Source organism: Schistocerca cancellata, chromosome 5, assembly GCF_023864275.1.
Source record: "Schistocerca cancellata isolate TAMUIC-IGC-003103 chromosome 5, iqSchCanc2.1, whole genome shotgun sequence".
In the NCBI taxonomy this organism is placed as follows: Eukaryota; Metazoa; Arthropoda; class Insecta; order Orthoptera; family Acrididae; genus Schistocerca; species Schistocerca cancellata.
The window spans coordinates 169684279-169828457 of NC_064630.1; positions in this window are offsets into that span (position 1 = coordinate 169684279).

The window sequence follows — 144179 nt, forward strand, 5'->3', positions numbered from 1 at the left end:
AGAAAACACTGCAGCACAGAACACTGAAGTTCTATGAAGAACCCATACATTGCAGTTAAAATAGAGCTGAGTGACCTATCTGTAGGAGCCAAAGCTGGCTGAGAAAAACTGACGTTGTAACTATCGAAGAGCTCTCCACTTGTCCCTTCCAGAGGAAGTACGTCAGAGGCGCAGGGAAAATACGTAAAAACAAGAGAGCCTGGAGGCAGACGTGTAGCTATTCTGTCTGCGTCTGGAACCGGAGAGAATGACTATCGTTTAAGTTACATGCCATCCACGACAAACTTCTGGTGATGGATATTTTCGGCCAATCGGCCCACTAAAGCCACCTCCAACCTCCGCCGCACGGACGCGCCATAGCTGTGGAGGTGCAGACTGCGCCTTGGAGCTGCACAAGAGTGAGGGGCGAGAGAGCCGCTAGCTTCAGCTATCTGGGTTAGATCGGTGCATTTATCTTTAACCAGCAGATTAACTGGGCCTAAAATACCCACATTGGTGCAAGGGTCCAAAAAACAGGGAATGAATTTACTAAGTTTTCCGACACGCTCCTGCCTCATGGGAAAATTACGGACATAGAACTGATCTTCTGGCTTTCACCTACAGGCTCGCGAATTACGGTTCTAAGGCTCAGCTTGTTTGTTATGGGTCCTGAGAATATTATGTCTGGCACGGTTCCAGTTCTCCTTGACGGCTTGAGGGGTAATATCCGCCGGAATTAGATCTTGAATTCCCCACAAGTTCGAAAGGGGGGAATTAACAGGATAGGCATGGGTCCAGGAGGCCAGAGTAGTTTTCAAGGCCTCGTGTTTTTCGGTATTGAAAGCTAAACTAAGTCAAGGAAGACTAGAACCCCACTTACTAGGCGTCTTGTGATGGTAAATAATCAATGAGGATTTAAGATTTCGATTGACTCTCTCCCCAAAAGATCCCTGCGGATAATACGGCGTAGTAGTGACATGCTTGACACCGCTCAGAAAACAGAAGGCCCTGAAGCGAGCCGAAAGGAAGGAGGGCGCATTATCACTAACGATTTGTTTGGGGGTTCCAAAACACTGAAAACATTAGTTAAGTGCGAAATAGTGGTATTTTCAGTCATATTGTGGCTTGGAAGGAGCCACGTAAATCTCTAAAATGCATCATTAATAACCAATACGTACCGATGACCTCTCTTAGTACGAGGTATATAATCGATATAGAGTTTGTGCATAGGACAGGATTCGCGCTCATAACACAACAGGCCCTGTTGAAGAGCATTCTTAGGTTTGGCTACATTACACAAACGACATCGAGAAACCATCTCTCTCACGTCACGGTCCATGGAAGGCAAAATCAAATGCTCCTAAAATTTTTTGCAAGGTTTATAAGTTCCTAAGTGCCCACCAACCAACGAATCATGAAAACTATGAAAAACTGGGAGCACCAAAGCTACTGGCAAACAGATCTTGAATTGCTTAGCACGTCCCACCCTTTTACACAAAATGAACTTCTTAATAACGTACTCAGCTAACAATTCTTAACAGGTGCCCAATTAGGGTCCTGATCCTGATGCTGAGCAACATCATCAAATAAAAGAGGAATGTGACCTAACACGATACAAATAAGACTGCCTCCCTCTGTTTCCTTGGTGCCTTCACTAGGTGTAGATTCAGTGAACATCCAGCTGAGGACATCCGAAAGGATTTTTCCAGTGCCTTTTACGTGTTTAACCTCAAATTAAAATGCAGAAATTCGTACTGCCCACCTGGTAATATGGCCAGATTTACATGGCCCGGCTAACACCCAGCTAAGTGACTGATTGTCGGTTTCCAGCTGAAATATCCGATGCTCAAGGTAAAAGTGATACTTCTCCAGCGCGAACAAAACGGCCAACGCCTCGCACTCGTAGACGGAATATTTAAGTTCGGCACTGGTTAACTGACGAGATGCATACGCTTATGGTTGTTGAACCGTGCACGCCACGTCTTCCTGCGTTTATTGCTTGTCGCCTTGTCTTTACGGTACTGTCACCTCCTTCTTATTCGATTTACTGGCGTCAATAAGCTGCTGATTTGCTTGTCTGTGAGTGGCAGCAGCAGCGCTTATCGATAAGTTTACTGTCGTACTAACTCTGGGGCGACTGCTAGTATTTCTGGGTCGTCGTCTGTCGGGAGTTCAGTCGGGGGTGGAGTACCAGTGAGTCTCTTACTTGCCGACCGCTGGCCACACACATGAACTGTCCGACGGAAGGACATTGGAGCAGGAACGTCCGTCGGTTGCTCGTTCGGTTGGTGTCTAGTTGGGCGACGTGTATTTGGCCTTTTGACAATTTTTGGGCCTCGTCATTTTGTCATCTTGCCAGACATGGGTCGCTTTCTTCCTCGTGCAGAGAAGTCGTCGCCGATGGGCAAGAGCTACCTCTGCATGAGTGGGTCCGAGCAAGTGTGCCCAGGTCACCGTGTCTCCGAGTTCCTAACGGACATCGAGTTGAGTCGGGTTGGAGCTGCAGTGAGCTCCGGACAACCAAGACTCGCCCGACCGTTGCTGCCAGTTATAACGTGATTGGGGACGACCTGGATTCTTAGTTCTGTCGGTCGTCTCATCAGACGACGTGTATTTGGTCGCCGACTGCTTATAGAAACTCTCTGTGTGTGGGAGTTGTCATTTCTCCTCGTTGTTCCACGGTGATTGGTTTTAGGATTGTTGGAGTTCTTGGTGCAAGTGTTTACATGGAACTGTGTGTAGCTTCTGTGATTTCCACTGAACAGATGAATGCTGTCTGCTTACTGGAGTAGCCAGCCGATCGGTTGTGACAGAGCAGAAAGGAAGTCTCTGTGGTGTGAGGTCAGACCAGGGCGGCTGGCAGTGTGCACGCACACGTGAGGTACTAGCTGTGAGAGCTCCAAAGTTCGTCGCCCACCAAACCTGGACACTGGAGTTGAGTAATCAGTTAACCTGTTATGAAACCTCAACTGCTTTGACATCTCTTCATTCATTGCCAGTTGTTACTTCCTGGGCCATTCCTGCAAGCAGCAACGTATGGTGTGCTGGAGTCGGCACATTTTGCAGCCGTCTTTCTGTATAATGTTTAACTACTGAAATGATTGTAATTTATTACTGAGATGCAGCAGCGGTATCTTCTCCCTTGTGGCCATTAACGTTCTGGTTACCTGCCTGGGCGTTAGCATAGTTTTCTGGCAGTGTGTTTTCATTGCGTTGTTGATGCTGTCTGGCGTGGCATGTAGTCGACAGCTTTGGTGTTTTTAGTTTTTGTCTTTCAGTGGTTATTGTGTCTTGAATGTGTTTAGATTCCTATTGTCAAGACGAAGTGCTGCTGGGACCTTCGCCCTCGGTGATATTTGTCGTGCCATTGGTTTGGTGGAATGAAATTAATAAGGTTGTTGGTTGGTTCTTCAGCTGTCCCAAGGTCATGCTGCTACCCATTTATTTAGTCCCACGCTTGGCTGCCTGTCTCACCTAAATTGTTGTTAGAGTTTCCTCCCCAGGCCAATCCTTGGGACACTTCTAAGCACCACTGTTCAGTTGTTCGGAATTGTGATTTTCTTTTGTCTTAAGTAATGTGTGAGGCCTTCAGCTGTGTATTATTCTAATTTGTTTTAATGTTCAGTATGTGGTCTTCAGCTGATCCTTATGTGAAAGACTTTAACATACCGCCTTCAGCCATCTGAAGTAAGAAAAATAAAATAATCATTTGAAAATTTAAAAATTTTCCTCTCTGCCTTAATTTGTTATCCAGGCCTTAAGCCGTAAGTTGTTCTATGTTCAGTATATGACCTTCAGCCGTACCTTATGTGAAATATTTTAAGATACGGCCTTCAGCCTACTTAAATTAAAATTTGAAAGGTCTTTGTCTAAAACTTTTTAAAATTTTCTTATTGGAGTTATTGTTATCCAGGCATTAAGCCCTCGTTCTTCTATGTTGTAACTAAGACCTTCAGCCATGTGTTTGTTCTGTCGGTCGCCTCATCGGACAACGAGTATTTGGTCGCCGACCACTTATGGAAACTCTCTGTGTGTGTAACTTGTCATTTCTCCTTGTTCTTCCACGGCGATTGGTTTTAGGATTGTCGGAGTTTCCTTGGAAATGTGTGTAGCTTCTGTGATTTCCACTCAGCAGATGAATGCTGTCTGTGTACTGGAGTAGCCAGTCAGTCGGTTGTTACAGAGCAGCAAGGAAGTCTCCGCGGCGTGAGGTCAGGCCGGGGCCGCTGATGGAGTGCACGCATAGACGGAGTTGTGAGGCACCAAACGTGGACACTGGAGTTGAGTAGTCAGTTGACCTGTTATGAAACCTCAACTGCTGTGTCAGCATCAATACGGTGAGGACAACACACTGCCAGAAATCTGCACTAACGACCAGGGCAGGTAACTGTGGCAGAAAATACCGCTGATGTACTTCAGTAACAACCAATTTAATAGTAGAAGACCATACAGGAAGATGGCTGAATAATTTCGCCAACTCCAACATACCATACGTTGCTGCTAGCTGGAACAGTCCAGGAAGCAACAACCGGCAATGAACGAAGAGATGTCACTGCAGTTGAGGTTTCATAACAGGGTAACTGATCATTCAACTTCAGTGTCCAGGTTTGGTGGGCAAAGAACTTTGTAGCTCTTGCAGCTAGCACCTCACAATCCTACCGTGCGTGCACGCCGCCAGTGGTCCCGGCCTGACCTCGTGCCACGGAGACATCCTCGCTACTCTGCTCCAGCCGACCAACTGCCACACACACCACCACATGGATATATAGCGGTCACACCAAAGATGGTAGAGCAGTACGAGTATCGATAAGTGCAGCTGCTGCCACTGAAGGAGGCAAGTCAGCAACTCATTATGGTAGTAACTCAGGGAGAAATAAGATGCCACTCGACTGTGACAAAATGCCAAAGAACGAACAGCATAAATGCGAGCTGGCTATGGCTCAAGTGGCTTTCGTAATATCGTTTTGTATCTCTTAATTTCAATTGATGCTTAGTCACATGTGAAGCCTAATACTGAATACTATTATTCAGTTTCATTCCAGTCTCGTTTGCCTGCTTCTGTAAATCTTAATGTAGAATACGTATCAGATAATGAGTCAAATTTTTTCTTCTTCCATTATTATGATTGTGGTACGGCCGTTTCATCTTCTCCCACATTTTCTGGATGTTCATTGGTTGCTTAATTCACGCCTATGATAAGGATGGAGTGAAATTATTGCAAAGCCACACAGTATGGCGTCAAATTCTCTGGATTCCACTTATTACAGAAAATGGGGGTGAGTCGAGATGTTCAACCACAAGTTCTCGGACACAAAAATGCTGTAAGGCAAGTATGCCATCCTTCTTGACTACTGTTCAATCTATACATTAAGGCAATTACAAAAATACAAGAAAGGGTCAGGAGAGGTATTAAAAATCGGGAGAAAGGTTATAAGATAAAATCCATTAATGACATTGCTGCCTTTCCTGAAAATGTAAAATGGAACGAACAGAATATGAACCAGATTAAATCAAAGGAGTACCAAAGTAATGAGAAGCAGTAGAAATGAGGTTAGTCATGAAACGGCATATCAAAATTTGAGACTACGTTGCAGATTGAATGAAGGAGGTGGAAGTCAAATAACGCTCCACAGGTGAATCAAGGAGGATGTAGGAAGCATATTGGGAAAGGTAAAGACAGCATCCCCTGCCGAAGGATGGAATGAAGGAAAAAAAGTCTGAAATAATACACTTGGAAAAAAGCTCTCCATGTCTAAAAACCCTACCACAACAAAGGTCAGAATTTAATAATGATTGTGGTGTTGCTCACGCTGCTAAATACTGCATTTCGGGCAACAACAGTTATTGTGTGGCAGGTGTCATGTAATAATGAATAAACTAGGCACTTATTTTTTCGTGTTTCCCACGCTGGTCTCGTTGTAAAATCATGGCTCAATCGTCGATAATCTAGGTGGTGATGATTCCAAGCTCGGATGCAAAGAGGCCTAGGTTTTATTCTGCTATATTCAAAAGTTTTGTAGATGCGCTTCACAAACCATTCTTAAAGATTAAACCTTTCAAAGTTAGCACAATAGTGATGTAAAACATAATCAGCACTCCGAATTTAAGTTACACTTCCTTTTAATTGCTTTTATTGCAATATCACGTAACACACAAAACATCACTTCACAATACAAAACATACTTGAAAACATCTTCCTCACTGTTAAAGTTCACATTTTATAAGCTGACTACGTTATGCGTCTTTCCAACATGACGTCCAAGACGTGACTTTTTCAAGGTCCGACTCTCTAACAACTAACTACTAATAATCGCTTACGCGCCCAAAAGTCAGAGTTACAAGTACGTCAAAAATCATAGTGACGAAAGAAAGAATACACACAAGAATAATATCATTGCAATAAAAACATATCGATGTATCACAAAGGAAATCAAATCTGAATGTTGTCTCAGATATATGTTAAGTACTTTACAGATACACAGTAAAATATTGCTGGTATCGAGAGGTTAAGGTGAGCTATCATAATTGTTACGTAATTCAAGTACCATTACATATGGAAGTAAATCATCGACCTAGAGAAAACTGAGGAAGAAGAGACTCGAAGGTTTTGAGATGAGGTGTTACAGAAGCATGCTGAAAGTTGAGTAGATTGATAAGACAGGAGGTTCTTCGCAGAATCGGCGAGAGAAAGTGGAAAAAAACTGATTACAAACAGGGGACGATTGGACTCGTGTTGAGGTATAAGAACATAATTGGTGATGTACTAGAGAAGCTGTAGAGAACAAAATATACAGTGGAGGACAGATCTTGGAACATAAGCACGAGGCCTATCGGTGTAATTACTACTCTGACACGAAGAAGTTGTCATAGCGGAGGTTATCGACGTGAGCCATGAATCGGAAGGCTAGTGGAAATAAAAAAAAAATTACGAAAAGTTATGTTCATAGTTGCTTCCGATTGTCGAACACAATGGTCGCTATGTTCTGTGTTGAATGTCATATCATGATTATTTCACAGCTATCCTCATCACAATCAAATGTTAACTGCTAAGATTTAGGAAATCATTTAGGATGAAGTATTTTCAGTGAGGCTAACATTGCCCAAAGAAGGGGTCTTTAATGATACGGAGTTGGTGTGACGAGGAAAGTGAAGAAAGTGACCCTACCGGCACTTTCAGGAATATTTTCTATTTTGGAGAAATGATATCAGATCCATTAACTACTGTGTGTCGTATTCAAGTAGTATACAGCCACTTCACACACAATGTTTGGTTGGCAATCATAATAACGTAGTTTGTCCAGATATTTCTCAGTCTCTTTGTGGTTTCAGCTCTGTTTTCTCATACTTGTGTTTAAATTAAACGCACCTGTCCCTATGTAGCCTCTCAAATGGTTTTGAGCCGTGCCGACTGGTGCTAGTTATGCTCCACTTGCGTCGCTGATATCAGACTGTTCCGCCTTTGGTTTTCCAGCTTGGCGTGTGGCGCACCTGGCCGTTGCTTCCCTGGCAGTGGTGTTGGCGTCCTACTTGACAGAAACCTCACTGTAGGTCCATGCGGAGCCTTCGCCAACCAAGCAATTTGCCTAAACATCCTATTGCTGTATTGCAGAGGGTGTTGTTAGCCTTTCTCATGAATATGTTTACAAGGCAACCTCATCCAGTCGTTTTTTAAGAGCTGGCTTTTCATTTGATTATGTAGCTAGCAACTGATTTAAATCAAAGTATTAATATTCTGATTTTGTTTGCTTTTGCATTGGTTAGATTCATTAGCTTAACGGGTGTAAATAATTTAGAATTTTAAGTAGAATGTTAAGTAGTAGCTTCTGCCATTTCTGAAAGCCAGTTGTACATTTTCTAAAAAGGACAAAGGTCCGAATTAAAATTTTATATTGTTATTCTGAAATTTGTTCTTTTGTTGAAATTGAAATTATGTACCAACCACAATTTGTTCATCAACAAGGATCCCTAGCTTCCTAGGAGCTTCGAGTAGCTGTAGTTAGCAGTACCACAGCTCAATTAGTGGCAGAACTAAAAAAGGGTGGGGCTCTTCTCCTACCCTGAGTGTTGATGGTCAAAGCTTGTGATAATAGTGTTTGCTAAACGTAGCTAATACGTTTTGCTGTTTAAGGAAGTTGTCCAACATGAGTGGACGGACCTGCCCTGGAATTTCATATTTGCGACGCGAGTATTTGATTTACGAGCTGTGCGTACGCCGTTTGCCCGTGGTGGGCAATGTTGACGAGTTGGCGGCGGGGCTCCGGGTGGCGGAGGCGCATGCTCCGGTCTCCCTACCTGTTGATTACCTTGCTGATGTGGGTGAGTGGCTCACACGCATTAAAGTGCCGGTGGACGACATTTGCCCTACACTCGACTTTTTAAGATCTTCTCAAGTTGCACAGAGGCAAATTTGCCGCGTAGAGGCTCACCTAAATCACTGTAGTAACTGTTTAACGGATTTATCGACTATCGATCTCAGTGAAGCAATGCAGGAACTTCGCAATCAAATTATTTGTAACATTCGTAATATGCAAGCTTCTGCCATCGCGCTTACTATGGGTGAGGGAGGTTTGGGAGACGAGCCCGTTGTACAGGGTAAAGATAAAGGCGTGGGAGTGCAGTGTAAAACTGTGTACTCTGATTGTTTTTTGAAATTGCCGAATCCTATTGTAAAATTGTTTGAAGGGATTTCAGAATTACATATTGAAACCTTAGATCACATTCAGGAATTGTTGTGGTTACTGTTCCAGTTAAAAGTTCATGCTGATGCGTAATTTGGTCGTTATTGTATCCCATGGTTCAAGCGTGCTTTGGTAACATATTAGCGGAGAATCTAGGAACATTGGTCGAGCTCCGTCGGAAAATTTTAGGGTGAAAGCTCTCGCATCGAATACGGATACAGCTGGAGCGTGATCTCTATTGGAGAATACAAGCAGATCATGAGACACTAGCCCAATATCTTGATCGAGTGCGTAGTGTAGTTGTTGCTCTTAACATGTCGGTATCAGAAATAGATAATATTGAATATCTACTTGATGGCATACGTCCTCAAGATCGTTCGCGCTTAACATTTACGCAGCGTTCGACTTCATTGGCACAGTTCTAGCAGCTAATTAATTACGTAGAGAAGGTCTCCCTAGTTCATAATCAACGTCCGCAATGCCAAAATAAACAACCTTGCGTGGTAAGGTAATTACAGGTGGTGATAGAGAAAGTGGGTCCTATAGCCCTCGAGTGTTACGATTTTCTCGTTGCCAAGCTACCGATCGCTTAGTGCGGCAGTTCCCCGCGTCCAGTAGCCCTAGGCCGAATAGCTGACGCCAGAGGCGAGGTAAGGCTAGCCAAGATCGTAACTGGCCTTTGGATTGTGAGGTGATTAAGAGTGTAAGTCGTTCTCCCTTGCCGTATGTTTGTGCTCGGATTGAAGATGAACCGAATTGTGATCTAGTTGATTCCGGTAGTTCGGTATCTCTAATTGACCAGACGTGGTATCTAGAATTTCGACATTTCTGTAAATTTTCCTTACCATTCCCTCCTGCGCAAAGATGTTGGATTTCAAACGGCCGGGAGTTGCCTTTGACAGGGGACGTGCGGGGTTATTTGCACATTAATGGGTTTTCCTGGCCATATAACTTTATCTTTGTTAGTAATATGAAGATTCCCTTGATATTGGGATGCGATTTTGCGCGACGTACCGGATAGGTTATTGATTATGCGGCCGGTAATTTCCATTTCAAATTTGCTCCTGAATCGGTACTGTCGCTTTGTTCGTGTAATCAGTCAAGAGGGACCAGTGTCGACTATTTGGGTAATGTGCAGGTTGCGATGGGACATCTTTCCACCGAGCAAGTGCTGGGCTTGAGACAGGTCCTTGAGCGGTAACCAGAGGTGTTGTCCGAGCGGTTAGGCGTGACGAAACTGTTGGAGTACGAGATAGTCTTGACTGACAGTGTTCCTGTCCGAAAGGGGCCGTATAGATTATCACCTCCGAAGATGGGGGTATTAAAGCAAATAATTAATAAAATGCTGCAGGTAATTATGCCATCCATCTAGCCGTATTCTGCACCCGTTTTTTAGTTCCCAAAGACCGACGCAAAGATTTTCGTGTTGTTATAGACTACCGTCGTGTTAACCAGAAGGTAGTCCTGGAATCTGTGCCACTTCCAGATTTACTCCATTATTTCACCTGGTTTTCTGGCGCGACCGTGTTTGTCTTCCTCGATTTAATGGTTCAAATGGCTCTGAGCACTATGGGACTTAAAATCTGAGGTCATCAGTCCCCTAGAACTTAGAACTACTTTAACCTAACTAACCTAAGGACATCACACACATCCATGCCCGAGGCAGGATTCGAACCTGCGACCGTAGCGGTCTCACGGCTCAAGACTGAAGCGCCTAGAACCGCTCGGCCACATCGGCCGGCCCCCGATTTAAACCAGGCGTATTACCAAATTCCCTTATCGGAAGTGTCGAAGCCGGTCACAGCAATTTGCACCGACTGGAACCTTTTCGAATTCAATAGAGTTCCTTTTAGTTCGGCCACGGGTGCAGCTGTATTATCTCGTTTACTATCCGTTCTGGGTGATTTGAAATTTGTCTGTGTGTATAATTACCTTGACGATGTAGCGGTTTATAGTCGAAACCTAGAGGATCACGTAGGTTATCAGCATCAGCATCGGCTGGGCTCACCGTCAAACCCTCGAGGATTACCATTTGTAGATCGCATATTTCGCTTTTGGGACACTTGGTTTCGGCCAAGGGGATTAGCATTGATCAGGAAAGAACTAAGGTTCTGCGCGAGATCCCCTCTCCACGGAGTAAGAAGAAAATCACCCGTTTTTTGGGAATGGAGAATTTCTTTCGCAAGTTCATACCGAATTATGCCAAATTAGCTGCTCCCCTCAACGACCCTCGTAAGAAGGATAGGGAGTTCGTTTGGAGTGAGGCCCAGCAAATTGCCTTTCAAGAATTTAAGGCTGCTATTTCTAATCCACCCTTATTAGCTATACCGAATTTCGATAAGAACTGGATCGTACAAACTGGCGCTTCCCATGCGGATATTGCAGCCGTCTTATTCCAGGAGGAGGGAGAAAGGAGGCCCTTAGCCTACGGGTCACGCCGTTCATCTGGTCCCGAGTCTAATTATTCTGTTTATGAACTGGAGGCCCTGGCAGTTATATTTGCCTTAGAGAAGTTCAACTTTTATCTTGAGCATAAACATTTTCTTCTGGTGACAGATAACCAGTCTTTGAGCTGGATTCTGGCTAGGCCACGAAAAACCGGTCGAATTTCTCGTTGGTCTGTGCGTATTTCAGCATTTAGTTTTGACGTCAATCATATTAAAGGTTCCGATAACGCGGTAGCTGATGCTTTAAGTCGTACGTTTACTGATGAGCCTTCAAAGGCCCAAAGATCTGAACCACAGTGTGGTGGGAGCTATATTGTCGGATATTACCGAGTATTATGCGACCTGCAAGAAAAGCAGTCGGATGACTCGATCTGGGGTCCGGTGAGGGAGAAGTTAATGGTAGGGGAGCTTCCTCCGGGTTATTGTGTGAGACCTGGTGTCCTTTGCAAGCAGGTGGGCGAGGTCCAGCAGTTAAAAATTTGCTTGCCGATGTGTTTAATACCTACGGTATTTAAGTACCTTCATGCGTCTGTAGTTGGTGGCCATTTAGGCCTGTATAAGACCTTAGCGAAGGTACGTGAAAGATTTGTTTGGCCCTCATGTATCGCTACGTGGGTAGTTTGGTTGCAAGTTGTCGGGCATGTAAAAGGTCGAAACCCAACTCGGGCGCTCCTCAGGGGCTGTTACAATCTCAAAGGGAAGTTTACCCTCTCGATAGTCTTTATTGATTACATCGGACCGTTGCCGCGTACTAGAATGGTTAACAAATATGTATTGGTTGTAGTTGTTGCCTTCTCTCGCTTTGTGTGGCTGCAACCAACTCATGGGGATACGGTTGATATTACCACTCACCAGTTGGCAAGCGTAATATCATGGTTTGGGCCACCTAAATCCTTGGTGAGTGATAATGCCCCGGCCTTCTTACCGAAGATCTTTAGGGTTCAAAATGGTTCAAACGGCTATGAGCACTATGGGACTTAACATCTGAGGTCACCAGTCCCCTAGACTTAGAACTACTTAAACCTAACTAATCTAAGGACATCACACATCCATGCCCGAGGCAGGATCAGGATTCGAACCTACGCAGCAGCGCGGTTCCGGACTGAAGCGCCTAGAACCGCTTCGCCACAGCTGCAGGCCTTTTGCTTCAACCACGGGATCAATCATATCACGTCATATTATCCTAAAGCGTCCTTTGAGGAGAGGGTCAACGGGAATTTAAAGGCAGCTTTAACTATATACTATTCTAAGTCACCGAGTAGATGGGATTGAGTCTTCCCTCGCTGAATAAGGCATTCGCTAGACATGAGGTTACTGGTGTCGCACCCAATGCGTTAATGTTCGCGCATTCTGTTAATTCTTCCCTCTCGTACTTGTAGAGTAACAGTGATTTGCTGCTGGCATCGATAACTCCTGAAGGTTTGAGAGAAAATTGGCAGCGGGCTCGGAGTAATATATATTTATCCCACAGTCGGCAGGCAAATAGGTACAACAAAGGGCGAAAAGCATTTTCTGGGAAAATTGGCGTTTTCTTAATTGTTCGCCATTCGGCGGCTCCCACGGGTCAGGATGTAAAGGGGAAAGTTAAGCCGAGATACCGTGGACCGTGCTGAATATGTAAGTCCAGCGAATTTCCAGGTAAAGAAGCCTAGCCCGGGTAGGGCTTTCAGAGTACAATTGAGCCAGTTTAAGTTGGGGTGAGAGTTCCGGCGTTAGCCACTCTGACCGGTGGTTCTCGAAATAGGAGGGCGAGGTTGAGCCGTGGCGACTGGTGCTAGTTGTGCTCCACTTGCGTCGCTAATATCGACACTCGTTTGGTCTTGTATCACTGTTTCGCCTTTGGTTTTCCGGCTTGGGGTATGTCCGAGGGCTCTCTCCAGTCGGCGTTCGACGAGGCAACATGTTTCGAAGGCAGGCCCTCGTCTCCATCCGCTGTGCCTGGGCCTCGCCGTCGTGGGTCGTGGGTCCATGCATCGAGCTACGGATCCCCTTGAAGATGAAGAGACGAAACGTTGGGAATCACCACACAATTCATCAACCGACCACGGCATAAGAGCCCGGATAATTATAATGGACATTAATGTAGTATATTAATGTGCTCTTCGCCCAGTTTTGATTTTGGACTTTATTTGATATGAAGGGCAGAGATTTTGTCAAGTCAGTTTCATTGTGACCACCGATAAGCATTAAAAGGCCTTTTATAGGATTAGACATTGTCACTTGAGCGTGCCCGTCTTACTCTCACGCCCTCTTTTGGTCCTGCACTAATGTAGTATTCATTTGTGTATATTTGGTCTGTCATCGAGTATTCTAACTTTAGTGTTAGTTATTTATAGATTTCGAAAGCGCTCTTTCTGGTCTGGACGGTGGTCAGTTTGCCTTGCCGCGCGGTCCCGGCCAGTGCTTCCCAGGCAGTGGTGTTGGCGTCCTACTTGACTGAAACCTCACTGTGGGTCCATGCATAGCCTTCGCCAGCCAAGCAGTTCACTTAAACATTCTATTATTTCTGTATTTCAGTTGGTGTTGTTAACCTTTCTCATGATGATGTTTACAAAGCAACTTCATCAAAAATGGCTCTGAACACTATGGGACTTAACATCTGAGGTCATCAGTCCCCTAGAACATAGAACTACTTAAACCTAAGGACATCACTCACATCCATGCCCGAGGCAGGATTCGAACCTGCGACCGTAGCGGTCGCGCGGTTCCAGACTGAAGCGCCTAGAACCGCTCGGGCGCTCCGGCCCGCCAAACTCATCCAGTAATTTTTTTAAGAGCTGACCTTTTCATTTGTTGATGCAGATAGCAAAGCTTTTAATATTCTGAATTTGTTTGCTTCTACATTGGTTAAATTAATTAGCTTATCGGGTGTAAATAACTTAGAATTTTGAGTAGAAGCTTATGCCATTTGTGAAAGCCAGTTGTATATTTTCTCAAGAGGACGAAAGTCCGAATTAAAATTTTATATTGTTATTATGAAATTTGTTTTTTAGTTGAAAGTGAAAGTATGTATCAACCACAATTTGTCCATCAACAAAAATTCCCTGGCTTCCTCGGATGACGTTCCTTATCCGCTAGAGAATTAGAGGCTGAGGCTACGGTCTCACTTATTTCTCAAGAACTACTGAGTTTGGTGAATAGATCTTTAGGACAGAAGAAAGCATGTACTTGTCACTAGAAGTTTTGTCAGTTTCATCTATGATCTTGAGCTCTTTTACTTATATGTACACATATTTCAATGCAAAATAGAGACAACGTCTGGTTAGTGACAATGTAACCCCGCAATATATTACTCTTCATTCCTCGGTTCCAGATCCCGATACTGCAAAGTACATAAAAGTAGTCTGAACAATGTCAACGTACTAGATACTGAGTTCCAAACATGTGAAATTAGAGGCTTTCCGAAGACATATATCTTCGTAAAGATCTGTATTTGTACATAACTGTGAGACCCTGAACATGATGTGCTGAAGAACATAATGTGCGACGACGGCATAAAGCTCGAATGTCTGCTATTGCCAGGAAGCTACAAGGTCAGTGCAGGATGGCCACAGGAGCACCAATGATGCGGCTGTAATATAAGTAGAACCAAAGAACCTAAACTGGAATCGCAGTTTCGCGTTCGTCTCTGGCCTCTACCCTGGATGGACGTAAAGATCTTCTGAAGAAAATTCCAAGACATAGGAGGATGAATACCGCAGCCGTGTGGGACAGTAGTTTGGCCAAACTGATAGTGGAGCGGAGTGATGTGTGAAGGTGTGGTTCGCGATCTCAGGCTCTTTGTCAGATTGACAGGTCCCAATCTGCTCCATCACAGCTCAAATGTAGAACAATATACATTGGCTGCCACGTTCAGAGACAGGTTCATTTCACCCAGGTCGAGACTAAGACTTAATAGACGTAAAATAGGTTTGCATGCTTCCTCATCCCCTTCACACACGGAAGGCATAGTAATTCTCATACTGCATATGCACTTACATATGAAATATAGTGTAGACCACTTGTTATTATTAGTGTTAACATTTCTATCTTGTCCAATAATATGTCGTTTTTTTAAACTTTTAATTTCTCCAGCAATTTTCTCTCCATTTGGTACTTGAAGCTGGACTGATTCTAAGGAAAATTTGTGGTATAAATATTTATTTTTTTGTTTCCACCGCAATGCAGTACTTATTTTAAATATATGCAAAGTTCACTGCAGCTCTCGTGATTAAGTGCCAATTGCCATTTTTATTTTTGAGGGTGGTATCCATTTAGTCCCGGTTTTTTTTATTTCTTTATTTTGGAAGTCTTCTTCAACAACACGGACCGTCTACACACTGTCTTATTGAGTTTGAAGCTTCTTTTGTAGTTGCTAGTAAGGTGTCACGTGCATTTTATAATTTGGTACTACTACATGTTTTGAATGCCTTGTAACATGAGTGTACTGCCTGTTCATAACATCCATTTTAGCATGCATACTTCTTTCAATTCTCAATCTTGTAATTTAGTTTTGAGTTCCCAGAATGAGATTTTCACTCTGCAACGGAGTGTGCGCTGACATGAAACTTCCTGGCAGATTAAAACTGTGTGCCGGACCGAGACTCAAACTCGGGACCTTTGCCTTTCGCGGGCAAGTGCTCTGCCAACTGAGCAACCCAAACACGACTCATGCCCCGTCCTCACAGCTTTACTTCTACCAGTACCTCGTCTCCTACCTTCCAAACTTCACAGAAGCTCTCCTGCGAACCTTGCAGAACTAGCACTCATTCTGGAAACATCCCCCAGGCTGTGGCTAAGCCATGTCTCCGCAATATCCTTTCTTTAGATGTGTATTCGACATAGCGATATGATCAATTGGGAACTTACAACAGTATCTTGTTGGCTGATCGCTATTTCTTTATTTATTTTGAGAAAGAGAGTTTCTTTCTTAAACTCGGAGAAATAATTTTTAGATTAAATTTTTCAACATAGTTCTGCCGGTCTCTCCATTTTGATTGGCTATTGATCGACTAGCATATCGTAGTTCTAACTTGCGTTAGTTGTAGAACACTAGCATACTTACATAATATCATTAGTGACATATATGTACTAACTCATTTAAATAATATTGCTTTTTGATATCTTTAGCTGCTGAGACTTAAAAAAATGACACTCAATTACAATTCGTATGATAGACTTTGAAGGACCTGCTGTAATCCTTGTACAGCAAATTAAAAGTCTGTAAACCCACTAAATGAAAATTTGTCCATATGAAGTCTTACACCATAAAATGCTGAGTCGTAATTAACATTTTCTCAATGATCTTGACCTTACGTTATTCTCAGATAGATCTTGGAGAAGTAGCTTCTTTCATCTCCCTTTCTCCACTTTCTGTTTACCCATGTCCTCCTTCCCATCTGTGCATCACGCGTTGTCTGCGTCCATCTCTTCGTCCCCTCTATCTGCCCATCTCCTGCTCCCACCTATCTGTCTGTACATTGCCTTCTTCCACCTCCTTCTGCTCATCTCCCCTACCTTATGTCCCTCGTCCCTCAACTCACTGTCTATCTCCTCCTCCACCCACTCTCTCTCTCACCCATCGTCCTCCTCCCAGTCAGTGTCTGTGCATAGTCTCTTCTCCTTCTCTCTGTCCATTACCCTCTCTATGTCCATATCCTACTCCCCACCTCCCTCTGTCCACCTCCCCTTTTCTCTGTCCCTCATTCTCCATCTCTTTATCCACACTTTTTTTATCCACATCATTCTTTCCATCTATCACCTCTTCCCTCCTCCGTCAGTCTTAACCTCCCCTTCTCTCTGTCCACCACCTTTTTCCACCTGTATCATTGGCCACTTCCTATATGCACCCATCTCAGTTGGGGTTAGGTGGTTCTTACCACCAGAGTTCTTCTTTACAGACAATTAGTATTAAGTATACCATATTACGTTGATGTCTATCCAGCCATTTAGGAGGAGATGTGGAACACACGAACACATACGTAAAGAGAAACACCAACTCGATGCGAAACTAAAGAACGAAAATAGCTTTCAAGTGATGTCTCACGGGCAAGTAACTTAATTCGATGAAACTGGACTATACACAGAGAGAACAGCTACAGTATAGTATTGTACAGTTCACAATGCACCGCTCTTCCTGATGGTACCCTCGACATAAAAAGGCGGGTCATGGTTCTAAATTGGCTGTGTGCTTACCACGGCAGGCAACCCAGCTCTGCTACGTGATTCCATTCTGACCACAAGGTTGGTAAGCAATTTCTGTGACATGATGTTCCAATTCTCCACCAGCATAGTTGACAATTGCTTGATGGACGTTGGTGCATATGCTATTGCTGCAGTATGTCTCCCCAACGGATCCCACACGTGCTCGACAGAACTTAATTCGGGGGGAACTGGCAGGTCAGCTCTTTCGCCGAACATTCTCATTGTTCCAAAACGTCCTCTACCTACACCGTTCGACGCGGTCACGCATCGTCATTTATAAAAATGACATTGGGGCCCAGTGCATCCCTGAAAAGACGCACATGAGAAGGTGTACAGTGTCACTATAACATTGGCCAGGGAGTGTACAGTGTTCAAAGATCTGGTGCTCAGTAAGCCCATGTTACTTCATTTCTCTCCACACCATAGCACCCAGATCACCAAAACGATTATGTTCCCGGGGGCAACACGTATTCCCACGTCTCGCCATATAAGGGTAAGTCCAGAATTGTCGAAAATGATTATAGTAATCCGTGTGTTACGGTGTAACTTACACCAAGAGTATGCCTAATGTGTTATGCTCTGCGACTAATTCAGAATAACTTGTTTGCATGTTTGCCTAGTATTTTAGCCAACACACATTTTCTGTGGTTATAAGCATGGCCAGGTTACCTTTATGACATATATTTTTTGGGACCTAACTAGTAATGTCAACTATCCGTTTAACATACATTTTCATAAACTCGTCTGTTTAGTAATGAGAAAGTTGTGAGATACTTCACATGAGAGTCTATATTTCTGTTTCAGGTTACAATTTTATGGATATGTGTGCGTATGTGGAAAATAAGTGTGATACTTTACGTAAGCATTGGACTTGTTTGCATCACTGACGTATTTATGCAGACACGCTAAACGTTGAATTAACACTGTGACACTCGGCAAGCGTCAAAGATGTGGAACATTATGTGGCGCAGTTGCCTTACACCATGTTACATCATTCGAAGTATGAGCGTTTACAAGTGCTTCTATTTGTTGGTGACGGAAAGCAATACGAGGATAAAGCAGCAGTTGATTTCATTTCGCGATGTTGAGGCTTTGTGGAATAGTATTTAAGTAAAACTCATCTTCGGTAAGTATATATTACTAATTGATTAATTACATTGCTTTCAATTTTCCTAGGAACAGAATGTTTCAAACTCGTTCCCATATTCTACAATAAGGTTACCTGCTTGTTTAGCAGGCCACATGTTTTTAGACATTAAAACAGTGCTGGGGAAACTGGTTTCGGACACCAGTTTGGCATAAACGTATCACTTTCTTGCGTTGCTGACCTATTTTTTCAAATTTTTAGACGTGGAAGGGACGTTTTGACACTTAACAAGTATCAATGATGGGGAAAGTAATTTGTTGAACCCCCTATAATGTAACACTGACTCTGATATCAGACGAGTTTTTGACGTGGGAATAACATTTTTTTGTCTCATCGAAAAGTGGAGATTAAGCTGTAAGTTAGGTCGGCAGTGGTAAACTTTTTTCCTTTGCAGTGCGACATGCTTTTCGTATTTCGTTGATTGGTTGTCAACAAAACAAGACTTGGCAGAACAAGCAAAACGATCAGTTAGCGAGATCATTTTTACCTGTATCTGCCTGACTACCTTGTGACATATGGCAAATATCATAGAACAATGTAGATGTGAAAAATAATTAGTTTGATGCTCCGTTCAAACTCTGCACGCATTCTATGTCGTATGCGCAAATGACCATCACTTGCGCGCAGGGATAATCTGCTTTTATGGCGGAAGACCACGCCGCACATTTAGTTCAAATGATTCAAATGGCTCTGAGCACTATGAGACTTAACAGCTATGGTCATCAGTCCCCTAGAACTTAGAACTACTTAAACCTAAGTAACCTAAGGACATCACACAACACCCTGTCATCACGAGGCAGAGAAAATCCCTGACCCCGCCGGGAATCAAACCCGGGAACCCGGGCGCGGGAAGCGAGACGCCGCACATTTCCAAGCGATCCTCTGACGGCAACAGTCCAGCCATGCACGTCTCTGTTGCGTGAGTGGGAGATGGCCTAAAGGCATGCGTGCTTTTAGTCTCACTGCTAATAACCGGTTCGTAAAAGATCATGTTGACACGTCTCAGCTCGAAAGCACACTTATCTACGCCGTGGTAGCTGTACGATGTACCACTGCTGAACTTCAAATACGATTATCCTGGCTGGGGCTGTGCTGCGTGCACAGCCAGAACCTCCTCTATAGGTGTGAAAATGTTCACGTGACGACTGATATTTCTTCTATGCCCCTGGTGGCACATGCTGTCACCGGATTAAAATCTGAGACAGGACGAGTCACTCTATCACTATTCAGCACACTCTTGAACCACGACCGTCACCTGAGACAAGTCGACACACCGACTAGACATTGCTGCTCCGGCTTGTTAGAGCAAAGAGGACCACGGTCTTGACACTTGTTCTCAGCTGCTCCAACGTAGTATAATTTCTGTGTGGAATAAATCCATCAAATTCTATTCTATTAGTTAATTTCAGATTTCCTAATCCAAACACTGAGCCAGAGTAAACAGATCAGACAAAGCTTAGTCTTTGCCAACCAGCTCTCATCGGGGGCGTGTTAACTGTTCGTGACATATTCGTACTGCCATGAGCTCCTGCTTATTTCTCATCACGCTTAATATATATCTTGTCCTATTTTTAATCAATAAATTTGAGCCATAATTTCTGTAAATGATCAGTCCAGTGCTGATATATTAATCACTCATCAACAGTTGACTAAAATGACAGTTGCACCATTTCATTAATATTATTTAGCATTCAAGGTCATTTAGAATCTGAAAAACGTGATAACCTTTAATGCAGGCTATCAACAACAAGCATAATCAATTCAGCAAACGTGTGGGCCACATAGTTAAGTGGAAGGCTAAATAGTCGAACTAATTACTGTCAGGGCGTAAACTCATATACATCTTTCGCCTTCGTTCTGGCGCTGCAGTCCGGAACCGCGGGACTGCTACGGTCGCAGGTTCGAATCCTGCCTCGGGCATGGGTGTGTGTGATGTCCTTAAGTTAGTTAGGTTTAAGTAGTTCTAAGTTCTAGGGGACTTATGACCTAAGATGTTGTGTCCCATAGTGCTCAGAGCCATTTGAACCATTTTTTGAATCTTTCGCCTTCCAAAACATACCTCATGTCCAGTGCAGTTTTGTAAATCGATGCCATCTTTCCAGTTTGTACAAACTTTGTGTATCGAAAATGCTATCGTGCACCACATGCGGACTGTCGCGCCTTGAAATCCGTTCGCGCGTTGCATTTACCGACTGCCGCCTTAATGCGGCACTCAGTTTCTCATACCACGTGTAGGCTGCTTCCATAATTTGATATAATTCTCATTTCCACCTCTTACATCTTAAAACTATATAGAAAGCGGAAATTTGGAGTGGCTGGCAACGGATTCTCCGTGTATCAGTATCCATAAACACTGCGAATATTATGCAGCTATTTTATGAACTGTTGTTTTTCATATTATTACTTCCAGCTTACGCACTGAAAGATTTTTATCTTGGTACCAAGAAATCTCAAACTACGCATCGGATTGAAAAAGGGAACAATACATGTTTAATCGTTTCAGAAATGCTATTCAGCTATACCAATGTTGAACCCCCGCTCCCCCCCCCCCCCCCCCCTAGAGAGTAGGACGAGACGCAGCTTTGATATCCCAAACAGAAATATCAAGCCCGCATCTCGTGGTCGTGCGGTAGCGTTCTCGCTTCCCACGCCCGGGTTCCCGGGTTCGATTCCCGGCGGGGTCAGGGATTTTCTCTGCCTCGTGATGCCTGGGTGTTGTGTGCTGTCCTTAGGTTAGTTAGGTTTAAGTAGTTTTAAGTTCTAGGGGACTGATGACCATAGATGTTAAGTCCCATAGTGCTCAGAGCCATTTGAACCATTTTTAGAAATATCAAATTTTTATTGTAGATCCGGATTCTAATGTAAAAAAATACGTAACTATCGCCTGTAGCACTGTTTGTCGTTGCGTGACATATGGTTTTGTAATAGACAGACAACAGAACTGAGTTGCACAACAACATTATCTCGACAAAAATACACTGAATAAAAATAAGAAAACGAGACATGTTCAGTAATGTGAAAAAAGCTTGTTTGAGATAATTGTTTCCAAGAATTCGTTAGTTAAAACTTCCAGGCTGAGAGGCCGTGGTCGATCTGTAAAACTTCGTCCTCCTGGCGTTTCGTTGCCAACTGCAGGCAGCACCGAGATGAGTCGACGACTGGCTGCCAGGCCGTGGAGGTCCCGTTTACATATAGGCTCTCTAGCTCGGAAGCTTTATCTAATGAAGACGCCCGCCGTGAAAGCGTAAACGTTATGGTTTCTAAGATTTATTTCACAGGAAGACATAAAAATGTCTCCGCACTCTTAGATTCATTCATTTATCCATACATGGAATGATTCGATAGAGCTGAGAAGTGTTTCCGATGTAATCTTCTGACATACATTGGTGATACACTACTCATGTTACCGAACGTCGTTGGCCCTTCGCTATAAACTTCATTCTTCTATCAACAAATGTCAGGTCAAGTAAGATATGATTAAATGGGCGATGGAGAGATGGGAAGGAAAGGAAAGGGATTAGTGATATTAACTGCATCGGGATGTTATATGGAATCAGTAGCGAGGAGTGAAAATGTGTACCGGATCAGAATTTTATATAAGAATCTTGAATGGAGGATCGGGGCAAAGAGGGCAGGCCTTGCCTTCCGAGGCGTGGCTTCAATGTCCCATTCCCGCGTTCCCAGAGACAAGGAAGGAAAGGGGTCTTACAGGAGCGAAAGAGGTTATTTTTAATCGCATCCTACTTCCCCCACCAGAAGCTTCGCGTAAATTAATGGAGGAGGACGCACTGAAAACTGTTTCCTCAGAGGATGAGTCATGTGCCGTAAATCGTCTTCAAGTGTGCTTTCTGGTACTCAGAGCGCCAAAATGGGCAGGAGGATCCTCGGATAATGCTCCTAAATAATTTGATGGTCGTGTCCGATACAATGCATGGCGGAACCACAGGTCGAGAGCGCTTTCGGACATGGCTTGCAGAACGTAATACAGCACCATGTCCGTCACAGTGCTCGTTCTGGAGGTGGGAGAGTAAACAGCGTCTGTGCGTAGGAGTTCGTCCAGTTTGATAGACTCTGGCTATTGTCGCAACAGGAGCGCCAGAATACGTTTTGTAAGCTCCCAGAAGCTGCCCGTCACAGCAAATGTCAAGCAGTGCGCGTCCGAATCAGCCACCGCGCAGTGCGGGTTAGAAGTGTCATCTGTAAGAAGGACGAAATAGAGGCGCTGTGGTGTGGCTAATTTGTCGTTCACCACCGCGCTCCACAAGGAACGAGCGTACTTGGGCGGGTATGGGGTATGCACGGCCCGCAACACCTAGTCCAGCGGATTGTCGGGTGTTACTTTTCGATGTAGGTGCGGGTTGTCGTGCTTCATAGATGCGGTAAACGTCTCTCATGGTCGGCGCCCTCGTCGCCAGTAGATTCTCGGTCATGTAGCTCAGTTCTACTAGGAAATCTCGGATGTGGGTGACAGTGGTTCATAGTAGCCCACGGCGACCGGCGGTCGAAGATCTCGGGGCTCGACGGTCTGAAGCAGCATCCCCGTCAAGCCGATGCTGGGCGCGGTCCATGCGAGTCGTGTCCGTGGGTACAATGCCCACGCGGCGTGTAGAGACAAGTCAACCCGAGGCCACCCGCCTTCAGAGGTCTCTTTAAAGTAGTGTAGTGAACTTTGAGTATGTGACCTACACTAATAAAATGTCCGTATGCTGCCTGGGAACTATGGACCATGCTGACCGTTATGGAAAGAATGTTTGCAAAATACACTAGGTAAGTGTTCATGTAATGCATCCGGAGAACCACATCCACGTTGCCGAAACTGCTGTTACGGGGCAGCGTATGTGTCCGTTGTAGTAGCTGGCGATATATGGCTGTTGCAGTTCGGCGATCTGTACTGGAGAACTGCACTCCCAGCTCGTTCAGTGAGGGAACCTTCTGGAAGGCGATCACTGTCAGTCAGAGAAGGCCTCTCCCGACATCCATGTATGTCGCCTCGTGCATGTAGACGACGCTGCCTTCTATCGCCCCATACCGACACAACCACTGAACCGTCGCTTGGATTTCGTTGCCCTGTCACACCAAGGGTACCATATCGTCGGCGAAAGCACCACATCGGAAGATCTCGAACGCAATCTCCTTTGTAAAGGCCGTGCAGTGCAGGTTCGAGAGCCGCTGTGAATAAGACTCCTCTTAAAGGACATCGGTGTAGCACCGACTGTCCAAAAGCGATGTGTTCGGTTTCGTGGTCATTGGCCATAATCCTGGATCGCACCCCATGGATTAAACGTAGGATTAATCACCCTAGCTGACGTCTCTCAGAGGCCCATGCGCTCGAGCAATACCTGAGCAGTGCTCGACACGACCAAAGGTGTGATCAAAATAGATGGAGACGAGGGCGCCTCGCAGGAAGCAGGCCGCCGCCATCCCCGTGATTCGCGGTAAGCGCAAAGTGCCCTATGGAGATTGTTGTCGCTGCCTAAACGTATCTTACCAGAACAGGTCACGTACCCAACTATGGCCTGAAGACGTCTGCGAAGGATATGGGCGTAGAGTTTATAAACCTCATTCAGGAGCTTAGGAGGACGATAGTCGTGACAACGGTGAAAACAGCTCAGTTTTGGAATTGGTGTCATGATGCCTTCGAGGACATCTGTGGGGACCGTAAAATCGTCGCGGAGGAGGTCTTGAAACATTTGAATCGAATGAGAGCCCACCAGGGGGTTGAAGGCATGATAGAATTCGTTTGGAAAGCTGTCCGGGCCTGGTCATTTCTCCCGGGCGCTGTGTGCCTAGCCCGCATTTAATCTTCAGCAGTTATGGGAGCCAACAGGACCTCGTCCTGGGCCACTATTCTGGGAACAGGCAGATCATGCGGGGTGCCTTCGTACTCGCAGACGGTCCATGAAACATGGTGTGATGCTAGACGAGTGCTGCAGCGATTACACACTCCGTGTCGACGCGTCCACCCGCTGTTGTCCCTAGTGATGTTATAAAGTGGCATCTCTCTCTCTCTCTGATGACGGTATATACGGATGCCATTTCGGTGGTGATGTTATCCTGCGCTCTCGCCCGGACTGAGGCTCCATCAGGGTGTTCCGAGGCGAGACGGAAGAGGTGAACTTTGAGACATTTCACCACTGTCACTCTCGTGATGACGGCTGTGTCATTAGTTCCCTTAGCACTGTATAGTAAAATTCCGACGTCGCTCGATGCCAGCATGCTCTGTTATGGCCACATCCTATGATCGTCAGTCGGAGGGCCGGCTTGGCGCTGTCAAACCACCGATGTAAGGTGGAAGGATGTACATGCAGACCCCAGAGGTAGCGATTTAACATAACAGTGATCTCCCAATGAGATGCGTCCTCTTACACATTGGAAACGTTCAGTGCCCATGGACTGCGGCTGCGGTATGTGAGTTGTCGGAGCAAATAGATGTATGCCATATGGCCAGTAAAGGGTGTCAGTTCCGTGGCCCTTGTCGCTGCTGAGTCCTCGGCAGACGTATATCCGGTCAAGGTGGCTGGCGGAGGGGTCGGTGGAGTACGTCTAGCCACGGCGGTTCCCATGAAGGAGACGCTATGTGTCTTGCGGCGCAGTTCCTGCACTAGTGCCTATAGTGCCGGGCAACTAGATCAGCGTGCTATTCGATCCACTGCATCCAAAACGCTGTTAACATCACCAACTACCACGTCGTGTCCTGGATTTCCGTTCAAAAGTGCAGCAATTTCGGCGGAATAAAAGGTGATCCTATCACAGCGGCGACATTTCCCGGAGGCAAATGGCAAGACCTCATGCAGATTGCAGATACATGACGTCTGATGCCTCCATGACGTCGCATTAGATGATGGCAGTTCCGCCTGGAGCATATCATGAAACATGCGCGTTTTGGTAACAGAGTATGGCGTTGACTTTGATCGTACAAACACGGTAGGACTGGTACATCTTAATGCGGTGTATTTAGAGACAAGGGGGGGTGGGGCTTCCCCTTTGTGGTAATGGGGCCACTTGGCTACCTATACTTGTGACAGGCATGTTTAACATGGCCCTTCTGCAGGTGTTACGCTCTCCCGAAGTGGGGCGCCAGTTCTGTATGGCGGATGAATGTCAATGGCTTCTGGTGCGTCTTCTGCCTCCACTTCGGCAACCCATTCACCGTACGGGAGACAGATCAGTGACGGCACGTCGTCGCAGGCAGTGTTCTCCATCGCCAAGCCTTTCTCCTGAGGGGCTTCAGTCAGGGGGACGTCTGGGGTGGGCGTGCCGTCGTCCTGTTCATGGCGTCGGATACCTACCTGCCTTGGAGACGTACCGGTACAGTCTGTTGGCAACTAGGAGTCAGAGACGATGTCGGCAGCTCGCTGCCTGTCTCCGCCCCGTTGGTCGTCTTCGGTCGAGAGGCGGCTTTTTTTATGACGCTTCGGCGACCACTGTTACCGGGACCGCGTGTCTACTGCCGTCGAAGGGCTGCGGTTGGCTCCTTCGGCCATGAGGCTGGCGTCCGAACGTCGACGACGACGACGGTGGTGGTGGTGGTGGCGGGAGGTGTGTCCTTCAAGTGCGTCTCGTCGTTATCGGCAGCTGTGCTCGCGGTCGCATGAGACTGCGTCATGGGTGCGGCGTCTGTGCACACCGAGCGTACCGCTTCCACGTACGTAAGCGGTATCGCGGTCCGCAACGCTCTCTGTACCGGTTCCGCAAGTGGAACCTGGACAAGGTGGCGTTGGAGGCAGTTCGATCGGACGTGGCCTTCCTGTCCACAGCCGGCACTCGTCCGCAGTTGTCCGCCATAGTGAATGATGGCTCGGCAACCGCCGACGACACGTGACTGCGGAGTTCGATGCGTACCTGTCGACGCAGTTAAGAACGTGATGGGTTTCAAACGTGTTTCACTCTGAACCGTGATTTATTTTCAAAGAATATTCTTAAGAATTTATTTTATTTATTAGCGATTCATCAAGAACATTAACACATTTAATCACACTATGTAAGCATGGAAGTAGTTGCCAGGGAGTAACTGATGAAATCAAACCCAATTCCTTTTAACAAATGGGAATTTTCTTCACTTTAATGGTGCCTAAAAGCATTTTTTAAAGAAACAGATTTAAAATTACAATCAGAAAGCACCCTCTAAATATGAAAGTTACAATTTATTCAGAGGCAGAAAGAAACAAGTTTTGACTGTATGAGCTTTCGGGCAGAGAACTTTGCCGCTCCCTTTTGACACGGCCGTGGTTACGACCGCTCACAACAGCCTCTGAAATACTACACTGTTGCAAATCTGCAACACACCAGATAACTTTAAACTAAGAGTTTTAACAATTTACACAAGCACACAAACTGTGCACCCACCGTAGGATGGATGGAAATGGTACAAAACACTAACAATTCAAATATTAACCTTGCCACCGACGGTGCAACTTGATTTGAAAAGAAAAGTCTTACGATGAAAGGGGTGGCTACTTTATATACTAGAATGATCATTTAAATAAAGCCCATGAAATGCAATCTTATATAAAATTCTACAAGGTAGGTTAAACAATAGCTAAGATGCTCTACAGTACACAGATACCATCTCTCAAGATCATAGGCAATAATATCAAAGTTTCCAAAGATCAAAACATATTTCAGGTATTAGGCCGTTACACTCCAAGCAATAAATTGGTTAACACACCAAATCCGACAAACCTGACAGAGGCAGCTACTAACGTACGGTACATTGATAGGGAGATTACCGAACAAATCGAACCGCAGTTTGCTCTAACCCGCCCCTACTCCACAAGGGGAAAATGGACCACCCAATTTATAAACAACCACCTTCTCGCCGGTGGGCTAACGGAGAAGAATGGTGGGACGACCCCAAAGCAAAACGGCTGGTGACCTCACCAAGAAAACAAGTATAATTTAACAAGAGTAAATCAAACAACATATCACCAATCACTTAACTTCCAATGAACTGCGATTTCTCGAGAACATCTGGCGCAGCACACCCAACCCGCTCCCCCGAACCGATCGCTGCCAGCCGCTTCGACGGACGCAGGAAGGCGCGCCGATCTCCCGTCTCACGGCGTCGCAGCTCGCACCGGCCAGACTGATGTCATGGGTTAACTCCTGTTGCTCTCGTATCGACCGCGAAGCAACTTCCCCTCGCTATACGCCGCACCAAATTGGACTCACGTGGCGACCTCACATGCGCCAGCGCTCAAGACGGACAAGTCGTCTTGTGTCTCACTGCGCGACCGACCAATCGATCGATCCAACCGCCAATGACCATTGCTGAGCAAACTCGAGCAGACTGGCGGCCTAACGCGCAGACTCAGATGCAGGAACTAAGCCCCGACCGGGCGACCACTCGCTGAGTTTCTTACTGGCGGAATGGAAAGACTCTCATTTTGCCGGCTTTGAAGGTTGACCCGGACGACAGACATACTAGCACTCAGAACGACAAACAGACACTAACTGCCTAAAAAATGCGGACGAGCGACAGACTAGCAAGCTGGGGACGAAAGACTGACCCAGACTGACCGACTGGCGAGCTCAAAGCGCCCCATAAATGCACATGAACAGGCAACATTTCCTCTTTCCCACCAGCTGCGATTGCCACAGCAGCGCCACCGTCAGAAACGGTGGGCGACTTACGCGCTGCGGCGTGCTCTTCAAAACAGAAATTTTTACCACAGCTCATACTGTAAGTAGGCTGTTTAGGTTCTTATATTGGTAACGCCACGTAGCGCTCTGTATGAAAATCGCTGGCTGTGCTGTGTGCAGTCTGTGGCTAGTTTGCATTGTTGTCTGCCATTGTAGTGTTGGGCAGCTGGATGTGAACAGCGCGTAGCGTTGCGCAGTTGGAGGTGAGCCGCCAGCAGTGGTGGATGTGGGGAGAGAAATGGCGGAGTTTTGAAATTTGTAAGACTGGATGTCATGTATATTAAGATTTTTCAACACTATTGAGGTAAATACATTGTTTGTTCTCTATCAAAATCTTTCATTTGCTAACTATGCCTATCAGTAGTTAGTGCCTTCAGTAGTTTGAATCTTTTATTTAGCTGGCAGTAGTGGCGCTCGCTGTATTGCAGTAGTTCGAGTAACGAAGATTTTTGTGAGGTAAGTGATTTGTGAAAGGTATAGGTTAATGTTAGTCAGGGCCACTCTTTTGTAGGGATTATTGAAAGTCAGATTGCGTTGCGCTAAAAATATTGTGTGTCAGTTTAAGGACAGTCATGTATAATTGTTCAAAGGGGACGTTTCATATGGCGACCCTCAGGGGGTACACGCCTACTTTGTGTACCATGTGTGTGGCAAGCACAAGGAGCCCTAGCTAATATGGTATTTGCTTATACAACTTTACACATCAGTACCATATTTCTCCAACACAGAATTACACAGCTATTTGATTATTTAACAGAGAAACAAACCTTTTTTTTACTACGTCAGTGACAGATGTTTACGTAATTACACCGTTGGATAACTTCACACTTACGAAATTGTATTTTGTCTGTACTTTGTGCACTGTTCATTTTTTTTGGAACTATTGTGATACTGTGAGAGCTTTGAATGATGTATTTGGTATGGGGTCATGATTTTCAAGTACGTTTGAGTTAGATGACACTATTGAAATGAGCAGAGAATTATTTTTATTTTTTGACATTATTGCAGAAAGCTACGCCTTTTTTGAGATTTGGCTGAGGTTTTATGATGTTATGATGACGATGTGTATTACGCTGTTGCGGTACATCTATGATCAATAAGCTGATGCTATATGAGGAATTTGATCATGCTACGTATTTATTATGATGAAATATTGAAGAAGTGTTGACGAATATGTATATGTGTAATAACGTAAGGAATAATGAGTAGTGGTTAGGGACTCTCACTTGTGAACAAGTATGTTGGAAACCAAGAATCGTACTTTAAGATTTATGAAATGTGTCTAAATGCGTGAATGTATCACAATGCCGACGAATATTTTTTGGACACTGTTATATTTATAGGATTTTGTTTCTATAGATTTGCAACGCAAATCCTTGAACTGTGAAATTTTTGTATGAGACTGTCACAGTAGTGCAAACTGGTGTCGTAAATAGTTCGGTAAGAAAGCCAAGTGACCTTGACGTAATGCGTCTTGACCGGCCGGCTGTGTCAGATGCCTGGAGAAAAAGCCATTAGTGTGTGCCTTTTCAGAGGCACAGGTAAAAAGAAAAAGGGAGGGCATTATCCTCGCTTTTGAGAATTCTTTGTAGAAAGCATCGCAAATACGAGGCACTCAAACTTGAAAACATATGATTACATTGTGGAGCTCGCAATTTATGATATTTACTGAAATGCCTAATGAAATGATGAGAAACATTTTACATTTATTGTCTTTCTAGTTGAGAGATTCTGTTGCCTTTGGAGACGCCATTTGCCTAGTGAATGACGTTTCATGCATTGCTCTATATAGGCTATATATATTTGCTCACTTCATTTAATATCTAGTTTCTAGCTGCACTGCAGCATTGGTTATTATAAAATTTAATAGAAGTACTAATATCACTATTTTCTGTCTACAGACCCAGGAAAGAATACATTTATGATGTACTTTCTTAGAAAAGAGAGCACAAATAGACATTTCCCTTCACAGGAACTGCATAAATAATATTTTAAACGATTTGGTAACTTGTCTGCTACAGTAACTTATCGTGATGCATCACTCTAGTATTAAGATGTGACATAGGTATTAGACATGGACATCTTTAGTGTAATATTTTTTCTGATTGAGCTTTGTCATGTTTAGATATAAGTTATTGCATTTGCTGCTGCAGTTTGCCAGGCATAGTGCTACTAAATTTCACTTTGTATTACTCTATTAAGCTAGTTTTAGTACTGATTTATTTTTCTTGTTGCTGCACATTGGCTCATATTGGTTGTCATATTGCATTGCTTGGTAATTTAGATTTATTGCCGCTTGCTTTGACAATTTTCATTTTTTTTATTGCTGTTTTTTTTATGCTGCTGTATTGCCTCGTCCCTTAGTTTAACATCTGAGCTCAGTAGGTTTAAGTTAGCTTAAGAGGGGGTAGACTATATAAGAGAATCAGTTGCGATGAATTGGAAGAAATGCATTGAGAAGTTTTACGAAAAAAGTACAGAAAGCAGGTATAGATAGCACTTTTTGAAATAATGAAGAACGAAGGGAGATCTCCAAGAAGTAAAGAAAGTTTTGTTTGCAAGATACTGCAGTAAAACAAACCCCATCCTTTCCCTTTCTGTTATTCCGCTATGTGTTTGTGTACTCTTGTATATTTTGTTCTTCCTGTCTTTATGTGTTTATCTGATGAGATTTACATTGTAGAATTTTTCCGATAATATGTTATTTACTTTGAAAAGATGTTTACACATTATTTATTCTGTTTTCTTGCTCATATGTGAAGGTGGTATTTCAAAAGTTATTCTGATCTTTATGTATGTACTTATGTCATAATTCCTGTAACACTGATGTATCTGTTTATTTCTACTCTTTTGTAAAGCCTGTACTACTACAGAGTTATCTGTATTGTTATGTTCTTTAATGATGTATTTTGTACCTTTGTAATTGTATTCTTATGTTATAAAATTGTAATTGACACCAGTTCATCATATTATTAACTTGTAAATTCCATTTCACTGTACACGTTTCTGTTGGTCATTGTATATGGACAATATGTGAGAAGTAGCGACTGTTAGTGTTTGCACGTGTGTTAATAATTCAGCAAGGGACTGGATAACAGCATTGCTGGTTCTAAGGACAATTCCAAAAAACTTTGTGAGTGCACAAGTGGTGGTTATGGGCTTGCTGTGTTATCCGCAAGAGTCTTCAATGGCGATTGTGCACCTGCCCAGTCACAACAGATGGCTGCTGGCCATCTTTACAAGGACTACAGTGTGTCTGCATCTTTGATGACCCACCAATACCATTATTTCTACAAGGACTACAGTGGGTCTACACCTTGCTGACTCACCAGTACCATTATTTCTACAAGGACTGCAGTGGGTCTGCACCTCTGGTGGCCCACCAATACTGTAATCTCTACCAGGACTACAGTGGGTCTACTCTGTGATGACCTACCTACCAATATTCTTCCAAACTTCGAATGACTCTGCTGTGGGTTTGCTCTGTTGTGACCCATTACCTGTCTGCATGTCAAGAGTCAGCATTGTCTTTCTGTTGGAAGGACAACACTACTTCTTCAAGACTGCATGGAAATCCACTACTTCCTTGTGCATTGTCTTTTACTGCTCAGACTTTGAGAAAAGAAACGGCAGTTTTACTGTGATGAATAATCAGGACTGTCTTTATGGACTGTGAGAAAATTATTGCTTTTCACCACCATTGTTAATAAGTGTGTGCATTTGATATCTTTCTTACTGTAACTACGAATTTTTTTTTCTAATCTGTTTTGGCCACTGCCCAAAACAATTTGTAAAATTTTTTGTGGGGAGCATGGGGGCTACGTAAATAGGCTGTATAGGTTTTTTTATTGGTAACGCCACGTAGCGCTCTGTATGAAAATCCAGGCTGTGCTGTGTGCAGTCTGTGGCTAGTTTGCATTGTTGTCTGCCATTGTAGTGTTGGGCAGCTGGATGTGAACAGTGCGTAGCGTTGCGCAGTTGGAGGTGAGCCGCCAGCAGTGGTGGATGTGGGGAGAGAAATGGCGGAGTTTTGAAATTTGTCATGAACTTCTATGCATATTATGATTTTTCAACACTATTAAGGTAAACCATTGTTTGTTGAAACGTCTGAACATTCTGGAAACATTGTTTGTTCTCTATTAAAATCTTTCATTTGCTAACTATGCCTATCAGTAGTTAGTGCCTTCCGTAGTTTGAATCTTTTATTTAGCTGGCAGTAGTGGCGCTCGCTGTATTGCAGTAGTTCGAGTAACGAAGATTTTTGTGAGGTAAGTGATTTGTGGAAGGTATAGGTTAATGTTAGTCAGGGCCATTCTTTTGTAGGGATTATTGAAAGTCAGATTGCGTTGCGCTAAAAATATTGTGTGCCAGTTTAAGGACAGTCATGTATAATTGTTCAAAGGGGACGTTTCAATACTTCTCTTCCATATAGCTTACGACCGTCTCATACGATCGCAGCTGGGACTTCGAACGGCAGCTCGAATGTGCGCATAGTACGCACCCGTATACTCGCGTGGTCCGTGGTTACCATGCTGATGTTACCGTCAGCATGGCGATAGAGATGGCCGTTTGTGGAACGTCGGACTAGGTGTCGCACTCTTCATTCTTCATCTTTAGGTAGACTGCAGTTGAAATGATTGCCAGATGGATGGATACTTGTCAGCTCGTGGGGAGTGACAACATGTCTCTCAGAAACCATTTCATTGCCGTTGGAATAGTTAGCCCTTCATTATGAACTTCATTCTTCCATCAACAAACATCAGGTGAAGTAAGATCTGATTCAATAGGTGGACGAGGTAGAAAAGGAAACGGATTAGTGATGTCAGCTGCATCGGAACATTACATGGAGTCAATAGCGACGAGTGAAAATGTGTATGGGACCACGTTATGAATCCAGCATCTGCTGCTTACTAACCAATTGTTTTAATCACTCCGCCAGCCGGTACACACTCTGTATCGCAATAGTGCAGACTACCTCTGCACGCCTCATAACTGACCCATATTCTCACCGGGCCTCCCTATTAGCAGTCCCTGTCCGATTCCTCCATGCTCGAACGTACTTGTGCTTCCCCACAGAAGAAGTTGGATCCACTGCCCCTGTAGGGGTACCAGTTATATGAATGTATGGTGCCTGTTCTCTCGGACGTCTGAAAAAAGACACCATGAATTCGTATAAAGAAGTAAGATCTGCCAAACTTGATGGCCAAGGCGCTAGACCACTTTTTCTGGTCCACCGATGATTACACACCATATCAAACACTACTCGTGCTGCTACAGAGCAATGTGATGGAGAACCATCATGTTGAAACCACATGGTATGTCGCATATGTACAGGAAGGTCCGCAATCAGTACTGGAAGATTGAGGTCCAAGAACGTCCCGTATTGGTCGTCATTTAAGGTGCCATCGATCAAGAATGGACCAATGAGATTCTCACCAATTATTCCACTCCAACCATTAATATTCTACAGCCTCTGGTGTTCAGTTAGGCATAATCAGTATTTCGTTTTGCAAATTAAAATAATGTATGTCATGTCGATTAAACGTACCATCGATCATCGAAGTCCACTAGTCAGAGAACGAAACTGGACCAAATAAACTGGGACCTATCTGTATTTCCTGAAGCGACCACAGGCAAAGTGTTATTCGGTTCTGCAAATCATACCCATGAAGTTTATAATGGAGGGAAAGGTGATACGAATGATACTTCCTACAATTCAAAATTCGGCAAACTGTAGTAGGACTGTGATTTCGTAGACTTTCCTGACGTCATAACTACTGATAGTCTTCACGGGTATGCAGCCGGATCATGTCGTCGTCCAGACAAAATATTTCGGCGGACCAGCTGGCCGCCATCTTCAGGTGAGTTAATGCTCGTGCACTGCCTCGCCAGCGAGACATGATCCGGCTGCAAACCCGTGAAGAAATTCTGTAGTAGGACTAATTCCCGATTCCCGACTTAATTGCCGAGTGCTAAAGTGGGGTCTATAATTTGCTGCAGCTAAAATCACTGTTTCATTATTCTCTCCGTTAATTATTCTTCCACGTTTCCTTTTTCGTGATTATACAGATCAAGTGCCGAAATAACAGTACAAAGAGAAGCGCTGTGTGGAAAACGTCGAGCATAAAGGTATACAACGTTATTGACATTCTTCCACTTTCTCCATAAATGTGAACGATATCAGTATTCTCTTCTATCGTGATGGTCTGCATTCTACCTAAATATGGGTGTCAGTTTATGATGGAACGTACCGAATAGATGACGGACGACGTGATGGCAAAGGGATCGTTACATAAAGAATGAATGAATATTTTAGAGCAGGAATATACTGAAAAGTACAAAAGACTCAGTCGTTTGCCACACACGTGTGTTTTTATATTTTTTATCTAACGCATTCTTCTCGACGTAATACTGTTCTGGGACTCAGCTGTGTTACCTTTCGGTTAGAACTCTTATGTACTGCGCAACGAGAAAAGTGTTGCATACAACATTTACGTATTTTTTTCCGTAGAATCCAAATCTACCATCAATATGGGGTGTTCCTGTTTATGAACAGTTACCCCTGTCTCATCACGGAGGTGGAACATTGGAGTGTACACAGGTATCGCGGGATAGCATTTTTTAAAATTACTAAACTTTTTTAATCAGATGCCAGGCTTTTAAAATACTACTTCGTCCCACAGTAAAAAACTCACCTGTACACTAATTTAGATTAATGATAGAGATAATAATTACGTATATTGTGGTTTTTAAAATTTAAGTAGTATAGTGGATGAAATTTTAGAACTATATCGTTTTGTGATTCAGATGAGCAATATATATAAATGATTCTTGTGAGGAGTTAACCTATTTCCCTAGCCGCGAAACCCAGCTGCCAAGTAATATTCGCAATATTAGGTATTTCACTCTTGATGCACCTCTTAGATGCTATCCAGGCCGTAATTCATGTAGCACAGTTGCTCTTCCGTCTACGCTATATGTCTTTTAATGCTGCTTTACGTATGGCGGCTGCGGTGTCTGCTACCTTCCAGTGGCTGGATCTTGGCTTGCTATATACAGTTTCAACTCACACCCCGATATCTTTCCAGGTACTCTGTTAAATGCCTCATTATCTACTGTCTTTAACTATATTATAAACGTTATAATCTTCCAATAGTTGTATGAGCATATTCGATGACGACTTGGTCTTGAGTCTCTGTCAAACACATCTGTAACAGAAAATTTACATCTATAAACCCACTACGAAGTTTATTCATTCTAGTGGAGCCCAGAGCCCAAATCAATACATCGCTGGGTGAAAAGCGGCCGGCAAGCTGTTGCGTCGCCTGAGATCTGCCCCCTCCCCACTCTCCCCCGCCATCAACATCCCTCCCAGTCCAAACCGGAGAACTGGTCTGGCGGTCGCCGTGCGCCGTGTTGATCGGATCAGCATGATTTACGCGCACATGCTGAGGGGCTGCGGCACGTCCCAGCCCGCCCCCACATATAACCTGCCACCTCCACGGCCGCCACCGCCGCCCTCGCGATGTATGGTTGCGCCACCGCCAACTCCATTCCCGCTGACGGGCAATCGGCAGAGAGCGCCGCAATGCCCTGCTATCTCCGCTCAACGACTCAGCTCGCATGCTTTATCTCTTTCGAAATAGCCCTCCCTGCTTCCACCAGCAGCCACACATCGCTCTAGAATTACCACTCAGTGGTTCTTGCCAGGGTGCGTATAGTTGGCAACTACAGGCTTTTGGCTTATAGATTTCAGACATTATCTAGCCAATTACGTGATAGGAGAGATAAAGATGTTTGCTGGGGAAGAGAAACTCTCCTTCAAATTGTTAGTCATTTTAGTTTTGGCAGTAAATGGTAGAAACTAAAGTACTGAAGCGATTACATTTACTGTTATCATAGTTGTAGGCTTTCCATAAACATCATTTTCAATATATGCAATTTAAATCAAGAAAACGTAGAAGGAACTGCAGATACCTGTCTGACTTACATTGGGGAGGGAAAAAGTACTTACTGTTTCCTTAAAAACCTGACCCACATATTTTAGAAAGTTATATGTTAGAAATGAACAGCATCAGCTTCAAAACAACACAGATGGCAACGAGCTAGATACCAAAGTACGCTTGTCAGTGTGTCTAGCATACTGTCAGCGTTTTTCGACGTAACTCGTTGACTGTAGATGGTTTCTGACGATAATTCATGATGACCCTTGCACGTTGGTCCACAGGAGTCAAATCAGGAGAAATGAGGTTGTTACTCAAAACGAACTTTTGATATAACCAGTGTCATCTAAGTACAACCTGACATCATGACTGTACAGATGTGGGACTCTTCTTGCACATAAAACTTGTCATCTTCATAAAGGGTTCCAGTGGCAGTCAAAATTCTTGCCTGATGCATTGAAAAATATGCCTGAACAGTTATGGTACCCACGAAGAAGGGACCAGTCAAACCCAGTAATCAAGAACTTCAAAAAAGGTTACGTTTCGGCAGATACGTTGCCTTTTCACCATGACCAATAGGATTTCCAGGAGCGCTGTACACAATACTGAGACAATTCACATTACTGTTAAATTTCGCTGAGAATTCCTCATCCTCGTGAACTCTGTGCGTAAAACACTCATAGTACTCAGTCTCTGGATTTGGGTCGAATTCCTTCACCTCGTGTGGCAGCCTAGGAATCTACGCACATGTCCAGTCTTATACCCTTGAGAATTTCATTTATCCTTGATCACTTTCATACACTTCCTGGTTCACTGATATTTGTAATGACTGAAGGGAATGAACGTTGCAAAAACACATACTAGACGCTAGACCTGTAACTGCACGTATCCGATAGGAGCTTGGCTTCTGGACGCTTATTATTTATTTGCCATCATATGTAAAGCGACTGTGGTAGAGTTAGCTACTACATAAAAAAGAAACGTGTACCAAAATTTCATAATACAATTTCTGCTGTTATGTGAACTGCAGCCTGTAATAGCACTAACCTACTTCAAAGGCCGAGGAGTCCCATGCTCGAATTCTTAGAAACCCATTCTGTTCTCCAGATTCAACCCCAAAAATCTTCTCCTTTGTCTCACAAAAACGCTGAATCCAGTAATTACACTACTGGCCATTAAAATTTCTTCACCAAGAAGAAATGCAGATGATAAACGGGTATTTATTGGACAAATATATTATACTAGAACTGACATGTGATCACATTTTCACGTGATTTGGGTGCATAGATCCTGAGAAATCAGTACCCAGAACAACCACCTCTGGCCGTAATAACGGCCTTGGTACGCCTGTACATTGAGTCAAACAGAGCTTGGATGGTGTGTACAGGTACAGCTAGCCATGCAGCTTCAACACGATACCACAGTTCATCAAGAGTAGTGACTGACGTATTGTGACGAGCCAGTTGCTCGGCCACCATTGACCATACGTTTTCAGTTGGTGAGAGATCTGGAGAATGTGCTGGTCAGGGCAGCAGTCGAACATTTTCTGTATCCAGAAAGGCCCGTACAGGACCTGTAACATTCGGTCGTGCATTATCCTGCTGTAATATAGGGTTTCGCAGGGATCGAATGAAGGTACAGCCACGGGTCGTAACACATCTGAAATGCAATGTCCACAGTTCAAAGTGCCGTCAATGCGAACAAGAGGTGACCGAGACGTGTAACCAAAGGCACCACATACCATCACGCCGGGTGATACGCCAGTATGGCGATGACGAATACACACTTGCAATGTGCGTTCACCACGATATCACCAAACACGGATGCGACCATCATGATGCTGTAAACAGAACCTGGATTCATCAGAAAAAATGACGTTTTGCCTCTCGTGCACCCAAGATTGTCATTGAGTACACCATCGCAGGCGCTCCTGTCTGTGATGTAGCGTCAAGAGTAACCGCAGCCATGGTCTCCGAGCTGATAGTCCATGCTGCTCCAAACGTCGTCGAACTGTTCGTGCAGATGGTTGTTGTCTTGCAAACGTCCCCATCTGTTGAATCAGGGATCGAGACATGGCTGCACGATCCGTTACAGCCATGTGGATAAGATGCCTGTCTTCTCGACTGCTAGTGATACGAGGCCGTCGGGATCCAGCACGGCGTTCCGTATTACCCTCCTCAACCCATCGATTCCATATTCTGCTAATAGTCATTGCATCTCGACCAACGCGAACAGCAATGTCGCGATACGATAAACCGCAATCGCGATAGGCTACAATCCGACCTTTATTAAAGTCGGAAACGTGATGGTACGCATTTCTCCTCCTTACACGAGGCATCACAACAACGTTTCACCAGGCAACGCCGGTCAACTGCTGTTTGTGTATGAGAAATCGTTTGGAATCTTTCCTCATGTCAGCACGTTGTAAGTGTCGCCACCGGCGCGAACCTTGTGTGAATGCTCTGAAAAGCTAATCATTTGCATATCACAAAATCTTCATCCTGTCGGTCAAATTTCGCGTCTGTAGCACGTCATCTTCGAGGTGTAGCAATTTTAATGGCCAGTAGTGTATAATTTGGAAGCCGTTCACTGACATTGCACCTACGTTGCACAACAGCATTTCAAGGAGTTACTTCGTCAGTTGGAGTTCTTCCTTCACGTCTTCGACAGTTACATCGGCTTCCAAAACATCAGGAATACGGACGACTTTTCGACGTGCTTTTGGTTGCGTTGCGAACTCTTTCCGTCATTGCCGTTGTACCAATAGAGAGCGGCCAACTCCGCTATTTCGGCCTTGTTTCGTCCAAAACCGTGGCGATGCGTACGAAAGAACAAAAGCAGATTGCAGAGTCCGCTGAGATACTTCTTTCACTGAGATAAAACACAAGATTAAATAGCGAAAAAGACACTACTGAATGCTTTTGGAAGTATCTGGCTTTTGTTAGGCTAACAATACATCTCTCTGGTACGCTTACGCTTACAGTACATACAGTTCATACACAGAATGTAAAAACTACTTAGGGGTTCAGATATTTATGCACTTAATCTTGTTCATGAGACAAGTCACTGCACTAAGATGAGTACAGATTATAAATTAGATTTTCTATTGATTTTCCACGTTACGTGCAATAAGCGAAATAAATACAGTAATATTGGTTATAAAGGTTCTGGGCTATCTCCCACACGGCTGTCACCCGAGAGGAAGGACGTCCACTTTGGCTGTCGTGTCATCAGGTCCTGCTACCTCCCCTGTCCAGCCACCCCTCACCACACCACCCTCGTCTTCATGCCCTCCTTTCCTCCCCTCCCCACACATTTCCCGCCAATCAAAATGTACTATTAAAATTACACAGCCTTTCACAATTTAGTACTTTAGTATCTCACACTAATTTATTTCTGCACCATTTAAACCAAACAATTATGGAAATTTGGAGTACTGGTAAGTATTGACTTGGTGCATAAGTTCTTAGAATTTTTCCATGAGTTTAACAAACATAGCAAATTCACATAACAACCGGCCGGTTACCTTTCGTGCATGCGCGGAAGTGCTGGTATGCGTTGTTGCTACTTAGCTCAACCACTCTTTTCTTTTCCTTATGTTAGTATTTCTCGTTACCAGTAACGATAAAGGATAGGAATGGTTGGTGGTGTTCCCGAGCTAATCGATAATGAGAAAGCGGAACTGCACGTATGACCACCCACTAGTTTTTGTGATTTTGGTGTATGCGGTACACATACACCAGATACACGACGGTGGAATGGTCACAGTTCATCACATCTGCCAATTCTTGAGCACACAGACATAGACCACTGTGGATTAATACGTTAAACGATATTCATCAAACCCTGAAGGACTTCTTGAACCTGGAGTGTCACTCATGTCAAAACGATCCTTCTTAAAACGAGAAAACCATTTTCTTCACCCGCTCTGCCCAGTGGCATAATCCCCATACACAGCGCAATTTTTTATGGTTGCCTCCGCTGCTCTCACCCCTCTACTGCAGTAAAAAAAGAGTATGTCGGAAATGTTTCGATTTCCCCATTTGTCACTCCCCTTTTCTAGCGTCCACAGCTCTAATCCTTACCTCCCAATCACAAAGCGGCATTATGTAAACTCAAATACCAACAATGAACTACAAATTAAAAAATGACAGTAGATAAACAAACCCACAGGAGCCGTCATACAAACAGGCAAAACAAAGCTCTATGAATTTATGCGCCAACGCAATAGTTTAAAGAATGCTTAAAAGTATCGAAACGCTCTGTAAAATTTTACGCCTTTCTTGTGATCAGTCTTCTGACGAGTTTTTTTTTGCAGCACACCACGAATTCCACAAATGTGTGAAACTCTTCATCTGATGGTGGCAATTGCATTCTATATCATCAGTTATTCGCCGCGCGGTGTAGCCGTGTGGTTTGAGGCACCATGTCACGGATTGCGCTACCCCTCCCGCCGGAGGTTCGAGCCCTCATAGGGCATGTGTGTGTGTGTGTGTGTGTGTGTGTGTGTGTGTGTGTGTGTGTGTGTGTGTGTTGTTCATAGCATAAGTTGGTTTAAATGGTGTGTAAGTCTAGAGACCTATGACCTCAGCAGTTTGGTCCCTTAGGAATTCACATACATTTGAACATTTTTGAACAGTTATTTATTGGACGTTTGCCAATGTCTGTCTTCCTCTACAATATTTGGCCTCTACAGCTCGTCTAGTGCAATGGAAGCTACTCCTTCAATTTTCTTAACACATATCCTATCATCTTGTCCCTACTTGTCAGTGTTTTCCATATGTGTCTTCCTTCGCTTATTCTGAGGAAAAACTGCTCATTGAAACTTCTTGGCAAATTAAAACTGTGTGCCGGACCGAGACTCGGGAACTTTGCCTTTTGCGGGCAAGTGCACTACCGACTGAGCTACCCAAGCACGACTTACGACTCGGCCCCGCGCCCTTAATTCCGCCATTTCCTCGTCTTCTAACTTTCAAACTACACAGAAGCTCTCCTGCGAGCCTTTCAGAACTAGAACTCCTGGAAGAAAGAATATTGCGGAGACATGGCTTAGCCACAGCCTGGGGGATGTTTTCAGAATGAAATTTTCTCTCTCCAGCGGAGTGTGCATTGATTTTGAAACTTCCTGGCAGGTTAAAACTGTGTACGAGACTGAGACTCGAACTCGTTACCTAAGCCTTTCTCGGGCAAGAGCTCTACCGACTGTGGGAACAGGTCGCGAGTCAAAGGAAAAGTAATCCACTACTGTAAAGGAACACTATTGATGATAAACCGCTGGAAACATTATCTACCGTAAAATATCTAGGACTAAGTACCCAGAGCGCTATTATGTGGAATAATCACATAAATCCTGTAATGGGAATAGCAGAAGCCAGATTCAGATTCACAGGAAGAATCTTAAGGAAATATAGCTCATCCACGAAGGAAGTGGCTTAAAAGGCACATGCTCGAACGATCCTTGAGTATTGTTGATCTTCCTGGGACAACATTATTCCCCCACCCCACCCTCCCCACCCCCAATTACGTCTCACCTTTTGACCCAGTTAGTGGTACAAAAATATCCCCGCCACGCACCACTAGGTGGCTTGCGGAATATTATGTAGATGTAGGTCTCAAACGGTTTTCCTACAATTCGTGATTCACTTCTATATTCTGCTGTGCTCCAAACGTTCATTCCCGGAAATTTCTTCCTTAAATTAAGACTTACGTTTGATGACAGTAGACTCCGTTTGGTCAAGAATAACCTCTTTGCGTGTGGTGGTCCGTTTCGAATGTCCTCCTTGCTGCAGCTATCATGGGTTAGCTTGCTTTAAAGGTAGCAGAAATCCTTAACACCGTCTACTTTGTGATCGCTAGTTTTGAATTGTCTGCTGTTCTCATTTCTGCTACTCATTATTTTCCTCCTTCCTCGGCTTACTCTCAGTCAGTGTTCCATATAACTTGACTGCTCGTTTCATTCAACTGATCTCGTAATTCTTTATCTTCAGTCAGGGTAATAACGTCAGCAGTGAATCTTATAATTCATATGCTTTCGTCCCATATTTATCCTTGAAAGATACATTCCTTTCCGTTATTCCTTCTTCGATGTATAGATTGAAAAGTAGGGGTGAAAGACTGTATCACTGTCTTACTCCCTTTTTAATCCGAGCACTTCGTTATTGGTTTTCCAGTCTTATTGTTCAGTCTAGGGTGTTTTGCGTATTGTACTTTACTCGTTTTTCCCTGTATCTTACATTTTTCTCATAATTTCGAACGTCTTCCACGATTTTAAATTGTGAAATGCCTCTTCCAGGTTGACAAATCTTATGATCATGTCTTAATTTTCCTTAAACATTGCTTCAATTGTCGAGTTCAGCATCAGGACAGCCTCCCTGGTACCTTTACCATTAATGTAGCTAAATGAATCGTCATCCAGCAGGTCCTCAATTTTCTTTACCACTCTGCAGTATAATATTCTTGTCAGCTAATTGGACGCATGAGCTGTTAAATTGATATGCGATAATTCTCGCACTTGTCCGCTCTTGGTATCTTTGGAATTGAGTAGATAATGTTTTATCGGAAGTCCGATGGTACGTCGTCTGTCTCGTACATTCTACACAACAACTTGAATAGTCGTTTGCTTTCCACTTTCCCAAAAGGATTTATAAATTTCAGTGGAAAGTTTTCTGGCCCTTCTGCCTTATTAAATCTCAAGTTTTCCAAAGCTGTTTTAAATTCTGTCTCACAATATTTGATTATTTTACCTCCCACATCGACTTCAATTTCGTTTTCAAGCACGATGTCAGATAATTCCTTCCCCTCATACAGGCCTTCAGTGTACTGTTTCGACCCAACAGTTGTCCCATTTCTTTTAACAGATTTATCAAAAACATGTCATAACTGATACAAACTGCAGTACTTAAAAGTACTTTGTAGGAAGGCCAAATGTGTTGGAACAACCAGGTTTTATGCGACATAGTACAAAGTATATAAAACAATCTACATGTTGCAACGCGGTATTTTGGATCCCCTCAAATATGTGTGAACTTCCTGAATATTTTGCATCGTGCTTAAAAGTATTTATTAAACGAATTACACAAAGGATGTAAGTTTCAGTATTTAAAAGTACTTCACAGAATGATCCAAACATTCTGAATTCCTTTGCACAATATTCAACAAAAAATTACGTGAAGGATGTTACCTGAAGCATTTCAAAAAACTGTACAGGGTGAAACTTCCTGGTAGATTAAAACTGTGTGCCGGACCGAGACTCCAACTCGGGACCTTTGCCCTTCGCGAGCATGAGCTCTACCAACTGAGCTACCCAAGCACGACTCACGAACCCTCCTCACAATTTTACTTCCGCCAGTACCTCGTCTCCTACCTTCCAAACTTCACAGAAGTTCTCCCGCGAACCTTGCAGGACTAGCACTACTGGAAGAAAGGATACTGCGGAGACATGGCTTAGCCACAGCCTAAGGGATGTTTCAAGAAGGAAATTTTCACTCTGCAGCGGTGTGTTCATTGATTTTGAAACTTCCTGGCAGGTTAAAACTGTGTGCCGGACCGAGACTCGAACTCGGGAACTTTGCCTTTCGCGGGCAAGTGCTCTACTAACTGAGCTACCCATGCACGACCCACGTCCCGTCCTCACAGCTTTACTTCTGCCAGTACCTCGTCTCTTACGTTCCAAACTTTACAGAAGCTCTCCTGCGAACTTTGCAGAACTAGCACTCCTGAAAGAAAGGATATTGCGGAGACATGGCTTACCCACAGCCTGGGGGATGTTTCCGGAATGAGATTTTCACTCTGCAGCGGAGTGTGCGCTAATATGAAACTTCCTGGCAGATTTAAACTGTTTGCCGGGCCGAGTCTCGAACTCGGGACCTAGTTCAAAATGGTTCAAATGGCTCTGAGTACTATGCGACTTAACTTCTGACGTCATCAATCGCTTAGAACTTAGATCTAATTAAGCCTAACTAACCTAAGGACATCACACACATCCATGCCCGAGGCAGGATTCGAACCTGCGACCGTAGCGGTCGCTCGGTTCAAGACTGTAGCGCCTAGAATCGCACGGCCATTCCGGCCGGCTTCCACTTTAGTACCTTTGCCAGATATGGCACTTTCAAACTTTTAAAAGATGTTCTGCATTAACTATCATTGTCTTTCATTTTCGACTGGTCTGTGTTGCAGCAACATAGTGCGGTTCTAGGCGCTGCAGTCTGGAACCGCGAGACCGCTACGGTCGCAGGTTCGAATCCTGCCTCGGGCATGAATGTATGTGATGTCCTTAGGTTAGTTAGGTTTAACTAGTTCTAAGTTCAGAAGTTGAGTCCCATAGTGCTCAGAGCCATTTGAACCTGTTTTTTTTTTTTTTTTTTGCAGCAACATAGCAAATATATATATATATATATATATATATATATATATATATATATATATATATATATATAGAAATAAAATATTTTAAAAAATATGCATATGCTCATTCTGATTCACAAGAAATTTTTGTAAATCCTGTGTTCCACAATTTGCAGAGCTTCCTACTTGCTGACGTCATTTCTCTATCAGCAGCAGAGCTGTAAACGTCGTAGGAAAGTTAATATCGGACAACTGCACTGATTATCAATCTGAACGTTTTAAGGAGCACTGAGCGTTGTTTCTTACGAAAATGTAGTTCGCAACGTAACTCAGCAGATTCAGTTTAGTATTTGATAAACCCATTACATTAGATTGATCAAATACTACACAAAGGGAATGACGATTTTGGATATTTCCAAGCACTCTTTTCTTTCAAATGTCAGTTTCGTGATCTCCCTCCTTCAGACTAATCTGAGGAGGATCTGGAATCGATACCAGGGCCTTCTGCACCAAATGCAGTGGCACTGGCCATTCCTGCTGCAGAGGTGGTCGGCTTTATTGTGCACGTAAAATTATTATAATGATAAATAAATTCCTCTCTGGAACGTTTATTTTAGTGAGACAACAACATTATAATATGAATGATAAACCGCAATGTTTGCTTTAATGAATGAACAAGATTATAATATATTGCAGATTTTTTCCACTGTTTAAAGGCTGGAGTTGACATTGACAATCTTCTGTACACTATAGAGCACAGATTACACAAATAAACAGATCCGATCGAATTTCCGGAGGAGAGTGTTTGACTTTCGTTCTCTTAGCCCTTAGAATCTAATATACAATAAATAATGATCTAGGAGAATACCGCACGCACATCATCATCTCTCTCTCTCTCTCTCTCTCTCTCTCTCTCTCTCTCCCTCTCTTTGGGAGGTAGGCGGAGGGGGAGAGGGTTAAGCACTCATTTTCTCCAGTTTTCGGGTACTGCACATCTTGTGCAGTACCCGAAAGAACATACTAGTTCCAAAAAAAATTACGTCATAGGTCGTGTATCTCATGTGCGACCTCTTGCAAATAAATAGGTAAAGTCGATCTTCCCAAGGTTTTTCCCTGAAAAAGTTGTACTAATTTCTCTGAAATATCGTGATCTGGGAAACGTGAAGGTAGGAGTTATCGACGGCCCCGTAAGAAAAAAGTAATCAAGGTTTTGAAAGAATGGCGAGCATTAATCTTCCTAGAAAGTCTGTACAATCATACAAGTCGCACCACGACGCTCGAGAGAGGGAGATTATGGAATATATATAGGTAATCGCGTCCATGGGATAGGACAGGACTTCACTAATATCGATATGAAACATTCTCCCGCCCATTTACTGTACAGTGCTGTGTGCAAAGGGTGCTGTGTGCAAAGGGCTGGCATCCAATTACGTCGTTGGTAGAGAATAATACAGCAGTCAGTTTTCTTTCTTACAAGAACTGAATCTACCATCACAGATCATGGAGAGTGGTGAATTTTATATAAAAAATTTTTAACGTAGATTGTAACTTCAGCGAATAACATCTTTCTGATGGAATAAAGTTATACATAAATAATGCATGTCTTTGGCCTTGGAGTCATTTTCTAATATTATATCAGAGGTATGCATGTGTGCAAAATTTGCATATTGGGTGTTAAAATAACCATTAGACGTTAATCACTAGGCGTTATTCGTAACGTATTGCGGGGTGTGTGTCACGGATCATACATTGCGCTTTAGGTGTTATTGGGACTTAAATAGTGCCCTAACATCAGTCGGATGTCAGCTACTATTATTTGTAACTGATATCATGGAAAAATTGTGGAAGACAATACGGTTATCTTCACTGCATGTGACAATTATTTGTAATAAAATAAGTATTTTATATGTTGCACGTATTTTCTTTAATTCCCTTGTAATCTTAGCAATATATTGTAACGATGAGGCAGATGTGTAAAGAAAGTGATCACATGTGTAGGGAGTTCAGTATTTGACATATGTAATACCGAGACGTATGAGTGTGTGTGTGTGTGTGTGTGTGTGTGTGTGGGTGGGTGGGTGGGTGGGTGTGGGTGGGTACGTGATTGTGTATTACATATTTGGAAGGAATATAAAATTTGACGTATGAAACACAGAGAGAAATGATTACTTCGCATGTGAGACTTCACTTGTGTGTTTAACCTCTACCTTTCCAAAGGTCGGATTGAGAAGTGGTTTGCACCAGTCGGTTTTAAATCTTCTAATCTGTTTACTTGACTTTAGGGGTAGGACAAAAATTTGGTTAGCGAGGTAGCAGATCTCTCTGAAGCATCATGCCATGGTGCACAGAGGAAGAAATCGCTTTCTGTCTAGAATGCTGAACAACCCCTGGGGGTCTCCCAGCTATTACGTGACACAACTCCCTCTTTCAATTTTTTTTTTGTTTCATTATATTACATTACTTTTACAATCAATTATATGCACGCAGTCCGAGACATATCTTCGATTACAAGTCTATAAGACCTTCGGAGGACCAGGTGTATAGGGGAAGTCCTGTTCAGTGGCTTCTGATGCCTCTCTTACTTCTCCCACATTTTACTTTCTATGTACGAGACATGGTCTTTGGCAACATGTTTACATCAACTGACTGTACATTACTCCTCATTTTATTTCAGACAATAAACACTTCGGTTTGATATAAGTTTTCAAGCGCATGTAGAACTTTTTCAATATACACTCCTGGAAATTGAAATAAGAACACCGTGAATTCATTGTCCCAGGAAGGGGAAACTTTATTGACACATTCCTGTGGTCAGATACATCACATGATCACACTGACAGAACCACAGGCACATAGACACAGGCAACAGAGCATGCACAATGTCGGCACTAGTACAGTGTATATCCACCTTTCGCAGCAATGCAGGCTGCTATTCTCCCGTGGAGACGATCGTAGAGATGCTGGATGTAGTCCTGTGGAACGGCTTGCCATGCCATTTCCACCTGGCGCCTCAGTTGGACCAGCGTTCGTGCTGGACGTGCAGACCGCGTGAGACGACGCTTCATCCAGTCCCAAACATGCTCATTGGAGGACAGATCCGGAGATCTTGCTGGCCAGGGTAGTTGACTTACACCTTCTAGAGCACGTTGGGTGGCACGGGATACATGCGGACGTGCATTGTCCTGTTGGAACAGCAAGTTCCCTTGCCGGTCTAGGAATGGTAGAACGATGGGTTCGATGACGGTTTGGATGTACCGTGCACTATTCAGTGTCCCCTCGACGATCACCAGTGGTGTACGGCCAGTGTAGGAGATCGCTCCCCACACCATGATGCCGGGTGTTGGCCGTGTGTGCCTCGGTCGTATGCAGTCCTGATTGTGGCGCTCACCTGCACGGCGCCAAACACGCATACGACCATCATTGGCACCAAGGCAGAAGCGACTCTCATCGCTGAAGACGACACGTCTCCATTCGTCCCTCCATTCACGCCTGTCGCGACTCCACTGGAGGCGGGCTGCATGATGTTGGGGCGTGAGCGGAAGACGGCCTAACGGTGTGCGGGACCGTAGCCCAGCTTCATGGAGACGGTTGCGAATGGTCCTCGCCGATACCCCAGGAGCAACAGTGTCCCTAATTTGCTGGGAAGTGGCGGTGCGGTCCCCTACGGCACTGCGTAGGATCCTACGGTCTTGGCGTGCATCCGTGCGTCGCTGCGGTCCGGTCCCAGGTCGACGGGCACATGCACCTTCCGCCGACCACTGGCGACAACATCGATGTACCGTGGAGACCTCACGCCCCACGTGTTGAGCAATTCGGCGGTACGTCCACCCGGCCTCCCGCATGCCCACTATACGCCCTCGCTCAAAGTCCGTCAACTGCACATACGGTTCACGTCCACGCTATCGCGGCATGCTACCAGTGTTAAAGACTGCGATGGAGCTCCGTATGCCACGGCAAACTGGCTGACACTGACGGCGGCGGTGCACAAACGCTGCGCAGCTAGCGCCATTCGACGGCCAACACCGCGGTTCCTGGTGTGTCCGCTGTGCCGTGCGTGTGATCATTGCTTGTACAGCCCTCTCGCAGTGTCCGGAGCAAGTATGGTGGGTCTGACACACCGGTGTCAATGTGTTCTTTTTTCCATTTCCAGGAGTGTATCTGACATGACTTAAATGGCACGTCTGCTTGGAAAAAACATATTTCTGTTATCATAATTTATAAGACCAAAAATATTTTGTTCCAACGACAACATATCACGTAAGACCGGTCAGATATATTGTAACATTTCAAAATGTACTTGAGAATGGCTAAAATCTGAAATCATGACTGAGTGAAATAAAATGAATGGCACTTTACAATAAAATGGCGTGAGTCAGTCAAAGATTTCTGCATAACTGTGGCATCCACGAACGAAAAAATTTAAAAAAACATTATTCTTCAGTTTTTTTAGAAATGATTACTCACAGGTAAATAAAGCTACTATTTCTTTTATGGAACGACTATTTTTTGGAGTAACTCATTTTCAGTACTCAGCTGTTACAAAGAAAATAGTTAGTGGATAAATTGTACTGTCAGTTCCGTTGTGATCAAAATGCTACTCACATTTCTAACTGTGACAGAAATAATAAGTTGTTCGCGTTTGTAGTTCTAACACTTTATCTCAGATTCGGGTAATATTTGCATTAGAACAAGTAGCAACCATATGTTCAGTACACACTGATGAAGGCTGTACGAAATTTGAATTGCGATAATCAAAATGCTGTCTCTGCAAGAAAATGTGTAACATGTCGTTTTACGGCATTATCTAGACAAAAAAACAGTTCAGTCAGTGCTTATAACTCGGAATGTGTACGTTATTCATCATGAGCAAGTTGTACTGAACCTTCTGGAAATACTGAATAGGACATTAAGCCAATAAAATTCTGTCTACTGATGTGAAACGAATCACGCTTCAAAACGTGCACGCTATTCCACCTTTCCATTATTTGTTGCGAGAGAATGCTCTTGCTTTGGGAAATAAAATAATTGTACAAATTAAATTTACGTGACATTCTGAAAGCTCTGCGCTTGCAGCTGTTTAGCACGTAATTAGCGCTTACAGTAAATCTCCATTAACTGTCAGTTTAAATTCGTTATTCGATGAGGTTAATCATGGAGAGTGGAGGATTTTACGAGAGTTTACAGCCGTGGCACACAATGGCACTAGCAGTGTTAATCAAGAGATGTATATGTCATTGTAAAATCATTAAGCATGTAACTCCTAATAAATTTCGTGACCATTACTTTCACACAATTTATTTTAGCTGTCATGTCGTTTACGTCTTTGCGATGAGATTTGTGCGAGATTTGTAGCAAAATGTAGGCGGGAAATAGATGAAACAACGTAACAGGTCCTGAGAGTTTCTACGAGGGCTATTCGAAAGTAAGTCTCTATTGGTCAGGAAATGGTAACCACTGTGAAAATCAGATAATGTTTTGAACATGTGTGTTACGTAGTGTCCCTAGCATACCCGCCGACCGCGACACATCGGTCTTTTCATTTATGAGCGCCCAATAAGCACCTAAACAAGCCTAGAAAATAGTGTCTGCCGCCAAGTATGACTGAAGTCGTGCACCCCACGCAATAAAACTCTCATGAGTTTCGTCCTTCATGAGGATATTCGCCACACTCTGCAGGGGCAGTGAAGATGCTTCTGCACCGTTTTCGATGCGAATGGTTTGATCACACAACAAAATCCGCAATTGTCCCATCCTGAGTATCATCTCTGCTCACGAACCGCACAGACAGCGAGCTGGCCGGCCGGAGTGGCCGTGCCGTTCTAGGCGCTAAAGTCTGGAACCGAGCTACCGCTACGGTCGCAGGTTCGAATCCTGCCTCGGGCATGGATGTGTGTGATGTCCTTAGGTTAGTTAGGTTTAATTAGTTCTAAGTTCTAGATGACTGATGACCTCAGAAGTTAAGTGGCATAGTGCTCAGAGCCATTTGAACCACTTTTGAACAGCGAGCTGTAAACGAGCGTAGAAAATTGGCGGAAAGCAGTGGTGGCTGTCTTCTATGTCGAGGGTATTGGAGAGTTGGTACAACTGTTTATGTCGGAGAGGTAACGATGTACAGAAGTAGCTGTACGGTATAGCTAACTACTGCAAATAAACCATTTATGATTTTCACTGTGGTTTCCATTTCACGACCGTTGGGAACTTGCCTTCCGAACTGCGCTCGTACATTCAAATTCACACTCTGCAAACAACTATGAAGCGCAAAACGGAGGCCATTTAGCATAACACTACACGTTTCGTCGGTGCCAAATGCGTATAGAGCGCAAGAAAAACAAAAAGAATTTTACATTAGCATTATACAGACCCCAATAGTAGTCAGTGCAAAAATCATGAATAAATTTTAATGTGTTGTGCGTATGAAACTGAACAAAACAGCACTGAATATAATGGAAAAGAGAGAGAAAGTCATATTTTGAAAAAATAGCTTTGAAAATAAGGGACATATAATTTTTCAGTGTCGAGCACAGCGGCTGATGCAACAAACCCTAACAATAGGCACAAAAATAAATATTTTCATTCTATCTTCATAGATGTTACTTTCAAGAAACAAATAAACAATTTCTGTTGAAATTGTACTAACCCTAATGAAAGTGTAACCACCATGAATAAAGTTTAAGGTGTTGTAAATATAAAAATGAACGAAACATCATTGGATACAGTTGACTCAGAAGGAGAAAGTCATGTAGTTCCAGAGTGCTTATATGTTGACGCCAAAGGTACTAGGAAAGAAAAATTCCTGTTTCTATGTAACAATTAATATTGTCTTCAAGATACCTACAGGAGAATATCTCCAGGTAGATCACTTAACACTGGTTCCTGCAACTTTGTTAGCAGATTTCCGTGGGACAACTGACGTAGATGTTTAAGAATCTGCCAAATCAGGTTTTTCAACATTCCCGTGGAACCCTCCCATGAGTCAAACTGAGCTGTGACCGCTTGTACTGACCGTGTTTGTGTATGTTGAGCATTTCCCGTTAATCTTATTTTCCGTGGGCTCCACGTAATTGAGCAATATACTTTAACAATGTTCTAACACGAGACGAACAAATTATCTGTAAGCAATTTCCTTTGTAAATCAAACGGTTCAAATGGCTCTAAGGCCGGCCGGTGTGGCCGTGTGGTTCTATGCGCTTCAGTCTGGAACCGCGTGACCGCTACGGTCTCAGGTTCGAATCCTGCCTCCGGCATGGATGTGTGTGATGTCCTTAGGTTAGTTAGGTTTAAGTAGTTCTAAGTTCTAGGGGACTGATGACCACAAATGTTAAGCCCCATAGTGCTCAGAGCCGGTTTGAACCAATAGCTCTAAGCACTATGGGACTTAACATCTGAGTTCATCAGTCCTCTAGACTTAGAAGTACTTACACCTAAATAATCCAAGGTCATCACACACATCCATGCCCGAGGCAGGATTCGAACCTGCGATCGTAGCGGTCGCGCGGTTCCAGACTGAAGCGGCTACACCCGCTCGGCCACAACGGCCGGCCAGTATGTGATTTTTTTTGTGCATAATTTTATATTTTTGAACATTTGAAATGAGTGCCAGGTTTGCAGCACTTGAAATCATATATGAGTAAGCGGTTTTTTGGTTAAATACAGCTAATATTTTATCAGGCGCTCTAGTTTTCATCAGAGACAGTACAGGCTTACAGAGAGACGCTATGATTGAATTTCAAGTCACAGGTTTTGGACGACTTTCATTCTTCTTCTTGTATCTCTCCACTATTTCTCTAGTCAGCCTTGAGTAAACCGGATGCAGTTAAATACCTCTGTTCAATTAGCTTCCTTAATAGTATTACTACACTAAATTTATTGATATAGTATCACAACAAGAGGCACAAGATGCTGTACCTTGTTCTCTTGAATGGAATTAGTAATCAAAAGGTAAGAGTATCATGTACTGCTTCAGTGTAATCATTTCTTAGTCGTCTCAACCTTCATCACTATTTAGGCGCTCGCTCATGTTTTATTCTGTGTAACATTCTTTAAAGTACGCGACGTAGCACCTTGCAGTCACAATGAGGCGGAGTACTACATCTGTAATGGGAGCACGTCTTTCAGCAGAGGAATTGTCATAACTACTGGCTTTAATTGGGACAGATGGCCTCTTAGGCATTACAACCCATCTCTAGATTCCATATGAAATGGATTTTGGAAGCAGGGAGTGTAGTGCTTTGACGTATGCGTAGTCCCACACGAAACTTACACATATCTTTGTAGATGGCTAGACGTTTGTGCAGATTTTTTTCACATAACACATCGTTATAGATAACTTCGTCACCTGCAAAAAACAGGAGGTTACTATTAATGCTGTTGTAGTCAAGCCTTAAAAAGAAGTACTCAAATAACGAAAGCATGTTATCCAGATACTTACGGCTCCAGTGAGCTGATATCGATGCAGCTGATTGTCTGTTAATGAAGTGCATATAGGGCATGAAGAAAGGATATTGAAATCCCCAACTCGTTGTCAAAATAAAATAAAATACTTTTTTCAAAACGTACGCCTGTTTGTCGGTTCGCTTCGTAAATTCTTGACCTGACACTGTTCCGACGTCTATAATGGATCAACAGAGATTTAAGCCTTTACTGACCATAGGTCACCCAGCATACTTGAGACCTGCTAACAATGAAGGCAGAATTGGGTTCCGATTGTGGACGGGCCGTAATCAATTACTGTTAGTTAGTTTAATTTTCAATCACGTACCCGTTATTTGGAAACAACAACAAATAAAATACTACTGTCGTACGAAATCCAAAACCCAACAATCACTGACTCAGACCACAGTTGAGCGACATCTCCGTACGAATACCCGATTCTGAAACCTGGATAAATACTAATCTCTCCCGAAGTCCACGGAGTGCCTTTAGCCACAAAAAGTCGTACGCAATCCATACTTAGTGTGCACATTAGGATCCACCCGTCTCCTTCTGCCAACTCGCACTGGCAGCCACTCTGCGCCTCTAGCTCCTGTTGTCGGCCCAGAACGGCATCAGAGCCAAGCGACAGAGATGCTGGCCGTTACAAAGATATGTGTGTTTGCAGGCGGTGATATTCAGGAGCCTTATAATTGTTATAATTCATACTTAAACTTGCTTTTGTTTTGTGCAATTCGCTACTGGATTCGGTAAGTGACAATTATCAAGTTCAGCTGGTATAGACGGTATAACTTTCCTGCCGTGTATAGCAGCTAAGCTTGATAATGGTCACTGACTGACACTAATAGCAAAGTGTGCAAAATAAATGACCCCTGAAGATTTCACCATGAATTTTATCATCGCAAATGTGCCACTCCGTGGCACATACTGCCCCCCCCCCCACCACACAATCCTATAGTGCCCCAATCCCCCCTTACGCATACCCACTTCCATACTTCCATGAAGGGTCCTTATGTATGAGTCCTACGTCCTTAACTACTGGCTTTAATTGGGACAGATGGCCTCTTAGGCATTACAACCCATCCCTAGATTCCATATGAAATGGATTTTGGAAGCAGGGAGTGTAGTGCTTTCACGTATGCGTAGTCCCGCACGAAACTTACACATATACGATGTAAAAGTGCAGGGTTGTACATAATTAAGGGCTGCAGGGGACCGCACACAGGAAAAAACTCTTTACGTATCATCACCTTCCTTCCTACCATAAGAAATCTATTGAAAGTAAAATATACCTTTTATTCCCTTTGGACCAAGGTAGTGACCCGCTAAAATCAATATACATTTATCCCATACCTTTTCCATGGGTGCAGAGACAAGCAGATCTGCCTGTTTGTCATTTCGTGTACATGTGATTTCCAATGGTGTTCTTTGTTCCTTTTGACCATGTCTTTGACCCTATACCTCAAAACAACGTATCCTTTTTTAGGCTGAATAGTCTGATAACTATTGGTAGATTTTGACGTCTCCGTAACCAATGTGCCAAGTCCTTGCTGAGATTTTCCACACATCTGATCCTTCTTCTCTCAAAAATCCCTTAGGCTTCGTCGCCGTTTGGAAGACATTGCTCTTCAACTGATCACATAACTGTTCTGGTACAGGTTTGATTTTTCCCAGTCTTCTGATTGGTTTGATGCAGAACGCCATGAAATCCATTCCTGTGCCAACCTCTTCATATCAGTGTAGCAAATGCAACCTACGTCCTCACTTATTTGTTAGATGTATTCCAATCTTCGTTTTCCTCGCAGATTTTACCCTGTACAGCTCCCTCTACTACCATGGAAGTTATTCCCTGCCGTTTTAAGGGTTGCCCTATCATTCTGTCTCTCCTTCATGTCAGTGTTATCGATATTTTCCTTCACTCGCCGGTTCTCCGAAGAACATCTTCATTCGTTACCTTATTCAGTTCCGCCAAATTTTTTAATATTCATCTGTAGCACCACATCTCAGATGCTTAGATTCCTTTCTGTTCTGGTATTCCCACAAACAATGTTTTACTGTCAGACATTGCTGTCCCCCAACGTACATTCTAAGAAATCTCTTCCTCAAATTAAGGTCTATTTTCATACTAGAAGGCGTGTCTTGGCCAGGAATGCGCTTTTAGCCAGTTCTAGTTTCCTTTTCATGTCCTCCTTGCTGTGTCCGTTACAGGTTATTTTACTGCCCAGTTAGAAGAATTCCTTAACTTCTACTTCGTGATCACTATTCTTGATGATAAGTTTCTCGCTGCTCTCATTTCTGCTACTTCTCATTACTTTCGTCTTTCCTCGACTTACTATGTATCCATATTCTGTACACATTAGATGGTTCATTCCATTCAGCAGGTTGTGTAAACCTGCTTCACTTTCACTCAGCACAGCAATGTCATCAGCGAATCTTATCAATGATATCCTTGCACCATGAATTTCAACTCCGCTCTAGAAGATTTCTTTTATTTCCGTCACTGCTTGTGTGATGTACAGAATGGACTTCAGGGGCGAATGACTGCATCCCTGTCTTAAACCCTTTTTAATCCGATCACTTCGTTCTTCATCTCCCAGTCTTATTGTTCCTTCTTGGTTGGTGTACATATTGTACTATACCCGTCTTCCCCTATAGATTACCCTTATTTTTCGCGTAATTTCGAGCATCTTTCACCAATTGACACTGCCGACGCTTTTCCCAGGTCGATAAATTCTGTGAGCGTGTTACGATTTTTCTTCGGTCTTGCTTCCATTATCAACGGCAGTGTCGAACCACGCATTGATTTTTCCTGACTAGTCACTCAAACATCAGCCTACTTTTCATTATTACTAAATTTTGATCGGAGTCTGATCCCGGAATATCTGTCTGACCATGACGTTATTTAACTGATATCTTCCCTTATCTCCCGACCTTTTCCAAGTATATCTCCGCCTCCTGTGATTTTTGAACAGAGTTTTCGCTATTATTATCTGAAATTTATAACAGAACTCAATTAATCTTTCTCTTCTCTCATTTCTTGTCCAAAGCCCACATTCTTCTCAAACCTTTTCTTCTACTCCTTCCCGTACAACTGCGTACCAGTTTCCCATAACTATTAAATATTCCTCTCCCTTTACGTACTGAATTATCGTTCAAAATACAATTTATCTACCTCTTCACCTTCGGTTTGCGTCATTGTCGTATATATCTGAACTATTGTTGTCGATGCAGGTTTGCTATCGATTGTGATAAGAACAGACCTGTCACTGAACTGTTCACAGTAAAACGCTCTTTGCCCTACCTTCCTCTTCACAACGAATCCTACTCCCATTATACCATTTTATTCTGCTCTTGATGTTACCCTACACTCTTCTGATCAGAAATCCTTGTCTACTTTCCATTACAACTCTCTGACTCCACTACATCTAGACTGAGCATTAGCATTTCCCTCGCGGTTCTAGGCGCGCAGTCCGGAACCGCGCGACTGCTACGGTCGCATGTTCGAATCCTGCCTCGGGCATGGATGTGTGTGGTGTCCTTAGGTTAGTTAGGTTTAAGTAGTTCTAAGTTCTAGGGGACTGATCACCACAGCTGTTAAGTCCCATAGTGCTCAGAGCCCATTTCCCTTTTGAGATTTTCTAGCTTCCCTACCACGTTCAAACTCCTGAAATTGCACACCCTGACTCGTATGACGTTATCCTTTCGTTGATTTCTCATTGTATTTCTCATGATCACCTCCACATTGGCAGTCCATTAGCTTCTGCATCCTCATACCGTTGACAATCGCTGATTTTTCCGTCTTTAGGAACAGTTTCTCACTCCAAGGGCTAGAGACTCTCTTAAACCTCAGTCCGCTCCTCCGCCCTCTGTGACAAAGTTGTTGGCAAAATGAGGGTGACTTCTTATATGGAAAGCCTTCAGCCGGCGTAGCTGATTATTTTTGTTCAAAATTTAGGAGATGGGAGGGTTTGAACCCGAGGTGAAGGACGTTTTGGTTACACTACCCCTAGACACCGGGTGCAAAATTTAGTTACCTACCATATTTTAGTATAACAACTCAATATTTAGTTGGTCTGTTGAAAATATTGTTCCCGCAATATTGCTTCATTTCTGTGTTTTCATACTGTACATCTCATTACTTTGAAGAGGTAAATGATTTTCCATACTGCCGTATTGTGGTTACTTGCACATTCAGGTTGTATACATAGTAATATCTGTCACCCCGAATGTTCTGTTTCTGTTGAGTATCATCAAGTCAGCGGTATTTCTAACATCTCGCCCGGGAGTCTCCCTAGTGTACATCTGTAAATTCTTAGGTTGAAATAAAGTTTTTGCAACTGCTTTTTCACATTCACTATATATTTGTATTAGTATGAGACCATTGTTAGTAACTATTTACTTTCTGAAGTGACTTACCACTTGTATAGCTTTACAGACAGGCCTACTATTTATATTTCCAAATGAAATTAACTCGTTTTAGTTGTGTATTTTTGCTAAGATTTCGTCAAGTTTGTTAAAAAGAATTTTCTTATCGTTGTAATGCACACTACCTTTCGTTGTATATGCCCCTAATATAGTGGTAGATGATCCATAGATTGTGAGGTCCAACTTTAAAAATCGACGACTACTCGTATATTTCCACCCCTGTCATTTGTTTGCCTTATTTCGATTTAATCATTATTGACACCCCCATTTTCCCCCCTAAAATAGATATAATTATTTACTACTGATTCTTTCTATTTTGTTCCTCTTCGTCTCGCTGAGTACAAAAACATTCAGATCCATCCTTTCAGTCTTATTTAGTACTCCTTCTCATAATCATTGTCGTATACGTCTAGATCCATCCAAAAGCCGAGGCTTTTCTCCGTCGATTTTGCTTTTCTTCCAGGAGCACTATTTACGCAGGAGAACTTATGTGAATCTAGGAAGATGGGAGAGAGGTTTTACACGAATTTAACATTTCATGAATGAATTAATTAAAATTTCGAATATTACAGCTAAAATTGGTTTCCCGCTTTTGGAATGGTTACTGAGTCAGGCCATGTTTCAAATCTGACTGTTGTTTCTAGTTTTATAATTATTTTAGGTGGGACATATACGTCCCGCTAGACTCTAATAGGAATAAACGGTTCCCTAAATCTATTCCTTCTCGCACCCAGCGGGACATATTCGTCCCGCTTAAAACAATTGATTTACTAGGGATTAGGATCTATAAATAGAAGAAATTAGTACCATTATTATGTGAAACAAATTAATTTTCTCAGAACTTAACATTTTTATGAAACTTTGCAAAATGTAGCTGAATACATAGCGGTAATTTGCAGTAGCTAATTAAGAAATTAGTTTTTATCCCTTGCTACAGTGCGCTGCATTGTCTGCATCGTCAACTTGTTCTCTTTTCTGGAAAATATGTTTCAACTGCAAACAAGCTCACAACGTCATACGCACAAAAGGATACGCATCTGCAGTAAAGTGGCAAAATAAATAAGTCACAGTTTTGTCAACTGCTCACCAACCCAAAGATGTAAGATTCGCCAGAAGAAATAACAGAGATGGTAAAACCTCAGCTATATCCTGCCTCGCATTCATGGTAGAGTACACAGCTGCAATGGGAGCTGTAGGCCGGTCCGACCAGCGAGGACATAGATATGCTACTGCCAGCAGGTCACTCAAGTGGTAGCATCACCTTTCTTATTCTCTTTTTTTACGTTGTCCGCCCCGATAGCGCCGGCACGGTAGCTCAGCGTGTTCGGTCAGAGAGTTGGCCTCTGTTATAAAAAAACTGAGTGGAAGGATCAACCACCGATCTTGAACAGGATCTCTTGCGACGTCCGCAACGACCAAACACAACGATCAATAACGAACAAAATGAAAAAAAGAAAGGTAGCTGAGTGGTCAGAGTGACGGACTGCCGTCCTATGGGCCTGGGTTCGATTCCCGGCTGGGTTGGGGATTTTTCTGTGTTCAGGGACTGGGTATTGTGCTGTCTACATCATCATTTCATCCCCATCCGGCGCTCACGTCGCCCAATGTGGCGTCGAATGTAATAAGACCTGCACCATGGCGGCCGACCTACCCCGCAAGGGGCCTCACGGCCAATGACGCCAAACGTTCAATTCAATTTTTTTACGTTGCAATAATTAACAGTTTCATCACGTGGAATTGTAATAAAGGAGGGAAATGTGACCAGCTTTCTTTTCATCTTGGTCTTGTAAGACGGCTAAAGGAAGAAATATAAGGAGAAGCGGAACGCCACCATTCATCACAAAAAGACAATCCGGCAGTCTGTGGCGTTTCCCGATTCATATCAGATCAAGGGAAATAAAACAAAATCTCTGTACCTGTTGATGGCATAACAGCCAAAAACTGGTTTGTGAAATAAATAATAAATATTGTAGAATACTACACCAGTGTTGTGTGTGTAGTCGTCCATAATAAATAAAATAAGATTACAGTACCGAATACAATGCATAAATACAAAAATTTTCACACAGACACGAAACAGGCACAAATAGAAATTCACTACGCACACTGACCAAAAGGCAGAAGTGCTAAGCGAATTTAAAAGTGTTTTGTCATAGGCACAAATATGTATGTTTCTATAAATAATGTAAAAAAGGCAATAAATATCTTTACTGAACTTATCTACTGCAGACAAGGAAGAAAAAGCAAAATGACAGGTTCACAATCCACAAATGCAACAATCAAGCGATGTCTTGCGCATTAGGTGCCAAGAAACAAGCCTGTTGGATCGAAACAGTTGATACATTTAACGCTAGATCGTAACACCGCACAGATGTGGGACTTGCATATCCCTGTGTTCAGGGAAATGAATTTTTATGTCAGACATACATGTCCGGCTGGTCACGAAAGGATTAAGGTGGCAGGTCGTAAGACGCGCCTGTGCCCTCAGTCGGGGTGGGATTTCCCCGCCAAAGGCAAGTTCGGACCCGAGTCGCATTTGGCACACAGTTTTCATCCACTAGAGAGCATCAGAAATGGGGTTTGAGACTCAGTACTGAGCACCAGCATGTTTTCAATTATTATCGGACTGTTTAAAGTAGGATACGCCTGATGTGCAGGACGCCATTTGTTCCTTAACTCAGTCCACATAGGACCCGCGCAAACCCTCCCTGCGGTACCTGTTACGCAGCGTCGCGTTTTGCGGCGCTGGCTGTCGGCGGACCTCTCGCAGCGCTTACTGACTCAGACTGTGTAAATGCTTTAATCCCCGAGCCGCCGGCCGACCCGCGACCTCTCAGCACGACCACGGCCTTCCTCGGCTCGCCTCGCCCCTCCGTCGACAGATGGCGCTGATATTGGATTCCGGCAGCCGCCAGGATATTGGAGTCCGACCTGGGCGCACCCTTTCCGATTTCCATTTATTTTATTGGGTGCCGTTTGTGTTAGGCGGCTGCTCTTGTGGCCCAGAAAACAGAAGAAAATGTTCTCCAGGACCAGGCAATATGCGCCGCTTCACAGTTCCGTGCAATCAAATTTTTTCATCGTGCGTTAATCATTTGCTGAACACGTGTATGAATAATTGTTCTTCGAGAGACAGACATCGGCATTTGGATATTTCTTCACGCATTATTATACAACCAATCTCGATGCATTAAACACCATCCTGCACCCTGTTGTCACATACTGTAGGGAAATGAAATATACTGTCTCTTATTTACGCTGTAGAAATGGCGATCAGTTTTTGAACTGTTTCTATGAATAGCTTTGAACAGTCTCGCATCCACGAAACATTCATTACTGATAACTTCACATACACATTGTCATCATGTATAACACATCTATGTCGTTACTGACGATGAGCGACTGCGAGGAATTTCCTCGACGATCGATATGCGACTGTGGGTTCCCTGCATTCCAAAATGTAGTTGGCAGTGGGAGAAGAATTGCAAAAAAATTAAAAATAAATATCGTCGTTCTTGCAAATGATTGACGAAACCAATAACGAATTCGATCATTCAGACCCTTTCTCCCTAAATATTAACCCCACTCCTCAATTTATATTTCCATGATAGCTTCTTCGATATACAGGTTTAAAGGTAGAGTTGCAAGAATGCATTTATGGTAATTTTTTATGTGGGCACTTTCTCTTGATGTTCAGTTCTTGTTCTTCCCTCTCCGTTTTCATATATTTTGTATAGAATACACATCTTCCGGTTGTTCTAAGCTTTTCAAACAGCTTGGATTACTTTACGTAATCTAATGTTTCTTCTACATCATCAGATCCTACCAGAGTATGACGATTTTTTGGGTCTTGCTTTCGTTATCGAGCATATCATCAGAAAAATCTATATGGTGCCTCTACCTTTACTAAGGTCAAACAAATAATCAGCTAACGTGTCTTCAATTTTATTTACCTTTTTCATATACATTATTCAGCTCAGAAATTAAGGGGTCTCACGGGGTAGCCGCGCGGTCTGGGGAGCCTTGCCACGGTTCGAATCATCCCTCGGGCGTGAGTGTGTGTGTTGTTATTAGTGAAAGTTAGATTAAATTAGTTTAATAGGGGTAGGAAATCAAACGAGCCGACTTGGAGCAGGAGAGGCATCACAGCTCATTTTAATTTCCACTGTCTGTACTTTTTTAAATAAATTCGTAAAACTTTGTCAGCATGACCAGGAAGGATTCAGGATTCACACTCATACCAGTGGAAGTTCAAAAACATAAAATATTTTTTTACGTGAGAAATTTCGTCGTTTTTTCACTTACTATTGGCTGCATTTGTTGCTATAGGTACGGTTTTCTACATAAATAAGAAACATTCTTCGATGAATCTTCCATAGCATACAAATCATGTATGAAACACTAGAATTTATTTAATTTATGAAAAAATGAATGAGCTGTAACATTTTAAACTTCATGTTTAGAAAGAACTCTAATTTTATAGTTAATTATCTCAATTGTTACCACAGTTTTAATAGATTTAGAAAATTATAGAGTTTCATACACCTGTAAGTATGGTTTGTAAGCAGTGCAAAATTAATTGAAGAATCTCTCTTACTTAAGAAGAAAACAGTACCTATAGCAACAAATGCAACCAATAATAAGTGAAAAAATGATGAAATTTCACGTGTAAAAAGATTTATTTTGTTATATTTCTTGTACTTCCGCTGCTATGAGTGTGAATTCTGAATCCTTCCTGGTCATACTGACCAAGTTTTATGAATTTATTTGTAAAACTATAGACAGTAGAAGTTAATATGTCATGTAATACCTCACCTGCTCCAAGTCGGTCCGTTTGACGTCCTACCCGCCGTAAGTAGTAAGCCTACGGATCAATGACCTTAGCAGTTTGCTCCCGCAGGAACTTACCACAAATTTCCAAATTTTCAGAAATTAAAATGTAACAACTGTGATGCTGACCTCTTGCAGTTACCTGTCGCTGCTATCGTCGGGAGTATTACGATCTTCCGAAACACAGGTAGTAGATTACAGTACGTCTCTCCTTTATAGATTTTACAGGCTAGCTTGAACTGTCGTTTGCTTGCACTTCCGGCAATGTTTCTAGAAACCCCAACCCTTGTGATTCGTTCACAGCAAGTTTTCCAAGGTTCTGTCAAAGTCTGACACTAATACTGGATTTCTTATGGGCCCTAAATCGCTTGCAGTTCTTAGTAGTTATTTCTCATGGCAGAGTTTCTTAATTTACTATTCCCACAGATCCACTCTTTCTTCTGTTTGACAACTGAACTCTTTTTCCTCTGCTCATGTCAGTGTCTTTTCGTTTAGATTCTCCCAAGGTTGTTAAGACTATTGTAGATGTTGAATCATTCATTATAAATTTCTTCATGTTCATCCTTTGCCCTTAATTTCCTTGCCCCCCAATATTATTTTCTTGTGTCACTGAAACTGCAGTACTCCCTTCTTTTTCAGAATAATTTTCTGTTTCTTTGGTAGTTGTTGTATATCGTCTGTTATCCACAGTTCTTTTCGAATTTTTCCAATCTTATACGTACATTTGTCTATCTAACTAGTGTGTCACTATTTCTAAGGATTTCCCGTCTTCCACAACTCAACTGCCTGCCGTGTACTTTATTATCGCAGTATCTACAGCGTCGGAAATCTTCAAATAGACAGTCTTCAGTATCCTCGTTATGATGATTCTTTCAAACTTCTCTCAGTCTTTTAAACTTCTGCTGATCCTCGAGATAAACAAGTTGTGTTGCGCTTATAAATAGGTGCAAACACGGGTTGTAGTTTCATTAAAGGATCAGTTACTAGAGAAGTCACATTCGTTACATGTGTAGGAGGGTGCAACCGTATCAAGTTAAAGTGGAATGTTCATATGAAACTAGCTACAGAAAACACAGATGTGATCCAGAGACTCGTTAGACATTTGATTCCTCCAACGAACAGTTAGGTTACAAAGTGCTCGTTCGACCAATTCTTGATCTTTACTCAATAGTCTGAGACACTCACCAGACAGAATACAGTTCTAAAGAAGAGAACTGCTTCGTTTCGTAAGTTCTAAACCGTCACGATATATCATTCCACGCCGGTAGCAGACGCTACTCCTCTATTAATCTTATCTGATGGGTGTCGAAGACTAGTGGTAAAATATCAAGAATTGGTCGAACAATAACCTAAATGTTCGGTGGGGGAATTACATTTTTAATCAGTCTCTGGGAAGCATCTGCGTTTTCTACAACTAGTTTTGAATGAGCATTCCACTCTATATAAGTTTAACGAATGGGACTCTTTTAGTAGCTGGTCCTGTTATCAAACTACAAGGTGTCTTTGTATCTACCCCCATGCGCAGTAAATCATGTTTATCTTGAGGATCAGCAGAAATTTAAAGGAACGATCAGAAAGAAGAGAGTAGACTACAGAATAATGTCTGTTCGAAGTTCTCTGAGGCTGTAGATATTGTGTGAGGTTGTTGAGTTGCGGTGACACACACGTTTGGGTCAGCCAGAGAAATCTGCTGTGGCCGAACTCAGTACAAGGCACAGTGTGGACTACAGTAATACCTAAATTCTCTCGTCCACGTCTTCGCACTGGGACAGCGATATGAAAGAAGCGATGGGAACTCGCAGCTCGACACAACTGCTGCACTGAGATACAGGATACCAAATAGCACAGAATAGAACCCAGCGGTGGCCATGTTAAAATTGCAGCGACACCAAAGAGGAATTCATGGTCGTACGAGGGGTGACGCTTCGATGGCGACTCAGATATCCTGATGACAACGACACGGATGGGTACGCGACAACGCGGTCACGTACATCGGCAGGTGGCTCCCGACAGAGGATGCTGATGTGGTCGACGGCAGCATACAGCGTGACTGGCAGCCTTGGCCTGTGCGCCGAACCCGCCAGACCGGTAGCGTAGCTGACTCCGCTGCTACCATTAGGATATTTGGACTATAGTTCATCGAAATTGGCATTTCACACCTGCACGATTACTTCTTATATTGGCATAGGAAGGAGGCTTCCGTCACAGCCTAGCAGTTTGTTCACCGCACCTGAAGATGTCAGCGGCGCCGATTAAATATTTTGGGAGTTTCACGACGACATTCGACGTCTCGCCCGAAAACAGTACCTACAACAAAACTTACTGTCTGCTTAATAGGTGGCTTGGATTCCCATGCTAGGATAGGAAAGGTTCGTATAGATTGATTAGTAAGTTTTACCTTGCCAGTAGACAGGTTTGCTGTAAAGACCTCTTGCTCATCACGTGCTCCACGGATATGCAGATTAGACCAATGCTGAATCTAACACCCAGAATATTTACAGTGATGGATTACGCCCACGGAGCTAACAGGCCACTTGAAAAATCAACTGCTGTTTGATGATGACGATGTTTGGTTTGTGGGGCCCTCAAACGCGCGGTCACCAGCGCCCGTACGAAGTCCCAGTTTTCACACAGTCCAGTTTTTTAACATGACAATCTAACCACTTGCAACGCAACCTTACTACCGTTGGCACTGGTAAAACTCGACCTGGTGGGAAGATTACCGTCGCTTATCAAGTCCTACAGCTTCTGCAAGTTACCCTCTGTAGTATTGGTTTAACAAATTCGTGTAGTCCACAAAATTACAGGCCCCTGTGAGTTACTGCTGGGGTATTAATAATTTGTAGCTGGTGGTTTTAACTTACCAGCTAATGCAGTGAGCGCTCAGCTACGATCTACTCTCTTCTGCAAGAAGGAAGTCAGTACCAAGACTAAGTTATCTGTGCACCGTTCAATCTTTCGACCAACTTCGTTGTATGGGAGCGAAAGCTGGGTGGATTCAGGTTACCTTATCAACAAGGTTGAGGTTACGGATATGAAAGTAGCTAGGATGATTGCAGGTACTAGTAGATGGGAACAATGGCAGGCGGGTGTCCACAATAAGGAAATCAAAGAAAATCTGGGAATGAACTCTATAGATGTAGCAGTCAGGGCGAACAGGCTTAGATGGTGGGGTCATGTTACACGCATGGGAGAAGCAAGGTTACCCAAGAGACTCATGGATTCAGCAGTAGAGGGTAGGAGGAGTCGGGGCAGACCGAGGAGAAGGTACCTGGATTCGGTTAAGAATGATTTTGAAGTAATAGGTTTAACATCAGAAGAGGCACCAATGTTAGCAATGAATAGGGGATCATGGAGGAACTGTATAAGGGGGGCTATGCTGCAGACTGAACGCTGAAAGGCATAATCAGTCTTAAATGATGATGATGATGATGAGTAAAAATTTGAAGGCAACGGATAACGCAATCTTTAGAACCACTACAGAAGACACCTACGCAGGACTTAATAGGCAGCATAGAGATTTTATTTACTTTCATTTGTCGACCCAGCATGCGACTGAGGTAGGGAATAACTTTAGGTTTCACCTATTCTTTATGTTTTTTATGGTAAAGAGAGGAAATAATCAGTCGAGGATATAGATTAACTGATGTTTATTTAATACCTATTGCATTTCAACAACTAGCCGTATGTTTATTGGAATAGTTACTGCCCATTCTTATGCAATAGCAGGGGCTCTCACATTACACATCATCACAATTGGTCCCTCTAGGTAACAGGATTTACTTTCGCTACGTAATTATGGAAAGGGAGAGAGGAGGGCAGACCTGGCTTCAATGGAATTTCATGCAGGCACACAATTATACTTAGACCCATGCCTTCTATTGTCATTACGTTTAATTATTATAGGTCACGCAGATCAAGTCCAGCAAAGGCACTAGAAGGGCGGAAGAGTATCTGCCCAAATACTTCTGTTTTCATTAAAAGCGTACGCTGAAGAGGGGTAGCAAGTGATGCACTTGACTACGACTACCAATTTTGGTTTAGTCCTCCGTACCTATACAACACCACGTTACTGACTGGGGGGAGGGGTGGGGGGGGACATTTACAATCATAAGACAGGAAAATGTAGCAAGTCTGTATCCCATCAATGGACATTAAAATCTGAACTTTTGCTAGATGCAAGAGTTTAATCCGTATATTCTGTGTAACACACATATTTATCAGCAAATGAAATAGTGGTGAGGGCGCACATGAAACATTAACTAATTATCACCTTGATACTATTCCACACACAGGGCCAAGTTGGGGTAGCCAACCGAAAAAAAAAAGAATGCTGACACACAAAATTATTTCTTCCCTATCTTACACTCATGCACTACCGTATAATTATTCTCTCGTCTACTGTACATTTTCGGAATAAAACTGCGTTTTACCTACGTGGCGGCTGCTCCAACCGACCAAGTAGCGGCAAACCAAGTACACAAAGAAAACATATTAAAACTAAAAAAAACCCAAAATATTACTGTGGAAGAAAGACCACATTAAAATACATTAAATGTGTTAACTTCTGTTACGCACAGAGCACTAATACGACCGTGGGCTTAAGGCCCGTGGTGAGTGCCTGACCAAGGCGCAAACGCAAAGTTCTTACTGAAATTTACTCAGATTACGAAATTCATCTCCCTTATGGGGGTTTCTTGGTAATCTCAGACTTTATTTCAACATCTGGATTTTAGTAACGAACAGATTTGAAACATTCTAATACCTTTGTTAATATTACCGTAAATCGAGAACTACGTCTTCCACTTCCGCCCAGAGCCGCTACCTAGGGGCAAGTGGACCTGTGGCCACATCGCCTAACCGTTGCTCGTTCAAAACGTGGTGGAGAGGTTCGTTCGCCATCCTGACAGAGCCAATAATCGTGCCTTCGCGACATCTCTGACCTGACTTGCACACTTTCTTTGCTGAACTTGTTCGCGTTTAGGGGTTGGTACTATACTACCACAGAACCACTCTACTCATGCAGTGCTACAACCTCTGACTAAAGCTTTCTCCTACTTCACATATTTTCTCATTCATACAGCCCAGGTCGCACAAGGGAAGGGATGCAGTAAATAAATAAATAAACACCATTTGGTCCATTCTCTCCTGCTTGTTACAACTGATTTATTTCTGGAGAGTAAAGCCACTCTCGCTATTAATTCTCCTGTATCGGAAGTTATTGAGAAATATATGGGACGGGACAACAAGTTTCGCTTCACACTGTCACGAATGATGAGGATGATGATGAAATGGTGAGGACAACACAAACACCCAGTCCCCGTGCAGAGAAAATCCCCAACCCGATCAACTGCCGTGCGCAACTGAAAACGCTACTTTATAAGTTCCTGAACTCGTCACGGGTCCCAAAATTTACTAACAAGCAGAATTTTTACTCCCTCATCAAGTGGTTTTCTATTCTTCTCTAGAGAACTTCTCTCCCGTTCCACCGCTCATTGGACGTGGAGGCTGGGCCAGGAAGATGATCCCTGAAAGGCTCGGCCGAATCTCCGTGCTGTTCGCTAGTGTTGGACCTGCCTTAGAGTGACCGGCAGTTCTTCCAAAGCGTGCGGAAGTACTTCTTGTTTTCGCCCCAGCGGAAGAAAGTTTCCTGGTCAAGCAAGATCAGAGGCATTTAATGGGAGAAACTGCTACAAGCATGAAATGTTATGCACAGAGAGGAGGCTAACCTACATTGGTGGAAAGCAGCCATTGCGAATGTGGACAACCGTAAGTTGTATAATGGAAATACAACAATGAAAATTTGTGCCAGACAGGGACTCGAACCCGGATTTCTCGCTTATCGGAATCGATTACCTTCTGCGCCAACATTAAGCTATCCGAGCACGACTCGCGGTCAGCACCCAACCATGTACCTAAAACCTGCACTCCGGCAATCATTATATACATTCCCGTACAGGGAAGACATTTTAAGAAAGTTGCTTGCCCGGTATCGGCGGATAAATACGGTACTGCTTTCCTTATTTTCTTCAGAAATATGATTCAGTGTTCCTTCAGACACCCATTAATGTATCGTACTTCTGAACTATGCAGGCACTGCAGTATCTTACTCATGTAACCAGCGCAATACCGGAGAAAAGTACACAAGTAAACACGAATCGGGAAGTGAATAAAGTAAGAGTGTCTCGTATGCAGATTCAGTATGCAGTTAGGCTGAAATGTAATAAAACAGGCCTGAAATAGGCCACAGCCTCGCAATGTGTTCGTATATGTCAGTTACACAGTAAGAGTGTGTTAGTCGACTTGTTGTCAAGACAGGTGATTGATGTAGTCCTATCTCATGTGCGTGTTGAAAGGAAGGCACAGCGTAGGAGGTGATAATTACTTGCAATGAAATAGTATCCCTAATAGGTCACCTCTGTCTCATGCCGATGAAACATACGGAAGACTGTTGTCTGTTTATGTGAATCGTTTCGTTCACCTATGCGACCTCAAAAACTAAACGAACCTTCAAAAAGACAATTCACCGCTGCATAGAGAACTTTTCATGGATGTAAGTGTGATTGTGTGGAATGGAGAGCCACTTGAATTCAGTCCTGTGAAGCATATATTGGGCACCACAGGACGTTTGGTCCTAACTGACCACAGTCTCGCAGAAACTTGGGTGGCAGTTGCGCAGTCACATTAGAGCAGTGACTTCGTTCTCTGTCTCTCGTGGATGAGATGTAACGGTGTGTGACCTGTTCCTGGTTGAAAAGGTGTATATCGCATAAGTAGGGAAGTATCTACAATTCAGTGCTCATGGAAGTGAATATAAGATGCCAATAGAATTCAGAATAAGGTACGCTGCAGTAAGTATGGAGACCACGATTGTCTGCAACATAATAATTACACAGTTATGCGCTCGTAACGTGATGCTCGTAGTTAGGCAACAAGTAACAACTGCGATTTAATGTAATTTGCTCCATTAAGGGTAAGGTAAAAAGGGAACTTAAATGAATTTATTGCGATATGCCACACCAACTGCGAAGAATGAAGTGGAGATGAGACCGTGATCATCACCATCCTGGGTTCACTTTTCGCTCATAGAAACGATACATATTACTTGTTATTAACGACAGGATTTCATTGCCACAATCCTGACAAAATAAAACTATTTCTATCATCGTAATAGGAAAATGTCTCATCACTGACGAACTCACCTTCAGGTGGGTCATATGCGTAGGAAATAACAGAAAGGGACGATGTTAAGAATGATTGTCAAACAATGCGCTTCAGAATCCAATGCGTTTCTGCGTTCATACCGAGCACATCCGAAACTGCAACCTCGTGTCATAAGCGTTTCCCTTAGATTTACTTACCGCCACATCAGTATTCTGAAACTCTGTTGCCCGCATCTCGTGGTCGTGCGGTAGCGTTCTCGCTCCCCACGCCCGGGTTCCCGGTTTCGATTCCCAGCGGGGTCAGGGATTTTCTCTGCCTCGTGATGGCTGGGTGTTGTGTGCTGTCCTTAGGTTAGTTAGGTTTAAGTAGTTCTAAGTTCTAGGGGACTTATGACCACAGCAGTTGAGTCCCATAGTGCTCAGAGCCATTTGAACCATTTTGAAACTCTGTTATTGTAGTAAACAATTATAGAAATGTTTTGTGGACTGAAAAATATTCGTTGGGATTACTATTTAGTGTTTATTGTTTGCGTAACATATTTGCCGTTACTGGTCAAGTAACGCGATTTTGCCAACATCTCTCTCACAAGCACACATATACATATCTTCTATCGTAGCATCTATACCTACGTCACCCAAGCCCCAGTCGGACCAAGATTTTCTGATAGTTTCCCTTAATCATCAGGCGAATGTCAGAACTGGAAATCCGCTCGTAAAGATTCCCTAGTCTCTGCCGACTGCCAGCCATCACGGATGTTTGGCTAAATAGAATGATGTCCTGTAAAAGCCCTTCATACTGCAAGAACCCTCCCACTCGTAGTAAACGTCCAGAAATGTCTCAGTTTAATCGATGAGTCCGTACATGGTGGTATAAGGGGCGTGCACTACAAGTGGCCAGGCTTTGCCACCCCATTTTTGCAATATTTTAAAGCCAGTCTGTCCTTGAACTGACTTAGTGGGTCGCCGATTAGGGATTCTTCGTACCTGTTGTGTGGAGATGCTCTAGTAGTTTTACGTCCCCTTTGCATCGCCGTAGCAGCGCCATCGGATTCTGAAAGTGCAACACTACTGCCTATGTTGTTCGTAATGAAGTGGGGAGAAGTTTTTGTGCAAATAATTTTTACACAGGATACTTTTGTGGTGCGTTTATTTAGGAAACACTATAGAATGAACCTGTTGACACTGATTATAAGGTAACTATTAACGTACGAGAGCAAAGTCTAACATGATTAGATCGAAAGGTGTCATGTCGATGGCTTTCGAATATGACACACAAGTTATAACTTGAGTGAGCACCCGGTATAGTTTGTATAAGATTATACGTCTTCAATTATCTCAAGTTATTGATATATTTCTTAATATTAACGTTTCCTAGCATCGTAAAATTTCTGAAGGATAGTATTTATGAGCTATATACTCCTCCTAATATCTGAATGGCAAAAGACAACTTCACTATCAAATGTTTGTTAGTAGTAATTACTCGACTTGCGCCAGAATAGACGTACTTTTCCTACGTGTCTCTCTGCTGACGTCGCAAGCGATTTCTGCATCAGTACCTCTTCCCACTGGCTCCGAAAGCGCCAGATGGCCAACCGCCTCTGATAGCCGGTATGGGAACCTACCGCTCGCTCCTTACTCCATAGGTACTGCAGTGCTGATACATTTACTTCCCGTACTTGAAGTAGCAAAACAGGGAATGAAGTAAAATGCTCTCTTATCTGCAAATAAGTTGTACCTTAGAATACTGTCACACGTTGAGACTCAAAGATGCCATGAAAATTCTTTCAACAATTCTCAGTAGTCAGTATACTTTCATACGGACTAAGCTTCAACTTTTTGTCTGGGTATTACTGTCCCAGAATTGGAATGAATAATTTCCATCTCTCAATTGTACTTAGGTCTTACAGAGGTATCCTTTGGTTGTAGGGCAAATGCCGGACATGAAAATCCCCTCCCAAATATTCTCAATTGGGACATGTTAAGCCCCATTACCGTTTCCCCTGCTATTTCGCTGAAAAATCCCTTCGTCCACGACAGACTATTACTCGAACAGCCCAGCTAGAGGATGAAAAATACACTCCTGGAAATTGAAATAAGAACACCGTGAATTCATTGTCCCAGGAAGGGGAAACTTTATTGACACATTCCTGGGGTCAGATACATCACACGATCACACTGACAGAACCACAGGCACATAGACACAGGCAACAGAGCATGCACAATGTCGGCACTAGTACAGTGTATATCCACCTTTCGCAGCAATGCAGGCTGCTATTCTCCCATGGAGACGATCGTAGAGATGCTGGATATAGTCCTGTGGAACGACTTGCCATGCCATTTCCACCTGGCGCCTCAGTTGGACCAGCGTTCGTGCTGGACGTGCAGACCGCGTGAGACGACGCTTCATCCAGTCCCAAACATGCTCAATGGGGGACAGATCCGGAGATCTTGCTGGCCAGGGTAGTTGAATTACACCTTCTAGAGCACGTTGGGTGGCACGGGATACATGCGGACGTGCATTGTCCTGTTGGAACAGCAAGTTCCCTTGCCGGTCTAGGAATGGTAGAACGATGGGTTCGATGACGGTTTGGATGTACCGTGCACTATTCAGTGTCCCCTCGACGATCACCAGTGGTCTACGGCCAGTGTAGGAGATCGCTCCCCACACCATGATGCCGGGTGTTGGCCCTGTGTGCCTCGGTCGTATGCAGTCCTGATTGTGGCGCTCACCTGCACGGCGCCAAACACGCATACGACCATCATTGGCACCAAGGCAGAAGCGACTCTCATCGCTGAAGACGACACGTCTCCATTCGTCCCTCCATTCACGCCTGTCGCGACACCACTGGAGGCGGGCTGCACGATGTTGGGGCGTGAGCGGAAGACGGCCTAACGGTGTGCGGGACCGTAGCCCAGCTTCATGGAGACGGTTGCGAATGGTCCTCGCCGATACCCCAGGAGCAACAGTGTCCCTAATTTGCTGGGAAGTGGCGGTGCGGTCCCCTACGGCACTGCGTAGGATCCTACGGTCTTGTCGTGCATCCGTGCGTCGCTGCGGTCCGGTCCCAGGTCGACGGGCACGTGCACCTTCCGCCGACCACTGGCGACAACATCGATGTACTGTGGAGACCTCACGCCCCACGTGTTGAGCAATTCGGCGGTACGTCCACCCGGCCTCCCGCATGCCCACTGTACGCCCTCGCTCAAAGTCCGTCAACTGCACATACGGTTCACGTCCACGCTGTCGCGGCATGCTACCAGTGTTAAAGACTGCGATGGAGCTCCGTATGCCACGGCAAACTGGCTGACACTGACGGCGGCGGTGCACAATTGCTGCGCAGCTAGCGCCATTCGACGGCCAACACCGCGGTTCCTGGTGTGTCCGCTGTGCCGTGCGTGTGATCATTGCTTGTACAGCCCTCTCGCAGTGTCCGGAGCAAGTATGGTGGGTCTGACACACCGGTGTCAATGTGTTCTTTTTTCCATTTCCAGGAGTGTACAATAAAGAAATTAGTCCCATAGACACTAAAACAACACTACATATTCACTGTCTGACACTGAAAGAAGTGGCGCAGTGGCTAGCACACTGTACTCACTTTCGTGAGGATCACAGTTCAAATCCACGTGTAGCCATCCAGATTTAGGTTTACTGTGATTTCGTTAAATCCTTCCTGGCAAATTCCGGAGATACTCCTTCGAAAAGGTTACGGCCGATTTCCTTTCCCATTCTTTCGTAATCTGAGCCTATGCTGCATTTCCAATGAACACACATTCAACAGGACATTAAACTCTAATCTTGCTTCATTAATTCACAGTTTCACATACACAGAACTTTTTAAGATAAACGTAGTGCAGGAAAGATTCTCTGGAGATTTGTCTTGGCTGTACAGCAAGTGGCACAGCTGTTGCTTACATCCTTCACAGTCCCAACTGGAGATCCGTGTGCGTAAAACAAACTCGCCCAGTATTTCGAACGTAGGGGTCTGCGATGGGCGAGATGAGATACAATGGGTTCTAACCCTTGTAAAAGTTTATCGAAAGCATTAACAAGAAAAAATCTTGTCTTGCAAGTCCTACATTTATAAAAGGTGTAACGGATATAGGTGCTGATGTTGTTATCATTGGTACCTCAATATACACTACTGGCCATTAAAATTGCTACACTACGAAGATGACGTGCTAAAGACGCGAAATTTAACCGCCAGGAAGAAGATCCTGTGATATACAAATGATTAGCTTTCCAGATCATTCACACAATGTTGGCGTCGGTGGCGACACCTACAACGTGTTGACATGAGGAATGTTTCCAACCGATTTCTGATACACAAACAGCTATTGAACGGCGTTGCCTGGCGATACGTTGTTGTGATGCCTTGTGTAAAGAGGAGATATGCGTACCATCACGTTTCCGACTTTGATATAGGTCGGATTGTAATTTATCGCGATTGCGGTTTATTGTATCGCTACACTGCTGCTCGCGTCGGTCGACATCCAATGACTGTTAGCAGAATATGGAATCGGTGGGTTCAGGAGGGTAATGCGGAACGCCGTGCTGGATCCCAACGGCCTCGTATCACTAGCAGTCGAGATGACAGTCATCTTACCCGCATTGCTGTACCGGATTGTGCAGCCACGGCTCGATCCCTGAGTCAACAGATAGGGACGTTTGCAAGACAACAAGCATCTGCACGAACAGTTCAACGACGTTTGCAGCATCATGGACTATCAGCTCGGACACCGCTGCTGCGGCTACACTTGACGCTGCATCACAGACAGGAGCGCTGCGATGGTGTACTCAATGACGAACCTGGGTGCACGAATGGCGGAACGTCATTTTTTCGGATGAATCCAGGTTCTGTTTACAGCATCATGATGGTCGCATCCGTGTTTGGCGACATTGCGGTGAACACACATTGGAAGCGTGTATTCGTCATCGCCATACTGGCGTAACACACGGCGTGATGGTATGGGATGCTATTGGTTACACGTCTCGGTCACCTCTTGTTCGCATTGATGGCACTTTGAACAGTGGGCGTTACATTTTAGATGTGTTACGACCCGTGGCTCTACCCTTCATTCGATCCATGCGAAACCCTACATTTCAGCAGGATAATGCACGACCGCATGTAGCAGGTCCTGTACGGACCTTTCTGGATACAGAAAAGATACTCTTGATGAACTGTGGTGTCGTGTTGAAGCTGCTTGGGCAGCTTTTCCTGCACACGCCATCGAAGCTCTGTTTGACTCAATGCCCAGGCGTATCAAGGCCGTTATTACGGCCAGAGGTGGTTGTTCTGGGTACCGATTTCTCAGCATCTAAGCACACAAATTACGTGAAAATGTAATCACATGTCAGTTCTAGTATAATATATTTGTCCAATGAATACCCGTTTATCATCTGCCTTTCTTCTTGGTGTAGCAATTTTAATGGCCAGTAGTGTATGTCAACTTCAATGTTTTTCTGCATCTAACACCCTCCCGTAAATATACCACATAATTTATTTCTTTATGTTTTCCGCGTAGATGCACCATTAAGTAGATTGCCCCTGCCAGTAAGACAAGCCGTTTTGCGCCATTACATCCACACTGCAACACCTGACCTGCTGTCCAGGGGAAAATAAACAATGACTTAAATTGGAAATTAGTTCAAAGATGGTTCAAATGGCTCTGAGCACTATGGGACTTAACATCTGAGATCATCAGTCCCGTACAACTTAGAACTACTTAAACCTAAGGACATCACACACATCCATGCCCGAGGCAGGATTCGAACCTGCGACCGTAGCGGTCGCGCGGTTCCAGACGGAAGCGCCTAGAACCCCTCGGCCACAACGGCCGGCTGGAAATTAGTGATAAGGTCTTAGTGGACCAAACTGCTGTGGTCATTGGTCCCTAAGCTTACACACTAGTACTTAAAATAACTTACGCTAAGGACAACACACACACCCATACCCGAGGAAGGACTCGAACCTCCGACGGGAAGAGCCGCGCGGACCATTACAACGCGCCTCAGACCGCTTTCTTTTTTTCTTTTTTTTTTAAATTTCATATTCTTCGCTTTCGTTCGTTGCATCTGTTCGGGGTGGACGTCGTAAGACACCCGTTTTTTAAGTTCGTCGTTGATTGATTAACTCTTTTTTTTATTACAGAGGGTAGCTAACCCTCTGACCGAACACGCTGAGCTACCATGGCCTCGACCGCTCGGCTAAACAATGACTTCCTCTTCCCACCTGAACTCGGAAGTACTACTCCTGACACCTGCAATTAATAGACTGCAAATGAAGAAAACGCTGATGTAATGTTGTTCAGCAAACTGTCCTCAGTCACTAATAAAAATATCTGCACTTACACTGTAACACCCTGTATTTTCACTTACGTTTACTGTGTAGCACGTGTCGCAGACCTACGAACTTGTTCCTCATTCGTGGTGTTTTCTGACGGCATATCGTCACCGCGTTCTGCGTAATAATAGATAAAAGCGCCTTTGTTACCCAAACAAGTTGAAGAAGCATTCGTAAATTCTTAATTGTAAGTGGGACTGCTTTTAGGCGCACTCAAAATGCGTCCGCGGGACCTCTCTGCATTTCCGAGTAATATTACCGGGAATAACGCACGTTACTCTGTGAGCCATACTCTGAATAATTCATGAGGCGTGACGTCACACCAACGGAGTGGCCTCTGGGGAATCGGCGCTCGCTTCCGGCGAAAACTGTGCGCCGCTTATTGCGCAATTGTCTCGACCGATCGCCCGCATCCAAGGGGCGCGAGTGGCGCGCCAGCGAACCGACGCGAAGACGGAACTCGGCGGAAGTGCTCGAGTTGCTCTGAATGGCGCGGCGCACAGTGCCGGCAAGTTTGGAGCCCCGCCACGCCCCCGCCAGCCTCCCCGCAGAGAGCGGAGACACGAGTGGCTCCGCCAACTTGTAGGAGCCGCGCGGCCGGGCGGCGGACCGGCCCAAATGAGAGCCGTCGACTCCCGCAGATTAACACTGCGGCCGCACCGGCCAAGTTGCCGCCGCTCCGGAAACAACACTTCAGGTTTCTCCGTTTCGGCTTTATGAGTCGTGTTTACTTTCCCTTCCCTTCTCCTAGTTGATCATTCGCTGACGGGACCAAAGTTATGGGACAGCGATTTGCTCTTACACAGATGGCAGTAGTATCGCGTCCACAGGGTATAACCGGACAGTGCTGATATGGCGCGCGCCGCTAACCTGTGATCTTGTTCAGAGCGTGCACTGTAATCGATTATAGTTCGCTGTCCTGGTGCGGGTGGCGCTCCGGTGGCGATTTGCTATGACGTCGCTGGCGTGTGTTTGCCATGGAGGTAAAGCCCGGTCCACACGCAACGATCTGTCTGCGCAGACATTGGCGCAGATGTCTGTACATGCAAAAGATCGCTGCAAATGTGGTGTGTTCACACGACACAAACCCCAATCTACTACTCGCCCGCCATCTGTCGGTGTAGAAAAGAAAAACCCGTGGGAAGCGACTACGCTCCCCGTAAACGTCAAAAATTTAATTCAGTTATTTTGAAATATAGAAATGGAGGAAGTTCTGTTGTGGTCTGTGTTCGCAACTTGTGTTGCAAAAAACATTCAGACCAACCGCAGGAAACAGAGAAGGCGGTCAAAATGGTGTAGACAGTGGTTGCTAAAGCGAAAGGAGTTTTCTCACGTACATTTACTGCGAGAGTTGCAGGGCGAACCTGTTTTGTTTTACATTACCTCGTGTTCCATTTCCTGGCACATTGACACTCCAATTTCATCTTCAGTTGTACTCCTGCTTGGTCTTGGCGTTTCTTGATCACTAAGAAAGCCAAGCAGATCAAAATACCATAACGTTGGCTGGTATACTTGACCTACTCTTACACCAGATCTTGTAGATTTCTGAACTTTGGATAACTCTTTTCGGTAAACAGTTCGCTGACAGACTTAATTTACTTAGCTTGCCTTCATGAACTCATCCTTCAGGACAGCGTAAATAGCTTCACATGTGTTGGGTATTATTTTACTCAACGCTTGTTTCGATATTGCAGTTGAAAATTCCAAATCCTTGTAGCTCCTTCCTGTTGCTAGGAATCTTAATGTTACCGCCAGCCGTTCATGAGGAGACATTGCCCTTCTCATACAAGTATTTTTTCTCATAACATGAGGGGTTACAAGCTTTAAGAGCTAATTATAAGTTTAGACATCCGTGCGCAAATAATTTCGCCAGTTCGCAACGATTTTTTTTTTTTTATTACCGTTTCTCTGTTTGCCGAGGCGTCAACTGCCCGCAATTTTTCAATTAGAGCATTGTATGCTGCTGTCTTTTTGTCTCGGTCACTATATTCTTTACTTTTCATCTTCCACCAACATGGGTGGTTTCTATATATTTCAATGAATTCACTTACAAACTCTCGAGAACACTGACGAGTATCAGCCATTTTAATGCCCTATGCGCACAAATACAAACACTAGACTGAGCAAACAGCTGTTTCGTGCCAGATTTGCGGCGATCTCCTGTCCACACGATCCAACTTGTCTGCGCAGATGTGGTTTGAACCCACAGATTTGAGAGGTTTCGCTCAAACCTCCAACTCCAACTTCCAGGTCGGTGCAAATATTCTGTCCACACGCAACGATCTGTTTGCGCAGGTGTGATGTGCGCAGACATTTGCGCAGACAGATCGTCGCGTGTGGACGGGCCTTAAGAATAAGGGGAGATGGCGCTACGTATCCCAGCCGTTCTACGTTTTGAAGCCACGGGGGCGTGGCTCGCTGCCATGACACTATGACCTAAACATTGCCAGTGTGCCACAGCGCTGCGTGTATTAGTCGCTAATTGCACCATATACGCATGTAACGTCATCAGATTGGTTGTTTCAAAGTTTTTGTTTAAAATAAAATCTCGTAAAGGAGAAATTCCGCGTTTCTTCTGATTAAAAATAGTTTTTAATGTAATATTACGAATAGCTAGCCTTCAATGTAAACGATACAATTTTGTTAATTCAGTAATAGCCGGCCACTGTGGCCAATTTTAATGTAATATTACGAATAGCTAGCCTTCAATGTAAACGATACAATTTTGTTAATTCAGTAATAGCCGGCCACTGTGGCCAAGCGGTTCTAGGCGCTTCAATCCGGAACCGCGCGACTGCTACGGTCACAGGTTCGAATCCTGCCTCCGGCATAGATGTGTGTGATATCCTTAGGTTAGTTAGGTTTAAGTAGTTCTAAGTTCTAGGGGACTGATGACCTCAGATGCTAAGTCCCATAGTGCTCAGAGCCGTTTGAACCATTTTTTGAATTCAGTAATAAACGTGTATCACAAACTAAATAATAGAAACTGAAAACTAAGTTAGCTATACCCTCCCTCCAAAGCCCCATAAATACATATTATTTGTAATACGTACTGGGACATTTCAGTTACGTTACACTATGGGAAACACTGTTCATTACCACCAATATTTGCTGAAATACGGTACATAGAATGGCAAATCTATACAGTGTCCTGTTTAGGCCTATACTTTACGCCAGTTAATGTAGTGTCAGATTTTAATTTGGTACATGATGAAGACAAAGTGAGTTAGTCAACACTTCGATTATCGACGATACGTACGTGTTATACTGAAACGTGAACTTGAAAACTGAGAATTTAATTCTTTGAATTAACATACCTTTTGCAAATGTTTTGGGTGTGTAGGGATAACTGATGGTACAGCATTTTCTCGGAGCCTTACTGTTGAAATGGAAGTTCGGTCTATGTCCTCTTCTCGGAATTGCTGGGAACATATAGTGCTCCATTTAGACGCACGCCAATTCTTGCTCCTCACGGCATTCTCCCACAGAGCTTTCCGACTTTCATTTTTAGGAAATCTAAAATCATACAGGAGAAAAACACGCTATAGTACAAGTACCGATGTAGCACACGTTCATTCACAATGAAGTTGTAAAATCACACTTAACGAGACAACTTACACATGAAATGTTATTCCCTTCGATTTCGCATGACAATCAGAACGATTCGTACATCCGAACACCACACAAGTCACTATAATAGCGCAAAAACCTTCCAAAAGCGAGCGACAAGCCTATGCACACAAGCTTACAGTAGTAATGTTTTGGTCGGATTGAGATGGCTACCCTAGGCTTCACATAGCTTCGCAGCTGTGACGTCACGGCGTCTCCCTCTATTCTTACCTCCATGGTATAATCGGACAGTGCTGATACGGCGCGCGTCGCTAACCTGTGATCTTGTTCAGAGCGCGCACTGTAATCGATTATAGTTCGCTGTCCTGGTGCGGGTGGCGCTCCGGTGGCGATTTGCTATGACGTCGCTGGCGTGTTTGCGGTGGCCGGCGGCAAGCGAGAGGGTAGTTGGCTTTCTGGGTACTGTACGGAACGTGAAGTTCGCTCTGCCTGACCTGCTAGCGACTAGCGCTAAGGTTTTTGCCTCGCAATATGAGCTCAGTGGTCTGGGGCGGAGGCGACTCGCCGCTGTGCTGGCCGTGCGGTGGTGATTAATTGGAGTCGGCGTACTTGCTCTTCCTGCCTGTCTGATGTGGAGGTCCGGTGGGGTCCTGTGATACTCTGGCCCGGAGACAACTAGTGGCTCAGTTTTGCAGTCGTCTGCCTCGTTATGCTGTGGGCTCGGTTGGCTCTTCAGGTTTTCCCATGGAAGCTCCAGCAGCGGTTTCTGAACTTTCTGATGAGGGACAGTGTTGTTGGAAGTTTTTGCTGTGTGTGTGGCTCGTTACGATATTTGTTGGTACTAATTTATTTGCTCAACTGGAGTCCTGCCCGGAGTTGCGTTCATGTATGGTACTTTTGGCAGTCGATGTGTTAGGTAAAGTCTGCCTAAGAAGGGCGGTTTTGTACAGTATATACATAGTGGATTACTGCTGCTTGGTATATGTGGTCTTCTGGGACCTGAACAACACGACCTAGTCAATTTGGTTGTGTAACAGCATTTAGTGGTATGTTCTGTATTTTTTTACTGTGTTATTATCAACTTGGTGGAATAGTCGCATTTGGTGTCGTTAAGGCACTTTTAAGACTGTGGTTTGACTATTCATGTGCACTGACTTTTATTGTTTCGTTTTAGGAAGCGAGAATTGTTTGAGATTTGTGTGTGTTGGCTTCCGGCACTTATTAAGAGCACCCGAGTTAACGGCGCTGTCGTTATCATGTGCTGTCGGGATATTATACTGTATTTTTGAATTTTATCTTGTGTTGATATTATCTGTCGTGTGTTACAGAACATAACCAAGGTGCGTAAGTGATGGGTAGTTGTGGATGGCATGTCGAGGAGCTCTCAGCGGTTTATTTCGGGGACAGTGGGAAGGCTTCCAAGTGTTGAGCTCGCTCGTCTGTGATTGCGTTGGGAGTGGCCCTCGCCCTTTGGTTGTATCAAATTATTATTTTGTTATTATATTTATTGGTTGTGTGTTGCGCTTCTTTCATTTTATGGTGCCAAGCGCCGTTATCTTTCTCAAAGTTTTTTATATAAATCATTTTAAATTGTAATGCCAAGTTAACTTATTATTGGATTTTGTCTTTTGGATAAACTCTAAAAGCACTATTGTAAAAGGTTCTTGATTTTATGGTGGCACTCTTCACCCATTTGTTAAGTTTTGTAAGTTATATGGTCACAAACTTTTTGTTAACGGATTACCGGTTCCGGTCTTTAATGACCATTGTCAGATGTGCAGCAAAAATGGGAAAAACATAAATACATTCTCAGATTGTCTACAGCTTAAAAACAATACATAGACCGTAATGAAAAGTAGTACTGACAGTATATACATTTGTGCTCTTTAAGTATGAAGAGGCATACCTGTTTCATATACAAAAGGTCCTAATGTACTGTAGCCATAGTGGCATCGTCAAATGTTAAATGCGGAATTAGCACCAGCATTGTCAAATACGTATAAATAACATCAAATGCACGAGTCATGTTGTCAGTAGCACTACTGCTTAAAACAAGCTGTCGTTCAGTAGCCACAAGATCTTTGTGTTGTAAGTTCACCAGATATCGCTACTGTCGGCATACACTAGTTTTCAATAAGTAATTGAAACAGCGAAAATAAAGAAGGATACAATAGTTGACCGAGCGAGGTGGCGCAGTGGTTAGCACACTGGACTCGCATTCGGGAGGACGACGGTTCAATCCCGTCTCCAGCCATCCTGATTTAGGTTTTCCGTGATTTCCCTAAATCGTTTCAGGCAAATGCCGGGATGGTTCCTTTGAAAGGGCACGGCCGATTTCCTTCCCCATCCTTCCATAACCCGAGCTTGCGCTCCGTCTCTAATGACCTCGTTGTCGACGGGACGTTAAACAACATTAACCTAACCCTAACCGATACAATAGTTGAGGTCTGTAGAGAAGCTTATAACGTATAAAAGGCATTACAGTAATAAAAAGAAGAACATTACAAAAATAATATTGTTAAAAAGACGAAGAGTTAAAAACAGTGGTTGACATATGCTCTAGTGCCAATATTGTAGACAATGACGTAAAAATTAAACACCGTTGATATTGAACCGGGTAATATTAAACAACATAAAACAAATCGCTAAAGGAGCCACAATGAAAGAAAATATAGTTCTGAACATAATCAGCGCCCTTTGTTAGCGCTAACGCCAGAATTCCGCACAGGAGGGAAGTGGTTGGAGGAACGTGACCGGCAGAGGGCCCCTCGTACCCTGCGGCACTCCGTTGCAAGAAAAGAATGATAAAATTCCGTAACAGTGGATGACCCACATTATCTGGTTAATGCAGTCTATAACATGAATAGAGAAGGAACAAGAACATACTACAGCCGTGCGTAAAACGTACGAAAACGAAGTAAATATGTGAGGCACTCAATACTAGGTGAATGGTTCAAGTGGTTCTGAGCACTGTGGGACTTAACATCTGTGGTCATCAGTCCCCTAGAACTTAGAACTACTTAAACCTAACTAACCTAAGGACATCACACACATCCATGCCCGAGGAAGGATTCGAACCTGCGACCGTTGCAGTCTACACTAGGTGAAATTATCAACACACTATACATAACAGAGGCGTGCTGTTATTAGAGCAAAACATTGTAAAATAAAGCAAAGTAGGCATTGAGCACAAAGTCACTCTGCCAGTTAATCAGTTCAGTTGGTTCTTAATTTTTTGATTTACAAATTTCACACTCTTCTGACAAATTAAGCGCACAGCGTTTTTCCACATTGTGAAGAATACATATTCAATTCTCAATGCTCCCAATGGAATGACCAGTATCAATAAATGCTGTCCCAAGGCCGTTTTGTTTCGTGGCTGTGAGTGTTCTTTGAACCTCAATTTAAAAGAGCAGCCCGTTTGACCGATATAATATTTGTCACAGTTACTGCAGTCAATCCTCTATACTCCAGATCCATCAAAATTATCAGACTTCCCTTTCAGTTTAAGTTTTATTCGCAGTTTTAGGGTGTTGTTAACCTGAAAGCCACATCTGACATCAGACATTTTAAAACATTTTTCTATTTGCAGGGATATTTTGCCGTTAAATTTCATAGGAATGGTTTTCATCCTGTCTTTGCCGGCTCTATTTTGTGTGTGAGTGTGTGTGTGCCTGCTGTTTGTTCAACGTTTCTTTAGTCTACCGTAGGGGCCAGTGACGTTCATAGTGCTCTGAGCACTATGGGACTTAACATCTATGGTCATCAGTCCCCTATAACTTAGAACTACTTAAACTTAACTAACCTAAAGATATCACACACGTTCATGCCCGAGGCAGGATTCGAACCTGCGACCGTAGGAGTCGCACGGCTCCGGACTGAGCGCCTAGAACCGCTAGACCGCCGCGGCCGGCCGCTCGTGTCGTCATTAGGACTTTGTTTTTATGAAACAGGTATGCCTCTTCATACTTAGAGCGCACAAATGTATATATTGTCAGTACTACTTTTCATTATGGTCTATGTGTTGTTACTAAGCTGAAGACAATCTGCGAGTGTATTTATGTTTTTCCCATTTTTTCTGCAGATCAGATGATGTTCATTAAAGACCGAAACCGGTAATCTGTTAACAAAAAGTTTGTGACCATTGACGTAAATTAAAGGAAACTAATTGTATACACGGGTCACTGTTTTTCCGATACAATGTCGCAGCTTGTGAAATCTAATGGCAGTGCTGACTTTAACACGGTGGCTGACTGCCTTTATTTAAGGACCGACGGCAGTAGTGTCTGCGTAGATTTATAAGTGCTGACAGACAAGCAACACTGCTTGAAATTACCGTGTCAATCAACGTAGGACGAACATCGACGTATGTGTTAAGACACTGCGGTGAAATGTGACGTCAATGACCTATGGCAGCAGACGACTGAAGCGTATCCCTTGGCTAACAGCAAGACATCTCCTGCAGCGCCTCTCCTGGGCTCGTGCCCACATCAGTTGGACCCTAGATGACTGGATACCGTATCGTGACCAGATGGATCCCTAGTTCTGTTGGTAAGAACCGATGCTAGGGTTCGAGTGTGTTACAGACTCCAAGCAGCCATGAACCCAAGTTGTCAAAAATGCACTCAGTAAGCTGATGGTGTAGGCTGTGTTTACATAGAATGGACCGCGTCCTCTCAGTCAAATGGCTCTGAGCACTATGGGACATTACATCTGAGGTCATCAGTCCCCTAGACCTTAGAACTACTTAAATCTAACTAACCTAAGGACATCACACACATCCATGCCCGAGGCATGATTCGAACCTGCGACCGTAGCAGCCGCGCGGTTCCGGACTGAAGCGCCTAGAACCGCTCGGCCACTACGGCCGGCCCTCTGAGTCATCTCAACCGATCATTAACTGGAAATGGCTATGTGCGGCTAATTAGAGACCATTTTCATCCATTCATCGACTTCACGTTCCCAAACAACGATGTCATGTCAACGGACTACAGTTGCTCGCGGTCGGTTTGAAAAAGATTCCGGACAATTCGACCGAAAGATTTGGCCAGCCAAATCTCACGACATAAATCCTTTCCAACATTTATGGGACATGATACAGAGGTCAGTTTGTGCACAACATCCTGCATCGGTAACACTTCTTTGGCAAGTATGGTCGGCTATAGAGGCAGCTTGAGTCAATAGTTTTGCAGCGTAGGTCCAACGACATTTTGAGTTCACGCCATGCCGAATTGCTACAGTACGTCGCGCAAAAAGAGGTCCGACACAATGTTTAGAGGAATCCCATGACTTTCGTCACCCCAGTGCACTTACGGATGGACCATACGAATTTCCACAAAACGAATTGATTCATTCTGACAGGATGTCAATATGACTATGACTTCAACGTGTGTGAACAGGAAGACGCAACTCTCAACCGTTTTTCGAGAAATTTGAGTTTGGAAAAGAAAGTCCAGTTTACACGTGCTTATAACTTGGCATCTCCGCTAGCATTTACATATTCCGCAGTCGAGCAAGTAACGGCTCAGTTTCACAATCGCGAGGTTCTTGGGTCGACTCTCCCTAGCGGTATTTTTTTTTTCATTCCCACGTAATTCTATAACAAATTTGCTATGGCTTTGGAGATTATCAATACTTAATGATTCGTTTACTATTTTCTTAATCTCTGTCCTGTTGTAATGAGACTGGGAATGGGAAAAGGATACACAAGAACTTTCAATCAAACATTATAATTTCATTTATATTACTGTACCTACATTTGTGATATGTGTAATATGTAACGGCACTTATAAAGATGGTACTGGTCGTAGAAACATGGGAAACAACAACTGCCGCAACGTACAGCACTTGTAATGAAGGTTAAATTTTTGATTGTTTCTTCAGTGTCTGTTGCAAAATAAACTTGGTTCACATTCATAAACGGTTCTCGCACACTACAAAGTTTCCTGGCGCATCATCTGTATCTGTTGTTAGAGTTATGTGGGATATGAGAATGGGAAGAGAGAGAGAGAGAGAGAGAGAACGGTATCCGTAGCGATACTCAATCGACAGACCTCGCGCGCTTTTAAAACTAAGCGCTTACTCGCACAGCTGCGAAATTCTTCAATATCAGGGACCATACCACTTTCATATCCGATTTTCTCGAAAGTGGTTGAGAGTTGAGTCTTCCTGTTTACATTAAGCAGAACTACTTCGTAGTATCGGTTTAGGAGCCCATTATGAGAGGTAGCTAAGGTTTAATTATCACGTCTAAGTTGATGCAGTCGACTCTAGATAATAACACTCGATGATCTGAAATGCTGAATAATTTGAAATTATTTCCTAGTCTATTGAAAGATACTCTATAAATTGAAAAAATGAATGTATTTTGGTCCCCTCGTTATTTCGATGTTGTAATGCTAAGTGCGTTTCGCCAGCATTTTGTAATTTGATGTTACGTCTCCCATACTCTCTATTATTTGAAGTCCCGTACTTCCCATTGATGTGCCCCAACTTCTATGATTCTCAGTGCAGGATCACACTTCCTGTAGTTGGTTTTTCAGTCTATATTCCATTCAGTCTGTAGTCTGCTTTCATTCTGTGTCAAAGTCAGTTTCTGTTTCTTCAGGATTGCTGTAAGAAACAAGTCCTAGTCGAGCTGTACACAGCCTGCCAATATCAATCAGATCGGTGAGAGAAAGTTCGTCCTGTCGTCTTGTGAGCACCAAAGTAGTATAGACACATCGAAAAATGTATCTTAATAGCAGCTCGTGCATCTGCTCCAAAAGATTAATACGGACGCTTGTCAAGAAACGGTCATTAGCCTCACGATGAAAAGATATCTTGTGTAGAATTTGGTAGCCCAACCCTGGTAGCTTCCTTGGGAAGCTACAAAGAGGCGTTACCGTGAAGGTTTAATTATCATGTTGAAATTAATGCAGCCGGCTCTTGATAACTTTACATTCGATAATTTGAAACCCTTAATGATCTGAAAAACATTTTCGGTAGCTTGAAAAATACTCGACAAACTGAAAACAATCAATATGTTTTGGACCACTCGATAAATTGAAGTTGTATTAGTGGGGGCATGTATTGGCATTTCGGCAACACTTGATAATTCGCAATCAGGGTCTATAATTTGAAGTCACTGCTTCTGCGATTCCTTTTAGAGTTCCCTCACTTTTACTCAGTCCGAGCTTCTTGAAACTGTGAAATGCCAAGAGTACTAGAAGAAACAAGTGTCTTTCGGTTAATGAAAATAAGCTGGTCTTAAAGTTGTGCCGAGTGGAATTTGGAAAGCAGATGCTGCAAACCAATTTGCTATTTTTCATCTACATTGTCAATCATTTAAAAAAAAAGTTCATATTACCAGTGGGGTCTTAGGTACAGGACGAACAATGTCACATATTGCCGAATTTCCCAATCTCGAATAGTGCTTTCTCAAGTGGACAAATCAGTGCAGAGGACAAAACTTCCCCGTGAGTGGTTTCGTTTTGAAGGAGGAAGTCAATTCTTACGCTCATTCTCTCCGGATTGAAGAATATGTGGCAAGTGAGCGGCGGTCCACAACTTTTAAGGAACATCACTCCAACGCGTTAAAAAGCCTGCAGCAAAAATGTCAGCGTGGACACTTCCGTGTGTACTGAGTGGGTAGATGAACTGAAGTGCTGCGGAGGAAAAATGAGGAATGACATAATAACTGTTCTTCTAGCCTGTAACATAGGTGGATCTCCGAAGTTAAATGGTTCAAATGGCTCTGAGCACTATGGGACTTAACTGCAGTGGTCATCAGTCCCCTAGAACTTACAACTACTTAAATCTAACTAACCTAAGGACGTCACACACGTCCATGCCCGAGGCAGGACCGTAGCGGTCGCGCGGTTCAAGACTGTAGCGCCTAGAACCGCTCGGCCACCCTGGTCGGCTCTCCGAAGTTAATAACTTTTCATAGCAGGGAATTATGCGAAACCACACTGTTTCAAGGGAATAAAATCGCTTCCAAGAACCTGTTGCTCAAACAAAAAATTATGGGTGACGACTGAATTGCTTAATGAATGGCTGACCTCTTTTGGTAGTGAACTGAAAAATGAGAAATGCAAAATTTTCCTGTTTGGTTTTTGGACAACTGCACCATACACAGCAATAGAACACGTAAAATTGTTTTTTTTTTCTTTTGATTCCAACCCAGACGACGTCTAGACTGAAACGACAGAAATGCGGCTTAATGCAAAATTTGAAAACTCTCTACAGCGGAGAAATTGGTTTACTTCCGATGGATAGCATTGAAAAACGTTAAAAGGCGATAATAACAGTTTTGATGCCATAATTATGGTTGATAAAGCTTGGAAAAATGTCAGCGCTACCACCGTTTACAATTTCTTCAGAAAATGGTGGTTTGTACTACAAAGAGAAAACGTGGAGCTGCCGTCAGGATCGCGAAGATTAACGAATTCAGTCCCGCCAGCCACACGATGGAAACTTCTAGCCAACTTCCAGGATTTGGTTTATTTGGACGTTTCCGTGGCTGTCGATGGTACTGTGACTTACGCTCAACTGTTGGCTTGTCAGGATAGGAACGAGAAGATAAAGAAAAAGAACCGCCAATTCCAGTCACACTGAAAGAGGCAGGGTCATCTATCCATATCCCACGCTTCTGAGCTCTCATAATGGACATCAGTGACGATTTCGTCTCAGTTCTCATCAGCATCGAATATTCGCTGGACAGTGATAGATGGAAGTCGAGTCCTCTTAAAAATATCACCGCCTTTTCTCTAAGCGACGTGTAATATTTTCATTGGAATGTTTTTTATCTCCTGTATGTAAGTACCAGATCTTTATATGCGTGTATTTATATTGCATGTGATTAAAATACAGATGAATGTACAGTACATGTGAATGTAATATGTATGTATTACAACATCTTTTCAATCAACCTCTCGTTAATTTAAAATTTTCACTCCGTCCCCCTCGATTATTTCAACTATTATTTTGAACGCTTGATAATTTGCACTTCTTCGCTGGTTCCTTGAATTTCAAATTATCGAGAGTCACTACGTATTGTTTATTAGCTGGCACAAGTCTGCAGTCCTGGTTCATAGAGGGAACATAAAACTGATTTAATTTGGCAGTTAGTAAAGTACCTCCATAGCCGAACGTGTCGGCACAGTGGCTCATCGTGTTCGGTCAGGGGACAAGCTACCCTCTGTAACAAAAACCAACTGAGTGAAGCGTTCATCGATGGAATTTGAGAGGCCAAATGCAATACCTTCAAAGAACCGTAGTCAAAGAATGATCAAGAAAGATACAGGAAAAAGTGGTTAGCGTCGGTATCATTGGAGTGGAAGGACCTTCGTTCGATTCCTGGTGTTGTTGTTGTTGTTGTGGTCTTCTGTCCTGAAACTGGTTTGATGCAGCTCTCCATGCTACTCTATCCTGTGCAAGCTTCTTCATCTCCCAGTACCTACTGCAACCTACATCCTTCTGAATCTGCTTAGTGTATTCATCTCTTGGTCTCCCTCTACGATTTTTACCCTCCACGCTGCCCTCCAACACTAAATTGGTGATCCCTTGATGCTTCACAATATGTCCTACCAACCGATCCCTTCTCCTAGTCAAGTTGTGTCACACACTTCTATTCATCCCAATCCCATTCAACATCTCCTCATTAGTTATGTAATCTACCCATCTTCAGCATTCTTCTGTAGCACCACATTTCGAAAGCTTCTATTTTCTTCTTGTCTAAACTATTTATCGTCCGCGTTTCACTTCCATACTTGGCTACACTCCATACAAATACTTTCAGAAACGACTTCCTGACACTTAAATCTATATTCGATGTTAACAAATTTCTCTTCTTCAGAAACGCTTTCCTTGCCATTGCCAGTCTACATTTTATATCCTCTCTACCTCGACCATCATCATTTATTTTGCTCCCCAAATGCAAAATTCCTTTACTACTTTAAGTGTCTCATTTCCTAATCTAATACCCTCAGCATCACCGGACTTAATTCGACTACATTCCATTATCCTCGTTTTGCTCTTGTTGATGTTCACCTTATATCCTCCTTTCAAGACACTATGCATTCCGTTCAACTGCTCATCCAAGTCCCTTGCTGTCTCTGACAGAATTACAATGTCATCGGCGAACCTCAAAGGTTTTATTTCTTCTCCATGGATTTTAATACCTACTCCGAATATTTCTTTTGTTTCCTTCACTGCTAGCTCATTATACAGATTGAATAACATCGGGGAGAGGCTACAACCCTGTCTCACTCCCTTCCCAACCACTGCTTCCCTTTCATGCCCCTCAACTCTTATAACTGCCATTTGGTTTCTATACAAATTGTAAATAGCCTTTCGCTCCCTATATTTTACCCCTGCCACCTTCAGAATTTGAAAGAGAGTATTCCAGTCAACATTGTCAAATGTTTTCTCTAAGTCTACAAATGCTAGAAACGTAGGTTTGCCTTTCCTTAATCTAGCTTCTGAGATAAGCCGTAGGGTCAGTATTCCCTCACGTGTTCCAATATTTCTACGGAATCCAATTTGATCTTCCCCAAGGTCGGCTTCTACTAGTTTATCCATCCGTCTGTAAAGAATTGGCGTTAGTATTTTGCAGCCGTGACTTATTAAACTGATAGTTCGGTAATTTTCACATCTGTCAACACCTGCTTTCTTTGGGATTGGAATTATTATATTCTTCTTGAAGTCTGAGGGTATTTCGCCTGTCTCATACATCTTGCTCACCAGATGGTAGAGTTTTGTAAGGACTGGTTCTCTCGAGGCCGTCAGTAGGTCTAATGGAATGTTGTCTACTCCCGCGGCCTTGTTTCGACTCAGGTCTTTCAGTGCTCTGTCAAACTCTTCACGCAGTATCATATTTCCCAATTCATCTTCATCTACATCCTCTTCCATTTCCATAATATTGTCCTCAAGTACATCGCCCTTGTACAGACCGTCTATATACTCCTTCCACCTTTCTGCTTTCCCTTCTTTGCTTAGAACTGAGTCTCCATCTGAGCTCTTGATATTCATACAAGTGGCTCTCTTTTCTCCAAAGGTCTCTAATTTTCCTGTAGGCAGTATCTATCTTACCCCTAGTGAGATAAGCCTCTACATCCTTACATTTGTCCTCTAGCCATCCCTGCTTAGCCATTTTGCACTTCCTGTCTATCTCATTTTTGAGACGTTTGTATTCCTTTTTGCCTGCTTCATTAACTGCATTTTTATATTTTCTCCTTTCATCAATTAAATTCAATATTTCTACTAGCCCTCGTCTTTTTACCTACTTCCTCCCTCAAAGCTACCCATTCTTCTTCTACTGTATTTCTTTCCCCCATTCCTGCCATTTGTTCCCTTACGCTCTCCCTGAAACTCTGTGCAACCTCTGGTTTAGTCAGTTTATCCAGGTCCCATCTCCTTAAATTCCCACCTTTTTGCAGTTTCTTCAGTTTTAATCTACCGATTCCTGCTATCTCCTCAGTTTATTCCTGAGATACGGAAGTCGGAAACATGTAAGACAGTAGTAGATCAGCCGGAAGAGACCTAAGTTTTAACCTGTGTGTGGTGTTCACGTTTACTAAGTAGACTGCAGGGGAGAGCAGCCGACGAGATGGTGAAACCAGAATAATACGGGAGAAGATCTAGTGGTGTATTAGGAGCCAAATGGTTTTGAGTTCTGCATAACTTATCGTCAATTATTGTTTCACAGGAATAAAAGTTCACATTGCTAAATATATAGCTGCAGGATGTGCAGGCGAGCAGGCGAGACAGACTGGACAGAACCCGCTGTGCCTGGTTTGGAGCCCATAATAAACTTTTCCAAAAGCCACCGGGACGATGAAGCTGACTCTCCCAACGCGCTTCAGCCTGGTTTGACGCTTGAACGTGCAAAGCGCGTGGTATTCCGTATGAACCAGAATTCACCTTTTTTCAATGTCAAAAGACCGCCACAGGACTAGAATAAGCCTTGGCGAGAACTTCTTCACCTTGTTCTATTGTGATGGAGTGTTTATATTATCCCATGAGCTGTTTGTTCGTTGTGGATCAAACTACGAAGCAGGTGTGTTTTAGTTACACAAGGGTAATGCGCCCCGGTAGCTGAGGGATGAGCCGGCACGGTAGCTCAGCGTGTTCCGGTCAGAGAGCCGGTTGGCCTCTGTAATAAAAAACTGAGTGGAAGGGTCAACCACCGAACTTGAACAGGATGTCTTGGCGACGTCCGCAACGACCAAACACGACGATCAATAACGAACAAAAAAAAAAAAAGAAAAAAAAAACGTGGCCCCGGCTGGGTCGGAGATGTTCTCCGCTCAGGGACTGGATGTTGTGTTGTCCTAATAATCACCATTTCATCCCCATCGACGCGCAAGTCGCCGAAGTGACGTCAAATCGAAAGACTTGCACCAGGCGAACGGTCTACCTGACGGGAGACCCTACTCACATGGCGTTATTATTATTAAGGGTAATGCGTGTTGTTGGTGAGGAGTGCCTCACGAAAGCTATATCAATTGTTTGATGGTCTTACGCATACCTGAAGCTAATCCAGAAAAGTCAAGTAACGGTATAAACGTAGATCTAACATCATATGACTTCTTGTGTTAATGTGCTGAACTGGAATTACTAAGCCGGCCGGGGTGGCCGAGCGGTTCTAGGCGCTACAGTCTGGAACCGCACGACCGCTACGGTCGCAGGTTCGAATCCTGCCTCGGGCATGGATGTGTGTGGTGTCCTTAGGTTAGTTAGGTTTAAGTAGTTCTAAGTTCTAGGGGACTGATGACCACAGCAGTTAAGTCCCATAGTGCTCAGAGCCATTTGAACCATTTTTCTTTTTTTTGAAGTAGTAATCGATAACTTGGGTCGAAAAAAAAGATAAAAAGAAAAAGAAACTGCCCCATTACCAGTCCGCATCCGATTTGCAATTGTAGCTTCAATCGCTACATTTTTCACAGTGATTGATAAGACTTCGAGGCAAAATCTGACAGATTCGGCTTTCCTGAAACACGAAACAGCTGGATTGGCTCTGACGATTTGCTATGTAATAGGATGAGCAGACAACAACCACTACATAGTATAACATGCCTGATAGGAGAGATATAACAGGAGCTAGTGGTATTCTGGGCAAAATGCAGTTCGAATTACACTTTCCCAGATAAATCTACTATGGACCTGGAACAAAGTTTCAGAAATGGTTGACACACTTTGTAAGGGGATCAACCTGCTTGACAAGGCGTGTATGTAACATGATACAGCGTAAGTAGCAAATAAATATCTTGTGAGGTGCAGGGTTTGAGAGCTGGACATGTCACCCAAATTCATTAAAGAAATCCGTATAGCTAGGTGAGTGGCGGGCCCCAGTGCAGTAAAACAATTTGCGAGGCGCCAGCTCTGACGATGCCCGCGTCTCAGACACCCTGCTCACCTCGCTGCAAAACGGTGAAAACGCCGCGGACTCCTTTGGTTCGACGAGCATATCGTCAAGGTAGACGTGCCGCCACACATCGTCCCATGCCTAATAGAATGCAGGAGCCCTGTCACCCAGCTGATATTCCACTTACTTTAATTGGCCATCACATCACGGGAAGTTAGGGAGAAAAAATTAAATCAAGGCAAAAAGTGGAAGTGTTAACGATGCCGCAAACTACAACACCACATGCAACACAGACTTATGCTCAGGGATACCACACACATTCAGAGAGCAAGTCTTCCATACAGATGAAATTTGGGCACTTGGCAAATCGCCGTGCTGGAAGCTGCCGTTAATTATAGGACCATCTGGACTCAGCAATTTCACAGACAGTCTTAACCCATTAAAAATCCATTTTTGTGTACCAAAGCAAACAAATTCGTCATCCTCCAAGAAGGCCCATGTCTTTACTACAACAGTTTAACTTCAGAGTTGTTCTATTGACTCACGCAATACAGTAGCCATTACCAGATGAGGATTGTACATTGAAAGCAGGTAACTGATGGTCCATTCAACTGACATTCAACGTTGATGAAGGAAATTTGCAACAATTATTCAGCGCTCCTACACCTGACAACACGATGAAACATTTTTGTGGCATCTACATAGTGTGACATTTTGTGGGTGGTGATGAGCACTCATACATCACGTTAGACAATTCGAAATATCAAAACAACGTCACAATAAAATAAACAACAGAATTGTGTTGCCACAGTGGCACCAAATATATGTAAGAAATGCAACACAAAAAATGATTTTACTTTTCAATTAAAAAGGACGGCTATCGGGACAACCACCTCTGAAGGTTTCGCTATACGGTGGTACAACATGTAATGTGTGGTTTTCATGAGCAATAAAAAGGGCGGAAATGAAGTTTATGTTGATCTGGATGGCACTAGAAAGCACTTGAGAGCTGGTTTGCAGATCCGGTCATTCGTCATCAGTCGCTCAGATATTAGTCTCTCTAAGAGAGGAGAAATTGAATTAGGATACAGATATCCAGACTCCTTAGCACAAAGTCCATTGTGCTTGCGGTCCGGTCGATTGCATGGGAGACGGAATCATGTAATTAGTGTTATGCCGACAGTGAGTGTCATCAGCGTGCACTGAAAATACTGATTCCATAGGTCAAATAGGTCAATGCCGTTTTTACCAAACAAGTACGTCTGCCACCAGTAGTTTTCCCTTGCTGCAGAGGAAGCTTTTTTCTGGCGCTCTGCCGCTGCCAACAGCTCGCTTATGCGCACTTATAGCACTGTGGGCTGCTCTGGCCTCTGACTTTGTTCCGCCACGCGCCGCAAGAGGACTGTCGGATTGGGAAGTGTCCCTATGTTCGCCGCGTTGACACTGCCCCAGCCCTTTGCTTTGGTCCTGGCGACTCCGGAGTTGGGTCCAGCTAACGCTGGACCATCTGGAGAGAAACACTGTCGTGATGAGGCTGACGAAAACGACGGAAATTTAGTAATCGTTATAGAAAAGTTCACGAAAGGGAAATGTTGTTACTTTTGTGTGCTTACAGTGAACTGCATCGTGGTATCTGTAAGAAATCAATTCCCATAATTCATATTATCAGTTGTGGGCACGGATATACACAGTATTTAGCTACACTTGTTGTTTCACACTTATTCACAGAATACACACATCATAAAAAGTTTTAAATGCGAACATTTTTAGTTAGGCTTTACCGTGACTCTTATTGACATTAAATGAAACAACAATTTCACTGTTACCAGTCACGGTGACTGGTAACAGTAAATTTGTTGTTTCATTTAAAAACAGGTTTTCATCATCTCGGTTCCAAGAATTCCGGAACCTGTACAGAAAATTGGAAGCGAGGTCAACATAAACATCATTTCCGCCATTTTTATTGCTCATGAGAAACCACACATTGCATGTTGTATTACCATACAGCGAGACCTTCAGAGGTGCTGGTCCAGATTGCTATACACACCGGTGCCTCTAATACCCAGTAGCACGTTCTCTTGCATTGATGCATGCCTGTATTCGTCGTGGCATACTATCCACAAGTTCATCAAGGCATTGTTGGTCCAGATTGTCCCACTCCTCAACGGCTATTCGGCGTAGATCCCTCAGAGTGGCTGGTGGGTCATGTCGTCCACAAACAGCCTTTTTGAATCTATCCCAGGCATGTGCGATTGGGTTCATGTCTGGAGAACATTTTGACCACTCTAGTCGGGCGATGTCGTTATCCTCAAGGAAGTCATTCACAAGAAGTGCACAATGTAGGCGCGAATTGTCGTCCATGAAGACGAATGCAGCCGATATGGTTGCACTATCAGTCAGAGGATGGCATCCACGCCTCTTTTCAGCTACACAATGCTGATGGATTCCTTCTTGCTCATCGTCCCCAATACTTTCACAATACTATTTTACAAATACATTACATAGAAACAAAATAGAACACAGTCTTTACTGTGACAATATTAATCGCTAGTATTCATTTGAATTTGTAATATTGCCATTATCATATCTGTAAAATTCATGACTGAATAGCTTACAGTAAGCTATACTTCTTTACAAGACTTCGGCCATCTTACGAACTAAGATGAATGTTGCGCAACACCACCCTACAACACCCAACAACTCTACATTAATGGTAGAAATGGGAGAAAACTTTACCGAAAACAACAAATAGATGCAAGACACAGAATTACCCCTATTCCCAGTATACATTATTCTAATAATAACACAATGTCTACCCATCTCCATATGACTAATTTTCCATTACTCGTATACTAACTACGACATGACCAACTACAGCACTAGCATTGTAGGCGACACCGCCCTCAATGACGACTCCTGTCATATCTGAAAACAACATGTGATGACACAGCGTAAAACATACCACAAAAGAAGAACACAATTAATCATCCTTGCATACTAATGATCTAGTGATCGAAACGCATAACTTTGAAGTAGTAATAATAAAAGCATTTGTAAAAATATCTATATTGCAGACCGATACAGTTACCACTACCACGACTCCTTTCTTCCCAGGTTGCACTTGTTGTGATCAGCTGGGCGTCGAGTTGCCGCCACTGGCTGGTTTTTCCGCCGCCCCCATATGTTGTACACTGTAACTCAGTGATGTTCTCGATCTTTTATCATACCCAACGTATTCTTCATCAAGTTCTATTACGGGCCTTATGTTCATTATGTTAGTGCTTTTATTACGCATGTGTTCGTGGCTTCACCTGCTCATACACAAGATTCGGTCCAGGTGATGCTGCTAACGCCCGTAACTCTGAATGTCCAGTGCTACCGTGTCGAGTCCACACGTACACCGACATGGCATTATTGCGGGAAACTCGCTACTCCCGCGATGATGTACCCGACGCAACAGTGGCGTGGGCGGTTTCGATGGTCACCTTTGCATCATAGTCTATCGAAACTCCCTCTTAAAGTGACGCAACGCATTCAGTGGCGTGGCCATACTCCAACGAAAACCTCCTACAAAAATAGTGCAACGCAACCAATCGAGTGCCCTTACCCCAAAAAAACTCTTTCGAAAAAAATGGTGCAACGCAACAAGTGGTGTGCCCATACTCCAACAAAAAATAAGACCAGTAGCTCCCCAACCCCATCCATGTCACGAATTCGGCCAATATCGACACACACATAAAACGTCTCCCATAGTTCGAGTCTCGGATGGACGGTACTGCTCCCCGACAACAACAACGCGTTGTTTATTGTGAATGGAAAGGAACCCAGTTAATTTTCGTGCACAATATAACTTCGTCCGTCTGGTTTAATTTATCGTTCTACACAATGACAAATAACTTGCTTAAAATCTATTCTACGCACTCCAACATCTACTTTATGTACATTCCTGCCCTAAACACTTTAGCCTAAACATACTCCACAGGAGTTTGCTACCCTAAGCCACTCTACAAATTATTTAATAGGGAAATATCGTGGAGCCCCATTGATTTCTTGCTCTTTGTCGATTCCAGTTAAAAGCTTTCTAGTGGCCGATCCTCCTGACAGGAATTTTTGGTATTTCCGCTTCAATTTGTTTCATAGCCGAAACGATTTAAGAAGTCTTTTGGCCCACTTGTAATACTCCTTCACGGGCTTCCTTGTCAGCATGCTTCTTCCTGCTCCGAGCTCCAGACTGAATTCAGCGCAGAGCAATAATCCATCTTATTAGCCTCATATGGGTTCATTTCGCAGTGAGCAAGAATTCCAGAGCCTTGTGATCTGCATAGATTCTGGTCTTCCTCCTGTATAAGAAATATTTTAACTTTTCAAACCCCCAGACAATTCCCAATGCTTCTATCTCTGTGACAAAGCAATTCTTTCAGAAATTTGAAAGGACTCTGTCCCTAAATGCAATAGTTTTCCTAAATCTATTTCTACCTTCAATGTAATCCTGGATGATTATGACGCTCGATCCTGTATTGCAACTGTTAGTGACAACGCGGAACTCCTTGGCCAAGTTGGGCTGTAATAGTACTGGCACTTCTACAAGTGCCAACTTGAAGGCCTGAAATTTTCACTCCACGATTTCGTCCCATTCCCATGCTATTTTCTTTCCTGTAAGCTAATTTAGACGTGGGCTACTCTGGGTGTTCACATGAATGAATCAATTATAAAAATTCATAATACCAAGGAAACATCTTAGCTGTCTTTTGGTTGTGGGTCTTTCAAACATCTCAATCGCTTAAATTTTTTGGGGGTTGGGTTTAATTCCATTTGCTGTTACGATGTGACCAGGAAATTTCACAGATGACGTTCCAGATACTGAGTTTTCAATGATTGCAGTGACTCTAAACCCACTAAAGGTATGAAGAAGTTCCTGCAGTACCGTATGATGTTCTTGCCATGTGTCTTCGGCTACTAGTAGTTGTTAGTGACTTTTGAGGTAATCACTTAGAATGCTTTGATGACCTCAGATAAACGCAGCTGATGAAATATTAAGCCCAAAAGGCACTCTGTGAAACTGATAAACATCCCACATGCCAGGAATACTGTTAACCGCCGGCGACTATGGTGCAGCTCAAATTGCCAGAAGCTATATCTGAGGTTTACAGAGGGGAAAACGGATAGACCTAAGTTCTGGAGAGGCTCTTCGAGCCTCTCGGGTCTGTCTGTCTGTGTCATGATCTGATCTGAGTCAAGGACAAGACGGATAGATCCATCTACCTTCTGGATTTCTTTGAGCGGGTTATTTATTTTAGGTGGACGCGGCAGGCTCTATCACGCCACCTGCTAACATTTTTCGTGATTTCCCTCACCACTTTGTGTACCACAGGAATAGCATAGGGTGACACAAAGAATTTCTTGTGCAGCACACCTTAAACTCGTTTTGGAAATTTTTATTTGAGTTTGGCTTAGTCAGGAAGACTTCCATGTTCTTTACTAGTCCGTCACGTAACTAAATGTGATCCTCAGCTTCAGTGCACAGAACGGGCTCAACCTTTTTGTCTATGACCTCTTTGATTTCTCGGATCATTACTCCCTCATCCATTTCCCTGCTTGCTGAGAATACTCCTCCGAAGCCTGGCATTTTCTGTAGTTACCATTCGTATAGTTCAGATGATCGCATCTAGTTGGAAGCTGTGTCTGTAGCGTGTGCTCCTCACATTTTATTCAGGTTTTATTGCTCTTGCGCAATACAATTTCTCCTCTACCAAAGTCTAAAATGGTCTAGTATTCATTTAGGAAAATCCTCCCTATGATCATGTCGATTGCTAAATTTGGTACGACTAAGAAGTTGGTTTCTAGTTCGTGTACTTGACACATGAATTCCAATCGTGTCTGCAGGCTTACTTCCGTGCATTTTTCTCCATGTAAGACTTTTTATCTTCGTCTTTCTCATCGATACGGTAGGCCAACTCCTCTTCTCTTAACAATGTTGGTATGCCACCCCCAAAATGTCTCTAGTGTGGCTACCACTGTCGATTATATCTTACAAATGCACGTCACCCATGTTTACAGCAATCATGGCATGAAGGTCCTGTCGCGTTATCATTTTTTGCTCCTCCAGCAGCATCTCCGATGGATCCTCACACTGTAACAAATGTACCGGCTCGGTCCGATAGTGTTCGCAGAATCTTTCGGGCCGTTTCCTCAGAACCTGGCTTCAGTTTTGCGTCGTATTGTTACTTCGCTGTTGGCTATTGCGGTTACGTGCCCGAAATTCGACCACCTGGGCCCCCTGAGAAACTTGGTTCGCCTCTCGCCCGTTTTGCTCAAAATGTCGCTCGTTATTGCCTCTCTGGAATTAGTTAAAGTTTCCTGTTCTTCCATAATACTGTTCTCGGTGCGCTTGTCCTCCTGATAGTCCATCCCTATTATTTCTTCCGTCATTCTTCAGGTGTTTTTCTTGTTATTCTATCCTGCGATTCGTTTTCTGGCAACATGCCTGTCGAATTTCAGCTCGAGTTCACGAAGTAGACTCTTAAAGATCTCCGTATTTGTAGTACATTTTCCTACCAGGGCTAGCTGGTAATTACCTGGTAGTTTCGAGAAAGTAAACCGGATGATTTCACTGTCGTTGTGTAGCGTGTCTCAAACTAGTTCCTTTTAATTAGTCCTTCGAGTAACTTCGTAGCGTTCTGACGATTTGAGGTCAGATACAGGATAATTTCTTGATTTCGTCTATCTTGCATTTCCCGTGATCAGTACATTTCAAGAAATGCATTTCTGAATTGTTGGAATTATGGGCAGCTTGCCGCTACCGCGCGCATTTTCTCGGCTGCTGGACATTCCAAATGTCAGCAGATAAATTTTAGTTTTGTCTCTAGCAGCCATGACCCCGGTAATAAGTGGATAAACTGAGATAGCCTTACTTTCGCGTGGAGCGGACTTCCGTTTTCTAGAAAATTCTGGAATTTTAGCACTGACTGTGAATGCTTATAATCCATGTCCTGTCTTTGCCTCGTGCTTGCGCTAAGCACCGAGTCCCACATCCTATTTTGCCCCACATGTCCGGATGCTTCCGGTTGGCAGTAGGGAGCGACCAACAGTGCATTACTCTGGTATTCCAGCTCTGCATTGCACCTGTTAAGTGGCCTGCAGCTGTAGAAGAGATGGCTGCCGCGGCCAGAGCTCGCATGCTGTGATGCGTTTTCTCTTTCTGACGCCTCACACGGTGAGCATCCCGCTTATGACACTATTCTGTCTGCCACTCCCGTGAGATCGGAGCGCAAAGCACCCCTCTCTCCTCCTTGCTCTATCTGAAAAAGACTTCCCTCTATTCTCTGTATTTTCTGTGAAGTGTCCGCATCTTGTCCTCCTACACTCGTTAGTCTTTTTGAGGTACTCGCAACATCCTCTTTGTCAATTGAAAACGCATTAATGTATCTAGTTAGAATCGCTAGCCTGACGTGGTTATTTGCCGTTAAGGCCGTTCTTTTGGCGACTGCCACTTCTACCCTAGCTAGACCAGCCTCTCTCTTTGCAGTTAACGAAATCCGTTTAGCCTCGCCGCTGGTCTTCCGCACTTCTGTTACATTGTCACCGATTTTATCAAGATGTTTCCCCAATTTTTTTCTGCCCCGTGATGTCTCTTTCCTAATTCTTTCATTTCCCCTTTTCTGATTCTTTCGGCTTCTTTTATTTCTTCGAAAATCTGGAATACTGAACTCGACTCCTGCTGATACTCGATACCATCGATTGGTGACATGACGAGCGATTCGTGTGCCCTGCTACATCGTCTTGACAAGATTGGCCTTTTGATGCCTCTGTGTTCTTCTTCTTCCATATTATCACCTTCACTGCTACGCTCGCGACCATTTACTGAAGGGTACCTCACATGAGTGTGTATATTATCCTGTTCCCTGGGAACGTGATTCATCTCATCCCCTGACCCATTTTCGTACATAGCTTCTGCCCTATCTATCACACTACACCTTTCGGACTGAGTCCCGTTACATCTCAATGTAGCCTTACGACATGTGACTACGTAGGCTTACCCGGCGTAATAAGTCTTGAAAGTCTCTCCGGGTGTGCTACCGGATCCTAAAATGAACTTGACTCGATATTTAGGCTATCCAGCTGGTCGCCATCTTCAGAAGAATGCTGCTTCTGCTGATGAGTCCCGCTGAGAACTGACGCCAGGCTACAAATCGACGTCCTATATAGGCTACCGTTCAATACATGGCGCATGCGCCGCCCATCACAGTTGCTGCCCTCCAAGACAGGGAGGTGGCGCCCCTCTTAGTGGAACATTCCTGGTAACAATATATCGCACTCAGGGCCGCACCGAAGATTTGATGCGAGATTAGGGCACTACTCAGCTCTGTGAAAGATGATTTGGGGCTTAGAAAACCCGGAGTACACAAAATTCAGTGTCAGTGTGGGAAGGCTTACACTGGCCGTTCTATTCGCACAGTTCACGACAGGTGTGTGGAACATCGCCGTTGTACGAGGCTACAACAGCCGAAAGTCGGCAGTAGCAGAACACTGCTTAAATGAGGGACACGGTGTGAAATTTGATGAAACTGTGGTGGTTGCCAACATTTCCGGTTTTTGGAACAGTGTCCATAAAGAGGCGATTGAAATTAGGTTGGCGGATAATTTAATCAACAGAGACAATGGTTTTCCTCTTAGCAATACGTGGAATCTTGTATTATCTCGCATCAAAATTGAACGTTCTTCGGTGCTGCCCTGAGTGCGATATATCGTTGCCAGCAGTGTTCCACTAAGAGGGGCGTCACCTCCCTGTCTTGGAGGGCAGCAACCGTGATGGGCGGCGCATGCGCCGTGTACTGAACGGTCGCTTATAGAGGACGTCGATTTGCAGCCTGGCGTCAGTTCTCAGTGGGACTCATCAGCAGAAGCAGTATTCTCCTGAAGATGGCGACCAGTTGGATCGCCGAAATATCGAGTCAAGTTGATTTTAGGATCCGGCTGCAAACCCGAAGAGACTTTCTAGACTTACTTCACGTTAACATTCACGCGAACAGACGACAAACCGAAATATGCAGTGCACGACGTTTCGTAAAAATTTTAAAATTTATGCTACTCTCCCTAGTCTCCCTATAAAACTCGTCACATTAATTTGCTTTATCAATTATCATTCCCTGCAAAATTGATCCACAAAGCTGTTAGCAACGCTAGATATCACCACACAGAAATCATGGAATGTTGTGCAGAAACAACATCCATATGAACAACGATTACAAAGAAAACCACAGCTAAATAAAAAAAAAACCTATAAGACAACGATTACTAAATTCGTGCGAGCCACTTACACTAACGCAGCGTTAAGATAAATGAAGGGAAATAGCTAAACTTCATTACATGCTGACTGCCTCTCCGAGCCAATGTGGAAAGATCGTAGGCACAGTTCGCCATATTATGCAAGGAGCCACGGTTGAGAGGTGGAAATGTCACCGAAATTAATTACAGATATCAGAATTATTTAGGCTCATGCACTCAACTCCCCTTTAACTACCACAATTCCCATCATGCTTTGTGGAGTAAAGATATCGCCTTGTTTGCGGTCATTTTATGAGTTTTGCCTTCAAAATAATTCTGTTACGATAGTTTAGTAGCTGGTCATACGTATCTGGCAAAGGGTTCTAATAATAAAGGTGAAATTAAGCTACTAAATAATACAAATGTTGTGGTATAACCTGCCCCTTCCTAATCTGCCCACTGGTTTGCGATATACTGATGGTCATCGCATATGATTAACGAAACTTTACAGTGAATAAGGCTGTCGTTACCGAAGGAAAATGACACTGGTTAGTCGGAGGACATTGTACAGCATACTCTTCTAAAGGAAGGATCTATTCTAAATTTAAGCTAAATTCAGATGATGATTTTGAAATGAATGGACTATAGAACATTCCTTCACGAACCGCACAGGGGGAAAAAGTGTTCCAAGTAATATTTACTACAAAAATCATTGATAACACAAAGAAGACACTGATTAGCTAACAAAGTATAATTAAACGGTCGCCAGCGCACTAGGGCAATGAATCTCCAGAATCTTGAGAAAGGTAACGGCAGCCAAATTTAAGCAAATAGTCACTGGCGTGGCAACAGAAGGTTGTCAAGATTTTCCTCAGCACAACAGTTCATAAGAAAATAAATGAACCAGAAAGCAGCTAATATTAAATTTTGAGAGTAACGTTACATAACATTACTGGTTAAATAAATGACTGGCTTAACCTGAATTTTATTACGTAAAAAATAACTTTCAGGAACCTCAGGGCAATGCAAAGCAAAATTTAGAAAAAGGCAAGCAATTTACTTTTGATTATTGTGAGACTGAACTGAATTTAAGCAAATGAGCAATTGGTTTTACTTTAAAATAGCAACAATAAAATACGTACCAAACCAGCAGAATTCAGTCACTAAGCTAAATACGGAATAAATTAATTTGCGCACCCTTAATTTGTGCTGTATCCTTAGTTATTAGTTCTGCCAGTGAAATTTTACTTTACTTTAAGTAACCTCTGTCATGCAATACAAGAATGAACAATTACTGAGGCAGACAATACACAAAACTGGTGGTAAATATTTAATCAGTTTCCATACTCTTTCGACACTCGATGATTGCATGGGAATTTCAAGGAGCTCTGCTTCCAGATAAGGAGGGCAGGCTTTCAGAAAACCGACTGGGTCTCTGTGCCTTCCTGCTGGGTTCTCTGCAAGAGAAAACGAGATGGAAGCTCAGATGCGTCTTCAGTCACCTTGTAGTTTAGCTGTGGCATCATATTACTAACTTGGTGTCTGTAAAAGGATGGGAGAGCGAATGGCCACTAGTCATAGGACCACTATAACTACCATTACAACTAGCAGCCAAGGACTATGACCATCCTGTGGACGAAGCGAGGTTTGCGTTGGAGTGATGAGGTATGTGGCGTGCCTTGCAAGACCAATGACAGTGGGGTGCAATTGCGTTGGGGCAACAGGTGCACTCCGGCTATGGGAATGGCTGATGTGAGCTGCCTGCAGCTCGCAGTCCCAAATCGGTTGCCTGTGGTGGTAGTGTCCAAGAGGCCAGAGGGATGGAAGCCCATGTCTGCCACAGGAGTGATGTGTTGGTGGAGGTGATGAGAGGGACAGTGGCAGGAATGGTGGCAGCTGAGGTGGCTGCCACTCGTGGGCCACAAGCCTCATCCTTGCAGATGAGGCGTGCCACATGGCACCACATTTTAGTGATGCCTTCTTCACTTGCCGTGGGACACATGCTGCAGCATACTATGAGGATGGCAGAGTGGATCGCACCTGTGGCAGTATTTGCTTGTCAACTGTAGGGAAAGGATAGGAAATAAATAAATACATATGTTACAAACTCCTCTGCTGCTGATGCAAAGGAAGAAAGAAAACCGATTTTATATGTGCTACAAAAAATAAAGATGGGTACATGAATTACCCAAAGCACTGGTGATGCCATCCTGCCTCCACAATAATACCACATCCACAATGTCAAGAGAGTTCATCTCAATAATGTTCAAATGTTTGTGAAATCTTATGGGACTCCAGTGCTAAGGTCATCAGTCCCTAAGCTTACACACTACTTAACCTAAATTATCCTAAGCACGAACACACACATCCATGCCCGAGGGAGGACTCGAACCTCCGCCGGGAGCAGCCGCACAGTCCATGACTGTAGCGCCTAAGACCGCTCGGCTAGTCCCACGCGGCGAGTGTTCATCTCGAGCCAGCCAGGCATTGGTGAGTGTGATTCAAGGAGCCCAAGCTCCTGCTCCATTTCTTCCACCAACTGGGACACCTCCATGACTGGACCAGCATGGAGCCAGTGGCCTAGCTCACTAATATCGCCTACAGCAACAAGAACGTACTAATTCAAAAACATTATACAGCACTATGAAAAAAATTGACGAAAAGAATATGGACTTTCACGACATCTGCAGTAGATTCACCGAGAGTTGTTAATGGAACCCTTGAGCTCCTCTACATCAGCTACAGCAACAAGAACATACTGATTTAAAAACATATACAGATGGACAAGTTACTGTACTACGAAAAATGTTTAAGAGATCATATAGCCGGCCGTGGTGGCCGAGCGGTTCTAGGCGCTTCAGTCCGAACCGTGTGACCGCTACGGTCGCAGATTCAAATCCTGCCTCGGGCATGGAGGTGTGTGATGCCCTGAGGTTAGTTAGATTTGAGTAGTTCTAAGTTCTAGGGGACTTATGACCTCAGATGTTGAGTCCTATAGTGCTCAGAGCCATTTGAGAACACATACATACATGGCGGAACCATCACTGGATGCTGCTCCAGCAGTCGTACAGCACCACCCTCTGACCATAAGGAAACTTTTTCTAGAGAAAATGTATTACTGGATTTCATAAACTTCGAAATCTGAAAACATAAACGCTTACTATTAAACATTTTAATGAAACCCTGCTGCAAAATATATGAACACTTGCTACTAAATCTGAACACCCAGAGCAACAGAATAACGAAAATATACACCGAAATCGGAAGACTCAAAGCAATGAACACTTGTTATGAAAATATGTGTTTAATGGAAATTCCTCCAAGCACTGCCTTGAACATTTTGCTCTGTCACTAAGGCTGCCGATGGTGCTTGAAGATGCATATTGCTTCATGGAGGCGTTAGATGATAACACGACGAAAGAGGTGGACGGATACAATAATGACGATGACAACTGAACATAGTCACAGACTAGAGCTGATTGAAGATGACAGTGGAGGCGGTATGACTTGTATATACTCAAGCTCTGCCCACTAATTTGGCAGAAACTACTACAAACCCTTAGACATGGGAGAACACTGGTCAGTAGTTTCAGACACTTTAGATGTCGTCCCACGGAACGAACGGTGAAGCAATAGTCAGTCGTTATTCCTCCAGCAGTGTCTTTGTCAAGCGCCTGTAGCGCCTAAGACCGCTCGGCTAGTCCCACGCGGCGAGTGTTCATCTCGAGCCAGCCAGGCATTGGTGAGTGTGATTCAAGGAGCCCAAGCTCCTGCTCCATTTCTTCCACCAACTGGGACACCTCCATGACTGGACCAGCATGGAGCCAGTGGCCTAGCTCACTAATATCGCCTACAGCAACAAGAACGTACTAATTCAAAAACATTATACAGCACTATGAAAAAAATTGACGAAAAGAATATGGACTTTCACGACATCTGCAGTAGATTCACCGAGAGTTGTTAATGGAACCCTTGAGCTCCTCTACATCAGCTACAGCAACAAGAACATACTGATTTAAAAACATATACAGATGGACAAGTTACTGTACTACGAAAAATGTTTAAGAGATCATATAGCCGGCCGTGGTGGCCGAGCGGTTCTAGGCGCTTCAGTCCGAACCGTGTGACCGCTACGGTCGCAGATTCAAATCCTGCCTCGGGCATGGAGGTGTGTGATGCCCTGAGGTTAGTTAGATTTGAGTAGTTCTAAGTTCTAGGGGACTTATGACCTCAGATGTTGAGTCCTATAGTGCTCAGAGCCATTTGAGAACACATACATACATGGCGGAACCATCACTGGATGCTGCTCCAGCAGTCGTACAGCACCACCCTCTGACCATAAGGAAACTTTTTCTAGAGAAAATGTATTACTGGATTTCATAAACTTCGAAATCTGAAAACATAAACGCTTACTATTAAACATTTTAATGAAACCCTGCTGCAAAATATATGAACACTTGCTACTAAATCTGAACACCCAGAGCAACAGAATAACGAAAATATACACCGGAATCGGAAGACTCAAAGCAATGAACACTTGTTATGAAAATATGTGTTTAATGGAAATTCCTCCAAGCACTGCCTTGAACATTTTGCTCTGTCACTAAGGCTGCCGATGGTGCTTGAAGATGCATATTGCTTCATGGAGGCGTTAGATGATAACACGACGAAAGAGGTGGACGGATACAATAATGACGATGACAACTGAACATAGTCACAGACTAGAGCTGATTGAAGATGACAGTGGAGGCGGTATGACTTGTATATACTCAAGCTCTGCCCACTAATTTGGCAGAAACTACTACAAACCCTTAGACATGGGAGAACACTGGTCAGTAGTTTCAGACACTTTAGATGTCGTCCCACGGAACGAACGGTGAAGCAATAGTCAGTCGTTATTCCTCCAGCAGTGTCTTTGTCAAGGGTCAGCTGTCCTTCCAGAAAAAAAAACCTATTGTCGACTACATCAAAGCCTTTGTGAAAACATCTATCAATACGTAGTTCTCACAAGGTCCACGTTCCAGAAATGCCTTTGTCGGTGTTCACCAGTCTTCCCCCAAAACCCTGTAGTTGGCTACATCAAAGATGGCACAAAACCCTCTGGGACAGGTGTTGTTCACAAGGTCAACGTTCCAGGAATGTCTGGTCATATTCAACAGTTCACTTTGGAAAACCAGTTGTTGGTTACATCAAAGCCAAGGTCTGCATCCTGGTGTTTGCCATACAAATTTTCTAAAGCCTTTGAAGCAAGTTCTTGTACGTTTGTGGAGACAAGAACCGAATAGTTCTTCATCAGACTTTCTAGAATTGTCTTTGGAGCTACTGCTACGGCTCAAACACCTTGGGGCTTGTGGTGGTTCAAAAGGAGAGAGGATAGGGGGTCCTTCAGACAAAATGCAGGAAGTATATTGTTAAGCGAGCACTCTTTCGAGGAATGTCTTTGATGAAATCGCTGCAAGATGACAGACCACATCAAAGTGAGGCCAGTACAATGGCCAAAAGACGGCGCTTCCAGTCCGCAGACTGTCAACGTAATAATAAAAAAGAAGTAAAGAAAATAAATCTGGCCCACAAAGACTGGTCGTGGCCCCAGCACAAAGGGAGACATTATCTTTCTAGAAACGCCGTGGAGCCGCCACCAAATGAGTTGTTCACAGACCGAAGTGCGCTGGTGGCTCTGCTGGCTCCCAGCTATCAGCTGCCGTGCCATTGGCCTATACTGTGCTGTCTTCTGATGGTGGCACACAGAATTATGTCATTAACCTGGTGACAACGCAGGAAGATGTAGTGTGGCAGCGAGCAGGACCTTCATGTTTTGTGTCTGCTTCACAACACAAAAGCAGAGCTCCGTTCCCATGGAAGATGCATATAGTTACGGATTTTTTCTGCTGCCTTTAGTAATCGGTGTTGCAGTGTTCTTAACTACTGATTTTTCGTGATGTATATGATTTACTGTCAGTTTCTAGACGTGTGGTTAGTGTCAGTTAATTTTTTTGTGATTATTTCTATCTGTGACGATGTTTTTAACTACCCGTTTTTTCGCGACATCTATGATTTACCATCAAAACGAGCTTTGTTTTGCCAAATATGTCTCGACCGACTATATTTAGTGCTACAACTGCAGTCTGTGGCGGCGTTATTACTTGCAATGAGTGTTTTATATTGGTGTTGGTGCAAGTTTCGAGACTGCATCCCATGGACAATAGAAAAACGTGATATTCTTGCGTATTTAATTACTTTCCGACAAGTTGATAACTTTTTCCAAAGTATTTTTGCTACACTTACAGCTTCCAAAATTAAATAAAAAACAGAGAATGATAAGTTTTTCCTATCAGATGCCGAGATCCACAGTTATGTCTCCTGCAAACTGATTAAATAAAAATTATGCACATTAATTTCTTAAAAAAACAGTATGTCCTCTGCAATGTAGTTGATTTGATTTCAATTTCTTGTCGTGAGATCCTTCCAGTTCAACAGTTCAGCACAGATTGAGTGATTATTTCCATCAATACTTTTTTCAGGAGGAGTGGTGACAAGGTTGTGTGAAGGGAAGGGGAAGGTTGGGGATTTTCGAGATAGGGAGGGGTAGGGAACCATGGACAGACCGGGGACTTCACAGAGGGGAAGGGAGAAATTAATTGTTGTAGAATTAATTAATTAATTTGATATCAGTTTGATATCAAAACTGTACCTGTATCACCCTTACCCCACTACTTATGTAGCTCGTTAACACTTAGTCCTAACAGTATGTAGCTACGACACACTCCACCAGTATATTATCACGGAAGACAAGGTCAAAATGTTTGTTGAAACTCTACAATGAGATATGAGATAATATTTACGGAAATAAAGGTAGACTGTTGAATTAATTGATAAAATAATTTACTGTAAATGTAACGTTCTTAGAAGTCATAAAACATACAGGAGTAATATATACACTTTCGATATCGGCAGGAATATTTTTATTTTGTATGGAGGAGGTAGTAAGGTGGGCAGAAAAATTTCCAAAAGGATGTATCTGACAAGCAATCGATGTGTGACATAACAGTTCTAGTACCTAACGCCAAACACAGTTTGTCTTCTGAGAATTCTCTTGTTGTTGAAGACATCAGCAAGAAAGTCTTGGAATGTCATTTAGTAGATTCTAAGTGGTCCCACTAATAAAATGTAATTATATAATTTAAGGAAAATGATCTATATGTGAATATTCCGTTTTTCTTATATCAGTACCAGACTTGGCGGCCACTTAATGACGCTACGCGTAATAGAAAATCCTTTCCAATTCTACAGTCCTCTAGCTATATTACGTCGGAGTTTTCTGATTTTCAGATAATATCAAATTGAACCATTTGGACACCAGTTCAGTAAAACACATGGCTGTATTCCATCAAAACTCGATTGTAATCCGGAAGTTAACAGACTGATTAAAAAACTTACTGCTTCATTTTCATTTACTATTCACTCATTCATTCGATTACCGTGCAAAACAACGCCACCGTAGCATTAAAAGTCGATAGACATTACTTTATGACAAAAATTACAAATACATTACGCTAGTGGTCTTTAGGTAGTAACTGATATTAAAATGTACACCAACACATACTTATTAACCTAAAGCGAAATACTTGCCAACATACTTGGTATCTGCAGAGATACACTGCGTATCGTCATTAAGGTTGCATTCAGTGCCAGAAAGACACATACCCTAAATAAGTGTCGAACAAATAACTAAAAAATGGAACGCGCTTTAACTGGAACAATGTATGTCTCTAAATATTAAAAGAAAAGAATCTGTCAGGGATGCTGTGCTGTAGTAAGATGTGGGAAACTAAGTGGGCTGATAATGTGAACAACAAATGAGAAGATCCTCCGCAGAAGTGGAAAAGAAAGGGAGATATGGAAAAGATGATATGGTCTAGTTGGACACGTGTTGAGACATCAGGGCACTTTCGGGAGCTGTAAAGGGTACAAACAGTAGAGGAAGACAGAGATTGGAAAATGAAGTAAGTGAGAAGGTTTAGCGCAAGTGCTACTTCTAGATGAGAACGTTGGCTGAGGACAGGAAGTCGTGGCGCGTCGTATCAAACCGGTCAGAAGAATGATGACAGAAAAAGGTGTCAAACTTTTTTCCTCTTTAATTTCACGTGTATGTGCCACCTTATTGGATCTGCCTACCCACTCTTTAGTCTTCTTTCTTAGTATCCTTTTTCAAAAGCTTCTGTTGCCTTCTTTTCTTTACCATCTGCCGTTTCACTTCTGCAAGGCTACACTCTGTACAAATACCTTCAGATAAGATTTCCCAGTGCTTAGATTTATGTTCGATGCTAATAATTTTCTCTATTTTAGACATGCCTTTCTTCCTATAGGCAGTCTTCATTTTGTGTCCTCTGTACTTCGACAATAGTTACTTTGCTTCCTAAATTACAGAACTCGTCTGCTACATTCATTGTCGGACTTCCAAATCCAATTTCCTAAGAACTGCATGATTTAATTCTTTGCATTACACTTCCATTGTTTTATTTTGTTTATTTTTCACTTTATAGCCTCTACCCACTTACACTTCGAAAATATTTGCCATCTCCGTCAGAATCAGAACGACATCGGCAAACACTGCTGTCCACCATACCGCCTGAATAATACCAGCGATAAATAACGTCTCTGTCACACTCCGTTCTAAACTGCTGCTTTACATCCATGACGGTATAACTTGCAGATAACTTTGAATCCTTGTATTTTAACTCTGTTACCTTCAGAACTTCAAAGAGAAAATAGCTGTCAACATTGTCGCCGGCCGGAGTGGGCGTGCGGTTCTAGGCGCTACAGGCTAGAGCCGAGCGACCGCTACGGTCGCAGGTTCGAATCCTGCCTCGGGCATGGATGTGTGTGATGTCCTTAGGTTAGTTAGGTTTAATTAGTTCTAACTTCTAGGCGACTGATGACCTCAGAAGTTAAGTCGCATAGTGCTCAGAGTCATTTTTCAACATTGTCAAAAGCACGCCAAGTGTAAATGTCCTGAAACAGCTGCTATAAAAACATGGTTTGTCTTTCTCAGTAATCCTTCTAAGAGAACGAAATTTTTATTTTAAGCAAAAGATATTTGCTGCACTAGTTATTTGTTTACTCGTAGTGATCCAAGTTACATGACGAGCTCGTTTCGGCGTTATGCCATTTTCATCTGTGCGGATGATATTATATGTATAATATTGTTCCTTGCGTTTCTATGTCTAGGTATGGCATCTAATGCTTACGTCTTAGCTTGTACGACGTCGTCGATATGGCATCTTGGAGCTTAAATGTCGGTTTGATGGTATGATTAGATAATGTAGTTTGATAGTGATTTTCTGCTTCATTCTCGTTTTCCTCCGAAGCTTTTAAGACGTTCACCATGTTTATTTTTAGACGTAAGTGGTGTGGGATATTTGACTCAGTTTCTCTAGATGTTCTGTGTAAGAATTTCCTTTCCAGACGGACTGCAACTTGCATGAGGTCAAAAAACACGACATATTTTAATTACAAGTCTTTCGCTGCAATAGTTATTTATTCACTTGTAGTGATACAAATTACAAGACGAGCTCGTTTAGGCGTTTTTCCATTATCATTTGCACCTGTGAAGTCGTAAATCAGCGTTGCCTCCCGTGTTACTAGATTTCTCCAAAAGCCAATCTGGTCTTCTACTATCATATCATTATTTCAGTTCGAGGGGTTCCTCGATTCAGCTTTCCATGCTAATAATTCCTGAATAACTCCTACCTACATTCATTTGAACCTACTTATTGTTCTCAAGCCTACGTTTCCCTTCCATCCCACCCATCCCATCCCCTCACCCGCCCCACACATGCATTTTGCATCTATTATTAAATTATGCCGCAGGATGTGTCCTGTCTACTGACCTAATCTTTTAGCCAAGTTGTGTAACAAATGTCCCCAACCATACGATTGTGATATTCAACATTTTTGAAATTTTGTGCAATACCAGAGAAACGTGGTAGTTAGTGAAAAGATAATTAAACTTGTACATACAAGTTATTTTCCTATTCTCTTAATTGTTTGGAATAAATGTAGAAAATAGGGACACAAACGAAGATTTTTCTAATAATATTGGACTGTGCCTCTGGCAATACCCACCTGATACTTTCCGCCAGAGGCAGCTCCCGAGGCCGACCTGATATCCAGACCCACCTCCAGCGCGGCAGCACCGCATGGAACGGGGCCAGACAGTGCGCGAGCCGCCCCTGCCGTAAATAACACCGTGGGAGGCGGCGGCCGCCGCGGGGGCGGTGGCAGGGTTGGGGGAGGCGTCTCATTAGGGCCACGCCCCGTCCGCGCCGTCGTTTGTCTTCATCGCGGAGCAGCTGCGCCAGTATGCCACGGCGGCCCGCGTGACCAGAAACGGAAAACACCTGCTGACCCACAAAGTACCCCAAGTACCGCTGATGGAGGGTTTCTCCTCAAAGTACAGGGGCTCGATTATGTCCTCGGTCTCACTCTGATGATATATTACGGCCATTACGGTTGCCGCCCACGCTCTGCATCCGCACTCCATAAGTCACTCCTGAGGGCACGGCGGGCGGTTGTGAATGCCAGCGCCATTCACGTCCTTCCTTGTCACATTACGCTACTGGTGATAGAGATAACTGCTGCTTACACGTCAGTGGCCACACGCGAACACAAAGCCAAACAGTAAATTCAGAATTAATGAATTTCTGAAAGTTCTTGTATGGAGGTGAAACGTCTGAAATAATTAGTATACAAAATAAGAGAATAAGTTTCTTGAACGGTGGTGATACAGAGCGATGCTGAAGATTAGATAGATCGAATGATTAATGAAGACATGGTGAATCGAAATGCTAAGGAAAGAGCGTTAAGGCCAAAGTTGACTAAATGAGAGGATAAGTTCATACAATACATCCGGAGGCACCCAGGAACCGTCACTTTGACAGCAGTTACATAGAGAGGAAGAAACTTTCACGGGCTAGACTGGCATTGGAGACCTGCACCATACACGTCTTTTGACTGACGACCACTACAATAACATCAATTGTATTGTTCTTAATGGATATTCCGTTGATTTTTTATTTGTTTATGTTTCTATTAGTCGAAAAAGGGATCCATAGGTACTGTAGCGAAAAGATACGTATTAACTTACAGGTAGTTTTCACCGTTGACGGACACCTTTTCATTAAAGTAGGTGATCAACATGACAAATACCATTTCATTCAAAATGTCTCCAACGCCGTAGATGGATTTATATCCACAGATGTGCCTGGAGGGTGTTGCAGAACAGGGTCAGACATCCTGCGTAAACGTTTATTACTGCTGTCAGTTCAGCATAACCAAAGCACGGGAGGTGTACTATACCTTCAGAGCAAGTTAACAATGAAGTCAAAGCGCTGCTTTCGCATGGTGGAGAGGCCACGTCTACAAAGCACGTGAACCTCAATGTTTCTCAATCTTGGCCTGTATCTCGCTGAGTTTACTTGTACGTCGTGACAGTTATATGAGTCTCCGCTCAGTGCAATTTTGTGAAAAGTAAAGCACACTGATTTCAAGACGCATGTAGTGGCGTTCGATGTAAATAAAATAATCTGCATCGCAGTGTATTGGCCCACGTCCGAATAAGCTTATCCCTTATTCAACTCATCCCTCTGTTGTTGATTTGAATAATCCCAGGATCGTTGAGTTACGCCCATTCTGCACAATTCACTGCGCCGCTTGTTAATCTGGCCACTAAGTGCCACACTTTATTCACTGACTGTTCCGGTTCAAAAGTTTCAAACGGCTCTGAGCACTATGGGACTTAACATCTGAGGTCATCAGTCCCCTAGAACTTAGAACTATACAGTTCCCCACAGTCGTTTAATGAACAAAGTAAGAGCATATGGACTATCAGACCAATTGTGTGATTGGATTGAAGAGTTCCTAGATAACAGGACGCAGCATGTTATTCTCAATGGAGAGAAGTCTTCCGAAGTAAGAGTGATTTCAGGTGTGCCGCAGGGGAGTGTCATAGGACCGTTGCTGTTCACAATATACATAAATGACCTGGTGGATGACATCGGAAGTTCACTGAGGCTTTTTGCAGATGATGCTGTGGTGTATCGAGAGGTTGTAACAATGGAAAATTGTACTGAAATGCAGGAGGATCTGCAGCGAATTGACGCATGGTGCAGGGAATGGCAACTGAATCTCAATGTAGACAAGTGTAATGTGCTGCGAATACACAGAAAGATAGATCCTTTATCATTTAGCTACAAAATAGCAGGTCAGCAACTGGAAGCAGTTAATACCATAAATTATCTGGGAGTACGCATTAGGAGTGATTTAAAATGGAATGATCATATAAAGTTGATTGTCGGTAAAGCAGATGCCAGACTGAGATTCATTGGAAGAATCCTAAGGAAATTCAATCCGAAAACAAAGGAAGTAGGTTACAGTACGCTTGTTCGCCCACTGCTTGAATACTGCTCAGCAGTGTGGGATCCGTACCAGATAGGGTTGATACAAGACATAGAGAAGATCCAACGGAGAGCAGCGCGCTTCGTTACAGGATCATTTAGTAATCGCGAAAGCGTTACGGAGATGATAGATAAACTCCAGTGGAAGACTCTGCAGGAGAGACGCTCAGTAGCTCGGTACGGGCTTTTGTCAAAGTTTCGAGAACATACCTTCACCGAAGAGTCAAGCAGTATATTGCTCCCTCCTACGTATATCTCGCGAAGAGACCATGAGTATAAAATCAGAGAGATTAGAGCCCACACAGAGGCATACCGACAATCCTTCTTTCCAAGAACAATACGAGACTGGAATAGAAGAGAGAACCGATAGAGGTACTGAAGGTACCCTCCGCCACACACCGTCAGGTGGCTTGCGGAGTATGGATGTAGATGTAGATGTAGAAACCTAACTAATCTAAGGACATCACACACATCCAAGTCCGAGGCAGGGTTCGAACCTGCAACCTTAGCAGTTGCGCGGTTAAGGACTGAAGCGCCTAGTACCGAGTAAATAATAAAACACAGAGGCATAAATATCAGATAAAACCAGTATTAAATATTAGTTTACAGTTCCAAAAATGAACCTTGAGAGCGATAAAATATTGCGCAGAAATGGCGACAACGGGAAGTCAAAAAGTTCTTATTTTAAACAGTAATAATTAATCATGATACTGTTTGGACATTCATTCAAACAAACAGTTTAAAAGATATTAAAGTCGTAATTCCAAATAACTAATCCTTGGCAATCAGCCACTTATGGAGTACGATATTACACTAACCAATCGAGCTTCCCCAAGGTGCGGCCAAGTACTTCGACAGCACGACGAGGCGCCGTCATTGCCCTCACGATTGGAAAGCCAGAAAGACGCAGAGGTACATCCGCACTTACTAGACAGAACCAGGGTCCAGAAATTCCTGGAAAACAAATTCTATATTCTTCCCGGAGATGGCTCTAACCGCCGCATTGAAAACAGACGGATGCGCCACGGCAGTTCCTCATGCGGCTCGGTCCACTGAAGAAATACGGGAGAGCTGCTCGCTCTTCAGATTTCCGTCGCAGACCTGCGGGGAAGGCAAACACCAGGCGGCACCCGAAAGAAGGTGAGGTCTGTGCTTGATTGGTGCTCTTTTCTACCTCCTTGTTACACGAAAAGGAAGGCAGACAGCGCTGCAGACCCAAACAACCGCACAACGGAGAGGTAGGACGCAGCCGAATCACATGAGAACAGTTTGTAGCTTTGCTGCGACGTGCGAACACCTACCACTGTCAAACTATGCCTGGACTGGAGAAATCAATTTCAATTTTGGACTACTAGCAGATAAGACGGAGTCCTTCTACAGCTGTCAGACGTCATTATCACGGTGACGTAACTGAATTATAGTTCTATAAGTGTCCAACATATCAACCACGAGGAAGATTCCAGTTAGAATGAGGAAGGAAAATATATTTCTCCACAACGTAAGTACATTTCCTCTTCTCTTACAGCACAGAAATGCAAGTCAACATTCTACGTAAACAGTTTTGTACGAAATATATCGTTACATTTAACATGCATACTAGAACAGTCGCCGCACGGGTTTAGCCGAGCGGTCTCAGGCGCTGCTGTCATAGACTGTGTGGCTGATCCCGGCGGAGGTTCGAGTCCTCCCTCGAGCATGGGTGTGTGTGTTCTACCTTAGGATAATTTAGGCCGGCCGGAGTGGCCGAGCGGTTCTAGGCGCTTCAGTCTGGAACCGCGCGACCGCTACGGTCGTAGGTTTGAATCCTGCCTCGGGCATGGATCGCTATTCAGTTTGGACTTAAAGGATTGTCTGTGTGACACAAACTTATATCTTAAGTAGAAGCACATTACATAATTTTTAGTTTATCGAAATATCATCATGACGACATATCAGATGATACTGCGCTGATGTCCTCATCTGCGACTCACTGGTATCCGCTTGTGTCGCTTGGACTTTAAACCAGTAGTGGATGTGCCTATCGCTCCAGCATTTTTCCTGATGCCTTCAGTTCACCTTCCACTAGGCCGTCCTTTTCGTATTTTCTAATCTCTCCATCACCCGTGGTTAACACGCGTGTTGTAGGGGTAGCGTCTTTCACTGGTAATCATACCGTCCGCGGTCCCGGAATCGGAACATGCCACTGCTTAAATTTTGATTAATAATCAGAATTAGCGCCCGAATACTACTGGCATAAGAGGTCACCGTCATTCTGCCAAACGGCCGTGTCAAAGATGGCGGAGGAGCGGACAGAGGTTCAGGGCAGTCTCTCGTCCTTGGGGTAGGAAACTTCCCCTAGAAGCGGAGGAATCAGGAATCAGCATTGATCAACGGCATTAGGATGCAGAAGGCAATTCAAACCACTGCAATAAAGGCACATAACGTGTGTCTAAGGGACATGTGGCCTGTAATTGAAAAAGTGTCATGATGTTCTCTCCATTGGCAAAAGATTCCGGAATAGCCCCCATTAGGATCTCTGGGATGGGACTGCCAAGAGGAAGGTGACCATGACAAAAACAACAAATAATAGACGAAAGGATAACGTTGTATGAATCGGGGCGTGGAATTTCAGAAGCTTGAATGTGGGAAGCTAGAAAATCTGAAAAGAAATTGCAAAGGCTCAATCTATATATACTAGGTGTCACTGAAGTGAAATGGAAAGAAGGCGACGATTTCTCGTCAGATTAGTGTAGGCTAATATCAACAGCAGCAGAAAATGGTATAATGGGAGTAGGATTCGTTATGAATAGGAAGGTAGGGCAGAGAGTGTGTTACTGTGAACAGTGATAGGTTTATTCTTATCAGAATCGACAGCAAACCATTCATCGGCAACGATAGTTCAAGAATACATGCCAACGTCGCAAGCTGAAGATGAAGAGATAGAGAAAGTATATGAGGATAGGTTTATTCTTATCAGAATCGACAGCAAACCATTCATCGGCAACGATAGTTCAAGAATACATGCCAACGTCGCATGCTGAAGATGAAGAGATAGAGAAAGTATATGAGGATATTAAAAGGGTAATACAATGTGAGATTAAAATCTATTAGTCCTGGGGGACTGGACTGCAGTTGTAAGGGAAGGAGTAGAAGAAAAGGTTACAGGAGAATATGGGCTTGGGACAAGGAAAGAGATAGGAGAAAGACTAATTGAGTTCTGTAATAAATTTCATCTAGTAACAGCAAATACTCTGTTCAGGAATCACAAGAGGAGGAGATATACTTAAAAAAGGCTGGTTGATGCTGGAAGATTTTAGTTAGGTTACATCATTGTCTGACAGAGATTCCGAAATACGATACTGGATTATAAGGAATATCCAGGAACAGATACAACCTCAAATCACAAAATAGAAGTGATGAAGAGTTGGCTGGAGTTTAAAGGGTAAGTCAGGAAGATCAATATACAAAGAAGTGGGATGTGGAAGTGCTAAGGAATGACGAGATACACTTGGAGTTCCCTAAGGCTGTAAATACAGCAAAAAATAATAGTTCAGTAGGCAGTACAGTTGAAGACGAATGGACATCTCTAAGGGCAATCACAGAAGCTGGAAAGGATAACATAGGTACGGAAAAGGTAACTGCAAAGAAACTATTGGTAATAGAAGAAACACTTCAGCTCATCGATGAAAGAAGAAAGTACTAAAATGTTCAGCGTGAAATTAAAAGCAAGAGTGGTAACATTAAGAGTGCAGCCGGAAATCCACTGTTAAACGCAGAGGACAGAGCGGATAGGTGGAAAGAGGACATTGAAGGCCTCTATGTGGGTGTAATTTTCTTTGATGTGATAGAAGAAGAAACAGATGTCGATTTAGAAGAGAGAGGAGACCCAGTATTAGAATTTAAGAGAACTTTGGAAGTCCTAATATCAAATGAGGCAGAAGGGATCGATGACATTCCATCAGAATTTCTAAAATCACTAGGGAAAGTGGCAACAAAACGACTATCCACGTTGGTGTGTAGAATGTATGAGTCTGGCAATATACCGTCTGACTTTCGGTAAAATATCATTCACACAACTCCAAAGACTGCAAGAGCTGACAGGTGCGAGAATTTTCGGACGATCAGCTTAACTGCTCATGCGTCCAAGTTGCTGACAAGGATAACATAGAGAAGAATGGAAAAGAAAATTCAGGATATGTTAGATGACGATCAGTTTGACTTTCGGAAAGGTAAAGGCACGAGAGAGGCAGTTCTGACGTTGCGGTTGATAATGGAAGCAAGACTAAAGAAAAATCAAGACACGCTCATAGGATTTGTCGACTAAAAAATGCGTCCGACAGTGTAAAATGTTGCAATATGTTCGAAACTCTGAGAAAAATAGGGGTGAGCTATAGAGAAAGACGGGTTATATATAATACCTACAAGAACCAAGAGGGAATAATAAGAATGGACAACCAAGAACGAAATTATCGGAGTAAAAAGTGTATAAGACAGGGATGTAGTCTTTCGCCCCTATTGTTCAATCTGTACATCGAAGAAGCAATGATGGAAATAAAAGAAAAGTTCAGGAGTGGAATTACAATTCAAGGTGAAAGGGTATCAATCATACGATTCGCTGATGACATTGCTATTCTAAGTGAAAGTGAAGAAGAGTTGCATGATATGCTGAATGGAATGGACAGTCTAATGAGTACATAATAAGGGTTGAGAGTAAATCGAAGAAACACCAAAGTAATGAGAAGTAGCAGAAATGAGAACACCGAGAAACTTAATATCGGGATTGATGGACACGAAGTAGTTGAAGTTAAGGAATTCTGATACCTAAGCAGCAAAATGACCAATGACGGACGGAGCAAGGAGGACATCAAAAGCAGAATAACACTGGCATTAAGAGCGTTCCTCACCAAGAGAATTTTACTAGTATCAAATATAATCCTTAATTTGAGGAAGAAATTCCTGAGAGTATACCTTTGGAGCATGGCATTGAATGGCAGTGAGACATGGACTGTGAGAAAACCGAAGCAGAAAAGAATCGAAGCATTTGAGATGTGGTACTACAGACGAATATTGAAAATTAGGTGGACTGATATGGTGAGGAGTGAGGAGGTTCTGTGTAGAATCGGCAAGGAAAGAAATATGTGGAAAACACTGAAAAGGAGAAGGGACAGGATGATAAGATATCTGTTTAGACATCAGGGACTGACTTCCATGGTACTAGAGGGAACTGTAGAGGGCAAAAACTGTAGAAGAAGATAGAGACTGGAATACATGTAGCAAAAAATTGAGGGCGTAGGTTGCAAATGCTACTCTGAGATGAAGAGGTAGGCACAGGTGAGAAATTCTTGGCGGGTAGCATCAAACCAGTCAGAAGACTGACGATTCAAAAAAAAAAAAAAAAAAGTCTTGAAACCCAACAAACAAATTTCCTACCCATGTGCTACCTATCTGTCTGGGTGTTATACCTACCACTACACTTATAAATTGAAATGTTATGACCACTTGCTACCAGTAGGTTGAATAAAGCATTTTGTGGTTAGAAAAGTATACAAGTGGAGCAGGAAAGAAGGGAGAACCGTTCTACCGACGATAAGGGCCGAAAATGGCCAAATATACGGATAAAAGCGACTTAGGGAAAGGGCAGATTGGTAAGCACGGTGTCACGGAACATGCATCACGAAATTGGTGAAACTAGTCGACCGCTAGCGTGCTGTTGTCGCGAATGTCAATGAATAATGATTGTTGGACGGTGAAACCATGAGTAGGTGAAAACGTTTTGGATGACCTTGCCCCATGACAGAACGAGGAAGTCGGTGGTTTACTCAGCCTGTGAAGTGTGATACCTGACTAACTCAGGCAAAAACTGACAACGGATTACAATGATGGTGCGGGAACAAGTTTCGGAGCAAACCGACTTAGCTCAAATTGTAGAACCTAAGGCTCCACAGAAGACGACCCCATGTTTACCCACGTTGATCCAATGACATAATCAGTTAGCACTGAAGTCGTCACGGGATCATCAAGACAGGACTACAGTTCAATAGAAACGTGCCAGCTTATCTGATAGATCACTATTATTTTTACACTAGGGCTATGATCCTATCCTGATTCACCGAAATCCAGGCGAACAGCAGCAAAAAACATGCACCACGCTACGAACGCAGGCAGTGGGAGAAGTGCTATATTTAATGGGACATACGCCTGGGAATGCTTAGGAACTGTGGTAGTGATCGAAGTATCCGTGACTTTACTGCGGATCAGCTGCTTTATGTCTTGCTTGATGGCTAAAGAATCTCGCAGCAGCATAACTGTACATGTCAAAATGGCTTGGGAAGAATCACAGTGAACTTAAGTTGATGTCGTGGCCACCAGATTCCCCTTATCAGTGGAACACATCTCGGGTGCATTTGGGTGCCAGCTCAGCTCCCACAAAACACTGGCCCGTAATTTACGGACTGCATGGTGTGTGTGTGTAAACATCTGGTCTGACATGCTTCTGGAAACATACCATTGATATCCGGAATAAACAATAAGAAGTTTTAATGGTTATAAGAGAGCACAATATTGTTATATTTTTGATTTCCGTAACAGATAGGAATGTACTGGTTGTAAAAACTGTTAGTGTTCGTCCATTATTTTAGTGGGATGGACAAAAGCAGGAGGGCTAAAGAAATATCCATCGCTCTAAGTAAATGGAGTTTAAAATATATAACACCGTGGGCAGCAGTTAATGAAAGGTTGATAAAGCTCAGTCTAAGATTTAGAGACCAGTATATCTGGTAAAGGAAGTGAATGCCCCTGCAGAAAATTCGCACTTGAAGGTAAAAGAAGATTTCGAAGACATGCTGATACAGACTACAGAGAAAATTCCCAACCCGGCCAGGAGTCGAAACCGGGACCCCGTCATCCAGAGGCAGCAACGCTGGCCACTAAACCACGAGATGCGGACGGATCACTGATTAAATTACTTCATGAACCATGGACCTTGCCGTTGGTGGGGATGCTTGGGTGCCTCAGCGATACAGATGGCCGTACCGTAGGTGCAACCACAACGGAGTGTATCTGTTGAGAGGTCAGACAAACGTGTGGTTCCTGAAGAGGGGCAGCAGCCTTTTCAGTAGTTGCAGGGACAACAGTCTGGATGATTAACTGATCTGGCCTTGTAACACTAATCAAAACGGCCTTGCTGTGCTGGTACTGCTAATGGCTGAAAGCAAGGGGAAACTACAGCCGTAATTTTTCCCGAGGGCATGCAGCTTCACTGTAAGGTTAAATGATGATGGCGTCCTCTTGGGTAAAATATTCCGGAGGTATAATAGTTCCCCATCCGGATCTCTGGGCGGGGCTTACTCAAGAGGACTTCGTTATAAGGAGAAATAAAACAGGCGTTCTATGGGTCGCAGCGTGGAACGTCAAGTCCCTTAATCGGGCAGGTAGATTAGAAAATTTGAAAAGGGAAATGGATAGGTTAGACTTAGATATAGTGGGAATTAGTGAAGTTCGATGGCAGGAGGAGCAAGACTTTGGATCATGTGAATACAGGGTTATAAATACAAAATCAAATAGGAGTTATGCAGGAGTAGGTTTAATAATGGATAAAAAAAATAAAAGTGCGGGTAAGCTACTACAAACAGCATAGTGAACGAATTATTGTGGCCATGATAGACACGAAGCTCATGCCTACTACAGTAGTACAACTTAATATGCCAACTAGCTCTGCAGATGATGAAGAAATTGAACAAATGTATGATGAGATAAAAGAAATTATTCAGGTAGTGAAGGGAGACGAAACTTTAATAGTCATGGGTGACTAGAATTCGAGAGTAGGAAAAGGGAGAGAAGGAAACATACTAGGTGATTTGGATTGGAGGTAAGAAATGAAAGAGGAAGCCGTCAGGTAGAATTTAGCACAGAGCATAACATAACCATAGCTAACACTTGGTTAAAGATTCATAAAAGAAGGCTGTATACATGGAAGAATCCTGGAGATACTAGAACGTATCAGATAGATTATATAATGGTAAGACAGAGATTTAGGAACCAGGTTTTAAATTGTAAGACGTTTCCAGGGGCAGATGTGGACTCTGACCACAATCTATTGGTTATGAACTGTAGATTAAAACTGAAAAAACTGCAAAAAGTTGGGATTTTAAGGAGATGGGATATGCATAAACTGACTAAACCAGAGGTTGTACAGAGTTTCAGGGAGAGCATAAGTGAATAATTTATAGGAATGGGGGGAAAAATACAGTAGAAGAAGAATGGGTAGCTTTGAGGGATGAAGTAGTGAAGGCAGCAGAGGATCAAGTAAGTAAAAAGACGAGGGCTAATAGAAATCCTTGGGTAACCGAAGAGATACTGAATTTATTTGATGAAAGGATAAAATATAAAAATGCAGTAAATGAAGCAGGCAAAAAGGAATACAAACGTCTCAAAAATGAGATCGACAGGAAGTCAAAATGGCTAAGCAGGGATGGCTGGAGGACAAATGTAAGGACATAAAGGCTTATCTCATTAGGGGCAAGATAGATACTGCCTACAGGAAAATTAAAGAGACCTTTGGAGAAAAGACAGCCACATTTATGAACAACAAGAGCTCAGATGGAAACCCAGTTCTAAGCAAAGAAGGGAAAGCAGAAAGGTGAAAGAAGTATATAGAGGGTCTATACAAGGGCGATGTACTTGAGAATAATATTATGGAAATGGAAGAGGATGTAGATGAAGATGAAATGGGAGAGACGATACTGCTTGAAGAGTTTGACAGAGCGCTGAAAGACCTGAGTCGAAACAAGGCCCTGGGAGTAGACAACATTCCATTAGAACTAGTGACGGCCTTGGGAGAGCCAGTCCTGACAAAACTCTACCATCTGGTGAGCAAGATGTATGAGACAAGCTAAATACCCTCAGACTTCAAGAAGAATATAATAATTCCAATCCCAAAGAAAGTAGGTGTCGACAGATTTGAAAATTACCGAACTATGAATTTAATAAGTCACAGCTGCAAAATACTAACGTGCATTCTTTACAGACGAGTGGAAAAACTGGTAGAAGCTGACCTCGGGGAAGATCAGTTTGGATTCCGTAGGAATGTTGAAACACGTGAGGCAATACTGAGCTTACGACTTATCTTAGAAGAAAGATTAAGGAAAGGCAAACCTACATTTCTTGCATTTGTAGACTTAGAGAAAGCTTTTGACAATGTTGACTGGAATACTCTCTTTCAAATTCTAAAGGTGGCAAGGGTAAAATACAGGGAGCGAAAGGCCATTTACAATTTGTACAGAAACCAGATGGCAGTTATAAGAGTCGAGGGGCACGAAAGGGAAGCAGCGGTTGGGAAGGAAGTGAGACAGGGTTGAAGCTTCTCCCCGATGCTATTCAATCTGTATATTGACCAAGCAATAAAGGAAAGAAAAGAAAAATTCGAAGCACGTATTAAAATCCATGGGGAAGAAATAAAAACTTCGAAGTTAGCTGCTGAAATTGTAATTCTGTCTGAGACAGCAAAGGAGTTGGAAGAGCAGTTGAACGGAATGGACAGTGTCTTGAAAGGAGGATATAAGATGAACATCAACAGAAGCAATACGAGGATAAAGGAATGTAGTCGAATTATGTCGGGTGATCCTGAGGGAATTAGATTAGAAAATGAGACACTTGAAGTAGTAAAGGAGTTTTGCTATTTGGGGAGCAAAATAGCTGATGGTGGTCGAAGTACAGAGGATATAAAATGTAGACTGGCAATGGCAAAGAAAGCGTTTCTGAAGAAGAGAAATTTATTAACATCGAGTATAGATTTAAGTGTCAGAAAGTCGTTTCCGGAAGTAGTTGTATAGAGTGTAGCCATGTATGGAAGTGAAACATAGACGATAAATAGTTTGGACAAGAAGAGAATAGAAGCTTTCGAAATGTGGTGCTACAGAATAATGCTGAAGATTAGATGGATAGATCACATAACTAATGAGGAGGTATTGAATAGAATTGGGGGGAAGAGGAGTTTGTGGCACAACTTGACAAGAAGAAGGGGCCGGTTGGTAGGACGTGTTCTGAGGCATCAGGGGATTAAATTTAGCATTGGAGGGCAGCGTTGAGGGTAAAAATCGTAGATGGAGACCAAGCAGATTCAGAAGGATGTAGGTTGCTGTAAGTACTGGGAGATCAAGAAGCTTGCACAGGATAGAGTAGCATGGAGAACTGCATAAAACCAGTCTCAGGACTGAAGACCAAAACAACAACAACATACATTCACTAGAGTTTTGCATGAAGGGTGGCACGATCTTGTAAATTTAAAATATGCTTGATACTAACAGCATCAGTACAAATTCTAACATCATTGATTTAGCGTTATCTGAAACTTTGTGCATGTATCAGGTCACTGCTCAATCGATAAATCGAACAGTAATTTCTTGAGAAAATGGTGACGTTTGAACAATCACCGACACAATGAGGAGTGTTCATATTTAATTATTTCACCAATTTATAGCAGGTGTTGGCTGAAGAAGGAAATATAACAACTAGAATAAAGTAAGTGGTAAAATCAGTCATTATTAGCATCAGCAGTATATGCCTCTCTCCCCTCTATAAAGGAAATTTGCTATATACCAACAACCTCCACCACCATTATTCTTACGTATCACCCCTCCCCACACACACACACACACATACGGAAGCAAGTAATGTGAATAATGACGAAAGGCAGGACAGACGAAAATGGAGGCTGGGGGTGGAGAAACAGCCAGAGCTGTAGATAGTCCGCAAGAAAAAGTGGACAAATGGGTACCTTTTGAAACAATAACTGAAAAAATACATTTTTCTGTTATTCGCTTAGCAAACTTCAGTTTTTCAATAGTTTTTCGCATGAAATGTCCATGTCCCACCGTCGTAAATCGAAAAAGGTAATACATGCAGATTGCCAATTTTCGTTATCAGACTTATCGGAGATCTGAAAACACCGTTCAATTCACGAAAATCACTCAGTGCCGTTTTCACACTGCTTTTAATTTATCGTACTTTTCATCCATTCAGTGTCTTCAGCTACTCAAAACATAAAAACTCATCCCTTGTTTCAATGACTTCACAGTTAGTAATACGTTTTCAGCATGTCTGCTACACGCTACCTTAATCTTATTTTCAAGGCTACTTTGAAACGTGCTCTCTTTTTTTCATTCATAGTTGAAGTTTTTCTGCACTAGAGGCATACATTAGATAGTGATCGAAAAAGAGGTGATTAAGTTACGCTACGTTCTTCGTTGTCGTAGCTTAGGCAAAACTGAGAGTGGATTTTGTTATATGGAATCTACTTAATTGAGTGCTCTTTCAGTTCTATGTTTCTCACTTCACTTTACTGATGAAAGCTAGTGAGACATGCGACATTCTCGCGTATAGTAATTCTATGAAGGAGGATTTATGAGATACCATGATGATTATGCGTTTAATTGTCGTACGATGACATGAATCTTCAGTCACATTTTTGCCTGGGCGTAACAGGCTTGCTCAGCTTAGCATATTTCGAGTTCCACGGTGTTCTTGGGCATGTATCTCCAGTCCGTTTCATCTTCACATATTTATACCACAAGATGTCATTTAGATATCGCACCACTCATTTAGTACTTTTAAGCATTTCGTACATGATGAGCTACAACTATTTCCATCACGATATGTCTCTCTTACGCAGAAAATATTAATGAAATTGTTTGATACCTTAAAACTGGGTGATGGATCAAACGCGCAACATGGAATAAGCTGAAGTGAATAAGACTATGCTTTCCGCGATACGCATGGTTCCGGTTTTGAATCGCGGTGCAGCACACAGTTTTCAACCACCAGCAAGCGTCGAAATAGGGCACAGTCCGACGCAGAGTGAAATATTCATTCTGTAAAAATTAATTATCTATAAAAGCTGCACAAGTGTTTACACGGTTCTGGAGAAAATACCTTATATTAAGAACTGCTGCTATATCAACATCGACTGTGCTAGTACAATAGTGATGGTATGCAATCACATTGTTCTGCTATACTTGATCCTATTCGAGGTGGTATTCCCTTGGCTTCCTGTGATCTTTGAAATGGCCCATCCAGCAAGTTCTAGCGGGATCTTCTCCGTGCGACAGTGCAACTAGGTATTTTTCACATACAGAAATTATCACCAGAGGTGAAAGAAAAGATCATTGGGCCGACTACGGCTTGAATATCAAATATTTTCGTTAGTTAAAGAAATAATAATTAAAAAATAGAAAGCTTAATTTTTATAACATTTCTTTTCCCATAGAATAGAGGGCGAAAACATTTCTTTCCCATAGAATAGAGGGCGAGGGTATTCAGATGCAGGACGTTCTTAAGCTCGGTCCCTTTCAGTTGGAGCCTTGATGAGATGGGAACGGAGTTGAAGATATCGACAGTTGGGGCAATTTTTGAGGAAAAAATAGTTTCAGCATTTCCGGAAAAAAAGAGTGACCTCCAGCATAGACTGGTCAGAACCTGGTGACTGGACTATTTTTGTTGTAATACGGTGGAGACAAAATTATAAAGGTCTGTTGCGTGTATGCATAACTGTATGCGTAAGAGATTGTTGTCGCTAAGCACTATTGAGAAACATTGCTCAGTTTTCACTGTAATATACTGAAATGGAGACGAAATTTAAGTAGCGTTTCATTCGTAAGGAGAACTGTAAACAGTTTACCTGCTTGCCTTTCTCTCGTTGCCAGCCATTATTACCGCTCTGTTTACTGCCGCGTGGATCGGTACCGCTTGTACGAAGGCGTTCACTCAACCACAAACTGCGCACAGGCTATATGAATTTGTTCCTGTGATTGCGGACGGACGTATTTGCTTCATTAGGTCAGGCTGGATGTTTGCTGAGATCTGACGAGGCCCTGTAAACGAATCAGTCATCCGTTCTGTTTAATGAAGCATGGACCAGAAACGGTTAATGAAATCACCGGGAAACTTCAATCAAAATGGCCGGTCCTGACGTCTAGCCATTCGGTTATCGAAACAATGCGAAATCTGTAGTGTACAATCTGTCGTCGTTCGCTACCATTGCATGACAGTACTCAAATATTAAATTAAACACTGTTCCATAGAAGCAATACCTCGTCATGACTGTTTTCTTTACACATGTGTATGCATATTTTTTCCCCTCCTACTTTCTTCATCTTGTCCTTTCCAGCTTCTGATGAAATCAGTAACTGTCTTGGAAATGTACGGTGACGGCAGCAGAAGAAGAAACCTCCATGAGCTATCTTCATCTTTTCTCCATAGGCTAACATTTGAGCCTCTAATATTTCTCTTCAAGACAATAACAAAATTGAATAAACGTTTTTATGAAAAGCATGCAGATCTGGATGTTATGCCATTGGTGAGAATAAGAGATTTTTTAAAAATATAACCAGACCAAAATCATAAATTTTATTCGTGCTGACACCTATTCCAGATGTAATCTACAGTAATTTTTTAATTCTGTGTTGCACCATTAGAGACTCGCAACACTGTGTCACAATCATTGTCGTGTTGCCATTCTCTCGCGCACCACTTCGACGGAGACGCTAAAAACAGGTCGAAATCTGAGCCATAGAAATCTACAACAAAAAATTTATAGATTCGTTCAGTTGATCACCAGTAATTCGAAGTTAGATCAAATTTTCTCGTAAATATAATGTGAGGATCTCGACTGACTTGCAGTCCGCAGCCGGCCGAAGTGGCCGAGCGGTTCTAGGCGCTACAGTCTGGAACTGCGCGACCGCTACTGTCGCAGGTTCGAATCCTGCCTCGGGCATGGATGTGTGTGATGTCCTTAGGTTAGTTTGGTTTAAGTAGTTCTAAGTTCTAGGGGACTGATGACCTCAGAAGTTGAGTCCCATAGTGCTCAGAGGCATTTGAACCATTTTTGCAGTCCGCACAGAGAGACTACACTACACTACCGACAGGTGTAACGCACTGCGGGCAAATGTTTCCAGCTTGTGATCTAGTTATTAGTTCGCTACTCAAGGTCGTGTGGTCGAAGATTTTTTGCGCTTTGGGACAGCGTTTTGCGTTGTCCTAATCATCTCATCTCATTTTCAGCGACCTGAAAATCGCCGAATAGGCGTCGAAATAAAATGATTTCTGCAAGGCGGAGGTGGGCGTACAAACCCAGACAGGATTTCCAGACCAATAAAGCTCTTCCACCGTATTACGGGAACATAAAACTTTTAAAGTATCTGTAGTGATGAGAATTTCATGAAGAAGAAAATGCATTCCTGGTTTAATATAAGAACTTAGTTCAGCGTCATCTGCATCTGCGATACAAATCAGGAAGTTAAAGTATTTTACGTACTTTCATTAATTTTTATTCATGGTTCAAAAAAGTCATTAGTTTATAATTGAAAGACCTGTCACCCAAGCAGAATCCAAAACTGCGGAACTGCTGTCAGTATTACCTGAAGTGAGACAACTAAGAAGGAATAGTTATTAATAGAACACGCGTTCCTTTCTGATGACATTCTACTGCATGAATCGATTGTTTGCTCACCCACCATAATATTGCAGATATATCTTCAGGGGTTAGACATATCAAATTCTGCTTCCCACATACATATACTTCTTCATGAAGTTTGTTGTAAATAATGCGCCGCAGTTCAAAAGGGACTATGATGTCCGTAATTACAAACGAATGTAAAATGACTCGTTCCACATCATTACGATTAATCATATAGATGGTGCAGGGAACAACGGACTTAACTAACACAGTGTACCAAATAATAACAACAAAACGATCCCTTAATGCAAATGTAGAAAATTTTTTTCAAATAGTATTTTATTTTGAAGTTTAAATATGTATTTGTTTCAAAAGTACCACTAGAAAAAATATGATGTGAATGTGCAGGCTGAGTCACTAACTACTGCCACCTAGAATACCTCCGAAAGTATGATAGGAGCTGAAAACTTTGTTGGACAAAAGTTGTGTGAGACAACGGGGGCCATAATATGACGTTGGATTTTTGTTGCTAGGTTGTATCGCGTCAGCAAATATCACGGTCAACTTCGTTTTTTTAAATGGGATTCTATAGTTTGGTACTTATTTTCTGATACCACCTATCGCATGATCCAATGATGTGTAACAGTAAGGTCTTTGAAGCTCAAGCCGGCCGCGGTGGTCTCGCGGTTCTAGGCGCTCAGTCCGGAACCGCGCGACTGCTACGGTCGTAGGTTCGAATCCTGCCTCGGGCATGGATGTGTGTGATGTCCTTAGGTTAGTTAGGTTTAAGTAGTTCTAAGTTCTAGGGGACTGATGGCCACAGATGTTAAGTCCCATAGTGCTCAGAGCCATTTGAACCATTTTTTGAAGGTCAACGCAGGTCAAAAGATGGCATGAACGTCCTTTTACAGATGACCATTGGTATCAATGCAGTGCTGCCATCTTCTTATCATGGATTGAGTGGTATTCGTTATCATTTCGGCACTTATCGAAGCTCATTCTCTGACAATTCTCTCTTGTAAATCGTGCAAATAGTAAATATTCGCCGATTAGGGCTTATCCATCTTACGTGCCAATGACATGTAAACACCATTCGACGGTTACTCAGTACAACATTAATAGGAACGGTTACACTAGTATCGTCGAATTAAGTGAATGTGAATGATGTATTCCTTCGAAGAACAAGTCGATATGCTTCTCATTTACGGAGAATGCCAACGAAATTCAGTGAGAGCTAGAGACTTATACGCTGCAAGATATCCTCACGTACTCGCCCTAAACGTCGTACATTTAAATATTTACATGATAAATTGAGAACAACTGGATCTTTAATGCATCGGAAACATATCCGGCAACGAAACTAACGGGGAAACGGAAATGGTACTCTTGCCGCTGTGGTTCGAGATCCTTGTCTTAGTTCACGTCAAATCGCAAGGGTATCTGGCGTGAGCCAGAGTATTGTGGTTCGTGTTCTGCATCGCCATAAATATCATCCTTACCATATCAGCCTCCACCTAGAATTAACTGGTACGGATTGTATACGTCACAATGAATTCTGCCGATGGTCTCAACTTCAGATTCAGAGGGATGACACATTTATTAATTTGATTTGATTTACTAACGAGGCTACATTCACGAACCATGGAAATGTTAATTTGCATAACGTGCATTGTTGGGCAACTGAAAATCTATGTTGGCTGCGGCAAGTTGCACACCAAAAACCGTGGTTGGTGAATGTATGGTGTGGGATTCAGGAGGACAGAATTATAGTCCCCTATTTCATCGAAGGAGATATTAATGGTACGAAGTACACCACATTCCTGCAAGAAACATTAGGTCTTTTATTGGAAGAAATCCCTTTAGAAACAAGGAACAGAATGTGGTATCAACACGATGGGTGTCTGGCACAATTCTCGCTGATGACTAGAAATTAGTTGCAGAGACAGTTCCCAAATGGTTGGATTGGACGCGGAGGAGATGTGTCGTTGGCGGCTCGTTCTCCTCACTTGACCCCTCTGCATCTTTTTCTTGTGGCGATTTGTAAAACACATTGTTTATAAAGACTTTCCAACTACACCTGAAGATATGCGAGAGAGAACTGTCAGAGCATGTGCTTCGATAAGTGCCGACGTGATAAGGAATACGACGCAATCCATGATAAGAAGATTGCATCACGGCAGTGATACCAATGGTCATCAGTTCGAACATCATCTGTAAATGAACGTCCATGCCACCCTTTTTACCTTCGTTGACCTTCAAAGACCTTACTGTTACACATAATTGGATTCGTCTCGGTAGCCAGTATCAGAAAATAAATACCAAAATATAGCACCCCATTAAAAAAAGTTGACCTTCATATCTCTGAAGCGACGCCACCTAGCAACAAAAAACCAACGTCATATTATGGCACACGTTGTTTCATGCAACTTTTGTCCTACATAATTTTCAGGTCCTATCATACTTTCGGAGTTATTCTACGTAGCAATAGTTAGTGACTCACCCTGTATAGTGTGTCACCACTTGGCAACGCATACATTTTGAAAAATGTTTTGGGCATAAGTGCTACGTTGTTTTCCAAAGAACTAACGACAAATATAAAACATTCCTTCAAATCTTAATCACTTTCTTTGTTGGCTCTTTGTAATTAAAAAGAGTGGAGGCACTTATACAATACTAATATGCAACAATTTGATAAATGATTTCATTATAATATCATCTAGAAGCAAACAGGATCTATATCAAACTATGAAGGACAGTCAGAGCCCTTTAACCGAATTTTAATAGAGACGATCCTGCCAGGTGTTGAGGAAGGTCATCAGACCATCTGAAACAATGTATTGCACCAAGAGAATAGAAATATCTCAGTACTAAATTAAAATTGTGTGGTTGATGTTGAAACAGGTATCAGAGCATCAGAATATGGATACTCAATATATGACATGCCCACTGTGTGACAATGAAACTGGTGCTCAGCCACCAAAGCTGTGGAAAGTGTTTAATAAGTAGCTGATATACCCGGCATTGCCTGGTATTTATTCATGGATGTGCCTGTGCACTGAATTTACTTTTGACTTCTGAAGCTTCCTTCTACACAATCTTTAAACTAATATAATTGGGGACATGAACTAACAGCTTGTCTGCTTTATTAACGTGTGAGATAGCCACTTAGGGCTGGCCATGCGAAAAGCAACTGGCATTAAGTTCCACGCCCGCAATATGCAGAGTCCAGCCATGCGCTTTTCTTATTCTTTTTTTATGACATATCATAAGCACACCAGGAATCGTACATGTTTAAAGTTAAATGATAAAATATTAGGAATAAGATGGATCGGCGTGTAAAAATTCGCTCGCCTGCTCCCACTTTCCAACCAAATTTGCCCTTCTATGGCGTTACTTTTGAAAGACGTTACTTTCAGTTTCTTTCAATGAAGGGCTCTGAGAAGCGAAATAATGCATGACGCTCTCGATCAGACTTGCTTTGTGCCTTACTTCCGAAAGGAGTTTCCAAAGGCGAGGTAAAGACTGGCATTCTCAAGCCGTAACAAATCTCCCCTCATGACCTTCATTGGATTTTTGAGACGATATAGTTCTCTGTCTATTAGCCGTTCTAGTGTATTGATATAGGCTTGATCTTTCCCTAGGAATTTTTACTAGCAGACAAAGCGAAATCATAATGTAATGAGTATGCACCCATACCACATAGGAAACGTAATAAATTCTTTTTTCCCAGCAACGACTCTAAATAAAGCCTATCGAAAGAAGCCAAACAAAATCGTTAAATTTTTAAGACACGAAGCGAAATCCATATATCTTAGCCAAGTCAATTCATTGTTAGTTTGTATTTGTAAAGATAAGATGGCAGCGCTTAGTTCTGTCACTTTTCGTGATATTCGGCCATTAGAATTCATTTGTAAAAGAGCGCCGTAAATATTTGGCCACTGTCGCAGTGATTCGTAGTTTTCTGGAAGTTTCTGCCTGTGATTAACATTCTGAGATCTGAGACTGATCGTCATGCTGCTATAAGTAATAATAACTGAGGAGCCAAGTCATCCTAACTAAATATTTTACTGAGCACGTATTTTGAGAACTCTCCGTAAAACTAAATTTCAACAAGGCGACGATATCTAACGATGAGCAAACACGAATCACAGATATGATACGGTTCACAGTCTGGCCTTGGTCTCTCTCGACAAATTTTGCCCTCCACAATTCCCTCTTTACCAAATTCTACGCTTGATGCTTCGGGATATATTTAATCAAACAGTGCCATTACGTTCTTTACTCCCTCTTCATGTGTTAGAAGATCTATCCACTAATCTTTGCATTCTTCCGTAGCGCCACATGCCAAATTTCACTCCCTTCTTCTCTTATTTGTTTATTGGCCACGTTTTACTTCATTACATGATTTCACTCTAGACAAATACTTTAACAAAACGCACATCATTACATCTAAATTTATGTCACATATTTACTTGTTTGTCTGAGATTAGTTTTTCTCACTATTTTCTGCACTTTGTACCCTGTTTACTTCGGCTATGGTAAATTTTTTTGCTGCCCGAAAACCAAAATTCGCGTGATACCTTTGTGCCTCACTTCCCGCGTTACTCCACCGATCATCGCTTTATTCGAATACTCTTCAGCCTTGTTAATTGTATACTTTCGGGTGTAAGTTCGTAGGAGAAGTTCGAATGTCAGATCTCGACTCAGTCAAATGCAGCTCCAGAGTACAGGGTTCCATCTTCCCTTGGTTATAATCGCGGGAAAGTTCGACGGTCGTTTCACAGATCTTTTTAGACACTTTCTGAAATCTCCGAATTTCTATTTGACGAAAAATACTATGAACAAATCGATGGCATAGCGGTGCGTAGCCCTACATAACCGGTCGTGGCGAAACCATACTTTCAAGCAAAGGCAAGAGTCCGCCAAATTGATACTAATGATAGTGGCAGGTTGATACTAATGATAATGGCAAATATCAGTTCGCTATGTATAGAAAGCCTACAACTTCCAATGTTACTAACGCAACATCTTGCCATCCATACAGGTGCAAAATGACATTTTTTCAGTCAATGATTCATAGGATTCTAAAGCAGTCATTAGAAGTAGATTCAGAACAGAAAGAACTTGATATTTTGAAACGGATAGCTACAGCCAAATTTGTTTATGATTTATTTCCTATGTAAAAACTTCTCACCAAAATTTTGGTCAAGCTACAGGTCAAGGTAATTATTAATAATAATAATTAGTAAAACGACTTACCTACACAATATTTCTGATAAGATTAACAAAATATTTAAAAATACAGAATTGATCTTAGCCTTTTCAGAAAACATGCTGTCTCTAGAATAGATTAAGACGCGCTGCTGAAAATTGTAGTACTAAATATCTGAACTCTGTAATTTATGAAATAAATTTTTGTGACAATCACTGTAAAGGACAATCTTTGCATAGGCCAAACGAGAAAAAATTTCAAAACTAGTTATCGTGGGTATACTGCTACAACATCTAGTAACGAATTCGTCTTTGCTCAACACATTATTCAGAATAAGCATTCAGAGGGTAACATCGAAAATTACCTCAAAATTTTGAATACATGTCCGGAAGGTATTCTGCTTAATTTTATAGAGGAGCTTGAAACCTACACTCATCTTAAAAAGGAGGCAGAGGTTCTTCGTAACGAACAATTGGATTTTAGCGAAAAATTTTTCTTTGATTTATTCGATGAGCTACTTTGAAATATCGTCAACTCTTCCCGCTTTTAGTGGTGATCTTCCAATTTTCCTTAGCAGAGGGATTATTATTTTTCTTAATACAATACATTTTAGTATTAAATTCCATTATTACTACTTTTTTTTATAGCTATTGCTATCATAGGAGTTATCGATTGTTTGCAGCTTCTTTCCCCTGTCCATCATGCTTTTAGTTATATACCTGTATCGCAGTGGTAACGCTTCTGTTTTCACTCAGGCCGATATTGGTGAGGTTGTCATTGCAATTCCAGTCATTTTTACATCAGATGTTCTTAACAACATCCACAGAAACCATAGAAATTAAACAGGCAGCGTTCAAATAAGTCTCCTGGATTATGTATTTTCCTCCGCTGCTTTGACACATCAAAATGCACTGAGGAAATTGCTTCTCATACGTATAGATGTACTCGGTTTGACAGCCTACACTAGATTATATTTTCGGCAGCTGTTTTATCTTTTTCGTCTCCATGTAGTGAGTGCTGCTTGTACACACATCTCTTTTACTGACAATGTACTCCGTATTTCAATTTTATTTTATTTTAACGCTCTTATTATGCACATTTTATGACAGATCCACCACATAGTTTCATGTATTTGAACGCGTTTTGGTTGTATATTACGGCGTTATCTTTTAATTTCAAGAATGATCGATGTATGATAGATTCTCACATCGTCTCCAGCGTTACTCGAAGGCATCCTTTGCGTTAGCCAACCTTCGCAACATCTCTGGTCTATAGAGGAATCGATGTAAACATGTGCACCATCTGTCTGTGACTTGTAGAGGGCAGCCAACGCTCACACGACCAGTATCATGGTTAACGAAGTTTTCATCCACATTTTAACTGCTACATATGAAGTCATAGTTTAAAATGAATAACTGTTCTTGTATTTCCCGTAATGGAGAAATCGTATTTTAGGAGTAGATTCTTTTACTTATACTGGCGATTCACAGCCATTGGCCAGTAATGACGCCATTCTGGAGACAGGGGACGAGGCTATCATTATTTAACCAAGAGCAGCTGAACCACAATCAGCAGTCGATTACATCTCTCTAGAGTAGGCAACTCAGTCACCCCAGCTCCAGCCACCATCATGGGTAGACTATTCGTAGTAATTATAACAATTTCGCTGCAATATTATAATTACTTTGTTACCTCTAAGCTGGTTTACTGCTGTCTTTGCAGGGTACAAGGTCTGAACATGACCTAAGTACGATAGATCGAAACCGGCCATCAGTTTAAATAAAATGTTTATGACATCAAGACTGTTTTCAGTAAAATTTAATTGAAACCAGAGTGTTTGTACTGATCCATGTGTCATAGTGTCTACAGAAAATTTACGCTCTCGGACCTCTATCTCCACGTCAGGAGCTATCACCATCTATCTCAAAGGAAATGGTGTACTAAAGGCATTGGTCCGTAGAACTCGAACACTTTCAGACAACGAGGGCCTCGTCGGAGACTTATAATATCTATAAACAGCGTTCCGAAGAAATGCGTACGAATATTACAAAATTGAACGGGCGGTGCAGTCAGAATCATGAATCCTGAGAAACAGGTTGAGATTGAGGAAAAGAAGCCAAAAATCTCTCACTCACCCTATGACGGCCCAGTATCCGGCAATATCTGTAAACTCCTACAGAAACTTGGGAACCAGTATACTTCACTCCCTTCAACTTAGACAAAATGTAGTCTTCGTAATGTTAAAGACGAACTAGGTCTTCACAAGTGGGGTGTGTATTGCATTCCATGCAAATGTGACATCTCTTATGTGGGTCAAACTATCAGAACTGTCGTGGAATAATGCAAGGAACATCAGTGAAACACCTGAAATACAGACGTCAGAAAAATCTAATAAATAGGAACGGCTGTTTCAATTTAAATAACATTTGGGGTCCGGCACTCAATTTATTAAAGTGCAATAGTCAAACACATCCATCAGAGTTGGGAAGCAATAAGAAATTTCCGTTTCACGTAGGTGAAGTTAAAATATACCATAACATGGTATAAAGAATTAATAATATATTCCAAGTAGTTTAATACTGTACGCCTCTTAATTACACTGACGGAAAAGGAGATCGCAACACCAAAATATTATTTAAGTAGACTACTGAAATTTCAAAAATACATTTGTCTGGATAACATATTTAATTGATTAACATTGTAAGATCACAGGTACTTGTAAGTGCGAGATAAGCCATTACAGATGTGAAATGCAGGTGCATTAATAACAGGTGTAAGATACAGAATGGTGAATACAAGCAAGCAAACGTGCATGCATTGTGTTGTACAGGTACCGGATGTCAGTTTGTGGGATGGAGTTCCATGTGTGTTGTGTGTGTTGCACTTTGTTGGTAGTACAGAGACCGTTAACGCTCTGTGTGGGTGATGCTGGAGTTGTCGGGCGATAATGTAATATATGTGCTCAACTGAAGACAGGTCTAGTGAACGTGCAGATCAAGGCTTCATGTTGACACTCTGTAGAGCATGCTGGGACTCAACAGTGATATTTGGGCGAGCGTTATCCTGTTGGAAAACAGCCTCTGGAATGCTGTCCATGAATGGTAGCACAGCAGGTCGAGTCACCAGACTGACGTATAAATTTGTATTCAGGGTGTATGGGATAACCACAAAAGTTCTCTTGCTGCCACACAAAACTTCACCCGAGACCATAACACAAGTTGTAGGTCCAGAGTGTCTACCACGCAGAAAGGTTGGTTGCAGACCCTCATCTGACCTCCTTCTAACCAACACATGGCCATCACTGGCGCCGAAGCAGAGCCAGCTGTCTTCAGAAAGAGAAGCAGCTGTCATCAGAAAACACAACAGATATCCTCCCTCCCCTCCCATGAGCTCTCACTTGATACGACTGACGTCGCTAACGGCGTTCGTTTGGGGACAGTGGAATGCTTGCGAAGTGCACCTGGTTCGGGGATGTCCTTCGAAGCAATAGAATTTGTAACAGTTCGTTTTGTCACTGTGATGCCAGCTGCTGCTCAAATTGCTGCTGCAGATGCAGTGCGATGCGCCAGAGCCATATGCCGAATACAATGGTCTTCAATTCCTGTAGTGCCTTGTGGCAGTCCGGAGAGCGGCCTTCTTGCGACGTTACGTTCTCGTGTCCACCGCTGTCAGCAAACACGTCCAGTGACTACATTCCCACCAAGTGCTTCTGCAGTACTGCAGAAGGATCTTACAGTTTCTCTTAGCCTTATTACACGACCTCGTTCAAACTCAGTGATGTCTTCATAATGGCATTTTTGTCACTCTCTTGAGTAACATCAACTCACCACGTCCAATATAAGAAGTAATTAATGCCCACGACAGTACAGCTTTTATGTAAGGAAAACCTGAGTAGCATCCTCATACTGGAACTACGATCACGAAATTATAATAGCTATAACCTTCTAGAAGTGGGTTGATAACCGTCATTTCATTGGTATATAACAAGTTCTTTGTGTCATCTATAAAATTCAGTTCTTATGGTATGACACTTTTTGATACTGTCCAACTCATTTATATAAAAAAACGTTAATTATGGAGTCTTGCCACCCCCTCTCCCCCCTTCCCACCCCCAATTTTCGCGGACGACCGTTACCATCATGATAAGCAATAATTTAGAATGATCAGTTAAAACGTCTTTTGTGAGTCTTTTCTTTCATGGATAAATTATATTTGTTTGCGATTCTCCCAATCAGCCTTGCCTGGAATATGGTTCTTCTGCAGCTTAGTTCTATTTAATTGTTCCATTTCATGAATCCTCTGACGGACACTTCAATGAATTTCATGGTGGTTGTTGTTCCCACTGAATTAATTAGCAACTGCAACAGATCTAGTACTCTACACCTACATCTATATCTACATGATTACCTTGAAATTCACAGTTGAGTGCTGGTAGAGGGTTCATCGAACCAACTTTAAGCTGCGTCACTAGAGTTCCACTCTTCAACAACGCGCTGGAAAAATAAAACCTTAAATATCTCCATGCGAGCTCTGATTTCTCTTATCTTGTTATAAGTGTCGCTCAATTGTTTTAATTGTGATTATTGCATCCACTGAATCATCAAGTCATGAAGGTAATGCAGTAAAAATTAGAGCCGCTACTGCTGTTCAAATGGTTTCAGTTATGTGCCCGTGAAGGAGATGATCATTTCTCGCTATGCAGGTGAGAGCGAACAAAATGTTTACACAGTCTGAGGAGAACACTGGTAATTTAAATTTCATGAGACGGTCCTACAGCGGCAAAAAAAGCCTTTGTTCTAATGATTGCCATCCCTATTCATGTATCATATCCGTGGCACTCTCTCCAATATTATGCGATGGTAAAAAACAAGCTGCCCTTCTTTGAACTTTTTCGATTTCCTCCATTAATCCTATCTCATGCGGATCGCACACAGTACGCCAATACTCCAGAAGAGAGCCGACAAGCATAGTGTAAGCAGCCTCTTAGTATATCTTTTACATTTTCTTAGGCTTCCTCCCAATAAATCGCAGTCTTTGGTTTGATTTCCCCACAACAATATCTATGTGATCTTTCTGATTTAAGTTATACGTAATTGTAATCCCAAAGTATTTAGCAGAATTTACAATCTTCAGATTTGTATGACGTAACTGAAATTTAACTTTTTTTCTTTTTTTTTTTTTTTGCTAGTATAGATGACTTTACACTTTTCACCTTATCTAAATTATTTTGCAATTTACGCAATGATGGACCGCACCTCCCGTCTAGACAACATCGCTTCAGAGTACATTGTTTCGTCTGTGAGTCGTAACGAGTTTCCATTAGCAAGAAGCGATTTACAGTTTTATTTACTGCGTCCATTTTAGTCTAAAAATCTTAAATTTCTAGAGAATTTTTAGCTCCGGTAGCTACAGTTCCGCGTTTTAATTGCTGGTTTTGCGACAGGCGTTTGTTTTCCTGTGAGCAGATACTTTTAGTTGTAGAGCTCGTTACATGGGCAGCATTTCCAGTCCAGGCAGCAGCAGGTCAAAGAACAGCGTGTCGTTTGGGTGTGTTGTAATGAGCTTCCAATAACTAGAAGCGAGATCAAGTTTTATTTAATGTGTCCATTTCAGTCTTCTGACTGGTCTGATTCTGCCCGCCCCGAAATCCTCTTCTTTGCCAACCTCTTCATATCAGAGAAGCACTTGCAACCAACGTCCTCAATTATTTTCTGTACTCCAAACGTACATTCTTAGAAATTTCTTCCTCAAACGTAGGTCTACGTTTGATACTTGAAGACTTCTCTTGGCCACGTATGCTCTTCTTGCCAGTGCTAGAATGCTTTTTGTGTCCAACTTACTCTGTCCACCACGGGTTAGTTTGCTGTGTAAGTGGCAGAAGTCCTGAACTTCACCTGCTTCTGATCGCCAGTTCTGATATTAAGTTTCTCGTCGTCCTCATTTCTGCTCCTAGTCATTAGTTTCATCTGTAAACATTGGACAGTTCATTTCATTTAACAGATCTTGTAATTCTTCTTCACTTTCACTCTGGATAGAAATGCAATCAGCGAATCTTGTCACTGATATCCATTCACCTCAAATTTTAATCCCAATCCTGAACCTTTCCTTTTTCCATCCTTACTTATTCGAAGAATAGGAGCGAAAGCCTACATCCCTGTCCTATATTGTTTTTAATTTCGCTTTTGTCTACCCATCTAATTGTTCCCTATTGGTTCTTGTACATACTATACGTTACCCGTCTTTTCAAGTAGCTTACCCTTATTTTTCCCTGAAATTTCGAAAATGTTGCACTGTTTTATACTGTCCAATGCTTTTTCCAGGTTGACAAATCCTATGAACGTGTCTTGATTTCTCTTCAGTCTTGCTCCCATTGTCAACAGCAACATCATAACTGCATCTCTGGTTCCTTTACCTTTCCTAAAGCAAAACTGATCGTCATCTAAAAAATGGTTCAAATGGCTCTGAGCACTATGGGACTTAACAGCTGTGGTCATCAGTCCCCTAGAACTTAGAACTACTTAAACCTAACTAACCTAAGGACATCACACACATCCATACCCGAGGCAGGATTCGAACCTGCGACCGTAGCAGATCGTCATCTAACAGACCCTCAATTCATATTTCTTTTTGTATCATATATTAGAGAAGCACACGTCCTCATAGAGGATTTCAGCGTAATCTTTCCATTTGTCCACTATCTCCTCTGCATTTAACGTTGGACTTCGACCTTGTTTGTAATTTAACCGAAGACTGATTTGAGTTTTTTACGTGCTAAATCATTAGTTTTGATAATCATTTCTTTTTCGAATTTTTCCTGCAGCCGTTTTCCTTTATCTTACTTGCACTTCCTATTTATTGCATTCCTATATTTCACTGACCATTTTTCTACTTACTTCTTACGTCGCCCTACTAAAGTATTGCTTCTATTCCCCAATGTTGCTTCGTAGTACCTTTCTTCATTCTACCTTTTTCCTTCCAATGTCTGTGACTGATACTTCTAGAGACGTCCGTTCCTCTTCAGCTGAAAACTTCATGTTTACCTCTTCATTCTTTAGAACTTACGAATCACAGTCATTTTCGCACAGATTCTTTCTGACTAATCTCTTACACTGCACCCTACTTTTCATCATTACTAAATTATGATACGACCCTACATCTGTTCTTGAGTACTTCTTGCAATCCTGTATCTGATTTCTGAGTCTCTGTCTGACCCTGATGTAATCTAAATGGGTTCTTCCCGTATTTTCTGGATTTTTCCAAGTATACCTCTCCATCTTTTGACTCTTGGATAGATTATTCGCTATTACTAGCTGAAATTTACCAGAGAATGCAGTTAATATTTCGCTTCTCTGTTTCCAATACCAAGCTCGTTTTCTCCCTTAACTCTTTTGCTTCCTCCCCTACAAGCGCATTCAAAGCCCCCATTTTCGTCTCCCTTTTCGTTGTAAGGTTTTCTAGCTTATTTTTAGTATTCAATGAAATTTATGTGAGCTTTCTTTTTATTCTATGTGTCATACTTCGTACTTGGTGACTGAATAATTTTCAAACACTAGTCTTCAATAGTCAGTATATTGCGCCACAGACGTTCTGAGTACAAGCAGTATGATCTTTGGTTGTCAGTAGCATTGCTGTTGCCATTACAGTGCTCAGTGAGTATTAAATGAGAGAATCGGGTGTTTGTCTAGCTGCTGAGCGGTCTGGAAATAAGTAGCAGAAGAGACAGATGCAAATGCAGAGGATGTTGCATTTTGGAAAAAACTGACTTGACGGGCGTGGAGATATTCTGGTAATGTTGTCACTTCATTGCTTGCTAAGGCCTAATTTATGATGAGTTTGAAAGAAGCCAATGGTTAGCTTCGTGTTCATTTATTTTTGAGATTAGTTTATGAAAATTACATGCATTCAGAGTTATAGATTCACCACTCCTTTGCCATTTCAGTAACGAATTAGATGGTAGAACTGTGTTTCATTACAAGCAATGAATGTTGTTACGTTAGTTGTTAATGAATCTGGGTTTCACATTATAGTTTTTTAATGCTAATCTCTTCTACGTTATTCAGTAATTTCAGTTACTTTCCACGTCTGTCACTGTATTTGTTTTGTAGTTGTGTGTCGCTGCATTGCACTTAGCGGAACACAGTCAATCAAAGTAAAGTATGATGTACTCAGTGTAGTCGTATTTCCTTGTATTGCACTTGGGCACACTTTATTTTCTTTAGCTAATTTGGTGCTGCGGTCCACGTTAACATTCAACACTTTCGAAAAAGTCCGAGATTCCGTTGCACGAAGGTAAGTCATCAAAATCTGTTAGGGCCAGTTTCACATCAGCTTGAGGACACAGTAAAATATTTAGTAGTCAAGTTCTGCAATTCAAAATTATTATCAGGTTCATTTCAGTGTAGTTCAGATCTCATTTACTTTGTCAGACAATCCTATTCTTACAGTCCAATATTACACACGCACGTATGTGTTATTTAATGTTTTGGATTTTACTTAGTTTACGTAAGTAATACTGCAGGGCATTTTAATAAAAGCATTTAGACATTTATCCTTCTTTTTTTTAATACTGTTTAGGTAAGTACACCTATTGTATTGTTCAGGTTCACATAATAACACAGATATACACACGGAAGCATAGGAGTAGGAAACAGGTTTGCAGTTTGCGTACACAACAACAACAACAGTAAAACGAAGCAGTCACAGCGTACTGAACTATCTGTTCAATATCCTCACACAATTTCTCTATCTCTCCATCTTCTGCTTGTGACGTCAGCGTGTATACCTGATAAATTGTTGTAGTTGTCGGTTTTCTGTCCGTTCTAATGAGAACAACCCTATCATTGAACTGTTCACAATAACACATTCTTTGCCCTACCTTCCTACTCACAACGAACCCTACTCCCATTTCATCATTTTCTACTGCTCTTCATATTACCCTCTATGCATCTGTCGAAAAACTCTTGTGTTCTTTCAATTTCACTTTACTGACCTCCATTATATTCATATGGAGCCTTAGCATTTCCCTTTTCAGATTTTCTAGCCTTCCTGCCACGTTAAAACTTCTGACATTTTTGAACCCGATTAGCAGAACGTTCCCCTTTCGTTTGTTATTTTCCCATAATCAGCTCCTCCTTGGTATTCCTCTCCTAGAGGTCCGAATGGGGGTCTAGTTCGGAATCTTTTATCAATGGATAGATTATTATGACACTTTTTCAGTTAAAAGTCATACGTCATTTGTTTACACATTATGTGTCTTAATGCAACAGTTTCCGTTGTGTTCTGCATCCTCATGCCGTTAATCATACCTGTTTCTTTCCTTCTTTTAGGAGCAGTTTTCCACCCCAAGAGCAAGAGAGTTCCCTGAACCTCTGTCTGCTCCTCCGCCTTGTTAGACAAAGTCGTAGGCGGATCGACGGTGATTTCTGGTACCAGTAGTCTTCTGCCTCCATCGTTGTTAATTTTTATTCTAAATTTAAGCAGTGGTGAAATTCGAATCCGAGATCCAGGACGTTTAGATTACTAGTCGAAGACGTTAGCCTCTAGACCACCATCGCTGGTTGTAGCATCGTCGACAGGACCGATTTTGGACCTTAGGTGGAGGCTCTGAATCAGTTCTGCGACCTTGTAAGTTGCAGCTTCTTCTACTTGTGTCATAGAGTGGGAGGGTTTCGCGTTGTGCTTAATAGGTCACATTTGCACTTCACTGCACTTCACACAGGAGGCGACAACTTTTTTTTTTTTTTTTTTTTTTTTTGCTAGAGGGCCTCAGAAGGGTGCAGAAAGGACTTCACCTTCAAAGGGCGCAGAACGAAAACAAGAAGAGAGTAGATATAGTGACAATAAGTCTTGTAGTAAGTTGTCGTAGCTGCCTTGAGAAAGAGCCAGAGCAACAAACGCTTATGAAAGAAATGAATCTCAAATCGTTACAGGTACCGAAAGCTGGCTAATGCCGGATACCAGTTCAGCTGAAATTTTTACAAATTACCTGGCAGTGTTCAGAAAGAACTTATTAAATACAATTTGTGGCTGCATTTTTGTTGCTGTCACTAACTCATCTTCTAGCAAAATTGTAGTAGGTAGCTCCTGTGAGTTAATATGGGTAGAGATTACACTTGATAACCGGAATAAATTTAAATTGGTTCCTTTTACAGACCAGTCTCCATACCCCTCCCCCCACTCGACTCAGATGGTCCAGTTGTTGAAAAGTTGAAAGAAAACTTGAGTCTGAAACAGGTACCCCATTCGCGCATTTATAGTTGGTGGTGGCTTCAATAAACTCTCGATATGTTGGCAAAATTACATATTCAGAGACTGTGGATGGTATAAAACACTATCAGAAATTGTACTAAAC